This window comes from Equus asinus, chromosome 1, assembly GCF_041296235.1.
Source record: "Equus asinus isolate D_3611 breed Donkey chromosome 1, EquAss-T2T_v2, whole genome shotgun sequence".
NCBI lineage: Eukaryota > Metazoa > Chordata > Mammalia > Perissodactyla > Equidae > Equus > Equus asinus.
Window position 1 is genome coordinate 160,284,656 of NC_091790.1, and position 144,179 is coordinate 160,428,834.

The 144,179-nt window shown below is 41.7% G+C and overlaps 3 protein-coding genes across 8 annotated transcripts; 2 read left to right on the forward strand and 1 right to left on the reverse strand.

Annotated features, from left to right (window-relative positions):
* Positions 1 to 5,925: 5,925 nt before the first annotated feature.
* Positions 5,926 to 15,217, reverse strand: FKBP14 (FKBP prolyl isomerase 14). Its single transcript, XM_014841049.3, has 4 exons — positions 14,811 to 15,217; positions 11,842 to 11,993; positions 8,862 to 8,989; positions 5,926 to 6,803 (listed from the first exon to the last, which is right to left on the reverse strand). Exons 1-4 carry the CDS (start codon positions 15,005 to 15,007, stop codon positions 6,645 to 6,647), a joined length of 636 nt encoding a protein of 211 aa, XP_014696535.1. The 5' UTR covers positions 15,008 to 15,217; the 3' UTR covers positions 5,926 to 6,644.
* Positions 15,218 to 16,957: 1,740 nt separating this feature from the next.
* PLEKHA8 (pleckstrin homology domain containing A8) lies at positions 16,958 to 62,661 on the forward strand. 6 transcript variants are annotated; one of them, XM_014841050.3, is made up of 14 exons: positions 16,958 to 17,347; positions 31,582 to 31,698; positions 32,713 to 32,868; positions 34,298 to 34,422; positions 37,770 to 37,928; positions 38,958 to 38,998; positions 40,758 to 40,915; positions 42,804 to 42,963; positions 43,372 to 43,457; positions 46,406 to 46,464; positions 46,849 to 46,979; positions 47,879 to 47,949; positions 57,096 to 57,157; positions 62,328 to 62,661. In XM_014841050.3, the coding sequence occupies exons 1-14, from the start codon at positions 17,308 to 17,310 to the stop codon at positions 62,523 to 62,525; spliced, it is 1,563 nt and encodes a 520-aa protein (XP_014696536.2). In that variant the 5' UTR covers positions 16,958 to 17,307; the 3' UTR covers positions 62,526 to 62,661. The 6 variants fall into 6 exon arrangements, with proteins under 6 accessions (XP_014696536.2, XP_044621299.2, XP_044621304.2 ...); XM_044765365.2 differs by lacking the exon at positions 16,958 to 17,347 and adding an exon at positions 18,893 to 18,993; XM_070511334.1 differs by lacking the exon at positions 16,958 to 17,347 and adding an exon at positions 25,114 to 25,137.
* A 49,834-nt stretch (positions 62,662 to 112,495) lies between these two features.
* On the forward strand, positions 112,496 to 139,699 carry MTURN (maturin, neural progenitor differentiation regulator homolog). Its single transcript, XM_044765360.2, has 3 exons — positions 112,496 to 113,022; positions 122,372 to 122,494; positions 134,303 to 139,699. The coding sequence occupies exons 1-3, from the start codon at positions 112,861 to 112,863 to the stop codon at positions 134,411 to 134,413; spliced, it is 396 nt and encodes a 131-aa protein (XP_044621295.1). The 5' UTR covers positions 112,496 to 112,860; the 3' UTR covers positions 134,414 to 139,699.
* Positions 139,700 to 144,179: the final 4,480 nt, after the last annotated feature.

Here is a 144,179-nt window from a genome sequence, read left to right on the forward strand (position 1 = left end):
GGGACAAGTGGGGGGTGCTGCTAATGGCTATGGGGGTTTCCTTTTGGGATAATAAAAATGTTATAAAATTGATTGTGGTGATGGTTGCATAACTGTGAAAATACTAAAATTTATTGAACTGTAAAAAAAAAATCACTGTACTTATATTAATTTTATTAAAAAAATAAAATACCCTACCTCAAAAAGAGAAATATTAGAAAAGCATTGAACATTGCCCAGATGAAAGGAAATAGATGAATGATGAACAGTTAATAGTTTTGAAGAATTATTGCCATACCAGTAAAATGTTAGGAAAAAAAATCTACAGAGAAGAATTCATTTACTGTTGTCTTTTTTTTTTTTTTAAAGATTGGCACCTGAGCTAACAACTATTGCCAATCTTTTTTTTTTTTCCTTCTCCCCATAGCCCCCCAGGACATAGTTGTATACTCTAGTTGTGAGTTCCTCTGGTTGTGGCATGTGGGACGCTGCCTCAGCGTGGCCTGATGAGCAGTGCCATGTCCACGCCCAGGATCCAAACTGGCGAAACCCTGAGCCGCCGAAGCGGAGTGTGTGAACTTAACCACTCGGCCTGGGGCCGCCCCTACTGTTCAGTCTAAATGTAAGAATGAAGTAACTTTAGGAGGTTGCTTCATTTTCTTTAAAGACTATGATACAAAACAGAAAACCGTGAATACTGCTGCATGTCACATGAAGAAAAATATATGACATTCTGTAAAAGATTACATACCTTACAAAATTTAGCCAAAATAACACAAGAAAAAACTTAAGTGAATAGTGTCAAGGAACCATTGGTATGAAGACAGCAGCAGAGAACAATTACGCTGTGGGAAAATTTGGCAATTCAAATGGCCATTTTATTGCAAGATTCTTTTTAAATTCTTCCCTATTTTCCTGCAAGTAAAATGCTGTCTCTTATTTTAAGGCAAATCTTCTGTATTTGTACTACTCTTCTTGGTTATTCTACACAAGTATAATTACCCATTTAATTAAATTTAGCTTCTAACTTAAGAACCACTTTAAAAAAATCTAGAATGTCTCAAACAGCATGTATTCTGCACAAAATAGCTGCACAAGAATTCCAGGAGATATGATCATGATGGAAAAGAACCATCAATATATGGTTGAATGTCATAACGTCCTAGTCTCCTAACCGGAGGTAAAAATTAGATTCAGAGTTATATCAACATAAAATGCATTCTGGCAAAGTCCAACAAATGAATGAGAAAATGCTGTAAGAAATTGGAACTAAGCCCCAAAGGGTCTTCCCATCTTTACTTCATTCTTTATAACAATGAACTGTCCCTCAATACCTCAATTTGCATTGTGCATGAAATTGTTTTTACTGCAACTGTTTACCAGAGAGGAAATTATCTTGATCCTACTACAGTGTGGCATTTTAAATTAATGAAATGACTTGTAGATTCCCAGAAATGCTCCAGTGGGATATAATTTAGCTGTTACTAGCTACCAAGGGGACACCTTTCACTTCACTCTGGATTTTTAGAATAAAACCTCAGCAAACATCTCATGTCATTTGTTTTTAGATCATAAAACAAAATTGATGTTATTCTAGCTCGCAAGCACTTAGATTGGCTTCGTAAATTATGGGCTGACTCATTTTCACTCAAGTCATCCATTTTATGTCAGAGGCTTTATTAGCAGTATAGGAACACAAAGAACTGGTAAAAAAAAGAATCCACAGACCGTGCTACGTGTTGCAGACCTCTGGAATCTTCCAACTGTTTTTATTCTTTTCCTTAACAATAATCTAAGTATATCAAAATAAGCCACTTGACCCCTTTGGTAAAGTCTCAAGCTGAAAAGGAAAAAAAGATTATTTTTGATTCTACATGGAGAACCACTAGGAAATTTTACCTAAATTATAAGCGAAACACAGAAATGTGGGCAAAGGACAGAATGACAGACTCCAAATGGACAAAAGGGAAGTTTAACTGCACAGTAAAGACAACTTTTCAGAGAGAAGAAATCATGTACTAGAGAGAGCATTTCAATGGCTTCTCAGTACAAAACTATATATATTTACGCATACACACACAGACATACATACATACACATACACAGGCACATATCTACGTATATTTTTAAGAGAATAGTTTTATTTCCTCCTAAATCTCTTGGCTGTATAGTCTTCAAAAGGGGTGGGATGTAGATAATTCTGAAAAAATAATATAGAAGAGTAATTTTGAGAAATTCTGGGGCTCTTTTCTCTCTTCTGGTAGGGAAGATGTTCACAAAAACATATTTCCTGACCATCTAACTTTTGTTATAAGGTCAGAGTCATAAAAAAATTTCTAACCCTGGGGAAAATGGTATCTCCACACAATTTATCCTTTTGATGGTATATTCATTTTTAGGCAGAATTAGTTGCCCCAATCTCCACTGCTTTCCAGAATGCAAAAAAGAATAATCATAGAAGAGAAAAATTTAGGAGATTGTATATTCAAGGGAATAGAATTAGTGAAGTGCTCTCTGAAATTACGGTTCTTGGACCACCTGCATCAGTATCATCTAGCAAGTGGGTTAAAATGCAGATTCATGGCCCCAACCCAAGAATTCATCAGAATCTCTAGGGAAAAGGTTCAGGAATCTGGACTTTTAACGCATGTCCCATGTGATTCTGGTGTACACTAAATTTGCATCACTGCTACATTTCCGTAACCTTTAGGAACCAAAGTATGCCTCTCACTATATTTGAGGACTGAGTTATGAAACCAATGTGTCCTAAAGTCTCTTTGTGCTGTCAGCTTGGAGCAAGGAGCTGGAGGCAGCAGAGGCAAAGCTGAAAGCAGAGGCAAGATAATATTTTAAGGAGAGAAAAGAATTTACCTTCAAATAAAGACTCCAAAGTCATATGTAAGAATGTGTGGATTTCACCATACCAAAGGGAATATTCAAATCCTACTAAAAGACTGCTACAGAGGCTGGCCCGGTGGTGTAGTGGTTAAGTTAATGTGCTCCATTTTGGTAGCCTGGGGTTGGCGGGTCCAGGCAGGTGGACCTACATACCGCTCATCAAGCCATGCTGTGGCAGTGTCCTACATACAAAAAACAGAGGAAGATTGGCACAGATGTGAGCTCAGTGACAATCTTCCTTAAGCAAAAAGAGAAAGACTGGCACAGATGTTTAGCTCAGTGACAATCTTCCTCACCAAAAAAAAAAAAAAAAAAGACTGCTACAGATATAAACAGAGAGGAGTACTATAATTTTAATGCTTTCAAATGGGCATATAAATTTATAATCATGTTGGACATTTCAGTGGGAGAGATAGAATGCTGATAGCTAACTAGTAATACAGATGTCAGCAATACCCTATATCATGAATAAGAGAAGTGCAAATTCATTCCCACAAGATGAGATCACCCATCTGAATTAGAAATGATTGTTTCTTGTTACTTTTATGAAACCCAGCATTTCACTTAATTACATAAGGTATTTTATAGCACAAATTTACTCAGTAGGCATTAATCATCATAATGTCCACCTGTGACACACAATAAAATCCCAAACCAAAACAATAGCGGTAACTACCACCAAAACAACACAAAAACAAAACACATATGCTTTCTCCAGTACCAAAAATTCACTATTAACTCTTGCCTTCAATGCTCAAGGTTTAATGCTGATTTCAAAACAATTTAAACCAAACCACAGCTTTCCTTACAAATATATCTAAACTGAGTGGATAATCAGAGGCACATTCAAAGTGTCACTATACCCCTCTCCTCCCAGTACCTGTCCGTCTTCCTCACTTCGTTTTGACATAAGACCTAGATTAACAGTTAAGAAAATCAATAAAGCTGCTAAGGAAATTGGTACTTGAAGAATTTTTCACAACCCATTATTTCCCAAATATTGGAAACAAATTCTTTATTTTAAAAGAATACCACAACATAGTCATATAAATTTATTTATTTTTATTTTTTATTTTTTGGTGAGGAAAGTTGGCCCTGAGCTAACATCTATTGCCAATCTTCATCTTTTTTCATGTGGGATGCTGCCACAGCACAGCTTGATGAGTGGTGTGTAGGTTGGCGCCCGAGATCTGAACCTGTGAACCCCAGGCAACCCAAACGGAGTGCAAACTTAACCATGACACCACCGGGCAGGCCCAATATAAGTTTAAATATGACACATCTAGCAGTATTAAAGAGTCCAATTATATACAAGTGAGGTCACAGTTCATGTCTGATTATTCCCACGAATGGAAAGGTACGTAGGTGCAGCTAAACCAAAAAGGCAGGGAACTTAAAAACAAGCCTATTTATATGTTCTCATTTCATACTTGTGTCTAAATATTTATATGGAAACTGATACAAATTCACACAAGGTAAAGATATATGTTGCCTGAATAATCAAAATTCTTTTTACTTTTTTTGCTCTACCCTGGATAGCATCATCAGTAATGCTTACACAAAGTAGCACCATACGACAAGCTACTTTCTTTCCCCCATAATACAGCATCAAGCTTTCTGTACTGCAGTTTGTAACTCCTCCTGGTTGAGGAAAACAGCAGTGACAACTTAGAAGTTTTCCAGGTACAGCAGATTTTGTCAGAGAAAGGTGTTACATATGTTCTTCCCAAGAACTTTACATTTTAGTTAGGAAAATATCAAGATATAACTGGTGAATATAGTCTATACATGATGTAATAATTGTTCATAATTTTTTTAAAAAGCAAAAAACTTAGAGGTAAACAGGAATGAAAGGACTAAGACACACCTGGAACTTCTCAGCGCACAGAGTTTTTCAGGCCATTCAGTGCTAACCCCAAGATTATTCAATGAAACTAGAGCCATTCCTGGATCATGGAGAGAATTCTAAAGTACCACAAACAGCCAGTAAAGCATCTTCAAAGGATAAGGACCCAAAGACAAAAAACAGAGTCGACTGCTAGGACAGCAAACTGAAGAGAGAATTAGGCCCAATGAACTCAAAGAAAATTTTCACTTTTTCAATAGTAGAGGGCAGTAGAAAGACACTGAGCTGAGGAACTGAAATCTGGTTCTACACGTTAGTTGCTAACCTTGGGCACAACAATCAATCTCTTTGAATGACAATTTCCTCATCTACAAAATAAGTACATTAAGATCCACCAGCTTTTTTCAGAGGCTTCAGAGCAATGAGAATCAAAGACTATGATGTACTTGAGATCACTTTGTAAACTATAAAGGACTATTCTTAGTAAATGGAGATTGAGACATTTTTTTCTAAAGTATAAAAGGCTAAAAGCCGATTTAAGATAAAAACTATAAAATCATCAGTTTTTTTGACCCAGGATAGACAACAGTAGCTGCTGTGGGTCTGCATCGTTTTTTGATGAGACAGAAATGGGAACCTTTTGATTAGCTTAATAATTTCTCTTGTATACAATGTTATTGTAGTATAATACACTAGTTATAGACTTTATCCATTAAAGAACTAGGAAGGAAATCTGTTAGCCTTAAAAAGTAAACATTGATTAAATACAACTGTCTACCTCCTCTACCGGTGGTCTAGTGGTTTAGATTCAGTGCTCTCAGCTCTCACTACCTCAGCCTGGGTTCATTTCCCAGTCAGGGAACCAGCCCACCCATCTGTCAGTTGTCATACTGTGGCGACTGCATGTTGCTGTGCTGCTGAAAGCTATGCCACCAGTATTTCAAATACCAGCAGGGTCACCCATGGTGGACAGGTTTCAGCAGAGCTTCCAGACTAAGACAGACTAGGAAGAAGAACTTGGCCACCCACTTCCGGAAAAACTGGCCATGAAAACTCTATGAAGAGCAGTGGAGCACCGTCTGATCCAGCGCCAGAAGGTGAGACGATGACAGAGAAAGACCAGGCAGGGTTCTGCTCTGCTGTACACAGGGTCGCTAGGAATCGCAATCAACTGACCACACTAACAAGAACAAAACCTCCTCTACAATATTTTGACACATTTTATTATGAACAAACAAACATATAAATAAATTGTCCTATTTACCATGACAGGTCATTAGCTACTAGGAACCAAACCTTATGTAGCTTAAGTCCTAGGCAGAATGTTTCGATGTATACATATTTATAACTTATTAACTCTGTTACTCACTTCAGCATTGCACATCTCCTCAGTAAAGCAGTAACTGTTAACAAGTAGAGTCCAACAACCATTTTCCTCTTTTCCTCAAGCAGAGTCTCAAAGGTAGTTACAGACATACTGTTTCATTATAACATGAAAATAGTAAGCCTCCAGCTATTGCAAGAGGCTTTTCAAATGTCAGTATCTAACTTAGAGAAAATAGAGGGAAGCAGAAATAGAGGGTGCTGATTTGTGCTATAACCTGGTCTCATGTTATGGCATGCTCCCCGTTGCCATATTTAAAATTACAAATAAGCAGGTAAAACACAAGGCTTCATATGTGAAAGTGGAAAATGGTCCGAAAGTCTTCTATTCAAAGACAAATTAATTTTTTCTTCCCAATAACTCACCAGAAAGAAACGGATACTTAGACGCCCTAGGGGTTCTTCAAATAATGTTCAGAAAAATATATAAAAATAAAAAACAAAGCAAGAACAGAACACTGTTAAAAAATAAGACTTTCTTTAAAGATGGTTGCCTCTCTTTAAGGATGGATGCTATATAAAGCAGGCAGACGTATCTCTATAACTCATCATGTTTATATGTAAATTCTCTGGCAGATATAAATCCATCTTTGTCTTCATCTTCTTTATCAAAAATATCCTCCACCAAAACATCATGATGACTTTCATTCACCACTGCACCATGCTTTTCAAACTCCTTCTTTAAATACACTTTGACCTACAAAATAACGGATCTCATTAATAATTCCAATTCATAAGATACCCACATCAAGCCAATCAATATCACCGACTGGACTGGTAGTTCCTTTAATTATATATAACAACTACTAAACAACTACTTTATGATATATTTCTAATGATAGTAAAAAAATTATACGGAATTTTTTCCCTTAAAAACTGTTGCTATCCTGCTGCAGTAGAGGCACAGAATATTGCTTAGAGGCAAAGATAAGCTTATATCATCCGAAAAACATCCAGTCAAAGTATACTACCTGTTCTTCATTCGAGTCTAAATAAAGCCAAGCATTTGAAAGACTGCTGTCTTTCAATCCACTCAATTATCTGGATCTTATTTGCTAAAAAGGACCAAAATCCCAGATACTTCTCTTAAAATCAGATTCAATGATGGCACTTTTTTATTTACGTAAGTGTCTGGGAATAGTGCATGCTGTGGACACAGCTATGATCACGCTACATGACCTTCCAATCTCAGAAATTAAAGCAAAATCCAGCCTGATGAGTGCTTAGACTAAAATTTCTCATTTTCATTCAGATATCTAAAGATATAAACAAAATACTGCTCCCAATTACCCACTAGATTCACTATAATACAATTCAACCTGTTTACATTTTTAATCATATCCCTATTATTCCTTCTGTTAGATCAGCAATTTCAAAGCCTCTCTTATCTCTCTGCCACCAACATGCAAAGATATGGAGTATATTTATAAGATTGCGGTGACTTAATGGAGTTGGGGGAGGGGCGGGGGGGAGAAGAAAAGGATGACGAAGCTCTGGATTAATGCAGAATGTATCTCCAGGATACACTGTGTGAATCAAGAAAGATGACAAATACTATGTATAGTATGCTACTTTTTGTGTAAGAAAGGGACAAAGACTTCTTAGCAAATATCTTTTTAAATTGGATTGATTTTTTGAACCATGTGAATGTGTTATATATTCAAGATTCTTTTTTTTTTTGCTGAGGAAGACTCATCGCATACCAATCTTCCTCTTTTTTTTTTAACGTGAGCTGCCACAACAGCAAGGCCACTGACAGACAAGTGGCATAGGTCTGTACCTGGGAACCAAACCAGAGCACCCAAGCAGAGCATGCTGAACTTAACCACTAGGCCACAGGGGCTGGCCTTCAAGATTCTTTTTAATGAAAGGGAATTAAAATTTATCTTGGATAGAGAAAAGTCCTATGACTGGTAACACTATGAGGTGTTACAAATTTAGCAGCTGTGGATCACGACCCCATGATTCATAACAACTTAGCTTATTCAAGCCTTAATCACTTCCTGGCCATTAAAATGAAACTGATTGAAGCATAAAAAGGAACTTGGTTCGTGACCAGCCAAGCAGAATGGAGAGTAGGGGTAGACAGAAACATGGAGATAAACATCTACCTTCACTGCTTCCCCACAGCAGCCAGACTAAGACAGGCATGTGTAGCAATGGCTGTGAGAGCCTAAATCAATTATAGGCAGACTTCTTCCTGTCTTCTTAAACACCAGGACTTTGAGGGGCTGGGAAAGGTCTCATGATGTGGAAAATGGAGACTAGAGTCTCCTTTCTCTAGGTGCTAACCTGAACAGAACTGAGCACGTGAGGTGCTTGTTGCTACTTGCTAGGAAATCACCACAAAACGCATTTAGCAGCCAGTCTACAGTTTCAAACAGAAACTGTCCACTGGAGATATTCCTCAGGACAGATCTGTTTCTTAAACAGTGACTCCAAAATGAGAGTCGTCTTGGCAAAATGGATCTTTGAAATGGATCCTACCCTCAGGGCAAGGGCAAGACACGTGAACCTTAAGCACTGGGAGAAGGAAAAACAGCAGAAGAATACCTGGTGCTTTGTAAGTCTCAATACATTTCTCTCCAAAACAACAATTTCCTATGAAAAGGTCAATTTTCAAAGCATTGGTAGTTTAAGAAAACTTATAAATCACGTTTTATCCAAATAAAAATAAATTTTCTTTAAAAATATATTTCTAAACAAGTGAGCTGAAAGAAAGAAAGAAAGAGGTGTAGGAGGAAGGAAAGGTCACCTCATCTTTAGAGAGCTTCCAGTCATCATTAAGATCCATTTCTTGGAAGGATTCATGGGATCTTGGTCCATTTCGAATCTCCAGGAGATCGATATTGAATATCAGCGTACTCTCTGGGGGAATTTTACCTGACATGAGGAAAGAGGGGGGTTAAGTTTTATTAAAAAGATTTCAAAGTTTTGATGATAGAAAATTTATGGTACTAGACAACATATATTTTTTTAATTGAATTAAATGAAGAGCCATCCTAAGACTGTCACATATGACAGAAATTACTTATATTTTAGTCAAACAAATAGAATAAAGAAGGAATAATCCAAACTAATAGATCAAAAGCAGTCTCATTTTGGGTTTTCAATTAAAAATTGTTTTATACACACATACATACAGATGTGCCTAAGGGCCTGGGTATTAAATTTCAAATATAATTAAGATATTACAAATTATATGTCAAGAATGACTTAAAGGGCTTTAGATGATTTAGAGTTAATTATAGTACAAGTGACTTACTAACTTTGGGGTCAGAAAGTCCTGACTTCAAAATATATAATAGTACTGCCATTTCTACCATCTGGAGGCAGTATACTACTGAGTGAGCTGTGACGTCATACTATCTGGGACTGCAGCGTACTTTTGCCTGTCTCTTAGTCTCAGTTTTCTTATGCGTAAAATGCAGATGACAATACTGCCCACCTCAAGAGTCTGTTGGGAGGATGAAGGAAGATAAATCCATGCAAAATACTTGGCGCTCTGCTTGAAAAATAGTAAGCTCTCAATACACGTTACTAACATAGAATTCTCTTACAGGCTTTACAAACAATACAGGAAGCGTCAACAATTTCAGAAAGTTATGTTCAAGAAGTTTCACGACAAGGGAGAAACTAAAACAAATTTCTGAGAAGGGAGATAAAAATCTTTAAGTGAAAAGAGCTTTGTTAAAGTCCCAGGGATTTAAAAAAGAAACCTTTGGGGGAAGTATGAACAATTTTTTTCAACTTGTTTTCTTATAACTATATTTAACATACAGGTCTAGGTAAACATTAAAAATATTTCTTAGTCCCCCCATCCCACATATTTCCATGAAAGAGCATTTGTAAGCACTAATGAGAACAAAACTTACACTGTGTGCCGAAGCTTACCATTCCAGATCTAGACAGAGAAGGGGCATGCACTAGGTCGTCCGTAAAACTCGTGTCTTTCCAAAGGAGGCATGCAAACATGGGACTAAAGGACTACAAAATCAGTGTTAAATTCATGTTAGTAGAATTAGTTTCATAGTGCTCAGTTTAAAGGAAATGAGTCCAATTTAGATCTCTACTTGTTATAAAGTAAAACTGAGTTAAATATAGTATGGAGAAAGAATAACGGATTAATACTATGTATATAAATATTAAACGTGAGACAATAAAAACACAAGAAGGTAAAAGAATACATTCGAACAGCAGAGAAACATTTCCTAGATACTTGATTTTCTTCTCTAAAGAGGATTATTATTAAAATAAGAGTTGGATTTGGTTAGTAAATCCTATTCAGTGCATAGGATTTATATAGCAAGTTTCATTTTAGAATATATAATTCGTCACATGTGGCACCCATTTTCTCCTCGGGAAATTAGGGCTAGGAGTCCCACTTTGTAAATGGTTAAGCTTGGACCTAAGGATGCTGCAAAGACTATATTCCTACCATATCAGAGTGGTTCTATGTCTGGTTCTGATGACTACTTAAAATTTTTTTCTCTTCATTATGTAGGTAATATATGCCCATTGTACAGAGTTTGGAAGAAACACAACCAGAAATAAAAATAATCCCCAGCCCCATAGTTCATTGTTAACATTCTTATTTATTTCCTTGTGATTCACTTTTTATGTATATATACTTTTCCCCCAAACTTACTATCATAGTATATATACTACAGCTTTATTTTCTACTTTTACATATAAATTATGTCACACATATTTTGGATATAATTTTTAAAATCTTTGAAATGCCATTTTTTAAAATAACTGGGCTACATGTTATTTAGCTAAACCCTTCTCATTATACACTCAAGTTGGTTCCAGTACTTTTGCTATTAGAAACAATGCAGTAATGGACATCCCTGTTCACAAATATTTCTCCTAATATTTGATTACTCCCTCACGTTAGATTATAATAAAGGAGTTATAGGATATACGCATATCCCGTACATGAAACATCTTCTGGCCTCTTGTAAATAGCCCTTTGGAAAGCTGCATGGACTTCCACCCCAACAACAGGTCTATGTGCCTGCCCTGGAACAGATTAGCACAAAAGCTCCCTAGACCAGCTAGCCCATTTGCCTCTATTTTATTAAACTTATTTCTTGTCACTCCATTATTTTTTTAAACAAATTGTCAAAAATTTTATAAAACAAGAGTGAGAAGAACCTCCAATAAAAGCTTTGTTGTAGGAAACTGTAGTTGCAAGTCACACACAGCCCACATCTGAAACTGCATTTAATGCCTTACTAATTTACATTTCAAATGGTCAACTCATCAAAACACATGTGTAGAGTAATCTTTCTTTTTGCATTGTCAGAATAAATTGGTGAGTTTCAGTTGGAGAGGATGAAAAAGTTCTAGAGATGGATACTAGTAACGCTTGGACAACAATGTGAATGTACTTAATGCCACTGAACTGTATCCTTACAAATGGTTAAAACAGTAAACATTACGTTATGTATATTGTACCACACACACACAAACCCCATCATATTCGTGAATAATGCAAATAAGAGTTGAAGGTTACAGAACCTTTTTTCATTGTTAGCTCAGTTGACCATTTAGATATTATGGCTTTAATTGGCCATTTCAAATGATAATCAGGACATAATTATATTTCCCAAAGAAATACAAGTCTGTTTACTTCTATGAAAAAAAAAGACCAAACATAGTAGTTACACTAACTTCTGTCTCCTAATCCAGAGAACTCTAGTGCTAAGATAACAATGTAGAATTATTACCTTTTCCTTCTTTTCCATAGCCCAGGGCAGGAGGAATGATGAGCTTTCTCTTCTCTCCTACACACATTCCCTGCAAACCCTGGTCCCAACCTTTGAGAGCCTCCAGGATGCCCAGGGTAAACCAAATGGGCTGACCATTGTTATGTTTGTGACTACAACAGAAAGAAAACACATTAGAACTCTTGAGTAACTTTATTTTTTTTATTTATTGCTGTGGTGCATTTTTTCTACCCATAAGTGGTTAAATTTGGAAACGAATGAAAACAGCTACACATACACACACGAACACAAAGCCAAACCAACTTTATAATAATTCAATTCATTGCCCATATTTCTTGATGCAAATTTCACATAGTTGATTTAGCTAGAGGAGGGTAGAGGGCATAATAATAAAAACAAATAACTTTTTGAGCATTTACTGCATACCACGAATTTCCCTAAATGCTTTGCCTTTTAACTCTAACAATGATCATATGAGGCAGGAACCATTATTTCCCCATTGTACAGATAAGGAAACTGAGGTTAAGTGTGCCAGTAGTTGACCTAACTCCAAAGTTCAAGGTCTTAACTACAAAGTGATGCTGTCCCAGGAAGGCTACTGGGGTCCAGAAGAGGGAGAAAACAATGGAAAAATGAGTGAGTTTGGGAAGGAGGATGAGAGACTAAGGAGAATTTACTGCCAGTATACACAAGTCCATACCCATGTGGACACTGGAGAGTCAGGCGCACAGCATCTTATAGCCTGCCTACAAACTTTCCTGATGTACAGCCTGCTGATGCCTGTGACAAGTGGAAAAGGCTGCTCTTCAATCCTGAATTCCCACTCAGACCCCAGCGCAGTTCTCTCCACAGGGATCGACCGTGGAGCTCTGCAGGCAAGCCTGGAGGAGTGGCCCCTCAAGGACTGAGGAAGAAGAGAACGGTCAAGATATCCTGGCTCATGAGCTGAAGAGAGGCCAGCCTAAGAAAAACAACCTGCTGAGCTACTAGGCGGATCGAGGGCTGAGCAGTCCACTCAGCTCCCTTTCAGCGCAATAAGGAAAATGATCTATTCAAGGATGTCTTGTAGGTGAGAATGAGAAGTCATCCCACTAGGTTTCATGGGGACCATGGTTACTAAACCTAGGTAAAGGCAATTACCTCCTCTTTTCCTTAATTTCCTCCCATGATCAGAGTAACAAAATACCACCAGTAGAAAATTTGGGAAGGCTAAGAAAGAATAAAGAAGGAAGAAACAAGCTACCACCCAGCATTGACTACAGTTTTGGCACATTTCGCATCACAGCTAAAGGATTTAAGCTATTTACCACATAGGCTATGGTTCTAGCAACTGACCATTTGATGGTCCATTTCTAAACACTCAGGGTTAGCAGTTGCTGACCATTTACATGGAGGCCGCAGAACAATAGTCCCCTCATCAGGTACTAGAACTTTAGCAGCAAACTGCTAAATAAAACCTCAGGGCTACTACTGAAGTCCGCAGAGGTTTTTGGTTCTGAGACCTGAAAGGAATCAGGCTGGGTCTACAAGTGGTCAGACTGAAATTGGAAATTAAAAATGCAAGTCATAATATCGTTTAATGTCCACTGTGGCATTGGTCTTGTCGATAAGAAGATAGGGCTGTTGAGAATCCTATGGCAAGCCACCGTCTTGGAACTTTTTGCAAGGGCTAACAGAGTTCAGAGAAGGGTGCCATTCACTTCTCCAAAACCTCAAGCCAGACCAGGTGTGAATGCCCAGTAAAGGCAGCTTACCAGAAAACAAAGTCTAGGATGGACCGCAAAGCTTCACGGCTTTAGTTCCCACCATTCTCTCTACCTGGCATGTGCTCCCTCCTCCGTTCTCCACCTGGAACCCTCCACTCATCTTTCAAGGCCCATCTCAGTTATGATCTCTGGGAAGTCTTTCTCTTTCCCTACCTCTCAGAGTATAATTAATTCCAGACTCCCTTACGCTTTGTGAGCACTTTGAACATTCTGTACTCTACAGCATGAGTTATTTACTTGCCTTCCTCCCCTCTGTAGATGGTGTCCTGCTAGAAAACAAGAACCCACTCCTAGTCATCTTTACATCCCCAAAGCCTGACTTGTGGCCACTTAATAAGGGTTTGATAGATGATAGATAAATGAACAGTCGAGGATGGAGAGAAGCCAAAATTTTTGAATCTCCCTAGTGTTAAGCTTAGGGCCTAACATAAAGGAAATGCTCAATAAATACTTTTGGAATGGAATGAAGAGAACCAATGCCTAACTGGCATTTCACTTATAAAGCTTTTCCATATTGCAATTTCTTTATTTATAGAACAGAAATAATGATAGTGTAACCACCTGAAAATCCTTCACTGTAGGTATTGGATCAATGTTCCATAACCATACCCACACCCATCAATGAGGTCTTTGAATTTCTAGAAAGAAACAAATGATGAAACAAATCATGGTCCTGTGCCTTGACCAAAATATCATCTGTCAGATAAATAGACCAGATAAATAGACCAATGAAATAACATTAGTATCTCCTACAATAAGTAAATAAATGATTATGTATACTGCTCAGGAAGTTGCTGTGAAAGTTTTAAGTAAATTTCACCTACACCAAATTAAAAATGGAATTGAGTATTTTCCCTCAGGAACAGAGTTTGAGAAATGAAAATTCCTTTAAGTTTTTTCTACTTATTGCCTAATTATACATCTACATATTTCTGCAGTATTTCAAAGATTTTAGTTCTAGCTTTTATAATAAAAAATCAACCGCTTTATCATGACCACATGTCTCCAATAAGACCTTCAAAGGCCTCGTTACATAAGATTGCCTTTAAACAATTTCCTTTCCCCAAAGAAGGAAATAAGATATTTCAGTTTTTTAAAAGAGGCAAAACCTGGTCAAACCAGGAAAAACCTGGCTCGTTTCCTGGCCGAGACTTAGCATAGGTGGGTGGGTTCTTTTATTACCTGTGGAATATAATTACTTACGTGGAGTGAAATAAGGAGCCGTCCTTTTCTAAGTAGCCTTCATAGTGGACTAACATCAAATCGCCCCCCTTGGTCTTGCGATGGCAGATGAACGGCTTCTGGAGAACTTCAATCTTCACCTCGGGTTCAGGGATAAGAGCCCCACTCAAACAAGGGATCAACAGCGTCAGGGCCGCGTTCCACAAGAAAAGCCTCATCTTGCTGGAGCAGGAAAGAAGTTCCTACTAAAACAGAGAAAGGGTCCCCGACCTCATAGAGTTAAGAATGTAGTTGAAGGCTTGAGCACAACGGTCTCTGGCAAGTTCATGACTCCCCCTTCCTAGCAGACGTGGCACATTTACTACCGACAACTTTCCCACGCACTGCGAACTCGCCTCTAAAGAGTTAACCCCAAACCCAGCCTGACTGGCTCTGACACGCGACTGCCTGAGAAGGACGGCCTCCCATTGGCTTTCGGTGCTGTCCGTCAGGCGCCTCTCAAGCCAATCACGCTGCAACAATATAATTCACAGCCCGACCCAGCGGGGCAGTGGCCCCGCGGCGAACCACCCGGAATGGTCCTAGAGCGCCGCGGGTTAAAGAATTCCACACCCTCGGACTTGGGCAGAGGGGTGGGGCAAGTGGCTAACCGGAAACTCTTCCGGGCGATTTACATCTGTGAAGTACCGCGGCTGAGCGTGGTGGGGCCTGGGGAAACCGTAGAGGTTTCAGGAAAGACTCGCTTACTCTTGTCGTTGGTGAGAGGCCTCCTAGGATTCCACAATCTTAGACTCCAGCTATTGCTTATTATTTAATTTACAGAATAAACGATAAAGACTTAGTGTTTTAGAGGTCACAAAGCGCGTTCCTGTGCGTGAACCTCGCTACACTGCCTATAAGGCAGATTCTTTTATCCCATTTAAAAGATAAGTATATTTAGGCTAGGAGAGGTTGTGCCCTGCTGAGGGTTGTTCCACCTCAAAGTTGAGTTCCGCCTTCAATCCAGGTCTTCTGATTTATTCTACAACACCGTATATAATGTTATGGCTGCTAATAATCTATCACTTGGGTGACTTTAGTGTAGAGGGTCAAATACAGCTTCCATCGAGGATAAGGACGTGCAGACCTCCGCTTTAAAGAAGAAACAGTAAACACGGTTACGAGTCACACAGGCTCATCTTAGTTTAAAATTTTTACTTTTACATTTGTCACCTAATTTCAAAAGCAATACATGTTCATTGTAGTCGATTTGGAAGAAACTGGAAAGCACTCAAGTAGGGTCTCCGTTTAAAATACAGGAGCCGAATTAATTGGCATTTCAGATAAACAACAAATGCATTGTTTTGTATTTTTATTTGCTAAATCTGGCAACCTTACACTAGAGAAAAAGAAAGAAAAAAGATTGCCTACAAGGCCACCATCCACAAATAATCATCTTAACATTTTGGAGCGTGCTTCTGTGACATATGCATAAAATAATGTGGATCACAGTGTACACTTTGTTTCATAACCTGCTCCTTCCACTTAATCTATAGCTTACATTTTCCCTGGTCAAATATGTTTAGCACAGTACTTTCTTACACTTTAATATGCATAGGAATCCTCTGGGGATCTTCTTAAAGTGCAGATTTCAATTCAGGAGGTGCGGGCTTGGGGCGAGATTTTGCAATTCCGGCAAGCTCCTAGGTGATGCCAGTGCTGCATGGACCACACTTCCAGTAGCGAGGCGTTAGCGTTTAGACATCTCTTTACACTGGCTACACAGTATTCTATCATGAAATTTCCATCATCTCCTTAAGCCCTAGGTGATGGGCACCTCAAGTGGGATCATTTAGACAGCCTTGAAATAAGAATTGGACCCTGCGGACCAGAACCCAAGGGGCACCCTAAGGGGTCACGTCAACCCACAATAATCGGGAGGGGGGACCCGACCCATCTACGGCACCATTAACAGTCAGGACTGTTTCCCACACTTGTCCCAGAGGCCTCCCTTCTCACCCACTGCCTACTCCCAAACCCACCACCCAGGACTCAATTTCCCCGCAGACCCCTCAGGCTCCATCAGCTCCGCCGCCGCCGTCGCTACGAAACCGCGGAGTGGATTTTGGGAGCGTGAGCGCGAGCGGTGCACTGGGCATGCGCGAACGGGCCCGGGCCCGGCGGACCGAAGACTCAGGTAGCGCGAGGTGGCGCCGCCGGCGACCGGCTGCCTCGCTCGCGGCACTTGGGACTCTTCGGGTGCCTCTCGGGCCCACCCAGTGCCTGGGCCTCCCTGTGGACAGCGCGTGCCCCCAGCTGCGCCGGCCCCTCGGCCTGCCGCGTCCTCACGTGCCGAGGCCGCCGCAGTGACCCCGCCCCCGGGCCGAGGATGTGAGACGGGCCGGGCGTCCCCGCACCGGGCCCGGGCGCCGGGAGTGGGCGGCTGGGCTGGGCTGGCGATGGCCCTGCTGCCGGTGCTCCTCGCCGCCTGGGGTCTGGGGCAGTGAGGGCCGGCGGGGGCGAAGGGGCCGCGGGCGCCATGGAGGGGGTGCTGTACAAGTGGACCAACTATCTGAGCGGTGAGTGGGGCGCGCCGGGGGCCCGGCCCTTTGTCTGAGCGGCCAGCAGGCGGCCTCGGGACGCGCCTCCGGGCGCCGGGTCACGGTCCCTCCCGAGACCTTTGGAGACCTGTGCCGACCGGGAATATTTCCCTAAAGCAGTTCTCTCGCAGGACCGTGTCACCTATGCTGTACGGACGCAGCCCCTGTTGGGGCTGGGCCAGGGCAGTAGCTGCCCTCTCACCTAAGGAAAGCTACGAAAGGCTGAGATTGGGGATGACTTGAAAGGCACGATGCCCTCCGGCTCTGCTGGAGGAAGGCGCTGACTCCCGCGGTGGGGTCCTCTGGGAATCTCTCGAATCCTGGCAAAGGAGCTGGTCACGCCTGGCCAGCAGATAGGTTGGAAGGTTTCAAATGAATGCCAGCAGTAACCTGGAACTCCAGAGGGGAAAGGTCCTTTTTCAAACAAAGTCGCCAGTGCCAACACTTTCCCTTTGTCGCCTTAGGGTCATCTGCGTGCTGACCGAGGTATCCGAGTTCTATCTCAACAATTTCAAAGCTTCAAAGTATGCACAAGGTTTTCGGTTTTCTGTTTGAGCATTTCTTTTTGTTTTACAGACTCAGAAATTACCATAAAATGAATGCAGATCTTAGCAACTGTTTTCTTGTCCTGCTGAGCGGAATAGCTTAAAAATAGTTCTCTGCCCCCTTTCCAATTTGTGGAAGTCCTTAATTAAAGCCTTCTGTTTGCTGAAATCTGTGCTAGGCACTTTTTTGGAATTAAACTTTTTATTATGGAAAATGAGCTATGCACTTTTAATTTTAATAGCAATGTATTTGAAACCAGAAATATTCCCAGTATCTCTTGGGGGGGAGATATATATTCCCATCCTTCCTTTGATAGGATGGCTTTTTAAAGGTTATAGTGTGATGATGCCCCAGGGTGTTTTAAGGACAGATGTGTCTGGGAGGGTCAGTTTTCATAGTGACTCTGATGAGGTTATACTGCACAGCCGAAAGTGCACCTGTTGGGTGTACCCAGAATCTCTTCCCTATGAGTAGTGTGGTTAGAAGTGAGTTCTGTTTGTTTTCCCTGTAGTCGTTAGTAGAGATGGAGTGAGGAGAGGTGTTTTAGAAGTCCCGGCATTTGCTTCAAGGACCTTTCTTGATGTCACCCGATTGCAGTAGATATGGATAACTCATGGCTGGGCTTCAGTAAATGTCAGAGGCTGATTAACACTCCACTAACCTGAAGGGAGGATGCTTGATCAGGTAATTTTCCTTTTGAGGTATCTCTAAGCTCTGAGATGTATGGATCTTATGCCCTTGAGTAAAATTTAGTTGCTCATCTTTCACCCTTTCCATCATACAAGCTTTTTAGTTTTCTTTCATCCTCAACGCTCTTCTTTTGTTTTCTTCTATCGCCTCCCTCCTTTTTTTCCCCCTCTCCTTTCTTCTTCTCCTTTCTCTACAGGAAGTTTAGTCTCTTGTTACAGTACCTACTTCCTGGTCTTGAAATGCTTTTTTTTTTTTTTAATGGCTGTTTTTATGTATCCTTCAATAAAGCAAAGCTTCTCGAGAAGGATCTTTTGGAGTCTTTATCGTGTGATGCCTGTGCCATCTGTTCTCTTGGAGAAGAGTGTACTTTTTTCTTCAAGTAAGAGAAGGTAATTCTGTGGGTGGTGCTAGGGTGACAAGCCCTAACGAAGAGGGCCACTGGAGCCATTGCCAGAGGCAGCTGTCCTTCCATCATGCTGCTTGTTCCCTTGGCCCCGTGCTGCCTCGTTGTGGGCGCACTGTTCGTACAAGCCCATCACACCACTGGGTGCTTTTCCTGGATGTACTTAGAACTTTGGTTCAGCACATTGTCTTTCATTAGGAGATAAATTTGCTTTGGAAATGAACAGTAATGGCCTAGGAGGAACAAACGCATTCTTGTTTTTTCCACCCTCCTGTGTGAGTTAGTCTCCCCAAAAGAGCATGGTATGCGTGTTAATGACAAGCTTTGATGAAGACATCAGTACTTTTTCTTCTTCTGAAGCTTGTTTTTAAAAGGAACATTTTTTTTTCTTATGGTTTTGCACATAGTAATTTTAAAATACATACAATCCCAGTCTAAGTTTTTGTTCATTCTGAATTTTCCTCTAAAGGCAGTACATAACCTGTTTGTGTAGTTTGTGTATATCTTACACGCCCGCAGCTTGATATGGGATGCCTTGTGTCAAATTTGAGTGAAGAAGTTAGAAAATCCAAATATTGGCAGATCCTTTGAGTCCTTGGAGGATGTTGTTAATTTCATTCACTACCTCTTGTGTGCTGGGCCCCGTGCACAGGACAGGCAACGTTGAACAAGACAGAGCAGCCCCTGCCTGCCTTAAGCTTACAGTCTTGTCAGGGAGAAAGACGTTCATTGGACATGTGGTTAGAAGCATGTTCCAAGTGTGTGTGGTTTGGGGGAGAGTTGGGGAGAGGCTAGGCTGGGTTGTTGGGAAAGGCTTCTTTGAGGAAAAGATTTAAGCAGAGCCTGAAGAATAAATAGAAGCTAGCTAGGTGGCAAGGCTGAGGTGGAGGCTGTAAGAAAGAACTTTTCAGGCAAAGGGAATGTCGGGGTGAAGGCCCTAAAGCAGAGCAGAGACGGGTGAGTTTGAGGAAAGGAAAGAAGACTCGCATGGCTGGGCAGCTGAGATGGGTGAGGCTCCAACAAGGCTGCAGGGGCCAGTGGGAAGCCTGGCATTGCAGGGCTTCACAGGCTGGTTTGAACACTGCAGCGATTGTGTGTGTGTGTTTGTGTGTGTGAGAACGGGAGAGGGAGAAATGGTGCGATTGTTGAAAAGCTTACCTTGGCTGCATTTACTGTATTTTGCCAAATACTGTAGTTATTTTGTGAGCTTCTCTTGCTTCTTGAATTCAACTGATGGGTTTCAATTCCTGAAAGTTGGAAACATCGTCCAGCCCTGAGAATAGCATCTAAATTGCTAGCATGAGTATACGGCTAAAATACAGAAAGAGAAAGGAAGAAAAGTCTCTGTTCCCTAATGTGTTAGGCATACTCAGGTACCCTGTGCTCCGTCAGAGGAAAATTAAAGGAAAAAGAGAGCTGATGTGTATTTTCTTCAAAAGTCCTGAGCCATCCCACCTTTTGAGCAGCAGAACATTGGACGCTCTGGGATTTATTGTCAAACCTATCTCCAGATGTTAGATTAAGTCTGGAATGGAAAGAGAATGGATTAAACATGTCACAGACACCTATATTATGTGAGACACAGTGCTAGGCGCTGTATGTTGGTATTGTATCTTTAGTCAAGGGATGGTATACATGCATGGTGATACATTAATGCTCTGTAGTGGAACACTAGTTGAGGAGTCAGAGACCTCAAGTCTGATACCAGCTCTGTCACTGCCAGCTGCAGTCACGTTACCACTCCGAGCGTTAGTTCTTCCTCCATAAAAATGATGAGATTTACCAGTTAATATTTATAAGACTAGTAAAAAACTTAACACGTATAATGTTCCAGGCACCATTCTAAACATTTTACATGCATTAGCTCATTTAATCTTCACAGCGGTTTTAAGAAGCAGTTGCCTTCATTATTCCCATTTTCCAGATGAAGACATTGAGACACAGAAAGGTGGAGGAACTGGCCTAAGGTCACACAGTCACTGGCTCCAGAGTCAATGCTCCATTACGTAATACTTCTAAAGGCCCTTCCTGCTCCATCATTATGTAATTCTAGCTGATTCATAATGTACCTATATTTAAAGTATGTTGACCTAGAATGGCAGACTATTTGGGGGTGGAGGTGGGGAAGAGTTGAGGAGTAAGGAAGGCTTTGCCCAGTGTTGTGCATATGTTTTGTCACAAGGAAATTGTCTGAGCTGTGCTGTGAGCTTTCTGCTTTGCAGTTTTAGGTCCCTTTCCACTGCCCACTCAGCAGATAGGAGGGCTGCTGCCATAAGCTCCAGCCAGCTGCAGGCTTCTTGGGCCCCTCAAGCAGGTTAGGGCAAAGCACATTGCAGCACTGCATTCCAAAAATAACACAAGCTTGCATCATGCTGACCAGATGGTTGTCTGAGGAGATGCTATAGTTTTGCTTACCCCCCAGGTGGAGAAGGTGACTCTTGCCCATATATGTTTGTGCTGTGTAAACAATGCCGAGAGGACATCTGGAATGTGAGGGATCCAGAGCAAGATTCTCATGGTCTTACAACCGCTGGTCAACCTTTTTTGTTGCTGTTTTTTGACATCTTTATTGAGATAATAATTCACCTATCATAAATTTCGCCCATTTAAAGTGTGCTAGTCAGTGGTTTTTAGTATATTTACAGAGTGTAACCATCACCACCGTCAATTTTAGAACATTTGCATTATCCCAAAAAGAAACCCAGTACCCATTAGTAATCACTCCTACCCCACCCGCTCTTTCCTGTGGCAACCGCTACTCTTCTGTCTGTATAAATTTGCCTATTCTAGACATTTATATAAATGGAATTATACATTATGTCATCTTTTGGGACTGGCTTCTTTTGCACAGGACAATGTTTTTGGGTTCGTCAGTGTTGTAGCATGTATCAGTACTTCATTCCTTTCTATTAACAAATAATTTTCCATGTATGGATATACCATATTTTGTTTACCTTTCATCAATTGATGGACATATTTAGGTGGTTCTTTGTGTGTGTGTGTGTGTGGTTATTCTGAATAATGGTGCTGTGAACATTTGTGTCTAGTTTTTGTGTGGACGTGTTTTCATTTCTCTTGAGTATAAACCTAGGAGTGGAATTGCTGGATCATATGGTAACTCTTTTAACAGTTTGGGGAACAGCCAAACTGTTTTCTGAAGTGGCTGCGCCATTTTACATTCTCATCAGTAATGAAAGAAGATTCCTATTTCTCCACATTCTCTACCAGTACTTGTTGTCTGTCTTTTTTACTATATCCATCCTAGTGAGTGTGAAGTGGTATCTCATTGTGGTTTTGATTTATATTTTCCTAATGACTAATGATGTTGATCATCTTTTCATGTGCTTATTAGCCATTTGTATATCTTCTTTGGAGAAATGTCTATTTATTTACATCCTTTGCTCATTTGTTAATTAAGTTGTTTATTTTTTCATTATGTAATTGTAAGAGTTTTTATTCTGGATATAGGTTCCTTATCAGATATATGATTTGCAAATATTTTTTCCTATTCTGTAGATTGTCCTTCACTTTCTTGATGGTATCATTTGCAGCACAAAAGGTTTTGATTTTGATGTCCAATTTATCAATTTTTTTTATTACCAGTGATTTTAGTGTGATATCAAAGAACCATTGCCTAACCCAAGGTCATAAAGATTTATTCCTATGTTTTTTCTAAAAGTTTTTATGATTTTAGCTCTTACACTTAGGTCTTTGATCATTTTGAATTAATTTTTGTGTATAATGGGTGGTAAGGGTCTTCATCTTTTGCATGAGGATATCCAATGGTCAGCTCTTTATTCATGGTTTCAGTGACAGGGCCATGGGCCGGTGTGTTTGAATGCTTAAGTGCAAAAGATTGGAGTCAGAAAGCCCTGAGTTCAAGCCTTTGCTCTGCTGCTTCCTAGTACTGACGCCTTGAACAGTTACTTAATCTCCCTGAGCCTCAGTTTTAAGATGACAGCAAGAATAATAGCCATACTAAGTTTATTATAAAGATGAAATGGATAACACATATGAACCTGCCTGGTACATAGTTATTTAAGGGTAAGTTAACTGGGTAGCTGTTTGGATTAATAATGCCAGAAAAATTCAGTTTGTTTGTATTGTCTGTGTGCAAATTTTGGTTCTTCATGGCTTCTGAGAGTATATGTATCCTGAATTCCTTAAGTTTTCCTTTTGGAAGTTGGAGGGGTATAAATTATGAAGGAAGAGATTCAAATAAACCATCAGAATTTTGGAATTGACTCTGCAGTCCTATGATAGTCATTCTTTTAGATGAATGATGATTACAGATCATGTAAATCTGTGTACCACTGGTCTTTACTTTTGGTTCCCACAAAAATTGATTAATGTTCTCTTGAGTAAGGTGATGGTGGGACATATAAGAGACGTTGCTCAGAACAAATGAGTATAACAAATAAATATCTAGTTTGGTAGTCCAAAGCACACCGGAGAGGTGACTTACAGCAGGCTCTAACAGAAGATTCTAAAGAGAATTTGATGTAATATATTGTAATTATACTTAGTCTCCTCACCATCTGCATGCCTGACTCCCAACTAGACTTTTTTTTTTGGTGAGGAAGATTCACTCTAAGCTAACATCTGTTGCCAATCTTCCTCTTTTTTGGCTTGAGGAAGATTAACCCTGAGCTAATATCTGAGCCAGTCTTCCTTCCTCTGTTTTGTATGTGGGGCCGCCACACATGGCTTGACAAGTGGTGTGGGTCCGAACCCAGGATCCGAACCCACGAACCCAGGCCACTGAAGCAGAGCATGCCGAACTTACCCACTGTGCCAGGGAGCCGTCCCCTAGGCTGTCATTCTTTGAGAGCTGGGATCATCTTTTCTCTAAGCCTGGCAAATTATAAGTGCTCAAAAAATGCTTTATTAATTAATTAATGGTAAATTAAGAAGCCTATAATTTAGCTAATGCTCGGTTATTATCTTTTCTATTAGGGATGTCTCTTCTTCTTCCCTCCTCCTTACCGAGTGACCTGGCAGAGGAACCCAAGGCTTTGTTAGCCACTGTCCTGTCTGGAGCTCCCCCAGGGAAGCTGAGTTATGGGGGAGGGCTCTGATGGGGTTGAGTATGGCAGAGCACCTAGGGCAGGACAGTGGAAGACACCAAGGCTGTGGAGGTCAGGGGTCAATAACTGTGCTCTGCTTCAATTTAAAAAGGGCAGTTTTTTAAACTGTTAACATATCTATATAACATCTGTAATATAATGTATTATAACCATCATATAATATATATAGTATGAACACAGCAGCCATAGTTTCTGGGGAATAAATTAGGTCTTGATTTACCACCTCAGAAAGATTGTCAATGCTATCAAGAAATTTAATCTCCCTTTATTTTCTTGATGTTAGTTACTTTCTCTTTAAATAGATTCTGCAAAAGAAGTGAGTTTCCTGTTACTTTGTATTTAGATGGAGCTTTACAGGTTTTGAAAGCTGAAGGAGACTGGTAGAGTCTATTAAGCTCATGCTGTAATTCTGTAGAAAAGGAGGCTGAAGCTGAAAGAAGTTAGGGGCTTCTTCAGCCCTTTGCTTCTCCCATTGTATACCTGCTGAATTGTGGTCACTATTTCTTTCCTCTTATGTTTGATGAAAAAAGCACCTTTCCTTCACTTTTTTCTTTACTTTTGACTTATTTCTTTATAACGGATTTAAATAGCCCCTTCTTGTGTTTTTCTACACTTCTGCACAGCAGCATTTCATTATGGATTTTAAAAAATTCACAGTGTATTGATGTTTTCTTTTTATCTGTTTTTTTTTTTTCTGTTAAACAGTGAGATTGTAAACTTCTGGCTTCCCGTGACACCTAATTGGCAGAAGTTCTGAAGAAACTGTGATGGGTTTATAGGCAGAGTGATGTAATCTAACATGAGACTGACATTTCATTTAGTAGGCATCTTACTAGTTTTCCTATTTAAGAGTGTTATTGGGCCAAGATGGAGTAAGCCCGTGGTAGCCTCTCTCCCACTGGTTTCAACTAAAAGCTCTGAACAAAGCACGAAAAGCAACTACCTGAGGACTCTGAAAAGTATGTGATAGCAGGCAGACAAAGGAAGACAAAAATTGAACAACTAACGTGATAAAGATTAACACTCTGGAAACAAATGGAAAGGTAGGATTCTTGGCACAGAAAGATAAACTATTAAAAAGGAATAAATGGACATTTTAGAACAAAAGATGTGATATCTGAAATTTAAAAAAAAAAATCACTCAGTAGATAGGGCTCAATAGAATACAGATGACACAGGAAAGAATCCATGAACTTGAAGATAAATCAAGAGAAATTATCCACTGTGAAGAACAGAGAAAAAAGATTGGGGGAAAAAATGAATAAAACCTCTGGTATCTGTGTGTCAATAAGAAGAGATCTAACATTCTGGCATTGGAAAAAGAAGGGGAAATGAGAAAGACATTGGTGAAGAAAAAGCATTTAAAAAAATAGCTTTCTGAAAACTTCCCAAATTAGGTGAAAGCTACAAATTTACAGATTCAAGAAGCTCAGCAAACTCCAAGAAGCATAAACTCAAAGGAAGATATACCTACACACATGGTGATGAAACTGCTGAAAACTAACAAAAAGTCTCAAAAGCAGCAAGAGTGAAAAGACACAATAAATATAGGGAAACAATTTCAATATCTGGGATTTCTTATCAGAAAATGTGGAGGCTAGAAGACCATGGAACAACATCTTTAAAGTGCTGAAAGAAAAGAATTGTCAACATAGAATTCTATATCAAATGAAATCTTTAAGAGTTAAGGCAGGGGCCGGCTCCGTGGCCGAGTGGTTAAGTTCACGTGGTCTGCTGTGGCAGCCCAGGGTTTCACTGGTTCGGATCCTGGGCGCGGACATGGCACTGCTCATCAGGCCACGTTGAGGTGGCATCCCACATCCCACAACTAGAAGGACCTGCAACTAAGATACACAACTGTGTACGAGGGGGTTTTGGGGAGATAAAGCAGAAAAAAAAAGAGTTAAGGCAAAATAAAAACATCTTTAGATGAAGAAAAACTGTAATAAAGAAACGGGAAAGGTAGTTCTTTAAACTGAAGGGAAATGATACCAGGGGAAACATAGAATATCAAGACTAAAGGAAGAGCAACAGAAATTGTAAATATCTGGGTAAGTATAATAGACTGCTTTTCTCATCCTGAGTTCTTTAAAATATGTATGACTGTTAGAAGCAAAAATTATAGCATTGTCAGTGGGGGTGTTCATTGTATATAAATACAATACATATGATGACTGTAACAAAAAGGGGGAAGGCTAAAAGGGCTCATGGTTTTAGGCTTGTATGTTTTATTTGAAATGGTAAAATGTTAATTCTAAGTAGGCTGAAATGTTAGATATGTATTTCATAAGCCCTAGAGCAGCCAATGAAAAAATACCAAGAGATATAGCAGAAAATCCAATAGGTAAATTAAAATAGAATCATATAATTTAGAAGAAGGAAGGAAAGGGAGGAACAAAGTAACCAACAAAAAACAAACAAAACAGGACGCAATCAGAAAAATAAAGCAGTGGCCATAACTCCAACCATATTGATAATATATTAAATGTAAGTGGTCTAAACAGATGAATGAAAAGACACTAGATTGTCAGATATGATTTAAAAAAAAACCAGCCCAAACTATGTGCTGTCTATGAAAACCCTACTTTAAACACAGAGATATGGAGAGGTTAAAAATAACAAGATATATGAACATAGATGTAAAAATTCTCAATAAAATATCAACAGATCAAATCCAAAAATGTATAAAAAGAATTGTACACCATAACCAATTAGAATTTGTCCCAGATATGCAAGGTTGGTTCAACATTAGAAAATCAGTTAATATAATCCATCGCATTAACAGACTATAAAAAAGGAAAGCCACATGATCGTATAAATAGATACAGAAAAAGCATTTGACAATTCACTCATTCATGATAAAAATTCAACAAACTAGGAATGCGGGAGAACTTTCTCAACTTGATGAAGACTGTCTGCAAAAAGCCTACAGCTGACATCATACTTAATGGTGAGAAATTGGAAGCTCTCCCACAAAGATCAGGTACAAAGCAAAGATGTCTCCTCTAGCCACTTCTTTTTAACATCGTACTGGAAGTTTTTGCTAATCCACTAATGCAAGAAAAGGAAATAAAATTTTTTTTAAAAGTACAAGATTGGGAAGTGATACATAAAACAGTCTTTGTTCACAGAAGAATTGATCGCCTATGTAGGAAATCCAAAAGAACTGACAAAAAACTGGCTGTAAGCAATTATAGCAAGGTTGTAGAATACAAAGTTAATGTGCAAAAGTCAATTACTTTCCTATATACTGGCAATGAACAAGTGGAATTTGAAATTTAAAACAATACCATTTACATTAGGACCCCCCAAAAATGAAATACTTAAGTATAAATCTAGCAAAATATGTACAAGATCTGTATGAGGAAAACTACAAAACTGGTGAATGAAATCAAAGAAGAGCTAAATAAATAGAGAGACATTTCATGTTTGTGAATAGAAAGACTCAATATTGTCAAGATATCAGTTCTTCCTAAGTTGATGTGTAAATTCAATGCAATCATAGTAAAAAATCTCAGTTTTTTTTTTTTTTTTTTTTTTTTACTGAGAAATATTAGCCTAGAGCTAATGTCTGTGCCAGTCTTTCTCCACTGTATATGTGAGTTGCCACCACAGCGTGGCTGATGAGTGGTGTAGGTCTGTGCCCGGGATCTGAACCTGTGAACCAGGCCACTGAAGCAGAGCGCGCTGCTTAACCACTATGCTACAGGGCTGGCCTCCCAGTAAGTTATTTTATGAATATCAACAAACTGATTCTAAAGTTTATTTGGAGAGGCAAAAGACTCAGAATAGCCAACACAATATTGAAGGAGAAGAACAAAGTTTAATGATTGACACTATACAACTTACTGTAAAGCTACAATAATCAATGTTGCATGGTATTGGTGAAGGAATAGACAGATCAGTGAAATAGAATAGAGAGCCTAGAGTTAGACCCACGTAAATACAATCAACTCTTTGACAAAGGAGCAAAGGCAATACAATGGAGCAAAGATAGTGTCTTCAACAAATGGTACTGGAACAACTCGGCATCCACATGTGAAAAAGTGAATCCAGATACAGACCTTACACCTTTCACCAAAATTAACTCAGAATAGATCATAGCCCTAAATGTAAAACGCAAAAAACTATAAAACTCCTAGAAGATAACATGGGAGAAGACCTAGATGACCTTGGATATTTTGATGCCTTTTTAGGTACAGTCCCAAAGACACAATCCATGAAAGAAATAATTGATAAGCTGGACTTCATTAAATTAAAAACACTGCTCTGTGAAAGACAGTATTGAGAGAATTAGAAGACAAATCTCAGACTGAGAGAAAATATTTGTAAAAGACATATAAAGGACTGTTATTCAAAATATACAGAAAACTTAAAACTCAACAGTAAGAAAATGAAGGACTTGATTAAAAAATAAACCTACACAAAGATCTTTATAGAAGCTTTATTCACAATTGCCAAAACTTGGAAGCAACCAAGATGTCCTTCAGTAGGTGAATGGATAAATAAACTGTGGTACATCCAGACAATGGAATCTTACTCAGTGCTTAAAAGAAATGAGCTGTCGAGCCCTGAAAAGACATGGAGGAAACTTAAGTGCATGTTAGTAAGTGAAAGAAGCCAATCTGCAAAGGCATCCTGTTTGGTTCCAACTATATGACATTCTGGAAAAGGCAATTAGGAGACAATAAAAAGATCAGTGGTTGCTGGGGGTCAGAGGTTATGGTGGAAGATGAATAATGATGGATATATATCATTATACATTTGTCCAAACCCACAGAATGTACAACACCAAGAGTGAACACTAAGGTAAACTGTGGACTTTGGGTGATTGTGATGTGTCAGTGTAAATGGTAAAAATATATACCGTCTGGTCAGTGATGTTGATAATGGGGAAAGCTGTGCAAGTGTAGGGGCAGGGGCCATGTGAGGAATCTCTGTACCTCCCTCTCAATTTTATTTTAAACCTAAAACTGCTATAAAAAATTAAAGCCTTTTTAAAAAGCAAAAAAAAATTAAAAGGATAGGAAAAGTTGTACCATGCAAACACTAATCAAAAGAAAGCTGAATTGGCTATATTAATATTAGACAAAGTAGACTTCAGAGCAGGGAAAATTGCAAGAGATAAGGAAAACATTGCATAATTATAAAAGGATCATTCCATCAAAAAGACATTGGAATCCTAAATGTGTATACATCTAAAAACAGAACGTCAAAATATATGGAGCAAAAACTGGTAGAACTGAAAGGAAACATAGATCCACAATTACACTTGAAAACATCAACATTCTTCTTTCAATAATCTATGCAATAGATAGGCATAAATCATCCAAAGAAACAGAAGATCTGAACACTATCAACCAGCTTGACCTAATTGACATTTACAGAATAATCCCCCAAACAATAGCAGAATACTGCATTTTTTTCAAAGGCACATGGAACATTCACTAAGATTGACCATATTCTGGGCTATAGTAGAAACGCTGCCAAATGTAAAAGAATGTTCTGTGTCTTTAACAGAAGTAAACTAGAAATCAGTGACAGAAACGTGGGAAATCCCCAAACATTAGGAAGTTGAACAGTACACTTCTAAGTAACCCATGGGTGAAAGAGCAAGTCTCCAAGAAAATTAGAAAATATTGTCTACTTAAAATCAAAACACAACAGTGGTTGGCCAGTGGTAAAGTGTGGGGGGAGGGCTTGATTGCAAAGGGGATAGCGCAAGAGAATTTTGGGGGGAGGATAATGGAATTTTATTGTCTTGATTATTATGGTGATTATTACAGGACTATGCGTTTATCAAAACTCAGAACTGTTAACCAAAGAAGAAATTTCACTGTCTGTAAATTGGAAAGTAAACATTAAAAAAAATTTTAAGTATCTTTTTAATGGAATACAGGGCTCTTTTGTTTTTAGTGATGTGTTTGGGTGAGCTACTTGTCACAAGGCTGCTGAGTAAAAAGGAAGGGAAACTACAGTATTTTTTCGTCAGACATGAGTATGACTCACAAGTAATCACTTTTTTAGTTTGCATCTTTAAAAGAATAAGAACATCTCCATTTAGAAATTTTGATTTAAAAATAGTGGCTGTTGTGAGATAAAAAGAAAATATAGTACAAAATTAACATGAGCTATGCCATTTTAGATCTAAATATAAGCGCATTTTTTGAAGAAAATTATGCTCATTGAAAAAATATCTATTCAACATTAGTTGAACTGAAAAAAGTGAATTTTGCAAACAATTGCTGTCAATTAAGTAAAGAGACATTTGTACAATGTGAGAAAAGAACAAGCTGGTAACAGTTTTGGAATAATGATCTTCAAATCTTTAATTTCTTTGAACAATACTTTGTAGTTTTCAGAGTATAAAAGTTTTATGCTTCTTTTGTTAATTTTATTTCTAAGTATTTTATTCTTTTTGGTGTTGTAAATGGAGTTGTTTTATTTCACTTTCAGATTGTTCATTGCATCTGTATAGAAATGAAACAATCAATATTTGTATGTTGGTCTTATGTCTTACAACCTTGCTGAACTCATTTTTCTAATAGTTTTTTTAGTGAGTTCCTTAGCGTTTTGTTTTTTTTAAAAATATACAAGAGCATGTCTGCTAATAGAGGTAGATTTGCTTCTTCCTTTCTAATGTGGGTGCCTTTTATTGCATTTTGTACCCTAATTGCCCTGGCTAGAACCTGCAATATAATCTTGAATAGAGACTGGTGAGGCTTATTGCAGAGATAGTCGGGGATGACATTTTGGGAAGAAGAGCAGCTTGAACAAAAGCCTGGAAGCAGGAATACAGCAAGTAAATTTGGTTTGACTAGAATATAGATGGTGTAAGAGGACTTGATATGATGTATATTTTTTATCTTGTTTGTCCCCTGAAATTCTCCAAAGTAAAAGTAGTTAAGCCATTGAATGTTTTAAGATTATTCCATTTTAGTGGATCAATACTAAATAGTAAGTCACAGTTACCTTTTCCTAGGGGTCACATGACCCTAGGCGGGCTTATTACGCATCACTCTATATGATGTTGGAAGGGCAATATAATATTTTGCCTCATTTCTAAGTCTGGGATATTTTTTCCTAACCAGAGAGGAAGAGAGCAAGTGCATGATAACAGTAATGTTCAGGAAACAATAATCTTTTATCTTATAAAAATTAAAAACCACAGATTATTGTACTATATTAGGAAAAAAAAGGGAATAAAAATCATCAGTAATTCCGTTACCTAGAGAATCATCACTGTGTTTGTTGCTGATCATTCCAGACTTCTATACATTTTGTGAGTAAAAATATATGCCTCTGTGGATGGGTGTTTTTAATTTTATGAAAATCAAACATAGAGGCCTTTTCTAACCTACTTCTTGCCCTTAGAATTTCCCCTGGAATGTAAGCTCCTTGGAGCTGGGACCCAGCATCCTTGTTAGGTCCTATTCCTCTGTTCACGCAGGCAGTAATTGAGACCATGCTCTTGCTTCTGTTTTCAGGTTGGCAGCCTCGATGGTTCCTTCTCTGTGGAGGGATATTATCCTATTATGATTCTCCTGAAGATGCCTGGAAAGGTTGCAAAGGGAGTATCCAAATGGCGGTCTGTGAAATTCAAGGTGAGAAACCAAGAGACTTGCAAGTTTTGTTTTTCTTTCTGTCTCCCTCCCCTCCTACCCCCCATATGAAAAGGTACTGACCTCTGTGTTCCTTTCTCCCCTGCGTCCATACACAGAGATACATAATGTTATGATCCAAAAGAAAGCCTTGCAAATGAGACCTAAAACTGCAGCCAGTTTTTACAAGGAAGTCGATTAAGAGGTAGTCAGAATAAATGAGAGCCCTGTGCTTAACCACACATCCAGTGCTTATTTCTTGGTCACCTGCTCACCTGGGGCCAGTGGCTCTTTGTAAATCTTACTAAGTCTTTTTACTGCAGCATCAAACACTTTTATGTCTAAATCAGGACAGACACACCTTCTCACCACCACCACATACTCAAAACAAAACAAGAAAACACCTAACAGACCTACAAATAGCCTTTACTTCTTGGTTTTGGGAATCTTGAGACATGCGGAAAAGATGTAGCTCAGGAACAGATTAGAAGGGAATTTGGCGCCTGGAGGGTGAAGGAGAATGTGGTTTGTTTGTTTATTCTCCTGAAAGGCTCTGAGAGAGTTCTCACACTTTTGATTTGATTTATAAAGGAAAGTAGAAAAGGAAAAATACTATATTCTTCATTGCTTTTCAGTAAACCCAAGGAGATAAAGAACATACCCTTACTTGTTGGCATGCAAGCCTTTTTGGCCTCAGAGCAGCGTACTTTACACACACAAGCCAAAAGAGAGATTCCTTCTCTATTCTGATAAAAGATCCTGAGGAGAATTGGGCAAGCCTTTTTTAAGGCCAAAGTCTTGGTGATACCTTGGAGCCAATTTCAGGGTTTCCCCTCTTCATCAGCAGAGGTGTCTAGGAAGAGATAAATAAACTAGGAGAGGTAGTAAGAGTTGGCATCCTCTCTTGGCAGAAGCCTTCAGTGACTGGCACCAGTTGAGCTCAAGAATTTGGGTGGGGTAGAGGCTACCTAGATAGGGGTCTTCTAGGTTTCTGACCTCCCTCTGCCTTGCTCGCAGTTCATTCTGTAGATAACACACGCATGGACCTGATAATCCCTGGGGAACAGTATTTCTACCTGAAGGCCAGAAGTGTGGCTGAGAGACAGCGGTGGCTGGTAGCCCTGGGGTCAGCCAAGGCTTGCCTCACAGACAGTAGGACCCAGAAGGAAAAAGGCAAGTATTGATTGTCCTCTGGTCTGGGAACCTTGGGAATCATCTGCTGGCATCTCTGGGTTCCCATATTTGTTATCTTGCCTCTGACCACCTAGCTAGCTTTTTGTACCCTTCAAATGCTATATATCTCAGGAATTTAAACCACAGTCTGTGTCTAACTCTTCTTTCTTAGCATGTCGTAGTAGAAAGATTGCAGGCTTTGGAGCCAGATACAACTGGGGTCCAACTATGGCTTTGCGGGTTACTGGCTTTGTGGCCTTGGCATAGGTCACCTAACCTCTCTAATCCTCAGTTTCCTCATATTTTAAAAAGAGGTAATAACCGACCTACCTTAGAAGGATTACCCTGAGCCTTAGTGATGACATGAAGTTGTCTAGGACCCAGGCTGGCACAAAGTTGGCCTTTGGTGAAGAGTAGCTGAGCCAGAGAAGCTTTGGGTCAGGTGTTCTCTGCAGTAACACTTTGCTTTCGCCTCCCTTTCCCTCGAGTGGGATGGCTACTTAATTGTCACATTGCTACTGCTTAATGCTCGTTAACTGGGTATCATTAGGTCTCCTGAGAATCATGACACAATTTTCTGTTGGACTGGATCAAGAATGCCAGGGCTTACTGCCTCAGCCCTAGTCGCCGCCTCCCCACCTGCTTAACCCAGTATTCTTCAGCCTCTACAGCTGAAGAGGTTGGTGGGAGAGAGGGGCCTCAGGGAAAAAGTGTTTTCCGGTTCCTTTCTCATGACAGATGTGCTTAACAGAAAAATTGGCCTCTTTGTTGGTTTTTTAAATGCTAAATCAGGACCAAATTCCAGACATTGTCAGCTTTGGCTCAGATCAGGAGGTAACATGCGGCTTTTTCGTGGAGAAGAAAACAGGCGGTAGTGATTGTAGCTGAGCCCTCAGCGCCAGGGTGGCTGGAGTGCCATGCTCATAAGGGAGCAGCAGGTGCCCAGAGGGTGCCATTAGCCTTGACAGGCAGCATGCTGGGCCAGTCCTCTGAATTAAGGAGCCGTCTTATTAGTGGTAATTGCACGTTACAGAACAAGGTTTCCCAGTGTTGAGCTATTTTAGCAGGTAGATAGCTGTGGCTTCACTTTACAGATAGGGAACACTGTGGCAAAACTGAGACCAAAACTCAGAACCCTTGGTTCTGCTCCCAGTTCTGACACAAGTGGATCAGAAGTATGCTGTCTCCTTCCCATACGGGTGATCATTCAATATGTTGGCTCAAGAAATAATGTAGATTACTTCAAAAGATTGGAAATCTCCTTTTTCTGTTTTTCTTGCTCCCACATCTTTACCTGTTCATATCTGTAACACGTACTATAAACATCTGACTTTAGGCACAGGTTATATATTCCACTCTCTGTATCGTATACTACCTAGTAAGTCGTTTGTTCATTCTAATAATTACATATCATCATTTTGTTATTTAGAGTTTGCTGAAAACACTGAAAACTTGAAAACGAAAATGTCAGAACTAAGACTCTACTGTGACCTCCTTGTTCAGCAAGTAGATAAAACAAAAGAAGTGACCACAACCGGTGTGTCCAGTTCCGAGGTAAAATATTATTTGTCTCAGCCAGATGAAAAGTGGTGCCAGATGTGCTTACACGTGATGCTTACTCTTACATAATCCCTATCTTGGAATTTACTGTTCTTCGGAGAAAAACAGTAACAAAATTCAACAAGGAGAAGAAATGTGTGCATTTCAGCACGTGGAAGCATATACAGTCATGTGTTGCTTAACGACAGGGATACATTCTGAGAAATGCATCATTAGGTGATTTTGTCATCATGTGAAAATCATAGCGTGTACTTGCACAAACCTAGATGGTCTAGCCTGCTACACATGTAGGCTGTATGGTAGTAATCTTAGGGGACCGCCGCTGTATGTGTGGTTTGTTGTTGACTGAAGCTTCCTTATGTGGTGCATGACTGTAGTTTTCCTTTCTGGAATGAATTCAAGATTAATTCATTGATAACGTTTGAACCGTTTAACTTTAGTACTGATGTACTAAAATATGTTTCTCCCCAGTTTGCATTACTTTTTAAAATGCAGTCTTACCTGTCTAGCAGAGCCATTTCTATAGGTGTGGCTACTAAGATGCCAACATTGTGTCTATCAGTGATGCATATCTGTTACTTTTGATGAGACTGTAACAGGATTTTATTTCACTATAGTAATTGTTGTGCTTTCGTATAGATGGTGCTTTCAAAGATGGAGACACAGCTTTTTTTCTCTCCATCATCAGCAGGGATTGTGATTTTTTAACCTTTATTAATAAAGTTGTCATTCACTCACCCTAAAACATATATTAACAGATCTATCTAGTGTTAACCTATGTATTGAATGGCTCGCATTAACCAGAGAGGGTCTCTGCTCTTCTCTCAAAGAAGTTATAGCCTAAAAAACAATGCCTATAAAGTGAAGAATCTGAAGATTATAATTAATGGTTTTAAGTCACTTTTCTTAGGTAATAGAAGAACACTAAGCTACTGATAGTATGCGTGCTTTGAGTTTTTCTAGCGAAGGTGATTTAACTCTCATTCAGTTCCTTTTGGTCTCTTATTGTTTCAGCAACTGCCTATTGTGTACAGACAATGCCTGGGGGAAGGGGAGGGGAAGGGGAGGTTACCAAAAAACAGTTCAGTTCTCCTCTTGGGATGTTTTTTGTGCAGAGCACTGCTTCTCAACCCAGAACAGTTTTGCCCTCAGGAGACATGTGGCAGTGTCTGAAGACATTTTTGGTTGTCATGGCTGAGGGAGTGCTTTTGGCATCTAGGGAGTAGAGGCCAGGATGCTGCTTAACATCCTCCAATGGATGGGGGAGCCACACCACGTACTTTCCCACTCCAGAAGTTAGCTAGCCCAAATGTCAGTAGTGCTGGGGTAGAGAAGCCCTGGTCTAGAGGGAAGGGTAGCTGTAATTCTTAATTTTTAAAATTCAAGAAAGTGCTTATAGTAAGTGCCTAGGGAACTGAAACTGTGGTTGTGATATTGTGATTTATAAGAAATATATATTTGGTCCTTTCCCAGTTCCTGGCATAGAGCTCCTAAAACCCTTGGGACTTCCTGTGATGAGAGATGAAGGTGTCTTTTGTTATGTTGATGAGGTGACTTCGGGTTGACAGCAGACCCTACCATGTGATTAGAGGTTGGAGATTTCAGTCCCACCCCCCACCTCCTGGGAGAGGAGAGGGGCCGGAGATTGAGTTCAGTCACCAGTGGCCAGTGATTTAATCAGTCGTGCCTGTGTATTGATTGAAGCTTCCATAACCTGAAGCATGAGGTTCCGAGAGCGCCTGAGTTGGTGAACAGGTGGAGATGCAGGGAAAGTGGCGTGTTCAGGGAGCATGGACTCTCCAAGCACCTTCTCACATGCCTTGCCCTATGCATTGCTTCTATCTGGCTGTTCCTGAGTTATGTCCTTTTATAATAAACTGGTAATCTAGTAAGTAAAATGTTTTTCTGAGTTCTGTGAGCCCTCTAGCAGATTAATCAAACGCAAGGAGAGGTCATTGAAATTTCCAGTCTCCAGTGGGTCAGTTAGAAGCACAGGTGACAACCTGGACTTGGCACTGGTGTCTGAAGTGGGGGGTGGGGACAGTGTTGCAGAACAGAGCTCGTAACCTGTGAGATCTGACAACGTCTCCAGGTAGACGGTGTCAGGATTTAGTTGAATTGTAGGACACCCAGCTGGCGTTGGAGAATTGTTTGATGATGTAGGAAAAAAACATACATTGTAATTGGTGTCAGAATCACAGTGATCCACAACCAGTAACATCACCTGCTAGCTTGTTAGAAATACAAAATTGAGGGAAATATAGAGGCCGCTATTAAAGAGCAAAATTCAACTGAGTAAGGTTTAAAGATCTTATTGGCTTCATTCAGTGACTCATGAATCAAGCAACATCCAATCTAGCAGATGGAAATGAGCTCTGAAGAGCTATACAAGGCTAGAGATTTTTATAGACCAAGGTGAACAGGAACAAGGAAGTTATCCTGAACATTTTGCCAACTGGTTAAAGCAGGGTTGCTTTCTGTATGTGGAGCAAAGGGCAGTTTTGGACCTAGGTTAGGTGCTCGTGCTGAGCAGGCAAGTGCTGGTTGGTTGACCTGGGCCTTTCTTTTCTGGGAGAGCCGAACATAAAAACTTAGTTAAGTTTTTGATTTGCTGACGTGAGGTTTAGCATGAGTGACTCCATCTTGGGCCAAATCTGGTTACTTTAACACCACTGAGATGTGGTTACCGTCACAGTCAACCATTACCGTCACCGTTACCTCTAGTCAAGGTGTGTCCTCAGTTTCCTAAACAACTTATCAATATCAATATCCAGAAGAACAACACCCAAAACACGTAAAATAACTTGGAGGAAAAAATGATTCGCTGTTGAAAAGAATTCCAGTTGCTGACACCTCTTAGACTCACCTGTACTGAAAGCCAAAAAACCCATTCTGAAAGCAAACAATGCATGATCTGTGGTTTCTAATGCTTCTGTTATAGAACCTTATTTTACTCAGGCAATGGGAGGCAGTTTTCCATTTATCCCACTGGTCTTCAGTCCATGTGATTCCCTATTTCATGTCTGCCACCCCTTACAGACTGGAAGCTCCAGGAGGGCTCTGCCACAGTGCTGGCATATAATATTGTTGAGTTGAAAGAAGTTGGTGCCTTCAGCTCGAGTGGTGGGTGAGTGAAGTGTCAGATTGAGGGTAAGGCTTGTGTATGGTTAAAGGATAGATTGGACTCACTCAGTCTTTTTCTTCCATAACTGATGTACATATTTTTCCAGCAGCATAGGTGAGCACGTATGTTGTGGATAAAAACCTTTAAGGACATTCCACAATTGGGCTTTTTCTTTTTTGGCAAGGTAAAGGAGTCTTCCACTCTCGTTGTTTCGTAGGAGGGAATTGATGTGGGAACTCTGCTGAAATCAACCTGCAATACTTTTCTGAAGACTTTGGAAGAATGCATGCAGATCGCAAATGCAGCCTTCACCTCTGAGCTTCTCTATCGCACGCCCCCAGGATCACCACAGCTGGCCATGCTCAAGTCCAACAAGGTAACAATCTAGCTGAGCTTGGCTGCCTCAGGGCATAATGAAAAACTGAAAAGTTAAGGAAGTGATGTACTGAGCTATGTCCTCCATCCCCATTTGGCAACTGATAAAGACATATTTTTAGTGGACTTTCCTTATGTCAGCTTTTATATCTGCCCTCAGTCCACCATATCCAGTCAATTATTTTTGGCAGTTTTACCACCTAAACACGTCTCTGATGTCTCTTCTTTCCAGCCCCCTTGTCTGGTAGGCCTTGCTGAGATTTGTAGTAGGCGTTCCAACTAGTCTCCTTCAGCCTCACCCCTCCAGGCAGCTGGTGATATTTCTGTTCGTGCTGTGTAAATTGGACCACTTTACCCAAACTTTTCAGTGGCTCCCTTGTTGCCTACAGGTTAAAGTCAAAACTTCTTAGCCCCTTCCTACATCCCAGCTTCTTTCTCTGTCATTACCTGGTTTGAACGTATTAACTGCTTGTAGCTCCCCCGATATCTTTGTGGCTCCGCCCAGTGCCAAGAATGCCCTTCTTCCCTATCTTTCCCTGGTTAGCTCTCATTTGTCCTTCAAGATTTAATCTTTTTTTCCCTGATTTCCTAAATTGGGCTAAGAGCTCCTCCTTTATGCATACCCCTATATCAGTCTTACTCTATATTGAAATTACCTTAAGGGCAGGAGCCCCATACTGTTTACCTTTATACTTCCAGTGTTTGATACAATGCTGCATCATAGTCTGGTATTTATTAGTGTTTAATGAGCATGACTGAAATTATAAGAAAGCCAGCCACCGAGGGTTTGGCTGTAATAATTAGGTCCTTCGAAAGGTCATCTTCCTTTTCCTTAGACATTTGGGTACCCTTATTTGAATAAATATGATGGACTGGTTGGTATCAATGATGCTTTTCTTTTGGGAGGATGTTCCTGTTGAGTGGGGCAGTATATGTTGTAGCTGTATTTACCGCTTTCATATGTGATAAAACTAATCTACTCTGTTGGAAGTTTAACATGTAAACTTTCATTTCTTTGCTTCTTTTAAAGATGAAACATCCTATTGTACCGATTCATAATTCATTGGAAAGGTACAGTAACTTCTTTTGTTTTTTTCTTCTTTGTAAAAATAAAAAAATAAGGATATTGTTATCCCTTGTTTTTAAAAAATGAGAATGTTTTGATTGTATAGTGGTTTTCCTCATGATTTGAGATGATACTGGAAGGAAACAGTGTCTGATTTTCCTCTTTTGGCTGAGCCTGAAGTGATGCAGACTATCCCTTCAGCACTGCCTCCTAGGGAAGATGTTTGCCTTTCCCCTGGGATGTGGATCCCACCCATCACATCTAGTCACTTTAATCTCTCTGCTGTACTGAAGGTTGGAACCTCCTCTCCAATGGAGGAGCTGAGCCTTGATTTAAGTGTACTTTCATCCAGAAAGACAGTGCTATCTTGTTTTGCTTAAAAATAAAAATCTTAGGTAGCTTTACAGGTTGAAAAAAGAACAATATCAAAATCTCAACTATTTCTTCCTCCAAATGCTCCTTTGACTAAAAAAAAGTACACATTTACAAAGTTGTATTCCTATTATTTGGGGTCTTTATTCAGTTATTATTTCATATAAGCATTCCCATATTTTGACATAGTCCATATATTGGTCCTTTCAAATTATTATTTAATATTGCATTTCTGTGTATACTGTTGTTTGCTTCTTTAGTGCAAAGATTGTTCCCAATTTTGCTGTTAACAATTTTCTCCTGTTCTAAGTATTTCTAGAATATTTCTAGGATTCTAGGAACATCTTTGTAGATGTTTTTTGTTTTGAGGTATTTCCTCAGTATACTACATTTTTTTTTTCTTTTTTTAAGATTTTATTTTTTCCTTTTTCTCCCCAAAGCCCCCCTGGTACATAGTTGTGTATTCTTCGTTGTGGGTTCCTCTAGTTGTGGCATGTGGGACGCTGCCTCAGCGTGGTCTGACGAGCAGTGCCATGTCCGCGCCCAGGATTCGAACTAACGAAACACCGGGCCGCCTGCAGTGGAGCACGCGAACTTAACCACTCAGCCACGGGGCCAGCCCCTCAGTATACTACATTTTTAATTGCTAAGTTGAGGTATGGTATTTCTTTAGGAAATAAATACTTTTACTGGAGTCACTATGTAGTTTGGCCCTTTCCCTTTATTTTTAATAGAAGAAAATATTTTTGTTCTAATTTGGCTAGGTCTCATCACTTATAATAAGAGATATGATTGTCCCTTTAACAGAATCAGCTGTTCCACTTGCATATTAAGTAGACTTTTCTCTTACCCTGAAGAAGACAGAGCCTCAAGCTGTATTGCGTCCTCCCGAGTTTTTTCCGTCAGACATACTTTGCAGGGAGTGTTCTGACCACAGCATGTGCTTCTAGACTGTTAACTGCTAGACAAACACATGGAAGTGGCCAGTGACTTCAAAGCTGAGGAGAGAGAAAAAACCTCCCAGGGAGAAGCTGAGGCAAGTGAGAAAGTGTTAGATGTGGTACCTGTAGAAAGCTGATTGAAACCAAAGAGCCGACAACGACTATTTCCCGTTGCTGGTGGGGAGCAGGAAGTTTGAGCCAGCTGTGGTGCGCAAAGAGCCGCGAATGGCTCTTTGATCTCTCAACTTCCATCGCAGGAGATACCTGCTTTGCAGGCAGGAGGGTGAGAGATTGGCTTAGTGTAACAATTCTGTGTTTTAATCAGTATTAAAATGAGTTGGTGATTGTAAACCCTTCCCCCATCCCTCAGAATGCGATCTACCTAGGCGATCTATTTAAGACCGAATAATAATTGGACTTTTTGGCTTTTTTCCTTTTTAAAAATTTTCAGGCAAATGGAGTTAAACAATTGTGAAAATGGGTCTTTAAATATGGAAATAAATGATGATGAAGAAATCCTAAGGAAAAACAAGACCTCCTTACATTTGAAACCTGCAGAGATAGATTGTAGCATATCAAGTGAAGAAAATACAGATGATAATATAACAGGTAAAAACAAAAGTAAAGTCTGAAGCAAACCATTGAACAATAGGACCTTGGGAGTTTGATTCATTATCCATGATACGACACTTGATAGGAGTTGACCTGGAGACAGTGTACTAGGTAGCTCACTAACACAGGTCACTCGACGACCTTTTGTCATCCCATCCGACCCCATGTTGAAAAGGCAGAATGAAGGCGAACTTCCCCGCCCACTGTTCTTGCTGTGTTGTTCAGGGGCTGCAGGGACCATTAGCTGTCTGTGCTGACTTTTTAGAGAGTGTGAGTATGTCACTGGCCTTCCACTCTGTATCCCAAAGTCCTTTGAACTTAGGCTATGATGTCAGACTTAAGAGTGTGTAACGTTATGACAGTTCGGTTTTCCATCTTCCTGGTTTCTGGTGAGGCCTGAGGGTGTCAGAGTTCACCAGCCAGCAGCAGGTTTTCACCCAGCCTTCTCAGCAAGCCAGAGTCCCACATTTTACAAAACAGCCCGAGCGTGAAAATGCTGCCCCTTTGAATTTGCTAATTCCGTTGGCTCTGACCACTAAAACCAACTACAGATCAGTCCAAGACAACCGTATTAGAACTTTTAATTGTGTTAGAAGTGTTTAATAAATATTTCGAAAATAAAGTTTAAAAAAAAATTTCCTCCTCATCTCCCTTGAAATAAGGGACCTTGTTTTTCCAGATGAGTTGGGGAAAAAAGAAGACACATTTTCATAGCTGTTAATCTGAGGCAAGCAATCCACACATCCCTGAAGTCTTATCCCTGGTGTAAATAATCAAGACCGGATACTTTCTATCAAAACAGTACTGTTATTTATTTGACCCAACAAATTTACTTCCAGCAATTTGTTCTCAGATAATAGTCAGATCTAAGGACAGCTATGTGTGGACAGGGGTGTTCTTTATGACATTACAGTCGGTTCTCATTCCTCACGGTCGTTATGGTCTGTAGAGTCACTGCAGACACTGAATTACCGAATGCTGAACCGTTGCTCCTAGGAGAAACACAGCATTAGGTTCCTGCGAGCCTCTGGTCACAACATTTTTATCGACTGATTAATACACAACCTTGTGTTATGTGTGTTTGTGTGTGTTAAAGATGCCTTGTTTAATATATATTGTTGATTCATTAATGTTGAACCCATGCCCCAACAGCACTATAACTCACCCCTGAATAAAGCTTATCTGACACATGTATTTTTCTCATGAGGCACATCACAGTCTTCACGCACTTAAGAACACTAGACAGTGCTACACTTGGGGGCCCTTTGAAACAGTGAAATCAACAACAAAATGCACAAAAGAGCAAAAAAGGTGGCACTGAATAAACACACTTGTGTATAGTATGAGAGCTGAAACAAGAAGGCAGAGTGTCACCTTGTTCAGCCTCAGCTGGGAACATCAGGTGACTCAAATTTTTCACCCCACTGCACGTGTCCACAAATGACTGCGCAAGTGCCACAAGCATTTGTTTTAGGATTACCAGTGAACTTTAGCAAGTAGGCAGATTTGCAAATACAGAATACACTAATAATGAGGATCAACTGTATTTATAATAGTAACATTTTAGAAACTACTTAAATGCCCTCCACGTGAGCATGATGCAAATGTTACATGGTCATTAAACTCATGTTTTGAGAAGTATTGAATAATAAAATATTCGTGATATACTGTTCAGTGACAACAAATAGGATACAGATCTGCATATATTTAAACCCAATTTTGTTTGTGTGTGTATACATATATATGTGTGTATGTGTATAGTATTTCACTGACTTTTATTTCTGTATACTTTTCTGTGTTGTAGAAATGTTCGACAATGAATATATATATTCATTTATATAATAAATAAATAATAGGTTAGTAATAGGTATCTTCTGCTTTGCAGTCCAAGGTGAAATAATGAAGGAAGATGGAGAGGGAAACCTGGGAAATCATGACAGCAGCTTGGCACAGCCTGGATCAGACTCCTTGAGTAGCTCTCCAGAATCCCACTGGGAAGAAGGCCAAGAAGTTATCCCAACTTTCTTTAGTACCATGAACACCAGGTATTTTATACTTTCTAAAATCACTGACAGTTGGACACCAGCTTCCCTTCTAGAAAGTCAGTCCTGGTGTTCCTTTCAGGTGATGACGTCTTCTAACAGAATAGAGAATATGGTCTCCCAAGTACCTGCATTACTGTTACCTTGTCTGAAGCAGTGGATGAGAAGGAATTGGATTGTGAGAGTACACTCCGTGAACAAATTTTAACTTGCTATTGTGGATTATCTTTGGAAAATGATTTTATTAAACTGACTTATAATAGAAAAACAATCACTGGGGCATATCTGTGAAATCAGGCCAAATGATGTGCCCTACAAAGGGGTAGCTGTTTTCCTCACTACCCCTGAACTGCAGAGAGTGCTGATGTTGTATTTTCAATCTTTCCTCCTCTGTATCTCCAAATTGTCCAGCTTTAGTGACATTGAACTTCTTGAAGACAGTGGCATTCCCACAGAAGCATTCTTGGCATCATGTTATGCTGTGGTTCCAGTATTAGGTAAGATTTCTGAATTTGCGTTAAATTTGTTAGTCTCTAGACTCTCTCGCCACTGTTGTTTTGCAGTAGAAATATTCTGAACTCTGTGTATGGTGAGGTGACCCTTTTTCTTAGCTACCTCTTCATATCACCAGCCACATAGTTAAAGCTGTATGACCTTAGGCATTATTGCATATTTCTATTTCATTTCTAATTATGACCAAATATTGACTTGAGAGGAATGTAATGAAAAAGGGAATTCTGTTTTTTTCTAGCAATCATACTTAAAGCAAAAGTGAAAGTAGTTGAGGAAAAGACCTTCAAATCCATTGGTATTATGAAAAAAAATTTTTACCAGTTAAAACTTTTTTTCAAAGATAAAAAAATATGTATAAATTTAAGTTCAAATTATGTTTACTTTTTATAGAGTCAGTAGTACCAGGAATCACTAATGTTTTGAAATTTGTTATATATGACTGATTTAACTGTGCATCGTTTTTTTAAATCGAGGTATAACTTGCATAGAATTTAAGTGTAATGATTCAGTTAGTTTTGACAAATTCGCCTACCTCTGTAATCCACATCTCTGTCAAGACGAGGAATGTCTTCATCACCCCAGAACGTGCCCTGTGCACTTCAGTCCCCAACCTATCGTCCAGCTCCAGGCAACCATTTTGCTGATTTCCGTTGCCATAGATTAGTTTTGCCTGTTCCAAAAGCTCATATAAATGGAATCATATTATGTACTCCTCTGCATCTGGTTTCTTCTTTCAGTATGACGTCGTCGTCCTTGTTGTTACATGTACCAGTAGTTCATTCCTTTCTATTGCTGAATAGTATTCTATTAAGTGAATATACCGCAATTTGTTTATTCATTCTCCTATTGATGGACATTTGGGTAGTTTCTTTTTGGGGGCTATTATGAATGAAATTGCTCTGAACATTTTTGGGTGTGTGGCATATGTTTTCAACTCTTTTGAGTAAATTCCTAGGAGTGGTCTTGCTGTTTCATAAGGTTGGTATGTTTAACTTCATAAAGAGTGATTACACAGTCGTGCACTTCCAACAGCAGTGTTTGAGTATTCTGTCTATGAGTATACTTCACATCTTCACTAGCACTTGGTGGTGTCAGTATTTTTGGTTTTGGCCATTCCTGTGAGTTTTTAGTGGCATCTTGGTGTCGCTTTAATATGCATTTCCCTGATGACTAATGATGTTGAGCAATTTTTCATATAATTATTGGCCGTTGCTATCTCTTCCATTATGAAGTCTGTTCAGATCATTAGTGCATTTTTAAAAGTTGGTTAATTTTCTTTTTGTTGAATTTTAAGAGTTCTCTATATGTTCTGAATAACATTCCACTGCAAACATATGCATTATGAATATTTTCCCCCAGACTATAGGTTGCACATTTCTTTTCTTAATGATATCTTTTGAAGTGCAGGGTTTTTAATTTTTATGAAATCCAATTTGTCTGTTTTCTTTCTTTTGTAGTTAGTGCTTTCAGTGTCCTAAGAAATCTTTGCTAACCCCCAAGGTCATGAAGATACTCTCCTGTGTTGTCTTCTATACTCTTTAGTCTTGATTTTATTTTTACTTCTACGATCCATCTTGGAATTAGTTTTTGTATGTGGTGTGAGGTAAGGGTTGAGATTCTTTTTTCTTTCTTATGATATCTGGTTGTTCAAGAACCATTTGTGAAAAAACATTCTTTCCCCTTTTACATTACTTTGGCAGCTTTGTTGAAAATCAGCTGACCTGATAGCTGTGGGTCTGTGTCTGGACTCTCTCTTCTCTTCTGGTTATGTTTGTTTTTCCTTATGCCAGTACTACAGTGTCTTAATTACCGTGCCTTTATAGTAAGGCTTGAAATCAGATAGTGTAAGTCTTCCAATTTTATTCTTCTTTTTCAAGATTGTTTTGGCAATTTTAGGTCCTTTACGTGTCTGTATAAATTTTAGGTTTTCAGTTTCCATTAAAAAGTCTGTTGGGATTTTGATTAAGATTACATTGAATTTGTAAGCCAATTAGGAAGAAATTGATATCTTGAACAACATTGAGTCCTCTAATTCGTTGAATGTGCTGTATCTATTTACTTACGTCTTCTTTATTTTTAGATGTTGTTTCTACCATCTTGCTATTTATTTTCTATTTGTTTTATCTGTTCTTTGTTACTTTTTTATTCCTTTCTGGATTTGTACCCAATTAATCAATTATTTCTTAGTATTCTATTTTCCCTTTTTGCTTTTTAACTACCTATCTTTGTTCCTGCTTTTCTTTTGGATCAATCAAGTATTTTTTAGAATTCCTTTATATCTTCTCTTTTGGCTTTTTGGCTATACCCCTTTGTGTTATTTTTTAAAAATAATATATATTATTTATATAGTCTATATATAAAAATAATATAATTATTATATAGTTTTTAATTTTCTATTAGACACGTTAAAATAGGAAAACAAAACAGGTAAAACTAATTTTAATAATGTATTTTAGCTAACCTAGTATATGCAAAATATCATCTCGACATGTAATCAAATATAAAAGAATCATTAATGAGATATTTTGCATTTTGGGGGGGTACTAAGTCTTTGCAATGTGGTGTGTGTTTTACACTTACAGTACATCACAGTCTGGAATAGGTACCCTGCAAATGCTAAATAGCTGCATATCTAGTGGCTGCCATATTGGACAGTGCAGCCCTAAGGACTACCGTATGCATCCTAAACTCGTAAGATTATCCTCACCTGGCACTTAGGACCTTATTATAGTTAATCACCTCAGAGTAGTGTTAATAGAAAAAGGTAATGACAATATCCTAAAAGCCTTTGAAGCTTATGCTTAGAAAATGATTTCAAAGTAAAAAATAAAAGTTTGGGGGGGGAAATCTGCTAAATTTATTGTTATTATAAAAAATGTTTTCTACTTGGAAAAATTGCCTTTTCAAAGATGTTTTCAATCTTTTCTTCTAGACAAACTTGGCCCTACGGTGTTTGCTCCTGTTAAAATGGATCTTGTTGGAAATATTAAGGTGAATATGCTAGCTCGTCCCTGTGGAGACTATATTTGAAGGGAGTGGTTGCTTGAAATCTCATTTGGAAACAAATGGTTGTTGAGTTTTATACTCAGGATGAAAAGTATAGGCCAGCTCTGAGAAGGGTGCTAAGGCAGAAAAAAATACTTTAAAAACAGTACTTTAAAACCCTGAGACTATTTCATTCTAGCTTAAGCTTCATAAGAATTCTCAAACGAAAAAACATTACCTTGAAAAGGTAAGGGAGAAAGTAATAGAGGCCTAATTTATTTTGATTTTTTTAGAGATCTGCCTGACACACTTCCAAGTCTCAATGCTGTACTAATTTGCTTGATAGCTTTAGTCTTTTTAACTTAGTGTGTCCCCCTGCTTTTCCTGCAGAAAGTAAATCAGAAGTACATAACCAACAAGGCAAAGTTTACCACCCTCCAGAAGATAGTGCTGCACGAAGTGGAGGCTGATGTAGCCCAGGTCAGGAACTCGGCTACAGAAGCCCTCTTGTGGCTGAAGAGGTGAGGCAGTGGGGCTGGGGCAGCGGTTAAAACCCAGCTCAGGGGCCGGCCCCACGGCTCAGTGGTTAAGTTCGCACACTGTGCTTCAGCAGCCCAGGGTTTCGCCATTTCAGATCCTGGGTGCAGACCTAGCACCACTCATCAAGCCACGCTGAGGCAGCATCCCACGTGCCACAACCAGAAGGACCCACAACTCAAACATACAACTATGTACTGGGGGGCTTTGGAGAGAAGAAGGAAAAATTTTAAAATCTAAAAAAATAAATAAAATAAAATAGCCAGCTCAGCTGAAATGTTACCAGTAAAGAACTTGTTAGGCAAAGGAGACTACTTCTGAGTGAAGGATCTAACCCAATGGCTAGCCTTTTCTAGAAGGCCTGATGAATGGAACACCAACAATTTTTTTTTTGCCTCACTCTTGATGGTGATAAATATTGTTACATTAATACAATATATAAAACAGGAATCTTAAAGGATGATAAAGTTGACTGGATTCTCTTTAAGTCAGTGGATTGCAAACTTCAGTGGTGTCAGAATTAGCTGGAAGGCTTGTTAACAAGATGGTTGCTCCACCCTAAACCTAAAGTTTCTTATTCAGTAAGTCTGGAGTAGGGCCCCAGAATTTGCATTTCTAACAATTTCCCAGATGATGCTGAGGCTGTTGGCCTTGGGATCATGTTGGGAAAACCACTGTTTAGGAATATCAGATGAGAAGGGTCCAGAGCAAGCTAAAGGGAAATGACAGGCAAGAAACTCAGAAAGGACTGCCATATGACTTGACCTGTTTACTGCTGTTCCCAAGATATTATTGAAAAAGAAGCTGTTGTCTGCCATTTCTTTATGCCCATTCAACATAAGTGCAATTTGAAAATAATATTTCTTCCTCTTTTTTGTTTTAGAGGTCTCAAATTTTTGAAGGGATTTTTGACAGAAGTCAAAAATGGAGAAAAGGACATCCAGACAGCCTTGAGTAAGTGTTCTTTACATTTTGATTGGTCTGTTGAATAGGATGTGGAACGGAGACCCCTGGAGGAGGAGACAGGGTGTAGGGGAAATTTCTGCTTCTCAGGATTTGATTTTGTTTCCTTTCTGTTTCATTATTATTAACTATTTGTTTCTTATATGCTTTCATAGAGGTAGTGACTTGGTAATCTAGATCTAACTTATTAAATATCAGTATATCTTAAAGAAAAGCTAAAATAATGGAGAGCCATCTCATAATCTGAATAGGAAAACAAAATGTTTTCAAGAAGTTAGTTCTTCCTAAATTAATCTTCAAATATAGTGCAGTCCTCTAAAGTCAGTACCCAGAGAGAAGCTAGTTTTGGAGACTGTAAAAGTAAGGGGGCGAGGAACCCTGGGAATTTGCTCTGGAGTGACATGAAGGTTGATCATCATCTTGTACACCTCAAATGCCCTATGTGCCCCGTTTTTGTAGTGGCAGAGCTGAGACCGGGATCTGAGAAGATCATCCTGTATCTCCAGCATCCTAATGCAGTGACTGGAACTTTGCAGATGCTTAGTAAACTTTGGCTGGATGAGTGGATAGAGGGATGGATTGATGCATCTATCAGACCAGTTTTGGAAAACATTAAAAACTTGGAAGCATCCTCATAGTGCTCCTAACAGAGTGGCTGAACTCTTACTCTTGACCTGCAGGAAATTCTTCCAGCATGGGCCTTGAGGCATGGGGGAGCCTGGAGGGGTAGAGAATGAAATTCCTCTTACTTTAAAGCCCTGTATATTGTTATGATATAGAGAAGCACTTGGTCCAGCTCTGAGTAGCCACTATTATAAACAGTGAAATGAATAAATTAGATGCTTCTCTTGCGGGGGGAGCCAGTGTTGACTGGAGCATTTTTTCGTTGTCAGGGGTGACTTCTGTTAGTCCTCCCTCTGGGCCATGAGTCCGGAGGGATTCTGCCCCCACATCATTTTCCCAGGCCTTTCTGTCTAGAATCTTGCTGATGTGCCATGAAACAGTATAAGCTGATATTTCTGTAACACTTTATGAAGAATTTAGACAACTTAATCTTGACATTAATCTGTTTTTACAGATTAGGTAACCAAAATTCTGCAAGATTAAAATACGTGCTAAGATCACAAAGGGTCTGAAGCAGGGTCACATTGGGGCCCCTACCTCCAGGACCCTCATTTCTCCCACAAAAGGTCTTCTCCACAATCCCTGGAATACCTATGTTTTTGAGTTTCTCGTACGTCCCTGAATTTCCAGGACAGTTTCAGTTATATTCTCCCCTATGTGTCCTGATTTCAGTACTAAAAGTATATTCACCATAACTATTCATGCCCCCTAACGGCTATCTGTCAAACTTTATAACTTGTGGAGTGATTAAGATCATGGGTACTCTGGGTTCCATCGCTTAATAGCATTGTGCCCTTAGGAAATTTACTTAACCTTTCTGTGCCTCAGTTTCCTCATCTATAAAATGGGACTGATGATATGATTCGCTTAATAAGATTCTTATAATTAGGTTCATGCAGTTGAAGAGATTAGAAAAGTGCTGCATAATAAGGACTTAATAGAGGTTAGCTTCTGTTGCTAGCTTCTATTTGTATCATCATGATATATGAAGTTGATAACCTGCCAGCAAAATGGGGCTTATTTTTCACAAATCAGAAATGGAAAGTTTACAAAGCTCAGGTGCCAAGCCAGAAATTTCTCTCCAGACTAACTTCTTAGTATGGAAATTTCACACTGGGAAGAAGCTCCTCCAGCTGCAGGAACTGCGGAGGACAGGGGATTCAGCACTGTGTGTCGCCTGTGCTGTTGCTTTGTTAGAGGTGGCTGTGTGAGAGTGGGAGGGGAATGCTAATCCCATTTACCCCTCCGCTGGAGCTGCAGCTGGGACGGAATAGAACCTAGCTGCTTACAGGACACTAGCAAGTGAAAAGAAAAGCCTTGTGCATTGCAGGTGGGGAGGAAGTCGAGGATATACCCTTTCTGCCCTTCCCCACCCCCAATTCTGCCCGTCTTTCTCCCCTACCTTTTACTTGATTTGGACACCACCGGGCTGGAGATGTTGACTTTGTGAAACAAGAGGAGACTTGAAGGGCAAATGCTGCTTCAAAACTGAATAATGACAGCCAATCCCAGCTTTCCCTTCCCTCTCTTCCCCTTCAGCACTATTTTCAGTGGAAAGGAAAAGGGGGCTGTAAATTTGAGATTTTCGTCCTGATGTTTGGGATTATTTCATAGGTATTCATGATTTAAATCCTTTCTTTGTAGGGATCCCTAGTTTCCTGCTGCTGTTCAATGTGGGGAGGTAAAATTCCCTAACCAACCGACCCTCCTCTCCAGACAGACACACAAGCTCTGTGCAAATAGAGTTTTATGAGAAATGTTCACACGTTAACTCTTCAGAACCCATAGGCTCCTTGATGTGTATTTCTTCTGGGTTCTCTTTTCTCTTCTCGTTTTGAAATCACAGCCTTTATAATTGGAACTGATACCTTGTCTGAAATGAGGGAGTTAGGGTATGTAGGTAAAAGAGAAGGTGTGCAATTTATATGATATACACAGGCAAATTAGCTTGCATGTTTTAAATTCTAAAATTGAATTTGAGTTATTGTAATAAAGGCTACCATTTATAGAGCGCCTAATGTAGCTATGACACTAGGTTCTCAATAAAGATTTCATTTAATCTTCCAAATACTCCTCTTCTACGGCGAGTAAACTGAGGTTCAGAGAGGGTCAGTACCTCCTCTAGAGTCTCAAATCTAGATCACTGCTTCTCAAAGTGGTCCAAGGAGAGCAGCATCTTTATCATCTGGCAGCTTATTTGAAATGCAGACCACCAGGCCCTGCCAGACACTTGCTGATTCAAACTCCAAGGTGGGCCCCAGCAACCAGTGTGTTAAAAAGTCTTTCAGGTGATTCTAATCCCTTCGAAAGTTTGGGACCCACTCATCTCAAACGATATTGAAACTCACCTGTTGCTAGATCTACCTTTTGATTATTTGGGAATTTTGACTGTGTCTGATGATTGTTAAATAAACAGGAATAAAAGTGCCAAAATTAGCCACAGCATCAGTTAATTTTGCCTCATTTCCATGATAATTAGCTAGTTCTCCAGTAACTGAAAATTTTTTCTAACCTAGGAGCAGCAAGGCAGTTAGGAAGGATAAATTAAGGATAAACCTTGGATGGCACTCCCAAATTTGAAAACACTGCTTAAGAAAGGTTTTGAGGCAAGTGTTCGTAAAACTTGGTAATCTTAGTGGCGTTGAAAATGAGAGATGATGTATAAAAGTCCTAAATGACTCAATGGAAGCTTTGACATCTGTTAACTCTCTGGAAAATGCACGTATATTCCTTGTATTGCTGAGTTCTGTGATGCAGAATAAGTTTCCAGCATCTGGAAGGAGGCATTAGGCTTTATACTGCCCCCATTTACATTAGAGCCATACTTGGGTTGTCCATAATGATGATCAGACTGCAATAGTTTGGATGGTCTCATGCCAAGCACTGCTCTGAACCATTAGTGTGCTGTGATGTTCTCTAGAGGTCATTGTAAGGAAAGAGTTGGGTCCACAAGACAGATATGTTTAATGGTTCACCCTATAGCTGAGCCCCTCCATTTGGGATAACACATCAAAAAGAGCTGTTGGAAAGCATCCTTTTAAGTGGAAGGAAGAAAAGTTGCTCTGGCATTTCATGCACCATTGTACTAAATGTTATGTGCTCTGCACTGTTCCCTCAGCGGGCTAGCATATTGCCACGTCCCTCGCCTTGGAATGATTCCATAAATGTCAGATAAACATTAGGCCAACCAAGATCTCTAGCACAAAATAGGAAACATTCTAAAAGGATGCTTTTTAGTTATGTGTTTAATATGACAGGCTTTCACAGACAAGGAGGGCTAGATGAAAAAGTCGAACTCATAATCAGATATTTAGCACGAAATCAGAACTTGACTGATTATTCTGAAAATACTATGGAACATGAATCAAGTCATGCCCTCTCCAAAACTACTCACAGCATGTGCCTCTAATGGCAGAATTGGCTTACAGTACAAGTGTTCATCTTGATAGTGCCTGAAGTTAACAAAGGATATCTCTGGGTACGTGTTTGCCTCTGTCCACTGGTTACTGAGTTGGCTTTTCTCCATACAGTTCATTTTGCCTGAAGCTTAGTCACAGTAAAGAATTCAGAGGATACTTTCCTAGTAGCTCAGTTTTTTTTATTATAAATATTTCAAACATTTAACAAATATCCATCACTTGACCAAATATATAAAATAGCTCAATATAGTACACATGTACCACTCCTTGACCCCACTGTTGTTTTGTTGTTAGTGCTGTCAAGTTGAGTCCGACTCCTAGTGACCCTGTGTACAGCAGAGCAGAACCCTGCCTGCTCTTTTTTGTACCCTTCTGTCACCTTCTGGTGCTATATCAGACAATGCTCCACTGCTATTCATAGGGTTTTCGTGGCCAATTTTTTGAAAGTGGGTGACTGGGTCTTTCTTCCTAGTCTTAGTCTGGAAACTCCACTGAAACCTGTCCACCGTGGGTGACCCTGCTAGTATTTGAAATACTGGTGGCATAGCTTTCAGTGTCATAGCAACACTCAGCTGCCACAGTATGACAACCAACAGACGGGTGGCGAGTTTCCCTGACCAGGAAACAAACCAGGCCGCAGTGGTAAGAGCACCAGATCTTAACCACTAGACCACCAGGGCTGGCTCATGACCCCCTTACTCCTCTCATTTTCCAAGGATCTTCATCCTGAATTCGCTGTTTATATAATAAGTGTTTTTATACTTTTACTATATATGTGTCCATAAACAGTATCTAATATTGTATTGCATATTTTAAACTCATATACCTGGTGTCACATGATACACATTCTTCCTTTTTCACTCAGTATTATTTTTCAGATTTATTCACTGCTTGTTCACTTTCAAACCACTCCCAGTTCCTGATTCTTGCCTAAGACTGCCTGGTTTAGCTCATTTCCAGAGCTCAGTGAACGAGTGATTCCACCTCTCCTGGCTTTGCTTATTCACTTCTCAAGCTCTCTCTTAAAACTGAAATCTACATGCCTTCTTTGTCCTCTCTACAACCTGAAGTAACTTTACAAAGTCTTACAATTATAGGTTTACAGTACAGAAACACTCTCCTGTATTCAGTTCTGGGACAGAATAGTTGTCCACCAACAGTAATGGAAAGGTTGTTCTTGATCAGATATTATAACAGGTTTAGGCATAATTTCTAAATACCTCGTAGCAAGTTTCTGAGTTACCAGTAAAGAAATCAGTTCTGTTTTTGTTGTTTCCATGAACAGAATTAGGTTCTAATTCTTTCAGGAAATGACTAGAAAAGGCACATTTTTCATTTTCATTATTTTGTTTCACAAAGTATGAACATTAGTTTTTCAGCAGAATGGTTTAATTCAACAAGAGTGCCTCAGGTTCTCATTGCTTTTAGCTTTGTGACCTTGAGCAAGTCACTGTCTCTCTCTGTCTTCTGTTTCTCCATTTGTAAAAGGAAGAAAATTGAGCAAGGTGATTATCAAGGCTTCCTACTCAGGTATTTGGACTCAGTCTCTCAGGAACTGACACATCTCAAAGAGCTGGGAGAAGGGTATCATTTATGTCTTTCAGAGGCCAAAAATACCTCCAGATTATAGAACATGCATTATGATAATGAATGGGTATTACAGTGAAGATTAATGTATTTCATTATCTAATCTTCTCTGGGTAACCAAAATAGGTCAGGCTTAGACTTCATCTTATTTTAATGCAGCCTCACGTGGCAGGGAGATTTGCAGCCCTAGAAGTCAGTTAAGGACTTTCACCAAGTCTTTTTTTTTTTTTTTGATGAGTTTTGTTTCATTTGTTGGTTTTAAATTGCAGCAGTGGTCTTCCTGGGCCTGAGTCAGGACCCAGCCCAAATTCTCTGACTGCCTCTTCTCCCATTAGACCGTCTGGCCCACATCTGCCCTGTGGGAGTCTTCTCTGGCAAGTGCAGGCACAGCAAGGAACAGCTGCTCCTCTAGAAGGGCCGGGTCGGAGGACATAGACTGGCGTGCTGCTCTGCAGACACTCCCTCTTCCTTAGACCAGCTGCCAGTGTTATTTGGACTCACAGCACCTCTGTTTTCTTGCTGTCCTGTTGAAGGGGCCATGGAGAAGCGTTTCTGGGCTTTTCTGAATTGTTGACTTTAATGGCAAAGTATAGGAAAGGTGTCAAGTCTGTGAGGTTGGCATAGCCCCAGGTCCAGAGCCCTTGTACACAGGCAGTTTGTCCAGCCAGGTGGGCTTCGGAGCTGAAGGCTCAGAGACCAGCACGGCTACGTTGCTGCATACTGTAAAGAAAAGTGAATCTCACCTTGTTACTTCCCTACCGCAATTCCAAGTCAGAATGATCATGGCTGTAAGTAGAAGAAAATAATACTATCTGTATAGAGAAAAGGACTAAGAATATACCTCTACAATGCCCACTGTGCTTATCGCTGGGAGCATGATTATAGGTTTCTTTAGTTCTCTCATTTTTGTATTTTCCATATTTTTAATAGTGAGTATTCAATACTTGTGAAATCAGAAAAAAGCAGTGTTATATTTTTTAAACTGCCACTGTGCCTCAAGTGGGAAGTTCAGAATCCCTGACGTGGCATATAAGGTCCTCACAATTTGGCCTCAGCCCCAGTGATCTTCAGCCCCAGTGAACTGTGCCCCCCTCCATGCCCGGCATGCCGCCGTCTCTCACAGCTCCGTCTGCTCCCTCTGTCTGCACCCTTCTCTCTGCCCTACCCAGCATTTGAGACCCCTCTGGAGCGTTCTCTGTCCACACACCCCCTGGCTGGAATTGTCTTCCTGTCCTCTATGTTCCCGTAGCACCGTGTACAGATCTCTACTATAGCAGTTGGCAGTTTGTATGATAATGATGTTAAAGGGCTAGCTCTCTTAGGAGCCCCTGGACTTCCTGAGGGCAGGGGACTGACTGAGTTTCAGTCCCCCGAGGATCTCTGCTGCTGGCACAGTGTGGGGCATGTGGTAGACTCCCACTAAATTCTTGTTGAATGGAGCAGCTGTTCCATCATGGATGTAAAATCCAGCAGATTTTAATGGCATTGAATTTCACCTGTTTATTATAATGGCATTTAATACCTTGCCTGGATTAGGATCACAAGAAAGAAGGGATTCCCGCTATCTTACCTCTGTGCCTCACCTCAGGATGTTTTCCATGGACCTGCACACTGTCTTGCCAGCCCAGATGGCTTCTTGGGTGGTTGGAAAGTTGATTGTGTTGTTGATTTACTTCAGAGGCTGTGCCTAGTTATTTTCTGCCCATCTGCACTATACACTTTGTGGGCCAGCCACCTTTTCTTCACTAAGGGCTTGTATACGATCTAAAATGTCCCTGATCTGTCCCCTTAGAGAATCAGGTAGGTTTTAAGAGTGGCTCATGTTGAAGACTTGTATCTTGGAACCTTGCCCTAGTCTATTCAGACTGTTCTCCTAAGAAAATAATTAAATTTAATCTTGAGTCATTCTTTAGACTGTTTCTAAGGTTCTTTTCCGTACTTGAATTTATTAATTTTTTATTATTTCTGCTTTAGCTTTGCCATCCTAAGTGCTGGCATTTCAGCCTGTTCCTAAAACTTTAGATAGCCAGGGAAATCTGCTGTTATATTTCAAAGGTACAGTCTTCTTTTATGTAAAATATAATTGTATTTTATGCAAATTCAAATTATGTGAAATCAATAGTAGGATATGCTAAAAGTATTCATAAAGTCTCACCCAAATTTTAAAAATAGAAGTTAACAAGAATTACATTATATCAAAATTTGAGTAAGTTGTAAGCTGTTTAACTACAATTACAGGACAGCCCCATTTTGGTCAGTAAAATGCAGACACTTCACCTTCTTTCACTGTATTCTGTGAACCACATTGCTTTTTACTGCATAGGAATTGGTGGTTGGAGTTTTGGTGTCTGTTTTTCTGTTATTTTAACATCAGCTCTTGTTATAATTTAAAATGCTTTTATATCTTATTATAATGTCACCTAAGCATTGATTAAATGGTGGTACGTGTACTAGTGCTGAAACTGACACATGAAAATAAGTAAGTTTGGAATAGAATTTAGATGGGATAAAACATGATGAAGAAGGTCAAACAACCCCCATGATACTCTGTGCTGTTAATTTAGGAATGAACACTCTGTAAACTATTGGAGATGATGCTTAGAAAATAAAATGGAGCATTGAAGTAAAAATGCACTGTGGTGATGTAGATCTTTGCCTCCTGAGAATGCGTTTATTCCTATAGAAAAATCAGTTTTGAATTTTTCATATATTGAATTATTCAGAGCCTTCAGGAACACATCCCTTGCATAAGATGCAGTCATCTTGTTCTTGAGGGGCTTTTTTGGTAATTAAAATTATTATATACCAGTTTTTAAATCTCATTTTAAAACACATTGAGACAAGAATAATAGGTTTTTATCTTTAAAGTCTAGAATATGAATGACTTTTATTAATAGGCTGCACCAATTACTTTATAACCAACTTAATAACTTCAAGCCATTCTTTTCATAATAGTTTTAAAGGTTTCTAGATTTAATACTGTACATCTGGGGTCATAGAGACATCTAGGACAAACATTTCACATCCCAGAATAGAATGTTAGAATTGAAAAGAGCCTTAGAGATCATTTTACAAAGAGACAAACAGATGGTAAGAGAGGGCAGCTGAGGGACTGGCTCAGGGTCACCCAACATTTCAAAGAACTGCGTTTTTATATTTTTGCAGTGTCTTTGTAATTGTATTCAGTCTCAATTTTCCAATATCCTTTCTTCCCCCTTTATTTCCTTATATATATTGAATGTTTCCCACCATGATAATAAGCTGAAGTTATATATATTGACACAGAGTAAGAGTGGAAATATCTATTTTTCTTTAAAAAAAATTTTTTTTTGCATAGGTTTTTCCCTACTCAAGACTTTCGGAGTACATAATCTTGTCATTAGACTTTTTTAGTTGGTGTCCAATAACATAGGACCATGCTACTGCGTATTTTAGAAAGCACATGATACAAATAGCACATCAAGTTCTGATGAAATTGTTCTTCATGGAGTTTTTCTTCTTTTCAAGATAACGCGTATGGTAAAACATTACGGCAGCACCACGGCTGGGTAGTTCGAGGGGTTTTTGCGGTAAGTAGTCCTTCTGCCTCCTAATGTTCTGATGGTCACAGCAAGGTGTTTTGTTTTGTGTGTGTGCTGTTTCTGTTTGCTTCGTTTTTGAGAATAAGAGTAAAATGTTGCTTATTTCGTTTAAGTCTGTAGGTCTGTGTGTGGAAATGCTGGCTATCGGAAGTGTGTAGAGTAGGGAAGACTGATGGTGTGCTTTATCCTGTCTAGTCCCAGTGACCTCGTGGAGCTTTGCCTCAGAAGTAGTTGCCTTTCTGATAAGGTGGTAAAGAGCATCAGTGCAGAGGTAGGCAGGAAGCTGGCAAATTCTCACCGTTGTGGGAAATCAGTGATGCCTTCAAGCTCGTAGCTCCCTCTGCTGCCTGTTGTATTCAGTCCTGTTAATTCTCGGATTTTAGTCGATTTTTAAAAAATTTTTTTACTTAGTTAAATTTTATCTTTGAATGTTAACTGAATGGAGTGTGCCAGCAGCTAGGGCTAGAAATCTCTTCTTACCCAGTTATTTTCATTGTGGAGGTGTTTGTATTCCTGTGTTTTTGGCTCCTGTTAACCACCGCTCCTTCCCTCCCAGCGTGTTGACCTAGGAAGAACACACACGTGGGAGTCCTAGTCCCCTGGACAAATCAGTTAGCCTGCTTAGTAAAATAGCAGGAATAGATGGCCCGTTCATGTCAGCGCTGATACTCAGTGATTCTCCCATCCGGGGAGAGGTCAGCCTGAGTCAGATGCAGCCGTAAGGCAGAGTCTCGTGTACAGTGGAACACTAGGAAACGCATAGAATGTGAGTGTTCTTTGGAAGGTCAGGGGATAAAAATAGTCTTGCAGATGATGGCTTTTATAAATTTAAAGCATAGGAGACGTCATTTGCCTAAGGTAAGAACTGTTTAGGAGCCAGGTAAAGAAAGTCGGAAGAATTTATAGTATAAGAAATCAAATTTAAGTGAAAATGAAATCTTTTTTGAAAGCATGGAGATAACTAGCTCCATATCCTACTGTTCACTAGAATAGGAGCCAGACCAGTTGTGCTACAAAGTGCCCATGCTTACCTTCAGTGCATAAACATGCAATAATCATAATAGCTACCATGTGGCTATTGGATGCCTATTGTGCCACTAGGCACTGTGCCAGGCACTTCCATGTTCATTATCTTTGATAATCCTCAGGATTAACTTCCACTATTTCACAGGTTCAGAACTGTTCATTTTAGTCCCAGAGTCTCCATGTGAGGCCGTGGCAGAGGCCAGCTCTAAACCCAGATCTACTGTCTCTGAGGCTAGTGCTCATCCCCCACATCGCACTTCTCTGCAGTGAAGACAGAATAATTGAGAAGCTGCTAATAAGTAGTTAGACAATGGAAGCTGCTTCATTCATTGATCTTCCTGAGTAAATACTGTGTTTGCTTGCAGGTGCCTGACACCCATGTTCTCTTGGTGAGATGACAAAGCATAAAAACATTGTGTTGCCCCTTTTACAAGAAACAAAAATGTGGGTGTGCTTTTTTTCAGTATAGAAGGCAAAGTTTAATCCTGAAATATTAATGATCCAAGAGATGTTGCCAACAAGAATGCATCTACAGCAGAAAATTTATCATAAGCATGAGTCTTTAAAAGGACTTTTTCACTTACAGCATTTTTCCAAATATATAGTAATTTAAACTGGCAAAGATTTTTAGAAATCATGGAAGAATAGAAAGGGAAAAAATTAAAATTGTCCATATTCTCACCACTCCATAATAACCATTTTAAACATTTTTGTGTTTTACCTTCTTAGCTTTTATTTTTATATATTTTTACGTATTCTTTTAAGTATTGTTCTAATTTTATATTTCTATCTAGATATATGTCTACTTATATTTTTATATCTGCATGCTTATATGTGTATAATTATTTTGTATACTTACTCTGTATATGCATATAAATTTATTTGACATTTAGCTTACAGTATAATTTTGTATTCTTTCCCCATACTTAATAGATTATATCATGACCGTTTTTAAATACCCATAAGAATCTTTGAAAATCATTATTTTTAGTGACTGCGTAATATTTCCCTAGTATGGAACCTACCATATTTATTTGCTCAATCCACAGTGTTGGAGATTTAAGCTGCTTCTAAGTTTGTTTTTCCAAATGAAACAGTGTCTATTAATATCCGTTTTTGACTAAAACTCTTATTTCCTCAAAATAGGTTCCTAGAAGTAGAATTGATATGTCTAATACCAAGAACTACCACCACAACTTAGAATTTTGAGCACTGACCGTGCACTAGACATTATTTTAAGTGCTTTACATATGTAATTATTAATCTCATAACTGTGAGGTAGGCTCTCTTATTTTCCCTGCTTATAAACAAAGAAACCTGAGAATAAAGAGGTGAGGTAATACACCCAAAGTTATACAGTAAGAACATTTTGAAGGTCCTTGATATTATTGCCAATAATTTTTAAAGTTGCTGGTTTTTAAGAAAATAGATTTGTCAAGCATTTGGCAACAGCCTTATCAATAGAGGAGCTCGACAGGCCCTTTCAGCCTCTCTACCATTGTTCTTCAAGTCCTCCCTCCTTTGGAAACTTCATTGAGTTTCCTAACATGCTAATTATTTATCAGGGGCAAATTCATGTAACTGATCTCAGTTGCTCAGGGAAACGTCTTTTACGCTGAGGGGATTTGACTCATTTACCAACCAAATAGTGAACCTTTATCTTCACACAGTTGTAGGCCATGGAACTGACGCTCAGTCCAGGTTCTGTCTCCAGTGCATTTACTAACCGTCCATCATCTGACCTTTCTGGTTTCCTCTTCAGTTGAGTTCTATGGTTGGTTCCCAGATGGACTCGGCTCCACCACAGCCCTCTAGGAGCCTTCGAGGAATAGTCCTGGGCCCCACTCTGGAGAAACTTTTAAAAAAAATTTTGCTTAAACTTTTGTACATAGATTTTGGTTTTGTTTTTATCAAAAAGTCCAAAAAGATTGTAACAAAAACTAGCAGTCCCTGCCTTCTGCTCCTGCTTCCCTGGCTCACTGCAGAGAGGCCTCCACTTTCCACTGTGGCTGTCTCTTCCAACACCTCTGCAGTTCTAAAAATGTTTACTGTTCTTTGTGGCCTTCGCCGTTTTAGTCCTTACTGTTGGCTTTCTGTCATAGATTAGAATTTAGCTCTTAGGCCTCGCTAACCCTGCTTCACCTCCGCCGCCTCCACCTTCCCAATATAATTATATCACAAGTTATCCTGATGATGAGAAGGCAAAATTCTATGATTTTTTTGTTCTTATACAAGTTTTATATTTTTCCGTGCACCGTTAGATTTCTCAAGTCATGGTCATTCTGAACTCACAAATCTATCAGATTATCTGCGTTTTTTTTCTTAGAGACTTCCCTTCTAGAACTTTCTAAATGCTTATTCCAATCTGAATTAGTTGTTCAGGCCTGTTGTACTGCTATTTCCCGGGGACTTTTCTTCATGAATTTTCCTGTATTGAATCCACCTCACCCTAATTTCATTTCCTAGGTCCTCCGACTTCCTATTTCTTGATCTCATCCCTCCTTTGGGTGGTGTCCATCCTCCAGTAGCTTCCCAAGAGAGGATACACGGGAGCTAAAATTTTGAGTTCCTGCATGCCTGAAATGTCTTTATTCTGCCCTTTGTTTCTAGAGTGATGCTTTGACTGGTATAAAATTCTAGGTTGATAATAATTTTCTCTCAGAACTTTGAAGGCATTCCTCTATTGTCCTCCAGCTTCCACTGTTACTACTGTAAAATCTAATACCATTCCATTGTGTATAAACTGTTCCTCACCCTATTTTGGATGCTTTCAGGATCTTTATCCCTACATTCTAGAATTTTATGGTGTTCATCTTTTGGTTGTTATCATTCATTATGTGGAGCATTATGGATAGCTGTTTAAATCTGAAGACTCATATCCCTCAGTTCTGGGAGATTTTCTCACTTATATTTTTGGATAATTGTCTTCCTTTCATTCTCTGCTCTCTCATTTGTACCCCTACCGTTATCTGAGTATTTATTATGTGCCAGGCAGTGGCCTAAACACACTACACGTGTCCCATTAATCCTTCAAATAAGCAAAGAGGTATCAGTCCTCTTCTACAGACAAGAAAACTGAGGTTCTAGGAGGGTAAGAACCTTGCTTAAATTCCTCAAGCTAATATGTGAAAGATTTGGGATTCGAGTCAGGGTCTCCTTCACCCAAGCCTGTGCTTGAACCACTACATCATAATGCCAGTCACCCTCCAGTTGCTTAGAGGGGGAGGGTTGATTCTCCAAGACTTTGAAAGCATAAGGAAACTCAAGAAAGCAACTTTAGAATGATAATTCAGGGTTCCAAAAAGTCTCCAGAGATCCCAAGAGAGCCAGCCCAGTGGATGCCAGACAGTAGATTTTAGCAAGCTTAGGGTACAGTTGGCCTGTAAAGGGAGGGGGGCTATAAGGAGCCTAGGAAATCTTTCATCAGGGAAGCCATGTGATGTGGTGGTGTGGTTGAAAAGCACAGAGATGACCCCGAGTTCAGATCCTGACCCTGGCACTCATTAGCTATGTGATGTTCATCTGTACAATAGGGATGTAAATTCTACAGGTTCTTATAAAGATTAACTGGGATAAATACGTCAAAGCATCAGTGCACAAGCAAACAACAAATGTTAGCTCCCTTCCTTTTTAGAAAATATTCAAGAATCCAAAGGAAATATCCATGTGAGGGGAAATAGGAGACATGCAAAGAAAGATATATGGAGATGACACACAAATGGGAGATTGAAGTGCCCTGGAAGGCTGGCCACATGGGAACAAAGACTGTGGCAACAACATGCATACAGGTGGACACTGAGGATTCAAGGGGGATAGTCTGGATCACACTGCGAATGAGAAAGGAGCTTTTCTCAGACTCTTTCTCTCAGCATTCCCTGACTTGATGGCATTGTTCATCCTCAAGATGGGCCAAGTACATACTTGCTTCTTCTAGCCTTAAAATTATTTGATTTGGGGCTTGAAACATAGTTTTAGAGTCCACGAATCAGAAAGACATATTCCTATTTTTTTACTCCTGCTCTCTGCAGCTCTGTATGTGTGAGTGTGTGTGCATGCATGCGCTCCTGCATTAGAGTAAAGTGTGCAAAAGAGAGAAACGTGATGCGGATTCTCACAGGCAATTCTTTTGCAGTTAGCTCTGAGGGCAGCTCCATCCTATGAAGATTTTGTGGCCGCGTTAACCATAAAGGAAGGCGACCACCAGAAAGCAGCTTTCAGTGTTGGGATGCAGAGGGATCTCAGCCTTTACCTTCCTGCCATGGAAAAGCAGCTGGCGATACTGGACACTTTATACGAGGTCCACGGACTGGAGTCTGACGAGGTGGTATGACGTCTGCAAGACAGGGCCACCTCCTAACTTCAGGGAATAAAGTTCGCGAAAGTGTTTTGTTGCCCTGTTTAATTTCCAGCAGCAGCAGCAGCTTCAGCCCTCTCCAGCCCCTTACTTGGGGGGATGGAGAGGAGGAGGCAGAGCCTAGTGCTTTTATATATCATTTTTTTAAATGCATATGTGTTTTGTGTATTAAAAAATCAAGGTGCTATAGATTTCAGTTCAAAGGGCCTCTGGGAACCAAATCATACCTGTTATGTAGACTTGAACAGCAAGTTAGAAGAGCAGACTTGACAAATGAATTTGTTAGTTTTGTGTTTTGTTTTGTTTTTGGCTTTTAGTTTTAATGGGCCACCCAAACCCAAGCTGAAAATGAGCTAGTTCTGTATCAAGGGCTGTAACTCACAGGCAGGGTTCCAGGCAACTTAGAACTAGACTAAAACTTTGGACGGAGCTAAGCCCCTTTGTCGAAGCTGTTGACACGTAGAGTTTGCTCTCCCAGACCCTCCCTGGGGAACCCTCTGCTCTGTGGCTCTGCGAGTGAGAAGAACCTGGTGGCAAGGTGCTCGGGGCACTGGTGTGACCATGTCAGTGTGGGAGGTGGACTCCATAAACATGGGATCCATCCCTGTTTACAGGTGGGGACACTAGGAAGAGATGAGTGGTGTGCCCTGAGCCCAAGCTGGAGGATGTATGGGAGAGGGGGACAGGTCATCCAAGATGACCCCTCTCTAGTGCCCACACTTTCCCAGCATGCTTTCCCATGCATTATGTCAATCGGACGTGACAGCAAAACCGTGACATTCATGGATTCTTACTCAATTTCAAAAGTAAGGTTTAGAGATTGAAGGATTCACTCACAGTCACACAGACGCTAGAGGAACCAGGTGATTTCTAAGTGTGATCTGGACCATCTCTGCATCAAAATCATATGGAGTGCTTGTTCAGAAAGCAAATTCCCCGGCCTTACCCTGACCTGAAGAACCAGAATTGTGGGGGCAGGACTCAGGAATCTGCATCTGAATAAACTTTCCAAGTGATTCTTGTGCACACAGAGTCAAAGAACCATGAGATCAAATTCTAGTTTTCACAATTCCCAGTCTTCTGCATGGGCTAAGTGATGTGTCCATTTCTTCAAAGAGAAAGAGGCTATCATTGAAATAAAATAGATAAAGGGCAAGTGAGAAGTGCAGTGAGTTTACCCAGCAGCTTCTTAATTGAACCAGCGTCGACGCCCAGCCAGCGGGCCTTGGTGTTGCACACAGCGACCACAGTTCTGAATGTGCTCTGTGATCAATCTGGGTTTAATCACCAATAATTGCTGGTCAGAGCAAACTAAATGCAGCTCTTATCAATCTCAGAAGCTTTGGGACTCCGTCATGATTTAAAAGTAACGTTTAAATGTTTCATAAAACAACCTTGTGTAGGCATTCTCCTGAAAAGTGTGATGCCAGGACTGTGGCCCTAGTCTCTCGGCAGGCCACGCTGCCAAGAGTGTGCGTGGGACAGAAGCCACGGGTGCCTTCTCCGTTCGAGGCTACTTCTTTGGAGTAGCTGGAAGGGAAGTTCCAGCACGAGGTAGCTCCCCAAGGTAGAAGGTGAGCTCCTTCGAGGGGCACAGGTGCATGCTACCTGGGCAGTCCTGGAGAGTGCTGTTCCTGGGCAAAGAGAACTCTCTCCTTAGGCAGAGAGGTTACTGTGGGGGGTATTGATTTTGTCTCCTGTCTGTCTTTAAACAAATAGGCGCTGTTTAACTCAAATGAATGAAGCAGGTACTCTGCTCATAAAAAGACTTCTGGGAAATGCTTAAACTTAGAAAAGCAACGTCAGATGTTTTAAGGCTAGGGAGAAAAAGGGTGCTAAAATGACATTGATTCTTTTGTACTTTAGCACTTGCTGTTGACAGCTGCCAAGGTGTGCGTGTTATTTTACCCCACTCCCACGAGTCATTAGTGTGGATCTCCTTCTCTGGCTACTGTGAATGTGATGGCAGGACTAGGGGATAATTTAGACTTCCTGCCCTTGACATAGCCTCCTAAAGGGGAAAAAAGAAAAAGCAGCCAGTCTTTGCTCATAGCTTGCATGAAGACACTTTAGGCATTGTGCCGTTGGGAGGGGATGCTACCAGGAGATTCTGAGTGTTGTGAGGCATGACCGTTTAAGCAACTGCTGGGGCTCCTTGTCACTTCAGGTGAACTCGTGTGGTCTCTTGGAGAGGGGGGTGGGCACACTGAAAATACCTCAGATCTGCCACTGAGGCTCTGAATATACACAAAAAGAAAGCTGCTCGGCATGGCCGTTTCCCGTTTGTAGGTACTGCCTTGGTGTGTGTGACTCAGTTCTCTCAGTAGGAAGGGTTTCATACTTTCTGGGATCATCAGGAACCCAGATCAGAATAACTTGAGTAATTTGAATGTTACATTTTCTACTTACCCTTTTTCCAACCCTACAGAAAGGGAGTAATGTCTTTTGATAGATATTTTCTTCACTGGAGCGTATTAAGTTTGCCTAAGATGTGTAAAGCTCTGAGGGTCCTTAAGTAAAAATAACTAGAAATTGAACCTAATGCTAGATGATAAATTCAACTTGACCCGAAGCTTGGCACAGTCAGAGCATCCTCCTGGATCTGCAGTATTTGCTTCTCCATTTTAGTTAAAGTCATGATTTGTGCTAGTTTGCAGTTGCTATCTAAGAAGTGACAGAGAGAAAACAGTCTTTCCCTCCATATCCTCTGAGATTCCTGGGGCATCTAAGCTTTCTTTCGCCCTGATAGTGAGAGGAGGTGAGAAAACACCAGGATGTTTGTTGACAGAGTAATCACCTTGCTCTCACTGCTCAGAACATCTTTAGGATTCCTTTTCTAGAGTAACTTTTGAAGAGATCCTGGAGAAGAAGGTCATGTGTCTTTGGGTGTAGTAGAAGCTGATAAGTAACATTCAGATGACCCTTCACACAGCGCTTCTGTGCACCTCATTTCACCCTGCCTGCCCTCCTCCCCACGGGAGAAGCCAGGCTTCACGCCTGGGAGGGATCAATGTGTATTTGTCAAACTGAACAAAGTCCTTTCAATGATGGCAATTGTTTTGTCCTTTGAAAGCAAATTCCATTCCTTGTAGCTAATCCTGGTGAAAAATGTTAAGTTGGAGGGATACCTTTTGGGAGTGAAACAAACTTGTGACTATGAGGTAGAAATGATTTTCTCATCAGCTCTTCATCCAGGTCTGCAGGGAGTTCTGGAAGCGGGGCTCTCGGTGTTCATTAGGGTGTGTAAGTAGTGGCTTGAGGCACCTTGTCATCATTATTCATGTGTCATTCTGAACATACAGCTTCCCCTAATGTCATGTTCCACGCTGAGGGTTATCTGAACTCCATAGTTCAGCCTCACTGCCTCTGCCAGCAGTGCTCCATCAGAGCACCAGGTCCATCCCCTCTTAGCTGTTCTGCCCCATTCCTCAGCAGCATCTTCTAGCATATATGTGGGGCATCTGGCACAGACCTAGCGCAGGGCTAGGTGCCCAGTCATTGGGGATTCTGTTCTCTTCCCAGGCTGCAAGAGCTTCTTAAAGAACCGTTATTTCCATTTGTGGCTGTAAAGCAGGTGACTACCTTGTATGTGGCATCTAGGAAAGGTGACCTATTGTAAGACGAGTGCTGCTGGAAAAGTTTGCAGTCTTCTCTTTTGATTATTAATTGCATGTGTGTATATATCCAAACAGTTAATGCTTTCAGCTTTGTATTTTTGGGAAAGTGTTTTTAATTAAGAAAACTGTGGTAGGGACCAATCAATAAAGTACACTTTTCTTTATTAAATTTGAAGGAAGTCAAAGAGCTGAAGTAAGAGGTATCTTACTAAGGAAACTGAATCTGACTGTGAAAATCCTATGTATGAAGAAATATCACTTAAGGCATTGGAAAGAGTCAGAGGGTCGTGAGCAATATAAGATGTGAGGCGTTTTGGAAACTTTCTGAAGGAAAACTATTTCTGTGTTTTTTTCCTACTAAACTACCATGTCCTATAAGAAGTTGGTTACATAATGGTGCATTTCTAAATCATCGATTAAAATCAGTTGCTTCTGATTGTAGTCATAGGTTTTACAGTTCTTCTTCAGTTTCCCCACCCTCGTGTTTCATTTCTTTTTTTAAGGTGAACTATCAACCTTTTTTACATTTTTAGATTTAGGATTTATAAGTAAAATATGTTTTAAGCCAGTGTTCTATTAGCTGAGCTAATGTGTTCAGCCTTAGAGGGCCTGACTTCAGCTGCTCTGTGATCTGGTACAGTCTGTGCACGAACTTCGTGTGTACAGTAAACCTGCGTTCCTGTGAAGTGTGTATCGAATGCTTTATTCAGAAATATGTTCTGCTTCTGGATGTCCCTTTGTAATTGCGATTGCTTACTCAGGGGTTTCATAATAATGACGTAAGAAAATATTCGTTAGCTGTCTAATGGTGTTTTAAGACTGCTCATCTATTACAAGATTGTTAGGGGTTCTTTCAACAATTCCATGAACTTGTTCACCAGACTTCTCTGTAAACGTTCTCATTTCCCACCCTGTTGTAGTCAGTCTGTGTGCAGAGGCCGTTTGCATGATTCCCACTAGCACTGCTGCATAAGGCACTCCAGGGCATGACTAAGTGACATTGACGGTACGTCGCCGCATGCATTGACCTTTCTCTCCACTGTTTTATATATATAGCCTTTCACTAAAAGGAAAAAGCATACTACTACTCTGTACTGCGAGAGTTTTCAAAATTCTTTGGTTACTCTTTTTAATCACTTCCCTTTCAGATTGAACAAATGTTTTCAGCTAAGCTATGTGAGAACAAAAGAAAGAGATCCTGTTTGTTTTAAGCACCATCCTTTCTATTATATGTATTTAAAGCGTGGTCAGTATTTCCTCCCTGTACTTGACAAACAGAAACCACCCTGCGGATGGTCCCCTGGGATGAGGGCACCTTGCAAAGCTGACCTCATCCCACACACTCCTGTGTGCGTAGATGCATGTGGAGTCAGTGATGACAAGGGTGATCTAGAAATAATTCTGTTGCTTCCCAGAAGGTTAACGAGCCAGTCTCACAGTGTGTTTGATGTATGAGTCCCCTGTGTGATGACAGTTTCACTAGAATGTCAGTAAACAGCTCAACTACCTCATATGAAATTGGCTGTGGACAATCTGTGTCAGATGAGACATATATTAAGGTCAATTTAATCTAGTTATTAGATTGGACCAAATGATGTCTCTATAAAGAAGAAACATATTAGACCAGATGCCAAAGGCTACAATGTACATAGATTTCCTTGGATTAATTTTTTAAGTCAATGTTTAATTTGACCCCCAGTATTCTTATCTCGACTGTTTGTGGTTTCATAGATCCATGCTCTTTGAATATCTGTCACACGCAGTCTTGTGTTACCTATTCTTGTCCTTCAGCATTTTGAATGAGCATCATAATGACAGTAGAAAGCTAGTGTCAAGTGGTTTGTTGATTTCTTAATTTTAATGGACCTTTACTTAGAATGTAATGTGTTGGAGCCTTTTAGGACCAACTGATGAATGAGAAGTTCATGTTTAGGTTTCATGTAAAACTGTCCAAGTTCTTACTCTGTATCTTGTGGGGAGGGGAAACACGGGAGGGTTTTACTTTTTTTTGCAAAAATGTTTGAAAATATCTGTCAGATTTTATATTCGTTAGTTATAATAAACTTATTTTTAAAGTATTTTACCAAGTGCTTTTGTGTGGTTTTCTGCTTAATTGAAAATGTCAATAACAAGTATCATTTATGGATCACATGCTAATTGCCAGGCATCATTCTGGCCCTTTACAAATATGAAGACATTTAATCCCCACAGTCACTCTATAGGGCCTGTACTATTACTCTCCTCAAGTTACAGGTGGGAAACCCGAGGCACAGGTTGCTGAAGCCCCGAAGCCCCTTCCCTAATGTTCCACAGCTGATGAGGGGTAGTGCCAGGCTACAACCTCAGGCTGCCTAGCTCCAAAATCTTTATAAAACTATATCAAACCTAAACAAAAAATAGTTTTGAAGCGTCAAATGGCTTCTGTAATGGCATTGCCCTGGGTGTTCTAAGCGCTCTAGAAAGACTAGCTGCTTTCACAGATGCTGTGTTCTTTGACCTGGTCAAATTCTGTTTTCAGAGAAACCACAGAACAGATAGATGAATTTGCTACACAAAATGTTTGAGTAGCTGTGTGGTTTATAAATTTACATTCAATAGCAGATACTTTTTTGCCTGAATCACTTGATGATGAAGTAGGGTTGAACGTGTCAGGTTTTCTCTCGTGTACTTGTTGGTAGTTGTTAAGGTGTCTGTAGAAAGATATATATGGCTGGCATTGGGGTGCTACCCTGTCCACAGCCCCTTCTCAGAGAGGCTTCCCACCTATTGGCCACTTGAGGCGTCCTCTCCAGCCGCCTCTTTAAATACATGAGCTGAGCCAATTAGAATTGAGGGGAAGGGAATTGAAGGGAGAGGGAAAAACAAGTGAAGTGTGGTGGGTGCTTAAGCAAAAGGGTCCTATGGAGTCTGAGCTGGAGCAGCCATGTCAGGCCATGTGCAAGAGAAGAACGAAGAGAAAGTGGAAAGAAAGGGTGGTGCAGGCACACCCAGAAGCAAGGACAAGGAATTGTGTAGTCACCAGGGCACCAGCAAACTTTCCTTGAAGGCTGGCTTCGCCTTTCCTACTTTCGGTTCTCAGGAGGCCTACTCTCCTGCCCTGAGTGTCCTCCCCTTGAGAAACCTGTCTCTCTGCAATATGGCCCCAGTCTTTTTGCTTAGACTGCTTTTAGCACCTTCTATCCCTTGAAACAGTCGCTGTGACGAGCAGTTGTGTCCTTGTTCCACACTGCATATGGGCAAGTCTTAAAGGAAAACTAAAGCGACGTACACTGAAGAACTACCACCACCATCATCCTTGCTGTCTAAAATGGGAGTGCCTGTCCAGACCTGAAGTCAGTCGGTGTAGGCTTTGTTTATTCTAAGTTATGGGCAGTTCTCCCACAGAACCCCAGGGGCTTTTTTTTGTAATGGCTTCGTTCTTATAAATGTTGAACGTCAGTACTGCCGGAGACGGCTGTATAAGGACCAACTGTCTACCTCTTGCCTTCTCCACGCCTACCTGGAGCACTGTGCTCAGACAGGAGTTGTGTGAAGAAAGTCAGTTTCTGTCCCTTAGCTCCACCTTCTGGGGTACTTGGGAACCATGAAAAGATAAACTTCCTGGAGAACAAACCACGGTAGGTTCAAAAAGAGAACACCTTTGGATATCTGTCCTGACTTCCAGTGGGTCAGGGAGTAGAGCTGCCTCATGGTGATGAGGGACCAGCTGGAGAGGCTACGTGTGTCTGCTGCTTGTTGTTCTACCAGAATCTGCAAATAATGGTACATTTTCTGTCTGTTCTATGATTATTCTACGATAACGTGGATACTCCTGGAAGATCTGTGCTTAGTGGCATCAATGGAAAAACCAAAAGAGCAGGAAGGAATGGAACCAGCCTAGAGTTGGTATTTGTATTTGTGCTTATGTTCGCACAGGTAGATTAGTGGCCTGAGACTCTTTTCACGAGCACACATACACGTGTGTGTCTGTATCCGCGCTGACGTCAGCACTGAGGACGTATTTGGGTGGTTGGCTGTGTGGACGCATCTCCTTCCTCAGAGAAAAGACTTGTCACATTTTTGCTAACACAGAGTGTGTGGCCAATTTTAGGGCTTTTTTACTTTGGCTTGATGGTCCAAGTTGTTGAAAATTTTTTAAATGTTTTAAAAGTCAAATCCGGCTTCAACGTCCTTCATGAGATCACCTTAGACAGTCCCCTGACTGTTGTGTTCCACTGACCAAACCTCCTGCCCCGAGTTTTGTGAATCGCTGAGGAAGATGGGCTGATTCTCAGCCTGGTTCCTCCTGGTTTACATCTGGCTCTCTACTTGCATCCTTGCAAACTTGCTAAATTCACTTGTCTCCACGGCTTCAGATAGCAGCCTCCATGCAGATAACCCTTGAATTACACTTCCGGCACAGGTCACCCACCTGGGTTGTGGTCTTGGAGCTCCAATCCAGACCCCCCTGCCACTGATCATCTACCCTTAGATGTCCTGCCCTCATCTGAAACCCAAAATCCAAACTTGGTTGCCCCTTAAGCTTTGCCATCTAAGTCAGTGGCATCAGCATTATTCTAGTCTCTCAGGAAAGAAATTCAGATGCCCTAAACTGCTTCCTCACTTCCACGCTCTATGCCCAGTTTGTTATGAAGACCTGCCTTGACCTCCGCACCCCCAGTGGCTACAGCCTTGATCTCTGAATTCTGTGCTCTTTTCAACCTGTCTGTTGCTGTCTTCCAAACCTGAAAATCCTTTATGACTCCATGCCATGACTCAAATTCCTTCACAAACTTGGAGTATCCTTTCCCCTTCCCCCTTCCTGAAGGCCCAGATTGAATCTCTCCTTAAATACTGCCTGGATACAATAAATCCCAGCCATCGGTTTCACCTCTAAACCACCTCTTGCATTTCTTTTTTGTTTGTGTCTTAATTTTGGTGGGAAGATTGGCACTGAGCTAACATTTGTTGCCAATCTTCCTCTTTTTTTTTTTGCCTCCCCCAAACCCCAGTACATAGTTGTATATCCTAGTTGCAGGTCATTCTAGTTCTTCTATGTGGGATGCCACCACAGCATGGCCTGATGAGCAGTGTGTAGGTCCGCGCCCAGGATCCCAACCAGCAAAACCCGGGATCTCAAAGCGGAGCGTGCAAGCTTAACCACTCTGCCACAGCCCCAGCTCCCACCTCTTGCATTTCTAAACAATACTGAATAAATTAGAACTTGGGATGGGAAGTGTAACTGCATGGTAACTGAGTAGTTCTTTGGTGTATGTTTTAGTTATTGGTTAGCCTCCTGCCTCACTAAATCATAAAGTTCATCTCGTTCAAGTCAGTGCACCCAGCCCCCAACCGTGCCTTCCTTGTCCATGGGAGGATTCCAAAATCGTCTTAGAAATTGGGCATTACCTCAAATGGTACTCCCTGAGTCTTTCAGATGTGTTAGTTCTGTTGTCCAGCTTGATAAAAATATTTGGAAAGCCATACACATCTCTTCTATTCCTTCCTGCTTTCTTGGTTGCTCAAGAAATATTCTGAGCGGGGCTGGCCCCGTGGCCGAGTGGTTAGGTTCGCACACTCCGCTGCAGGCGGCCCAGTGTTTCGTTGGTTCGAATCCTGGGCATGGACATGGCACTGCTCATCAAACCATGCTGAGGCAGCGTCCCACATGCCACAACTAGAAGGACCCACAACGAAGAATATACAACTATGTACCAGAGGCTTTGGGGAGAAAAAGGAAAAAAATTAAAATCTTTAAAAAAAAGAAATATTCTGAGCAACTGTCCACTCAGAGTATAAATACTTTGTGTTTTTTATATTTTGCCTTTGTTAATTCAGGTATAAAATGTTTTTTAAATGGTGCTTATATGTACAAAATTATGAACAATTAGAAAGCAAAGTCCAGTTCATTGTTCCCAGCCCTGTTTGTACATTAGAATCACTAAAAGGACTTAAAAACCAAGCAGATAAAAACATTGATGTCTAGGCCCTTCCTAGACCTCCTAAATCTGTCTTTGGAAGGCAGCCTCTCACTTGTACTGTTAAAGTCCCTGCCAGTGATTCTAATATGCAGCCCAGACTGACACCCCCAGAGCTGCTGGTTTAGTCCTTTAAAATTGTTCTCTGGGGTCTGTTAGGATAAGTAAGACCACATCACAGAACCACCATCTCTTAAAGTTTAAAATAAATACAAATGTTAAAAGGAAAAACTAGTTTTAAAAAAATTCACCAGAGTGACATCAGCATCATGGCAGAGTGAGTTTTCCCAGTTATTTTTCCCCTCCAACATACAACGAATAAACATCCACACTCCAAGAAAGGACATCCAAACACAACACAAAAAATATCAGAGAGACCCACACAACCATATGACAGAGGGTGGAAAGGCTGGAGCCCACCTTGGAGGAGGTGAAATGGGGTAAGAGAAAACTTCACTCCCTCCCCTAAAGACTGCTATCCAGGACCACAGGACGCCTCCAAGAGGGAAGGAACAGGGGAGGGAACATTTGTTTGCAGGAACATCAAAGACTCCCAAGAGCCCTTGCAGCCTAGAGGGAAGCCCTCTACCAGGGCAGAAGCTCTCACAGGGGATGACCTCATCAAGCCAACACCCCAAGAAAGCAGATAGCGAGAGCAGAGGCTGAAAACCCCCAGAGCATGCAGGAGAAAGCCTCCCTCCCCCCACCTGCTCAGCGTGGCTCCAGCCCCTGGGATTTTGGGTGAAGGCAGAGGGCTCAGAATATGTGGTTTTTGACCCCACCCAGTGGCAATAGGTGCTAACTGTGACCAAATAATGCTAGGATGTGAAAAAACAGAGCCACTCCCTCTAGCAATATCAAACATTATATGAGATCTCCAGACCAGAGAGAAAATGACAAGTACCCAGAAATCAGTCCTGAGGATGCAGAAATATGTAATCTAAATGACAAAGAATTCAAAACAGCTATCATCAAAAAACAAGGTTAAAGAGAATGTAGAGAAACAATTCAATGAGTTCAGGAGCTACTTCACAAAAGAGATTGAAAATATAAAGAAGAATCAATCAGGAATATTAGAAATGAGAGACACAATGGAAGAAATAAAATATGGCTTCCCTGAATGCTCAAGAGGACTCCATAGAGAAGCGTATCAGCATAATTGAAGATAGACATGTTGAAATGCTCCATATAGAGGAGGAGAGAGAACTAAGACTAAAAAGAAATGAAGAAAGTCTCTGAGAAATATCAGACTCAATTAGGAAATGCAGCATAAGAATTATAGGTAGTCAAGAAGGAGAAGAGAGGGAGAATGGAGTAGAAAGCTTGTTCAAAGAAATAATAGCAGAGAACTTCCCAAACCTAGGAAGGAAATCCATGTGGAAGACACTGCCAGATCTCCTAAATATGTCAATGTAAAAAGAGCTACTACAAGGCATATAGGACTGAAACTGACAAAACTGAATGACAAAGAAAGAATACTAAGGGCAGCAAGGCAGAATAAAGTAACCTACAAAGGTACCCCCATCAGGCATTCAGTGGATTTCTCTGCAGAAACCTTTCAGGCCAAGAGAGACTGGAATGACATATTCAAATCTTTGAAGGACAAAAACTTTCAGCCAAGAATACTCTATCCAGCAAAAATATCCTTCAGATATGATGGAGAAATAAAAACTTTCCCAGACAAACGTAAGCTAAGGGAGTTGGTAGCCATGAGATTCCTCCCACCCCAAGAAATCCTCAAGAAGGCCCTCATACCTGAAAAAAAAGGCGGGGAGAAAGGGGTTACAAAGAGCAGAGTAAGGAGATAAATAGGTAGACAGAATCAGAGCAGGATAGCAAATACTCAAGTATAGCATTAAAGACAAAGGGAAGGAAAACACCAGAACCAAAGATAATCTTGTCATTTTAACCACAAACTCATAACACAAGATGGAATAAGATGTGAGAAAAACGACTTAGGAGGGGAAGAGGTAAGGGACTAAATCGGTTTAGTCTGAGGAAATTACAGGCCATCAGAAAAGGGACTATCTTATCCATGAGATTTTAAATACAAACCTCAGGGTAACCACTAAGCAAGAAAGCAAAACAGAGACACAAATAACAAATGAGAAAACAAACAAACACAACATAAAAAACTACATAACTTGATTGGTAGACCAAAATACATAGGATGAGAAACAAAGGAAATGCAGGAGAACTGGCAAACGAGTGATAAAATGGCAGCATTAAGCCCTCATATGTCGATAATCACCCTAAATGTAAATGGATTGAATTCTCCAATAAAAAGACACAGAGTGGCAAGATGGATTAAAGAACAAGACCCAACAGTATTCTGCCTCCAGAAAACACATCTCAGCTCCAATGATAAACACAGGCTCAGAGTGAATGGATGGATGTAGAGTGAATGTAGGGTATGTGCTGTAACTCCCCACCCCACCCCCAATTCCATCATGAAATCTTCAATAAAATCTAAGTGCATTCAGTGGAGGGAATGCAAACAGTGCTAAGTCCAGCATAATGGGTGGAATGAGGCAAGACAGGGGTTGCCCTGGGATAGCTGTTGGCAAACAAAAGAAAGCAGGTGTTGCAATACTTAGATAAGGTAGACTTCAAGATAAGACAGGTAAAGAGAGCCAAAGAGAGGCAGTTTATAATGATCAAAGGGACACTCCATCAAGAAGAAATAACACTTACAAATAACTATGCACACAACACAGGACCACCGAAGTACATAAAGAAACTATTAACAAACCTAAAATAAGACATTAATAATAACACAATAATAGTAGGGGACCTCAACACTCCACTCACATCAATGGATAGATCATCCAGACAGAAAATCAATAAGGAAACAGTGGGATTAAATGAAAAGCTAGAACAGTTAGACTTAATAGACATATATAGAACACTCCATCCAAAAACAGAAGGGTACACATTCTTCTCAAGTGTGCACAGAACATTCTTAAGAATAGACCATATTTTGGGAAACAAGGCAAGCCGCAATAAATTTAAGAAGACAAATAATAACAAGCATCTTTTCTGATCACAATGCTATAAAGCTAGAAATTCATTACAAGAAAAAAGCTGAGAAAAGGACAAAGATGTGGAGACTAAACAACATGCTATTGAACAAGCAATGGATCATTGAAGAAATTAACGGAACAGTCAAAAAATATCTGGAGACAAATGTAAATAAAAGCATACCATACCAACTCATGTGGGATGCAGCAAAAGCCATATTATGAGGAAAGTTGACTGCAATACAAGCTCACCTTAATAAACAATAAAAAGCCCAATAAGCAATCTCAAGCTACACCTAATTGAATTAGAAAACAACAAACAAAGACCAAAGTCAGCAGAAGGAGAGAAATAATAAAAACCAGAGCAGAAATAAATGCTATTGAAACAAAAAAGGCAGTAGAAAGGATCAATGAAACAAAGAGCTGGCTCTTTGAGAAGATAAATAAAATTGACAAACCCCTAGCCAGACATACAAAGAAAAAAAGAGAAAGAGTTCAGGTAAATAAAATTAGAAATGAAAGAGGAGAAATAACACTGGATACCGCAGAAATACAATGGATTATAAGAGAATACTATGAAAAACTATATGCCAACAAAGTGGACAATCTAGAGGAAATGGATAAATTCTTAGACTCTTACAACCTCCCAAAGCTGAATCAAGAAGAAATAGAGAATCTGAAGAGACAAATCACAAGTAAAGAGATTGAAACAGTAATCAAAAGCATCTCAAAGAATAAAAGCCCAGGACCAGACAGCTTCCCTGGGGAATTCTACCAAACATTCAGAGAGGATTTAATACCTATCCTTCTCAAGCTATTCCAAAAAATTAGGGAAGATGCAATGCTTCCTAACACATTCTATGAAGCCAACATCACTCTAATACCAAAGCCTGACAAGGACAACACAAAAAAGGAAAACTACAGGCCCATGTTGCTCAAGAACATAGATGCAAAAATCCTCAACAAAATATTGGCAACCCGAAAACAGCAATACGTCAAAAATCATACATCATGACCAAGTGGGATTTATACCAGGGACTCAGGGATGGTTCAACATCTGCAAATCAATCAATGTGATACACCACATTAACAAAATGAGGAATAAAAACCACATGATCATCTCAATAGATGCAGAGAAAGCATTTGACATGATCCAACAGACATTTATGATAAAAACTCTTAACAAAATTGGGATAGAAGGAAATTACCTCAACATAATAAGGCCATATACGACAAACCCACAGCCAACATCATACTCAATGGGGGAAAACTGAATGCTAGCCCTCTGAGAACAGGAACAAGACAAGGATGCCCACTGTCACCACTCTTATTTAACGTGGTACTGGAGATTTTGCCCAGAGCAATTAGGCAAGAGAAAGGAATAAAAGGAATCCAAATAGGGAGTGAAGAAGTGAAACTCTCACTGTTTGCAGACGACATGATCTTATATATAGAAAACCCTAAAGAATCCATCAGAAAACTATTAGAAATAGTTAACAACTACAGTAAAGTTGCGAGGTACAAAATCAACTCACAAAAATCAGTTGCATTTCTGTACTCAATGAACTTACAGAAAGAGAATTCAAGAATACAATTCCATTTACAATCGCAACTGAAATAATAAAGTACCTAGGAATAAATTTAACTAAGGAAGTGAGGGACTTATACAATGAAAACTATGAGACATTTTTGAAAGAAATAGATAATGACAAAGAGATGGAAAGATTCCATGCACATGGATTGGAAGAATAAACATAGTTAAAGTGTCCATACTAGCCAAAGCAATCTACAGATTCAATGCAATCCCAGTCAGAATCCCAATGGCATTCTTCACGGAAATACAGCAAAGAATCCTAAAATTCATATGGGTCAACCAAAGACCCCGAACTGCCAAAGCAATACTGAGAAAAAGGAACAAAGCTGGAGGCATCACAATCCCTGATTTCAAAATGTACTACAAAGCCGTAGTGATCAAAACAGCATGGTACTGGTACAAAAACAGGCACACAGATCAATGGAACAGAACTGAAAGCCCAGAAATAAAACCACACATATACAGACAGCTGATCTTCAACAAAGGTGCCGAGAACATACAATGGAGAAAAGACAGTCTCTTCAATAAATGCTGTTGGGAAAACTGGACAGCCACAAGCAAAAGAATGAAAGTAGACCATTATCTCACGCCATACACAAAAATAAACTCAAAATGGATCAAGGACTTGAAGATAAGTCCTGAAACCATGAAACTCCTGGAAGATAATATAGGTAGTACACTCTTTCACATCGAACTTAAAAGGATCTTTTCAAATACCGTGTCTTCTCAGACAAGAGAAACAAAAGAAAAAATAAACAAGTAGGACTTCATCAGACTAAAGAGCTTCTGCAACGCAAAAGAAACTAGGATCAAAACCAAAAGGCAACCTACCAATTTGGAGAAAATTTTTGTAAATCATATATCCAATATAGGGTTAATCTCCATAGTATATAAAGAACTCACACAACTGAACAGCAAAAATCAAACAGCCCCATCAAAAAATGGGCAAAGGATATGAACAGACATTTTTCCAAAGAAGATATACAGATGGCCAATAAACACATGAAAAGATGTTCAACATCACTAATCATCAGGGAAATGCAAATCAAAACTACACTAAGATACCACCTTACGCCTGTTTAAGTGGCTATAATCACTAAGACTAAAAATAACAAATGTTGGAGAGGGTGTGGAGAAAAGGGACCCTCATACACTGCTGGTGGGAATGCAAACTGGGGCAGCCACTATGGAAAACAGTATGGAGATTCCTCAAAAAATTAAAAATAGAAATACCATACCACCCAGCTATCCCACTACCCAAACAACTTGAGATCAACCGTCCAAAGTAACATATGCACCCCTATGTTCATTGCAGCACTATTCCCAATAGCCAAGACATGGAAACAACCCAAGTGCCCATCGACTGATAATTGGATAAGGAAGATGTGGTGTATATATATATATACACATATATATACTGGAATACTACTGAGCCAGATAAAAGGCAAAATCATCCCATTTGCAGCAACGTGGATGGACCCGGAGGGAATTTTGCTTGGTGAAATAAGCCAGACTGAGAAAGACAAACACCAGATGGTTTCACTCCTATGTAGAATATAAGCAAGCACATGGACAAAGAAAACAGTTTAGTGGTTACTAGGGGAAGGGGTCTGGGGGGTGGGCATAGTGGGTGAACGGGAGCACTTAAGTGGTGAGAGACAAGAAATAATGTACAACTGAAACTTCACAATGATGTAAACTATTATGAATCTCAAATTTAAAATTATAGATTATGTATTGCAAGTTCAAAAAAAAAATTCACCAGCAATGAAGGGAAGGAACCCAACCTTGTTGTTGTGCCCTAAACTTCCAAAGATGATCGCCAAAGAAAAAGACCAGATTTTCTGGCAAGAATGAGAAGAGTTCTTAATCCTGACCCCCACTGGGAGAATTTGCAAAATCCATAATTCTCATTAAAATCTCAGGTTTTGGAAAGAACTTGATTGGAGAGTTGGGGCAAGATAAGTAGACATCTCTTTCTTCCTCTGAATGGGGCGTGTGTGTGTCTCTGTGTGTGTCTGTGTGTGTGTCTGTGTGTGTGTCTGTGTCTGTGTGAGTGTAGGGGGAGGGGTGTTGCTAGGGAGAGATGGGTAAAACAAGGGACAGGAACAACCAGCCCATTCCTGAATTGAGGAAACAAGCCCATCCCAGGATCTCCTCGCCCATGATACAGTAGATATGTCTCCTCTCCATTCAGAATTCATCCCAGTGCAGGACTTCATGCAAGCATCAGAAGACAGAGAAGAGTCCAGTCCATCCAACAAAAGCCAGTGTACAGAGCTCCTCCTCCCTCCCCCATGCAGACACAGACACAGGCAAGCAGGGCTCAGCCGTGGCCAGTACACACTGGTAAGGCTGTGCTGGTTATTGAAATATCTAAATGTTTCCATGCCAGGAGGTAAATAACCATTTTCTGAAACGTCTCATGCTGCTCAGCCCCTCTCACAAGAACCCCCCCAACTCCAGACCACCCCACAGCCCAGCCACTGAAGAAGTAACATGTGGTCCAAGAAGGAACCTTCAGTCCCCTGCCCCAGAACTATGGCCAACCTCTGTTCTGCTTGTTCAGTGTCTGTGTCATGCTGGTTATGAAATGTTTAGAATATGTATATATATATATGTATATATATGTATAATGACTGGTCTCTTAAATTTTTTGATAATCTTTTTTTAAACAAACTTGAATGGATTTTTAAAGAAATACCTGTTGGCATAGAGAAATATTTAAAGTTTAGTAATTGCCTCAGTTTAGTTTCTTGTCTTAAATAGAAGAAAATTAGCTGAATGCTATGTTTTCAAAATGTGATTAGAAATAAATATGATAAATAAAAATACGTATGAGTCTATGCTTATAAAAATCTCCTCTATCCTTTTATCTGTATCTGTGTAAAAAAGTCAGGAAGATGTTCCACTAGAGTTGATGATTATTTTTAAGTGGGTACTGATTTTATTTGACTCTTTTCTTTATACTTTATTATATTGCTTGACTTTTGTTTGATACCCATCCTTTTTATTTTAAAGTTGGGGAGGCATGGTATTCTAAAAACAAGGTTAAAAAGCATTGTATAGTGTGAGTGGCCCCCTGGTATAGGCTGCTTTTTATAATGACGTTTGCTTTATAACTCATAGCTAAGTACTTTAAATTTTTACCTTAATCTCACCACACTTCCTTTTTTTTCACTGGTTATTTTTGTTATTCCTTTACCCACCCAAAGATATTACTCATCTAAATATCCCATTTTATATAACTCATAAGTGTTGTATTCTTTGGGGGCTAAGGAGAAAAACTGAGCACCAGTGTGCATCTAGTAACTTGCCCAGTGCATCTGAAATAAATGAAGAAGTGGAAGCAGAAGCCGTTTGGAACGGCTGACAGCCCTCTTCCAAGGGGAAGCCAGGAAGACTCAGCAACATGGGAATTTTGCACATGAATTGGCTGCAGTCCATTGGAGGAGCTGAAAGGTTTCTTTCTTTGTGCTTCTTGAGTTTGGAAATGAAATGTCAACCCTTTTCCTGCCCAAGTGAAATTGCTGGGCAATAGAGCTGTAATTCAGCGTTAGCTCATGCCGCTCAAACTCAGCTGCCAGCGATGGCGGATGAGAGAATGTAGCAGGAAACTTTAGTCAGTCAGTGTTTGTTTTAAGGACCATTCAACATTATGTTTGCGGAAGCCCTATTTTCCATTGTGGCAAGTGTGAGAGCATCTCGCGACCCTGTCTCTCTCTCTGTCACACAAGGAGTTTTATAAAATCCCAAATCCCTGATGTGATTAGTATAGAAAGACGATCACTGGATTGTAGAGCTAGAAGACACCTTCGTCCTAGTGTGGGTCGTGATAGCTATAACAAAAGATTATTGTAAGGATCAGCAGGACTTGTACATAACGTGCATAGCACAGTGTCAAGCAAGGGAAGAGCTCTGAAGATGGTGGTGGTAATAATAGTTGTTATTATTGCTGTTTTTTAAAGGGAAGTAGAACTTTAAAGGTTATCATGCCTGGAGTTTTCCTGGCTCAATCAGCCTTTTCTTATTTGGGCCACTTGTCACTGCTCTCACAGAGGATTCACTGCTGTCCCTAGGGCAGGTCCCCTCCCTGCCCTGAATATCCTGCAGCCTTGAAGGAGGAGACCTTCACCTAACCACGTTTCCATGGAGACTGAGGTGCTTCCTCTTCCTTGCCTGAGCCCTGGAGCCAGCTGTGATGCTTCATAGCTGTATCCCAGATGAAGGATTCCAGAAGAATGACCATCTGGGCTTTAGGGTGGATACTTTCCATAGGACCCCTCCCCCTCACTCCAGAGAACGTCTAATATCTGTTTCTGCCTTGATCTCTTCTCCCTTGTTCTAGAACACACTCATTTCTTGGAGTCACTGCCCCCTCACTATTCTGAGTTCTGGTTGGGCTGCCAGACACAGTGCCCAGTCCTCTGGCCACAGCAATGGCCTATCCCAGGACTGCTCTGGGACCATATATTTGGACCCTGGGAGAGAGTCTCCCTGTTATGAACTGCGTGTTTGTGTCCTCCCTCAAATCCGTGTGTTGAAAACCTGACCCACAATGGGCTGGTATTAGGAGGTGGGTCTTTTGGAGGTAATTAGAGTTAGATTAGGTCATGGGGTGGGGCCCTCATGATAGGATCAATGCCCTAATGAAAAGAAGAGGAGATCTGTCTGCATGCACTGACCAGGAAGGCCGTGTGAGGACACAAGCGGGAAGAGGACCCTCACCAAGAACCCAAACCATGCTGACACCCTGATCTCAAACTTTCAGCCTCCAGAACTGGGAGAAATAAACGTCTGTTTTTAAGCCACTCAGACTGTGGTGGTATTTTGTTATAGCAGCCTGAGCTGACTGAGACAGTCCCTTTTCCTTAGGGTTACCAAACTGGGATGGCAGAAGAATGACTCATCTGCAGCCTCTCCTCCCTTGGCTTCAGGGAGGTCTGCAACAGGAGGAAATGAGGGCAACAGAGAGAGCTGAGAAATGGCAGCACAGAGACAGAGAGTGAGAGCAAGAGAGAATGAGGGGATGACATTGCTGAGTGCTGGATCAGAGCATGCCTGCAGCTAGTTCCACGCCTGTCTTTCCCAGTTATACAAATCAATACATCCCCTTTTATTTAGAGCTAATTGGAATTAGGTTTCCGTCACTTGTAACCGAAAGAAGCGTAAGAAATTTTCAAATAAGTCCGAGCCGTTTGCCTTTGGCCAGAATATCATATTTCTCTCTCTATGCTTTCTACCTCCACATAATATACAGGTATGTTCTTTTGTGGTTAATAGAAGAAAATTGACCAGCATCCCTAAACTGGGGCCACCAAGGAGTCCAATTAAGTCATAACTATTTGATACTGCTGCAGCATCAGGACCCTGGGTGCATTTTTGGTTTCTGTTAGCCTTTACCTCCTTCCTAAATGACAATAATGATGAATATCTATAGACTACCCAGAACCACGTGAAGAACTTCATATAGACTATCTCATTTAACTCTCAGCATAACCATGAAGTATATGCTATTATTAACTCCATTTATATAAAAGGAAACTGAGGCTTAGAAATGTTGCTCCGTCTGCCCAGGGAGCATGCGCTGGAGAGGTAGCACTGAGCCACAAGCCCAGACAGGCCGACTGGGAGCCCACATCTTTACCACTGGGAGTGTGATGTGAGAGAGAGCAGAGCCTGGAACCACACAGACCTAGAGTCAAATCCCAGCTCTGCCACACTGCCTGTGGGGGCTCTGAGAATGCTAATTAACTTCTGAGTTTCCCTTTCTCCCCTGTAAACTAAGAGAGTGAGATTGCAGTAAATGAAGATCATGAGGCACGTTGCCTTACTCACCTGGACAAGCCAAAGCTTGGTGATGTTTTTATCAGGGCCTATGTTCGAATCTTCTACACAGAGTGAGTGCTCACAGGTTGCGCAGGTGCTTCTGTGCCCTTCTCACCTTTCTGAGTGTGAGGATGGAAACTGCACAGGACTTGGGATGGACAGATCTGGATTCTGGTCCTGCCTTGTAATTTATAATCTGGGTCACCCTGGGCACATCATTTAACCCCTCGAGTCTTTGTTTCCTCGTCTGTAAAACTGAGATGGTGTTGTTATGAGGATTATGTGACTTGAACATATTTATAGCATATAGTGCCTAGCATGTGGCGAGGACTAATTAAGTTGGGATGGTGGAGTGGTTAGAGAAGGTACTGCTTCTGATGGGTGGTTAATCCCTTTTCGGCTCACTCCAACTGCACCTTGACACAAAGGAAATCACATCATCAGGAGGGACATCTTTAGACTGTTCATAAATGTAAAATGTCAAATATTACACTTAAGGCTTTTAAAGTTCCTTTTAGTTATTTGATTTAATCTGTTAAATGTTCGGGATTGGTAGGAGAGGAAGTTTCTATTAAAAGAAAATTATTTAAAATATCTCACATTTTAGAAAATAAGATGTTTAATCACATGCCAAATAGAGATCTCTCTATCTGATACAGCCCCTTGCCAGTCCCTGCATTGGAAGACTGCGTTCTACTAGCAGAAGGGTCCCCAACACCAGGCAAGTAGCAAAACACTGCAAACAAATGGATACCTGTGGCATGCGAGTCACCATGATGGGTGCCTTGCAGACAGAGACATGAATCAGATACACTCCCTGCTCTCCAGGAGTCTACAATCTAGGAATGGAGATAAGACGTGTTCTTGAATAAGTGTGCTATAAAACAGAAGGTAGTACAAGCTCTACGAGAAGTATAAACAAAATGCTTTGGGAATCCAGAGAGAGGAGTGTGTCCTTTTAGTTGAGGGCATGGGACAAAGGCTCCCCAGAAGGGTGGCAGTGAAGTTTGGGCCTCAGGAACAGTGAGCCCGTTAGCACTCTTTTGGTTGCAAGTGACTGAAGACCTAACAAACACTATCAACCAAATCAACCTCATTGACATTTGTAGAGCACTATGTCCATTTGCAGAATACACATTCTTGTAAAGTACACATGCAACATTCACCGAGTTAGACCATATGCCGGACCATAAAACAAGTTTAAAATTATTGACGTGAAGAAAGATTCTGGGAGGATGGGAATGGCAACAGAATAATTTCTCAGTCTCCGAATTCCCACATAAGAACAATCAGAACAGCTAGAAAGCAAAACCAAAACTTCATGAAGAGCTTTTACGACAAGACTAGGTGTATTAGCTCCCTAGGGCAATACCAAATCACCACAAATTAGGCAGCTTAAAACAACAGAAATTTGTTCTCTCAGTTCTGGTGGCTAGAAATCCAAAATCAAGGTGTTGGCGGGGCTGCGCTCCCTCTGAAAGCTCTAGGAAAAAGAATTCTTCACCTCTTCCTAGCTTCTGGTGTTCCTTGGCTGTGGCAGCATACCTCCAGTATCTGCCTCCATCTTTACATGGCTGTCTTCTCCCCGTGTCTCAGCCTCTCTCTCCTTAGAATAATACCAGTCATTGGATTTAGAGCCCACTTTAATTCTGTGTGACCTCATCTTAACTTCGTTATATCTGCAAAGACCCTATTTCCAAATAAGGTCACAGTTGCAGGTATCAGGAATTGGAATTTAAACATCTTTTTGAGGGACACAATTCAACCTATAACACTAGGTGGCGTCATACCTAACAATATGATAATGAATGTGTTCCCCCCCCCCCCCCCCCCCCCCCGCCATATCAGGAACAAGGTAAGGATGTTTGCTATCACTGCACACCTTCTATTCATTACTGAAGTTGAGGTCCTAACCAGTGCAGAAAGGCAAGAAAAGGTATACACATGGAAAAGAAGAAGGAAAACATTTTATTTGCAAATGATCCATGTACAAAATTCTGAGGACTCTACAAAGACTACTAGAGCTAACAGCTGAATTTAGGATTTTTGCAGGACACAAGATCAATAAGAAAAATAAATTGTATTCCTACATACTAGTAAAAAACAGTTCAAAAATAAAATTTGGGAAACAGTGCCATTTAAAATAGCATAAAATAACCAGGAATAAATTTAATAAAATAGGTACAAAACCTCTACACTGAAAACTATAAAACATGTCTGAGACAAGATAAAGAAGACCTAACAAATTTTAAAAGGCATACCATGTTCATGGGTTAGAAGATCTGATACTGATAGGATGTCTCTGACGTGTGTTTTATTGTTCACACCATCTAGCAACTCTCTGACACCAGCTGGGTGTCTTATAATTCAACTCAATTCAGTTCTGACACTGTCCACCTAGAGAAAGCATCAGATTCCACAGGTTAAGGACTCAGTCCTACAAGGTTGCCCACCCCCCTTCAAATGCCAACGGCAAGTCCAGCTTGTTACCTATGCCTCTCACTGACCAGCTATAGATCGGAGGTTCCTACAACCCCTTTCTTGGGTTCAATTAATTTGCTAGAGTGGTTCACAGAACTCAGAGGAACATTTACCAGTTTATTCTAAAAGGATATAACTCAGGAACAGGCAGATGCAAGAGATGCATAGGGCAAGGTATGTGGGAAGGGGTGCAGAGTTCCCAGGCTCTCTCCAGACATGCCATTCTCCCACCACTTCCACATGTTCATCAACAGAAACCCTGTCCTTTTGGGACTTTTATGGAGGCCTTGTTACATAGGCATAATTGATTAAATCATTGGCCATTGGTAGGTGAATTCAATCTCCAGCCCAAACCTCTAATCACATGGTTGGTTCCCCTGGCAACGAGCCCCCATCCTTAGTACTTTCCAAAAGTTACCTCATTAAGGTAAACTCAGGCATGGTTGAAAGGGGTTTCTTATGAATATCAAGTTACCTTTATCACTCTTATAACTTAGGAAACCCCAAGGGCTTTAGCATCTTTGTGCCAGAAACAGAAGACCAAATATATATTTATTATTTAAATCACAGTGTCACAATGTCATTTCTTCCAAAATTGATTTAAAGATTCAATGCGATCCCGGTAAAAATATCAGCATGTAGATATGACACCAAAATCATGATCAACAAAAGAAAATACAGATAAATTGGACTTTGTCAAAACTAAAAACCTTCGTACGTCAAAGACATTGTCAAGAAAGTGAAAAGAAAAACTAGAGAATGGCAGAAAATATTTGCAAATCATATATCTGATAAGGGACTTGTATCCAAAAAGTACAAAGAACACTTATAACTCAACAACAAAAAGACAAACAACCCAATTAAACACTGGGCAAAAGAGAAATAGACATTTCTCTAAGAAGATATGTAAATGACCAATAAGCACAATAAAAGATGCCCCAAATCATTAGTTATTAGAGAAATGCAAGTCAGAACAACAATGAGATACTACCTTGCACCTCCTAAAATGGCTATAATGAGAAACAAAACAAAAAACAGAAAATAACCAGTGTTGACAAGAATGTGGAGAAATTGGAACCCTTGTACATTGCTGTACATTGTAAAATGGTGCAACTGCTATAGAAACAGTTTGGCAGTTTCTCAAAAAGTTATACATAGAATTACCATATGACCCAGCAATTCCACTCCCAGGCAGAGACCCAAAGGAATTGAAAGCAGGGACTTTCAACAGACACTTGTATGCCAATATTCATTGCAGTGTTATTCTCAATAGCCAAAAGGTGCAAATAACCCAAGTGTCTATCAACAGATGAATTGATGAATAAAACGTGGTCATACAAACCATGGGTTACTCAGCCATAAAAAAGGAATGCTATAACATGAATGAATCTTGAAAACATTGTACTCAATGAAATAAGCCAGATACAAAAGGACAAATACTGTATGATTACACTTATATGAAATATCTAGAATAAACAAATTCAGAGAGAGAGAAAGTGGATTAGAGATTACCAGGGGTGAGGAGGAGGGAGAATGGGAAGTTATTGCATGCTGGTTATAGAACTTCTGTTTAGAATGATGAAGATGCTCCAGAAATAGGTATCGGTGATGTTTGTACCACATTGTGAATGTACTTAATGCCACTGGATTGTTTACTTAAAAATGATCAAAATGGCAAATATTATGTTACATATATTTTACCACAACTTTAAACGTTAATAAAGTAATATACCAAAAATTGTTGCATGAATTGTACATTTTGAATTGTATACTTAAATTTTACACTTGACTTGTACACTTTAAGTGGGTGAATCATATCTCAACAAAACTGTTTAAAAACTACCAGTAGGATTTTTGTAGAAATTGATGAACTAATTCTAAAATTTATGTAAAGGACCTAGAATGACTAGAACAATCTTGAGAGTTTACCAAGTTGGATGACTTAAGTTAGCTAATTACAAGACTTTCCGTAAAGCTGTAGTGATCAAGATGATATGGTATAAAGATCCATGGAACAGGAGAGTTCAGAAATAAACCTACAATTTTTAGCCGGTTAATTTTTGGTCAAAGTACCAAAGTAATTCCATGGTGAAAGGAATATCTTTTCAACAAAAAGTTCTGGAAGAACTGGCTATCTATTTGGGAAAAAATGAACCTCAACCCATACCTCACACCGCAAAAAAAATAACTCAAGATACATCGTATCACTGCATGTGAAAGTGAAAAGTCCAAAAGTTCCGCAAGGAAACATAGGGCAATATCTTTGTAAATTTGGTGTAGACAAGATTTCTTAGAACACAAAAAGCATGAACCATAAATGTATGTAAATCATATTTAAATCTAAAAAGTTAAGTAAAAAACTTGTTCTCAGGAACAACAGAGTTAAAACAGCAGAGCCGACATTGCAAGGTTGGAATAGCCAGATCAAAACAGCAAGTTCAAAGCATGAAGAATTCCCACAAATCAGTTAGAAAATAGACAAAACACAATTGAAAAGTTACAAAGGTTATGACTAGGTAACTCACAAATGAGGAAATAGAAATGGCTGAAAAGGGGATGGTTCCATATGCTTACCGGCCACTCGGGGATCGTCCCCTGGGTATTGCGTGTTTCTACTTTTTATCATTTTTCTCTTGCGTTATTTATCTTTTATTTTTATTTCTAGTTACACTGGTTACATGAGTAGCAAATATCTTCTCTTGGATGGTGGCTTGTCTTTTCACTTTGTAGCTCATGCCTCTTGTTTTAAAACGAGTTTTTAATTTTAATATAATCAAAATAGATCCGTTTTGCCTTTGTGATTACTGCTTGTTGAATTTGGCTTAGAAAATAATTCCATACTCAAATTTCACTAAAACATCATGGGATATTTTTTCCCAATAATTTTCTAATTTTTCAGCTTTAGGTCTTGAAACCATCTGGAAATTATTTGTGTAGGGAGTGTGGTTTGGATTAATTTTATCTTTTCCTTATGGATAGCCACTTGTCTCAGTACCTTTCCTATAATTTAAATGCCACCACTATCATATATAAATGAGTTTAATTCTATGCTCTGTTCTATTCCATTCACCTAATTGTCTTTCCCTGGGCCAATACCACACTATTATTTAAATAAAGTGTTGATATCTGTGGAATCAGGTCCCTCCACTCCACACACACACACACGTCTTGTGTTTCCTCTTAAAAAGAGTTTAGCTATTGTTCACCCTTTAACCTTTTGTATGAATTTAAGGAACATCTTGTCAAGTTCTGAAAACTGTCTTGTTAGAATTTTTATTATACTTGTACTGAATTTATTAGATTGATTTTGGGGGAAAGTGCTGTTGCTACAAAATTATATCTTCCCTTCAATAAATATGGTTTATATTTCCATCTATTCAGGTATTCTACTATGTTCTTCAATAAAGTTTTATAATTTTATTGATAAAAGTCTTGTGCATCTTTTGTTATATTTATATATAACATATTTATATGTAACAAATATATGTATATATTTGTTTATAATGCTAGGTACCTTATATTTTATTGTTACCGTTGAAAAATATCTTTTTTTTAAATTACATTTTATAATTTTTGTTACTGGTGAATAGCAATGTTACTGATTTTACATTCAACAACGGTTTTACTGTTTTGCATTCAACAACCTTGATAAACCCTTATTTATAGTAGTTTGTAGATTCTTGAGTAGTTCTTATTTTTTTTCTTTCCAATCTTTGTAAATTTTGTTTCTTTTTCTTGTCTTATCACACTAGTGAAAAGTTCTAGTACAGTGTTAAATAGAAGTGATGATAGAACAAATCTTCATTGTGCTCCTTATCTGAATGTTTCACAACTATAGATAATTTGTGCTATATAATTTTGAAGATTGCTATAATTTTGCTAGCTACTTTTGTTTTGTTTTTTTAATAATCTAGCCAGGAAAATGGGCTTCTCCTTGGGTTTTTTTTTTTTCTCCTTTTTTTAAAGGTATGCTTTTTGGTGAGGAAGATTGGCCCTGAGCTAACATCTGTTGCCAACCTTCCTGTTTTTGTTTTTTTTCTCCCCAAAGCCCGAGGACGTAGTTGTATATTCTAGTTGTACGTCCTTTTAGTTCTTCCGTATGAGATGCTGCCTCAGTGTGGCCTGACAAGTGGTGCCATGTCCGTGCCCAAGATCCAAACCAGTCAACCCCATGCCGCCGAAACGGAATGTGCAAACAACCACTCGGCCACGAGGCCGGCCCTGCTAGCTGCCGTTAACCAGGCTAAGAAAATTGCTTTCTACTTCCAGTTTTGTATGGGTATTACTTATGAAACAATGTTGAATATTATCACAAGTTTCTATACATTTTTTGAGATGATCATATGGTTTTCTCCTTTAACCAGTTAATATGGTAAATCTCATTAATAGACTTTCTAATTTTAACCATCTTTGAATTCCTAGGATGAATCCAACTGAGTAATGATGTATTTTTAATAGGCATTTCTGGATTCAGTTTACTAATGTTTTATTTGGGGGTTTTGCATCTATATTTAGAAGTGAGATAAACCTTTAATTTTACTTTCTCCTACTGTTCTTATCTGATTTTGCCATCAGAATTATTTTCCATCATAGAATGAGGTAGGCAGTGTTCCCGCATTTTATATTCACTGGAACAGTTTGTTTAAGATAATGATTATCTGTTCTTTGAAGTTTAGGTCTGACTGGTAAAATCTTCTGGGCTTAATGGGTTGTTTTATTTTATTTTTGGGGGGAGGAGGGTGGATTTTAAAACTCCTGATTCAAGTTAGGAATCTAACCGAAAATTCTGTTTCTCCTTGAGTAGTTTTTTAAGTTATATTTTTCTAAGAAATTGTACATCTTCTGTATGTTTTGAATTTACTGGTTATCAGTGTCAAGTAGAATTGTGCACAAATGACCCTAAGAGCTTGCTCTCTGGGTAGACTGGGCAAGAAGCCAGCTAGGACTGGCCCTGCCTTCTCCTAGAGGGAGGAGCTGCCCCCAAACTCAGCTTCCCACAGAACCAGTAGCTCCCTTCCTTTGGCAGGAGGGCCTGCAGCTGCCCACGGCTCTCCCAGGTCTCCAGGTGCTAGGGGTGCTCCAGTTGCTCCAGCAACTGCCATAAACATTGGGCACTAAAATCCAGATCACTCTGCCAGGCCGTCCGTTGGCCTCCCACGGACAAGCTCATCCCCCAGTTCCTGACGTGAGTCTCCATGCAGTGATGGGAGCACGGTGAATCACATATCTCATCTCTTCTTGGTGGCTCTTATGTTGTAGGTTTCCCCCAATAAAGCCTGTTCATTATCTCAAACTGTGGCACACTGTGGAATTCATCCTAAGCCCAGAGACCTGACAGGGGGTGATAGTGAAGGAACCTACCTTGCACAGCACTGGTACATAATTGTACTTAGTATTATGATTATTTCTCCACTATGCTGTTGTTTATATCCCATGTGTCATTCCTGATTATTTATTTGTGCCTCCTCTCTCTCTCTGTATCAGGTACACGAAAGGTTTGCTGTAGTTGCTTTTTACTTTTATTTTGGAATAATTTCAGATTTACAGAAAAGTTGCAAAGATAGTACAGATTCCTGTAGAACCTTCACCCATCTCCCCTAATGTTAACATCTCACATAATCATGTACATTTAAGAAATTAGCATTAGTACAGTTAGTTTAGCATAACACTACTAACCACAGTACAGACATCATTCAGCTTTTACCAGTTTTTTCCCTAATGTCGGTTTTCTGTTCCAGGATCCAACCTCAGATGCCACATTGCATTTAATGTCATTTTATTTAATTTTTTCAAAATGCAATTGTATTGAGTAAAATTGGCATACAATAAAATGCACCCACTTAAAGCATACAATTCAATGGTTTTTTATTATATTTACGAAGCTGTGCAGTTCTCACCATAATCTAATTTTAGAATATTTTCATCACCCTAAAAAGAAACCCTGTACCCATTAAGCAGTCACCCTCCCTCCTCCAGCCCTAGGAAATCACTAATCTTCTCTCTGTCTGTATGGATTTTCTTATTCTAGACCTTTCATATAAATAGAATCATATGATATGCAGTCTTTTATGACTGGCTTCTTTCACTTAGCGTATTATGAGATTCATCCATATTGTAGTATATATTAGTACTCCATTCTGCTTTATTGCTGAGAAGTATTCCATGTATGGATATACTACATTTTGTTTATCCATTCACCAGTTGATGGGTATTTGGATTGTTTCCAATTTTTGGCTGTTATGAATAATGTTGCTATGAATATCCGTGTACCAGTTTGTGTAGACATATGTTTTCATTTCTCGTGGATATATACCCAGGAGTAGAATGCTTGGTCATTTGGTAACTCCATGTTTAACATTTGGAGGAACTGCCAAACTGTTTTCTAAAGTGGTTGTGCCATTTTATAATCTACCAGCAACATATGAGGGTTCCAGTTTCTCCACATCCTCATCAACACTTGTTATTACCTGTTTTATTTTATTTTGTTATGGCCATCTTAGTGGGGTGAAGTGGTATCTTGTGGTTTTGTTTTGCATTTTCCTAATGACTAATGATGTTGAGCATCTTTTCATGTGCTTATTGGCCATTTATATATCTTTTTTTTTTTTTTTTAAAGATTTTATTTTTTCCTTTTTCTCCCCAAAGCCCCCGGGTACATAGTTGTGTATTCTTCGTTGTGGGTTCTTCTAGTTGTGGCATGTGGGACGCTGCCTCAGCGTGGTCTGATGAGCAGTGCCATGTCCGCGCCCAGGATTCAAACCGACGAAACACTGGGCCGCCTGCAGCGGAGCGCGCGAACTTAACCACTCGGCCACCGGGCCAGCCCTGCCATTTGTATATCTTTATTAGAGAAATGTCTATTCAAATCCTTTGCCCAATTTTTGAGTTATTTATTTTCATATTACTGAGTTGTGAGGGTTCTTTATATATTCTGGATACAAGTCCTTTTTCAGGTATATGACTCTATTTTCTTGCAGTCTGTGAGTTGTCTTTTCACTTTTTTGATGGTATCATTTGAAGTGCTGAATTCTGTAATTTTGATGAAGTCCAATTTATCAAAATTTTTATTTTATTGCTTGTGCTTTTGGTATTGTATCTAAGAAGTCATTGTCTAAGGTCATAAAGATTTACTCCTGTTTTTTCTAAGAGTTTTATAGTTTTAGATCTATGATCTATTTTGAGTTAATTTTTATATATGATGTAAAGTTGGGGTTCAATTTCATCCTTTTGCATGTGGATATCTAGTTGTCCCAGCACCATTTGTAGAAAAAACTATTCTTTCTCCATTGAATTTTCTTGGCATGTTTGTTAAAAATCGATTGACCATTAATGTAACAGTTTATTAATGCCACTCTATCTTGATTTCCATAGCTTTGTAGTAAATTTGAAGTTGACAAGTGTAAGTCCTCCAACTTCATTCTTTTTCAAGATTGTTTTGGCTATTCTGTGTCATCTTATTTTAACAACTCTTGGTTTTGTGATTTTTCTCTATTGTTTCTTAGTTTTCTATTTCATTCATTTCTGTTTTTATTTTTATTATGTCCCAGCTTCTACTTTCCTGGGTTTGTCGTATGTTTTATAACTGGAAAATGGGCGTTTCTCATTACTTTTCAGGCTTCTTTTCTAATGTATGCAATTAAGACCATAAATGACTCAAGTTCTGCTTTAGCTGCATCCCACATGTTTTATTATGTGTTGTTGTCTTTGTCTTTTAATGCTGAATATGTACTCATTTCCCTCAAGGTTTCTTTTTTGACACATGAACTATTTAGAAGTGTGTTTTTATGTTTTTTGAGAGGTTATCTTTTTGTTAACTAGTTTCAAATTATACTACATTGTAGTCAGAAAGCCTTGACTTTTCTGGTATACACTGAATCACCTAAATTGTGTTGTTCCAATCTTTCATATTCTATTTTTGTCTGCCATATTCTGAATGTGAATTTGTCTGTTTTACCATCTCATTCTCTCAATTACACTGTGTTGTTTGGTGCATAGAATATCAGAACTGTTGAATATTTCTGGTGAATTTTTCATGTTCTCATTTTGCCATGACCTTCTTTATCCCTAAAAAATCAGAAAATTTTAAAGTCTTTTTTTGTCTAATATCAACATAAGTACACCATCTCTTGGCCTCTGTTGTGGCTACTGAGTAATGTGCTGTCAATTTTTTTAAATGTATATTTACCTGGTATAATTTTTTTGCCATTCCATTATTTTCAGTCTTTCTGAGTCTTAGATTTTAAGTGTGGCTTTTGTGAACAGCATACGGTTGGTTTTTTGTGTCTGGTATCTGACAGTCTATTTTTAAATTCATGGATTTAGAATATATATATATATATAATATGTACATGTAATGTATACTAATATAATATCATTGTATCTATCTATATAGTGATATAGCTTGACAGGCAGTGTTCTAAGCACTTTACATGTATTAACACATTTCATCCTCACTACACCCCATTGATGTGGGTACCATTAATATTCCCATTTTATACAGGAGGGACCTGAGGTACAGAAATATTAAGTGACTCACCCCAATTGACATAAGAATTGTGGAAAGCAGATAGAATGTTAGAGAGGAGCTAATCCTGGAAATTCTAAGAGGCAGGCAGGGTCGAAGGATGGAAAGTGTTCTTGGAAGACCAGGGCTTTCAGCTCACAGTCATCAAGAAATCAAGCTAATGAGTAGTACCTTCCAGCTAATAAGTGGTAGTGATGGGGTTTGAACCCAACAGTTTAGTCCCAGATTCTGAGCTTATAACTCTCATACAACAGTGCCTTTCATAGGACTTGTTCTTTCCTCGGTGTTTTAATTACATCTTTTAGGCCTTTAATAATTTTAAACATGATTATTTTACATTCTCTTTCAAATTGTCATTCTCATGTGAAGTTTTAGGGAATCTTTTGGTGCTATTTGTTGTGTCTGCTGGCTCTCACGGAGGATTTTGTCCTGCGTTTCATCACTTTTGTTTGTGAGCTCATCTTTGGAGAAGCCCGTTTTTCTGTGAGACTCCCCTGTGGCCTGGGTTTCAGGTGTGTCCCTCAAGAGCTGTTCTGCATTTGCCACAGAGAGATCATACCTGGACCACCTTTTTGGTCATTTATCATCCTGGAGGTCATTTATACTTGTGGTTCCTGGGTCATCTGCAAATTTGAACCTTCAAATTTGGGGGAGAAACAGACCTGGGGATTTTCTTTCTCAGATGGACATTTTTCCCACCCAGGCAGAAGCATACAAATGCCTTTTTGTCTCTCTGTGGCAGTGGATCCATTTTTTCCTAAGCTACTCTTTCAATGAAAATGCGCTTTGAAAACTGCTCTCTCCGGGAATCCCAGGCCTGACCCCAGGTGCAGCAGCATCTCACATCCTCACCGCTCAGTTTGTTCTGTGTCACTGACGCACTTGGGCCTTCCTTTCTCACTTGCTTGTTCATTCACACATTTAAAGTAAGTTTTGCTATATGTTATCAAGCATTTCTGGGCAATATGACAGGAGAATTTTCAGCTTATCTTTTCACCTCATCTTCTGAGGATTGGAAGTCTCATTCTACCTTTAAAAAGGTATGATGTTAATTATTTTCTCTTGATAAGAATAATAAAAAAATTGGGGGAATGTATAAAAGTGTTAGGAGGGAAATGTAAACAACTCATGATTCCACTACCTAGAAGTGACCCCTGTTTATGTGTTTCTCTCTTTTATCCTTGTATGGGCCTAGATAAACATGCACGTGTATGTATATATATATATTAGATAACTGGATTCCTATGTGTGCATCTGTTTACTACTTTTTTCACCTGCTCTTATATTTTGATTATATCATTAAAATTCATTAAACTTACTTTTCTGTACCCTGCAACCTAGAAATAAAAGAGGGAATACCTACTCTAAGAGTCCCCTATAATCCCACCTAAGTTGGTGCCACTGATAAATGCCTTATATTAAAGCAAGATAATGTTGGGTCTTTCCCACAGAACTGATTTTTATTGACTATTCTGAATAACTAGTTATATTCTGAATATATTGTCTGGCCTCCACTTTGCTGCAGCTGACTCATAGATGCTCCCCCATTCTAGTTTTCTTGTTGAAACGTCTCTGTTAATGAAGTTTGGAATGTCTAAAGTGGCCTCCCAACACAGTTGCTGTGTAAGGGCTGTGGGAGAACAGAATTTTATAGCAAGCCTCTCCGTGGGCCAAGGTATAAAGACGGTCTGAAACCATAGTTGGGGAATGACGAGTATGCTGGATGGAATGCCATTCGTTTCTCTCTTTCTAAAAGCAGTTTGGCTTCAGGAGAATGGGCGTTGTGTTTCACTTGGTCTTGCAAATGTAGGTCTAACTTTGGCACCGCCTTTCCATCTGCCCTCCAGCATCTGTGCCCCAAGTGACATAATGATTGTGGAAGGCAGACTGAACATTACAGAGGAGATATCCTGGAAATTGTAAGAAACAGGCAGCGTTGAAGGATGGAAAGAATTTTTGAGAATGAAACCAGGGTTTTCAGCTCACAGTCATCAAGAAATCGACTCAGGGCCTGGCCCAGTGGCACAGCGGTTAAGTGCACACATTCCGCTTTGGCTGCCCGGGGTTCACTGGTTCAGATCCCAGGTGCGGACATGGCACCGCTTGGCAAGCCATGCTGTGGTAGGTGTCCCACATATAAAGTAGAGGAAGATGGGCACGGATGTTAGCTCAGGTCCAGTCTTCCTTGGCAAAAAGGAGGAGGATTGGCGACAGATGTTAGCTCAGGGCTAATCTTCCTCAAAAAAGAAAAAGAAAGAAAGAAATCAACTCAGACTCATGCAGCATGATGAAATGTGTGTTGCCTCTTAGCCCTCCCCAGCTACGTCTATGCATCACCATGCAGTGTCTCACCAAATGGATTTGAGTTCCAAACTAGGTTCTTGAAACTCAAATTAGTTCCAAGGTAGGTTCTTGAAATTTATAGTGGAAACAACAGTCTTAAAATCCAACACTTCTGATTTACAACAGTAGGATTTATGAGAGAAAAAGGAATTTCAAGTTTCAAAAGGCTGTCCCCTAGAAAGATGAATGTACAAAGTTTATGTTGTAAACAAGATATTAGAAAGAAATTAGGAGAATAACTAGATGACTCTACTTTCTGCAGATTAGATTACTCAGACTTTACTCAAAAACCTTTTTATTAGAAAAAAAGATATAAAAATATTTACTTGCTGGTGGGTTCCTGAAAGGGGCACACAAATGTCTGGCAGTGGCCAAAGACCTGGGAAGGGCTGTCATGCAGAATAAGGTAGGTGGAGTGTGGTCTGCAAGGACAAGATGACCTGGGATCAGAAGGAATGCATCGCATCTTGGTTACACCTCTCTCCAGGGGGATGAGCATGGACTAAATGCCTCCCCTGAGGCCAGGATGCCCAAGAAGTCCAGAGATGACAACATGGACAGGAGAAAATGTGTGAGAATATTCTGAATTGCGTGAAACCTCAAATACCTGAAAAATGCTGAAATGACTGAGTTTGCCTGGAGCTTACTTGATTGCTTTTCTGCCATCAGGTGGAATGAGGGCTCAAAATTTAATTGTGTTACAGGAAAATAAAGTTCAATCATTTGCCCATTTGAGTTCATGGCTTATGAAAACCTTGCTCCCCAAACTTTGACAAGCAACATGAGGAAATTTATTGTAAGTATGCAGGTGAGTGTCTCATGGAATCCAAGAGAAAAAATGTGAGCTGGGCTCAGAAAGGAGTAGAACCAGGTACAGTACTGGAACGCCAGTGGGGTCTTTTCTCAGCTCTCATTGCTGCCTCTTTCTGCATAGCTGCTTCCCTCTTTTCTCTGAGGACCAGCTTTCTCCACTTCTGTCGTCCATGTACCAGAACATAGTAGCATTTAGATCCTAAGTTATGTGACACACTTCTAGCTGCATACAGACTCTAACTGTCTGTCTCTTGGTCTTAATTCCAAATTCTTGTGCAAAACCTGATTGGCCCACTTTAGTCCCATACCTGTCTCCCTCAATTCAATCAACAGTGACCCGAGGGGCAGTGGCTTTTTGGTACAAACGTGACTGCTGTGGGTCCATCGCCCTGGTTCAGCCTGCAGTCCCTGGGGAGTTGGAAATGATTGTGAGCTGGGAAGACACCCCAGAAGGTGACGACTTCTCATTTCCCATCTACAAAGTAGGGGGAATAATATCTATAATGTCTCTACTGTCAAGTGAAGGCAAAGGGTACTAACATGTATTGACTTCTCTCCATGTACCAGACATTGTAGTAAGTAAATCAGGCTATCTTAGCTCATCCTGAAAACAACCCTAAGAGATGGGCATTTTAATTTCCATCTTTATAGAGGAGGAAATGGATGCTCACAGAGCTTAAATCTCATAGCTAGTAAGTGACAGAGCTCAGATCTGAACCCAGATAGAACCAGTGCTGCAGCGGGGGAAAGAGCTATTATTAAGATTGAGATAATGTCTGAAAGCTGTGCACTACATTCTCAGCTATTAATAAATTGCCTGGGACAGTATCTTACATGTAGTAAATGCTCCAAATTAAAGGTCTCATTAATAAGAGCACCTGACCTTTCAAGGAGTGTTTGGCTCACATTAATCCACCAAACACCTCTGGGAAGTGGGCATCCATCTGCCTTCAGAGGTTCCGCCAAGACATGTTTTGTTCAAAATGAAGAGGGAGATGAAAACAGCAGCCGATACCGGTTTTCACTGTAATTGACCTTCAGCCACTATTTGGTGCAATGGATGAGAGAGTTTCTAGAGTTTTCATTGCTGCTTCGTGTTGAAGTGTGAATTTGCCAGCTTAGGAGCCTGTTGTCACAGAGTCTCCGGGATGTATCTGTGTGCTCTGATCTTCTAACCTCCTGAAGCGAAATATAACTCTTTTTGATTGGTGCTGAGCTGATTCACAAAGCTCAGATATTCTTCGTAAATGCTTGTCGAATGAAAGACCTGTCAACAGGTCATGATTAATCACCTACTGTATTCTCAGCCCTAAGAATATTAAGCCCTTAAGATACAATCCATGCCTCTGAGAGTAAACAATCTTTTCTGTGCAATCAGAAACCTGAGAACTTACTTATTAGGGAAATACAAAGCAAAACCACAACGCGATTACCTCTTCAGACTCGCTAGGATAGTTATAGTCAAAATAACGGAAAATAAGTGTTGGCAAGGATATGGAGAAATTGGAACCCTTGAATGTTGCTGGTAAGAATGTAAAATGGTGCAGCCGCTGTGGAAAATGGTTTGGCAGTTCCTTAGTAAATTAAACGTAAAATTACCATATGGCCCAGCAGTTTCACTCCTACCCAGGTGTTCAAAAGGATTGAAAACAGGTGTTCAAACAAGAGCTGTAACACAAATATTCACAGCAGCACTGTTCACAATGGCCGAAACACGAAAACAACCCAAATATCCATCAACTGATGAATGGATAGACAAAATGTGGTATTATCTGTACGATGGAATATTATTGAGCCATAACAAGTAATGAAGTATTGATACATGCTACAACATGGACTAAAACCTTGTGCTAAGTGAAGAAGCCAGACACAAAAGACCATATATTACAGGATTCCATTTCTATGAAATGTCCAGATTTATTTCTATATATACATTATATGTATATTTATATACATACAGAAGTGTAAGAGCTATGACCAGAGAAGAGAGTGTCCATGTGGAACGCCTTGCGATTCCTCCTGGGCATTCCATCGGCTGGCCTGTCTTCTAAGAGCTGGAATCAGAGCACATTAGCCTGGGAGCTGCTGTTGGAAACTGACCCATCTGGTTATTCTAATTTATTTCAGAAAAGAAATACCACCAGATCCGTATATTGATATATCAGTATCCTCACTGCCAAATGTATATAAATCAGACAAGACCCTAAAACTATTTATGTATTATACTTGTGGCTACACTTCCTACTGTGTTTTTTCCCCACTGTTTTTTAGTTATTATGAGTCATGTTCAGCTTGCTAGACTCTGCAAATCCACGCCTTTTCAAGAAGTTTTTTTTTTATCATGTTTGTCTTGCCTAAAAGCTTTATAGTTGTAAAGTTGTTTTTTCTTCTTTTTTCCCTTGAGGTATAATTGACATATAACATTATATTAGTTTCAGGTGTACAGCGTAATTATTCAAGTTTTGTATATATTGCAAAATGATCACCACAATAAATCTAGTTAACATCCATCACTACACATAGTTACAAATTTTTTTTCTTGTGTTGAGAACTTTAAAGATCTATTCTCTTAGCAACTTTCAAATATGCAATACAATATTATTAACTACAGTTACTGTGCTGTACATTACATCCCCAGGACTTATTTATTTTATAACTAGAAGTCTGTACTTTTGACACCTTTACCAATTTCACCTACCCCTCGACTCTGGCAACCACCAATCTGTTCTGTGTATCTATATGTTCAGTTTTAGGTTTTTTTAGATTCCACATATAAGTGAGATCATGTTTAATCTGTCTTTCTCTGACTTATTTCACTTAGTATAATACCCTCAAGGTCCATCCATGTTGTCGCAAACTGCAAGATTTCACTCTTTTCTGTGGCTGAATGACATTCCATTGTGTGTGTGTGTGTATATATACATATATACATTTTCTTATCCATTCATCCATCGATGAACTTTTAGGCTGCTTCCATGTCTTGGCTATTGCAAATAATGCTGCAATGAACATGGGGGTGCATACATCTTTTCAAGTTAGTGTTTTCATTTCCTTTGGATAAATACCCAGAAGTGGAATTGCTGGGTGATATATGGTAGTTCTATTTAAAAATTTTTAAGGAAGCTCCATGCTGTTTTCCATAGAGGCTGCACCAATTTACATTCCCACCAACAGTGCACAAGGGTTCCCTTTTCTCCATCCTTGCCAACAGTTATTTCTTGCCAAGTTCCTCTTTCTCAAGATCAGTACCTTGCACTTGTCTGTACAGAATAATTACCTTGTTGAAATAGAGACCTTTTGAGGTGTCTTCCCAGTTCAATACCCCCCTTTCCTTGAGGAAATCTTCATCTCCATGAGGCAGTCATCTTTGTGATTGATGACCCTGCTTTGCCGGCCGTGAATGGACACCTGACTTGAGATGAGGTAATCAGATTGGAGTTGGGATTCAGAGATGATTGACTCTGCCTTTTATCTTGAATACGGGTTATGGAAACTGATGAGTGGAAGCTGCCATCATGGCAAATTATTCTCTTCCACATGCCAGGAGAAGCAGAGAAAGTAGACATTTAAAGAGAAGAAGGGAACTGATGTGCAAAGTAAAGGATAGTGGGAAAAAATGATCTGGCCAGAGAGAGAGAGACAGAGTGAGAGATTGGAAAAGAAAGGGAGGGAGGGAGAGAGAGTGAGAGAGAGGGAAGAAATAATAGTTTCTGGTAGTTTTCCAATTCCTGGTTCTCGGCTCTCATGAGGTCCACTCCTGTCCTTGGGTCCTGTGAGACACTTTGGATCTTGATATAAAGTTCTCCCAACTATTTTGCTTTTACCTAAGCCAGCTTGAATGAGTTTCTGTTATTGATGAACATAAGAGCATTTACTAAGACTACTAGAACCTACTTCTCCATCTTGTTTTGAGCCCCCAAACAGAAGAATAAACCTTGATTCTTTCTGAATTAATAAAACAGTTATAGACATTTAGATCTGGAACCATCTAATCCAAACGATTCCTTTTATAGATGAAACACTGGTGTCCAGGGAAGTGAAATAAGCTGCCCCGGATCACGCCGTTAGGAGGGAGCAGAGCCGGAACTACAACTGAGGTCTTTTTTTGATTATTATTGAGGTCATAATAGTTGACAGCATTGTGAAATTTCAGTTGTACATTATTATTTGTCCGTCACCCTGTAAGTGCTCCCGTTCACCTTTGTGCCCACTCCCCAACCCCCTTCCCCTTGGTAACCACTGAACTGTTCTCTTTGTCCGTGTGTTTATCTTCCACATGTGAGTGAAATCATATAGTGTAAAACTGAGGTCTTTTGAATGCCACTCTGGTGTTCTTTCCGCTAAACAAGGCTGCCTTTTCGTGAAAACGGTTAGCATCACGCTTGGTGCAAAGAACACCTGCTCGCTGTTCTAAATGATGTGGTAGGTCTGGCGAAGAAGGAGCCCCACCTCCTCAAACACAGGAGTGAGCGGGCGGTCCAGGCCGAGCATTTGAAGTATCCTAGACTTTTGGAGTGGAGGGTCCAAGGATGGGTTTCTGCTCCACGTAGAGCTCCTTAAGGACTTTTTAGGGAGAACGATCAGATACTTAGAGAAAAAGAGACGATATGAATCTCATTCTCTGAGCTCTGAGCCACTGAGGATCATGTGAGCTTAGAGCTGCTGGGGTTGTCCTTCCAGCATGAGAAGATAGACTGCTGAAGAACAGGGCCAGCTCAGAAGAAAACAGAACCAGGAGATGGAGAGAGACAGACGCCCAAAGACTTGATTGGAGCACCTGAGTCGCCAACGCCGAAGTTACTCAACTCCCGAACTTCTCAGCCACCTGCCCCCGTGCAGTTCCTTTTGGCCCGAGCTGGTTTGAGTTGGCTTTCTAGTCTGTGCAACCAAGTAAGGTGGAATACCAAAACGTTGATTACTGACCATAATTTAGTTTTATATACTTTTGCTTCTTATTTTTATATGCTACAGCGAAGATATATCTTTGGGTCGTTATAAATCAAGTTAATTATTGTGGTTAAAAGTTTAATTAATATGAGTTATTGAGCCTACATTAGGTGCCATAGTGACAAAGAAATACAACTGTATTTGTGCTTTTGTTTTCCAGGGGAAAAGAGTAAATTTCTCTCAAGGCAGTAGTTCTTGGACTTTTTTTGTTTGTTAGTTTCTGGACCCCTTTTACACTCTTTTGATTTATTGAGGGCCTGAAAGAGCTTTTGTCTATGTGAATTATAACTACCAATATTTACTGTATTAAAAGTAAAGAAACTGAGAAATTTTTACAATATGTATTGATTCATTTGACAATAGCAATGATGAATGCATTGCATGCTAACATAAGTAAAATCTTAGTATTATTATAAAATTAGTTTTGACCTTGCAAACCCCCTAAGATCTGTTCTAAAGGAAAATGGCAGTTTGTTTCAGAATAGGAAAAAGCTTAACGGAGGACAAAACTTGGAAAGTGAATTTTATTTGCCTTAGTTCATAATACTTGAGTCTGAAAAGGAGCTCTGTGCTGTGTTAAAATCTTAGGAAAGTTTGCCCAATTTTGGTAGGCTTGTTGCCTTGGTTTACTGAGTAATGCCTTGGCCTACAATGTAAAAGGTTACTTGCTGTGTAATCTGCCTGGATAGCAAAGATCTTGGGTCTTACCACAATAATTTCCTGTGCTTTATGTTGACTTTACTATATCCTTGATTATTTAAGGAAGAAAAAGAACAAAGGTTATTTGATTGTGAAAGAGCCAAGGTTCTTTTTAATCCTGTTACCATCTCTGTTCATTTTAAATGCTTTATTATGACTCTAATTACATAGGTAATTAATTATCGTTTCTGAGGCATCCATGGTCCTATCTTAAGTATCCAAATATCTTCAGACAAGCTTTTTATTTTCAACCTCCCCAAAATTAGATCTTAAATTTCTGAAAAAGTAAAATAAAATCAGGATTTGGGGGGGGGCATTCTTTAATCATAATTTTTTTAATTTTTAATTTTTTTTTAAAAATTGGCACCTGAGCTAACAACTGTTGCCAATCTTCCTTTTTTATTTTTTTCTGGTTTTTCTCCTCAAATCCCCCCAGTACATAGTCATATATTTCAGTTGTGGGTCTTTCTAGTTGTGGCATGTGGGACGCCGCCTCAGTGTGGCCTGACAAGCGGTGTCATGTCCGTGCCCAGGATCCGAACCAGCGAACCCTGGGCTGCCGAAGTGGAGCGCACAAACTTAACCACTCGGCCACAGGGCTGGCCCCAAATTTTTACATCTTTTTATTGCGGTAAAACATATGTAACATTAAATGTACTATTTTAACCACTTTTCAGTGTACAGAAAATCAAGATATCTTTTACGCCTAAAACTATCTTGAGATTCCTTAGAGGGCCCCTGGAAATCATAAAGACTTGTTCTTTCACCTTATAAAAAGAGAGGTGCTAGGTTTGTTGGTGTGGTACTATTGTAGGAGTCTCCTGAGAATGCCTGTCAAATCAGAAGAGGAGCTCAGCTTTCCCTGGGTTAAATTTATATGGATAAAATATTGTAAATATAAATATTTCAGGAATGGGATGCTTTGTCAGAGGTCTCTGGAAACTTGTCAATGTCCTGTCCATGATCTGTATTTTTACCCTCAAGGAAAATACTGATCAAAATTCTCGTGAAATAGCTGTGTTGTGCTTTCCTGTATTTATCAGAATCCTGCAACCCTTTGCCTGATGACGTTAGACAGCAGCAGTATAGTGTTCTCAACCATAATTTCAGTTATTATTTAACTGGTTACTCTGGCCTGGCCATAGTCTTATTTCTTTGATTTGAATCTAGTATCTTCTAGGTCAGTGGTTTTCAAATTGGGATGCACATTAGACTCACCTATGGAGTTTTATAAAAACACAGCTGTCTAGGCCCTACTCCTGAATCTCTTTACTTGATAATCTTAGTATATTCTTGGTATATTATGTTTCATGATCATTATGTTATATCTCAAGATTTTCTTTCTCTATAAAAATTATGTTTCTCTATCTTTATGAATCCTATTTCTTTGACTATAAGCGTAATCATTATTCTTAGGGACAGTTTTTCTATTTATTCCTTTTTTGTTTTGCAGAGAAAGATTTGCCCTGAGCTAACATCTGTTGCCAATCTTCTTCTTCTTCTTTTTCTCCCCAAAGCCCCACTGCATGGCTGTATATCCTAGTTGTAAGTCCTTCTAGTTCTTCTATGGAAGCTGCCACCATAGCGTAGCTACGGACAGACGGGTGGTGTGCTTCCCTGCCCGGGAAACAAACCCAGGCCTCCAAAGCAGTGAGAGTGCCGAACTTTAACCACTAGACCATCAGGGCTGGCTCTATTTATCCCTTTTATGGAGTGGCTTTATTACCTTTCTTTGGCATGCTATAGGAACAACCACATTTACTTGTTGGTTTCGTTGTTATTAGGCACCCTCATCAGACCTTTCACGTTCGAGGGTTACCAGTTATGAAGTAACCATAGCCGTCCTAAGTCTCTGCCATCTACAGATAGTTTTTGTTTTACTCTGATGCTTTCCTGTAGGCTCTGCTGTAAGCCACAGCCAGGTTTTGTCTCAACCAAGAAGGATGGTCTCAGGGCCTTTTCTCGGTACAGAAAAGGACTGTACCAGTTACTTCAAACCATCCACACTTCAAAACTTAGCCTCTAGAGTACCGGCTTCTGAGCTGGCATCTCTTAGATAACTTTCAGACCATATGGGTGGACTGAGTCAAGATCTCCAGGACTGTCTTTACTCAAGAAGACTGCTAACCCAAGACCCACATAATTAGAATTGATTACACAATCTGAATGAACTGACAAGGGGAATTTCACTGTGGTGGTTTCTTTAGACTGTTGTTGATTTTGTTTCAGTGTTCTATATTCTGATTGTATAAATAAACCTTTTTCTTTCTTCTTAAGTTATATCTGTAACCTATAAAATTTAGGCTCTGCTTTTGTAAACTGAAATAAAATATTTTAAAATTATATTTGATCCTCACCCACCACACAGAATTCAGAAACTCTTACTGAGTCTCCTTGCTTTTCATGGCAATATAGTTATTTGCAAAGGTTTCATAAGAATCTGCTCTCCTCCTTACCAGGATACAATTGGATGAATCGATTGTACAGCCAGGGCCTGGTCTGAAGTGCCATATTTGAGAACGGTGCTTAATTCATCAGATATGACCAGCCACTTTGAGAGAGCTAAGGTTGACTGTACTTAAGGAGCCCATGCTTACTAAGCCCTCCTAGGAAAACTGGCTGGTGTCAGGCTTATAGGATCCCAGCCTTACAGGAAGTGAGGGAGGTTACTTCCTGGCAAAGCAGGAACCTTCAGAAATTTTGAGGACTTTAAGAAGAAAGAAGGGGCGGGCCCCATGGCTGAGTGGTTAAGTTCACGTGCTCCACTTTGGTGGCCCAGGGTTTCATCAGTTCGGATCCTGGGCGTGGACATGGCACCACTCATCAGGCCACACTGAGGCGGTGTCCCACATAGCACAACCAGAGGCACTCACAACTAGAATATACAACTATGTACTGGGGGGCTTTGAGGAAAAGAATAAAAAAAAAAGATTGGCAACAGTTGTTAGCTCCAGTGCCAATCTTTACCAAAAAAAAAAAAAAAAAGAACAAAGAAACTCACCCAAATTTATAGATACCATAGGTAAAATTTGATGGCAAAAGTTTCCTAGCCACAGGAGAGCAAATCTTTTACGAGATCATTCTGGGATTCCTTATGAAGACTTGTAGACAGAAATTAATTTTGTAGTTGATCAAGTTACAGTATGGACCTGGATTTTGCAAATCAAACTTAAGAATAATGTTTTCTTTGAGGTTGTTATGATCACAAAAGGAGAGGGGAGAGCAGGGACAATTGTGAAAAACTTTGACATGAAAGACCAAAAGGTTATTTGGTGTCTTCAATGGAAAATGAAGCCGTTTGAGAGCACACCCTTCAGAGTTTTCTGACTATAGAGTTTGTGATTTTCATTGTCTTTGAGCTGTTTTATAGAAACCTGATAGTAATGCAAATAATTCTTGCCCTTAGAAATAAAAATTGTGTCCAGTAAAATGCAATTGATTATCACTCTGTGGATATGAACCAATTTTGTATCTATTTGTGCATTCATTCCTGATTCAGCTATAAAAAGGGTATAAAAAACTTCGCATTCTCCTTTATAGCATCTTACTGGTTCCCTCATTAATTAAAGAGTTAAATAAAATCTTTGGTGTTTCATTTTCTATTTATATAAGTGTCATGATTTTACCTTTTAAAAAAATGATCATTTAACACATATTTGCCTTTTTATATTTTCATGCTCCTTTGCTCTCATGCATCCTTGGTTACACCTTAGGTGTGTTTCTTGTCAACGGCGTACAGGTGAGTTTTCTTTGATTTTTTCTGACTATTTCTCATCTGTGGGTTAAAAATCCATTCGCATTGATGATGAGCACACTCACGCTGGAATTATGTACTCCATCTTATTTTGTGCATTTTCTTTATAATGATTTTTCTTGGCTTGTTTTTATCCCTTTCCTGCTATCTATTGGATTGATGGACTTTTCCTTGTTCCCAATTTTCCTTTCTTTCTACTTATTTGGAAATTTCTCATTCTGTTTCTAACATATAATGGTTATCCTTGTGGCAGAGCCTGCTAGATGCCTCTGCAATAGCCATTCTCCTATTTTTCCATAGCAAGAAAACTCTGGGAAATACAACTTGCTGAAAAACTACACTTCCAAATTTCTCTCACAGATAGAAGGGAAACATCATGTTAGGAGTTGGTTGGGACTTCTGGGAAGGTTTATGAGAAGAGTAATGACAGTTCGCTTGTGTTCATTTGTCCTTCCCTCCTTTATCCTGCTTGGAATATGGGTGTGATAGCTGGAACTCCAGAAACCATCATGCCCCAGGAGGCAACTTTAAGGATGGAAGCCACAGCCTAAGGACAGTAGGGCGGAAAGAAGATCCTGAGCCCTAATGACCACAGAGTGGCCAAGTCTGCCCTGAACTGCCCACCTCCAGATTTCATTCATGTGAAACAGAGATCAGATTTGATCTTGTTCAAGTCACTCAGTCAAGATTTTTATTATTAGCTGAGTGCAATTTCTCACTGATACACCTTAAATTTTTCAACACGCATACTTGATTTAACAAAATCTAAAATTAGTCAATACGTCTACACACATTACAGACCAAGGACCCTACGAGTAGAACCTTGCATATAGAGTCAAATTTCTCACATTTTGTGTAACTCCATGCTGATTCTTTGCACACACGCTCACATATTTATTTTCTCAAATTCTTACGAGTTCGCAAGGTATGTACCCTTATTCCGTTTTTACAGATGAGGAAACTGGGGTTCCCAGGGGTTAGGTAACCTATCCAAGGCCACACAATTAATGGCAAAGTCATGATTTGAGGTCTTTCTACCACCCAAACCTCTCCACTGCGTCACAAATCTGAACTGCACTCTTTCCACTAGTTGCTTCCCCGGCGTTGCAGCAGAGGACACTTACACTGTCCGTCCAGGGCAAGGCTGCGTCAAAGCACACTGTGCTGCCATCCAGATCGTCGAATCTGAGTAAATGTACATATCATAAGAGATCAGTCTGCTAATAAAATGACAGCAGCTTCTGGGTTTGCAAATGACCTAGATCCACGCCTCTTCCCAGAGGAAATCCACATCCTCGTAGGAGATCTGGAGTGATACTCTTGGGATGCCTATCTAGAGGATGAGCTCCTATAACTCGGTCCTAATAAGCCTCAGCAGACAAATAAAATAGAGTCAGAACTATAACCATGATCAGAAAGGGAAAAGAGGAAAATGTTAAAACAAATGTTTTGCCGCCCCCCCCCCCCACCCCCAAAGTCTGTGTTTCTCTCTCAGCACCACCAACGAGAGATTGCTGGAAAGGAAGTTTTGTGTGTTGTCCTGAAGGAAGGCAGTGAAAATGTTTAGAAATAGGGAGCAGGAGAAACTACGTTAGTTGAAAGTCAGGGCAAGGAGGGGAATGACTGAGCTACATAGATACCGAAGTGTTTAAATGAATAAAAAAAAGAAATTAACAAATCAAACCAAATCAAATTACTTCTGTTTCTTTGATATATATATAAAAGTAAAATGTTTACCAGGTGAATTTGATCAGATAGACATGTTTTGAAGGCAAATGCAGCCAAATTATGTAACCCAGAGCTTCCTCAAATTCTAGATGTAAACCTTTTGGAGGGATGACAAAAAAGAAATGATATTGTAAAAACTAAGATTGACAGACTCAGAAACAAAACTCAGGAAGAATTTTTCTGGCCAGAGGGCGGGAATGTTGAAATAAATCCTTCTCCTGGGCTTTATGGAGTGTTTGGGTCACAATCACTCATTTATGTAGATTTTAAATGTTTGCTTATCTTCCAAATTAACTTTTTTTCGAACTCTAGTTGTAAAGAAACATAAAGTTGGCATAAGCTTAACTCCCACGTCTACCTTCTATATATCCTCCCCGTCCTGCTGCCCAGTGGGTGTACTGAGTATACTGGGAAGGCGAGGGGTAGCTTTCATCCCTCTCATGTTGCCCTCCTGGGTGTTGCTTCTCCCCGTCCCAGGTCCTTTCACCTGTCCCATCACTGCTGTGACAAATCACACACTTCTCTACGGAACCTCACCTCCTAGAACTTGGGGTCTACAGTCCCTCTTGATACAATGTGACTACCTTGGGCTCAAAGTGTGAATGTGGAACCAGCCACACTTCCCTTTCTGCCTAATTCCTGATACCACATAACCACCAGGCTGTGTAGATGGAGCAGATTTACCAGAGGGTAGAGCTAATTAAATGGCTTTACAATGCGGGGGAACCTAAAAGGTAAAATTACATGTTAAAATTACACTAGAATAAAAGCCACGGAGGACCTGGGAACAGGTGTGGGTGGAAGAGTCGGCTCGCGCAGAAGAATCTGGGGTAGGCTTTGCAATTCCACATGGGGCTCCGGAGATGTCCCCGCCAGCGCGGGATTTGAACAGGCCTCCTCTTCTTACCAACACACATCTCCCAAAGACAAACAGTGGTTCAGAGAGAGCGTGAAGTCTAAATTCATACGGGGGAAGAGAAACATTTCTCTAAATGTAATGAAGACTGCACAACTCTCTGCCCACCAATGGGGATATGTTTTAATTTTCCTTCTATTGCCAAACAATGGCCAAAGGCAAAGCATGAAAAAGAGTTCAGGAGGCCCCGAGGTTCCTTCACCCTCAGGCCACACAAAAGACCTGGCAGGAGTTCCAGAATGACCGCTGTCCTGTCCCTGGGACAGGATGCCTCCAGGATTCTGTCCAAACGAGAGGAAGGCTGAGGGATTTATCACCTTCCTGTCTAAGCGACTGACTTTTCCAGTTGCGTGAAGGAAACCAAGGTTCAAGCAACTTCTGTAGCTGCACTTTCCAGGACTCATTTCCACTGCTTTATGTGCACACTCTTTCCATCACTTAATAAAAGTGACTGAAGCAGAGCTAGTGCAAGACTTTTCTCTCTAAATCTGTGGTTCTCAAATGGGGGCGATTTTGCCCTCCAGGAAACATTTGGCAATGTCTGGAGACATTTTTGGTTGTCACAACAGTGGGGGGACTGGAGAGAGATGCTATGGGCATCCAGTAGGTAGATGCAGGGATGTTGCTGAACACCCTACAGTACACAAGACGACTCCCCACAAGAGAGAATTATCCAGCTCCAAGTACCAGCAGGGCGGCTATGGAGAAACCCTGCTCTAAATGCTTGGAAAAAATGAGATTTCTCTTCCTCCGTGACCAGCACTCACCAGTACTCCTGGCACTCCTGAATTTTACTTTAAAATTCATCAGCTGATCACCCTCCAAATCATCCCCAAGAAGCAGATGAAGAGTAATAATGGCATTTACTGAGTTCTCACTATGTGCCAGGTTCTGGGATGAGGACTTTACATACTTATCTCACTATTTTCCCCATTTTCAGAAGAGAAAACTGAAGCTCAGGGCAATTAAGTAAGTTGCAGGTGTACAGAAAACTTAAAATCAGGGGCCGACCCGTGGCCAAGTGGTTAAATTTGCATGTTCCGATTCGGCAGCCTGGGGTCTGCCAGTTGGGATCCAGGGTGTGGACCTACACATGGCTCATCAAGCCATGCTGTGGCAACATCCCACATAGAAGAACTAGAATGACCTACAACTAGGATATACAACTATGCACTGGAGCTTTGGGGACGAGAAAAAAAAGGAAGATTGGCAATGGATGTTAGCTCAGGGCCAGTCTTCCTCATCAAAAAAAGCAAACCAAAACAAAACCGTACCTTTAAAATCACAGAGGTGGGAATCAACCCAGAACTCCAAAGTTTCTGCTCTTGAACTCAATGCCTCTCTAAGGAAACTAATAGTATCCATTCAATTCACCGAGCAATTGCTTTATACCCAGAATTCTATTTTTCATGATGAGAATTTTTCAACTTCTGACAAAAACTGTTCGTTAAATAAATATAACTTTGTAATTATGGTCATCCATCACTTGGAGCACACGATGGATTCTAAAACACATGTGTTTTTAAAACTCCCTCCCTCCCAAGAAGAATAAAACCTATGTATTTTATATATTTTAGTCTCAAATTTTAAAAATCTCTTCATTTTGGGAACTTCAAGACTGATGCATATCATGTCTTAAATGGCAGAACCAGGTAAAATTGCAAAGAAGTTTGTTCTGTCTTGAGGTCCCATACTAAAAAAAAACAAAGAAAGAAAGAAGAAAGCAACATCTTGTAACATTTACAGCAACATATTGAATTTTTTTCTTCACGTGCCTGTCTCCTCCATTGTCCTGTGTATTAGTTTTCCACTGTTGCATGGAAAATTAAAACAAACTTAGCAACTTAAGACAACACTCATTTACTAGCTCAGAGTTCTGCAAGTCAGAAGTTCCAGCACAGCCGAGGCAGAACTGAGTTCTTTCCTCAGGGTCTCCCAAGGCTGAAATGATGGGATCAGTCAGGCTGAGTTCTGGTCTAGAGGCTCCGTGGAAAACCTGCTTTCAAGCTCATTCAGGTCTGGCAGAATTCAGTTCCTTGCAATTGTAAGACTGAAATCTCATTTCCTTGCTTGCTGTTGGGCAGGGGTTGCGCTCAGCTTCTAGACTCCACTCGACGGTCTTCCAGGTGGCCCCCTCCATCTCCAAAGCCATCAATGGACAATCTCCCTGATGATAAATCTACCTCATGCTTTGAATCTCTCCCCAGAAAGAGCCCAATCCCTTTTACAGGCTCACCTAATTAGGTCAGGCCCACCAAGGACAACCTCTCTATTTTAAGGTCAGTTGATTTGAGACACCTGCAAAATCTCTCACAGCACTTAGATTAGTTTGCTTGAATAATTGGGAGAAGGTGTGTGTGTACCAGGCCAGCAGGGGTCTTGGGAGGTCATCTTAGAAGCTTGCCTGGTTTACACTCTGTAAATTCCTTGATGGCAAAAACTGGGCCTTGTACAGCATTGTCTGGTACCCAAAAGATGCTCTATAAATGTTCACTGAACTGAATTGTTTTAAAGGAACTGGAAACTTATAAAGTCAGGAAATTGTCACACTGGAGCATTAATTTCCAGGTAAGGACAACTCCCATGAGGAAAAAGATCAGATAAGATGCAATGCCCAGGATGCCTTTGAGCTGATCACTATCCTGACCTCTTCCTCTACCAAAAGATTAAGTGGAGTTTCTACTTTCACTATGGGAACGAAGCTTTGATTTTTAAGAGAAGGGAAAAAGAATTCCTCTCCCAGAAATGTGCAAGAGAAACAACTTTCCGTTTATTCTATTCTGTTGAGTGAAGAGTATGTTCAGTGGGTTCATGGCGTCATGAGCTTCCCTTGACTAGTCAGCTAGCTCTTTGAGGGTGGAACCACATATTATTCATAATTATGTCCCTAGGGCTAGCACCGTGCCTGGTTCAGAAGACAACTTGAAAGATAAAGGTTGACTGAATGTTTGTAGAATGAATGCTATTTAACGTGTCTCTGCTAGTAGTCATTCAATTCCTGTGGGCGAGGGCTCTGTCCAAGGCATTTTCTGCAATCCAGCAATGCCTGTCCATTCCTGGCAGCCAGTGAGCATGCAACAGGTGCAACTGCTGGGCCATGCACTCTTGCTTTAAAATTTACTTTTTCCTCTTCCAAAGTAGCAGTTGATCATTTTAGGTGATGCAATACGAACTGAAACTGCATAATAGTCAAGCTAGTCTTATGGGTCTTATTTCTAATACTCAGCTTGATATTAACGAAAAAAAGAAAAAAACTTTCATCTTCCTTTCCAAATGGCATTCACATTAGTGTCTAGTAAATGTATTTAGGGGAAACATTTCTTTACATCAATAGGAGTACAGGGCTTTGATTTCTGGAAAAGAAAAGCTCCGTTTCCCTTGGACTTTCCCAGTTCCTCCATTGCAGCCTCAGACAAGGTACAAGTTATCTGCAATTCTGCGGGCGACCCCTGCATTTAAATTGCATTCGGGAAAAGGTTTTCCCGGCCTTCTAACTCCAGAAAAACCCTAACGCGGGCGGCGAGCGCTCTCCGATTCGCGGTAACCCGGGATGCCGCGGATTTTCGGGCCCGCGCTGTGACGTCACCGGGCTCAGAGGCCGCGGCGCCGGCCTCAGGCTCCGGTGATTGGCTGAGGTCCATGACGTCAAGGGCCGGGGCGGCCCTGGGCTCGCGGGGACCCGGGATGCTCCGGGTTCGTTTATAAAAAAGGTGTGGGGGGAACGGAGGAGCCCGCCCCCCGCCGCGCCCCGTCCAGCCGCGCCCGCCTCCGACCGTGCCCGGCCCGGCCGCGCCAGCCTCCCGGGCGGCCCGAAAGGGGGCGGGCGGGCAGGCGGGGAGGCGGGGCGGGGAGGAGGCGGGCGCGGCGCCGCGCCGTCCCCGGCCGCCGCCCGCCCCGTTACACACAGCATGTAAACAGTCCCCGCCGGGAGGAGCCCCGGGACCGGAGGGAGCCCGCGCTGCCCGGCCCCGCCGCCTGCCCCAGAGCCCGCGGAGCCGCGCGCTGCCCGCCCGGGAGGAGGGCGCCCGAGGAAAGAGGAGGCGGGCGGCGCGAGAGGAGGCTGGGGAGCGGCGGGCGCGGCGGGCCAGGATGGATTTCCAGCAGCTGGCTGACGTTGCGGAGAAATGGTGCTCCAACACGCCCTTCGAGCTCATCGCCACCGAGGAGACCGAGCGCAGGATGGATTTCTACGCCGACCCCGGCGTCTCCTTCTACGTGCTGTGTCCGGACAACGGCTGCGGGGACAATTTTGTGAGTGCATGGGGGAGGGACCGCCGCAGCGCGCGCGAGTGTGGCCGCCCGGCCGCTCCCCGGCGCCCGAGCTCCCGAGGTGGGGCCCTGGGGGGGGGGGGGGCGTAACCGGCTCGCCGCCGCGCGCCCCGCGGCTCCGCAGGCAAGCCCCCGGGCCCGGTGCAGTGGTGTCAGCGCTCCGGGTGGGGCCGGGTGGGCGGCGGGCAGGGGCGCCCTTAGGATCCTGGGAGCCGGGCTGGGGCGGGCTCTTTCGGGGACACGACCCCGTAGCCAGAGCGCGGTGCTCGGCTTGAAGCATCTCCGGAGTGTCGCCGCGTCGCCCCAGCACGTGCCGGGGCGCACGGACCCTCCCGCAGGACCCGGAGTCTAAAGCTTCCTACGCCCAGGCGTCCCGTCCGGGTGAGGAATCCCTTTCCCCTCCCAATGCGGAGATACAACTCCTCGAGTTGTCCCCGCCCGGGAGAACCTCTCGTCCCCCGTGTTAGTCCCTGCGCTGCCTGTTTGGACACAAAGCCCCTGTCCACCCTAGCGATGCCCCAGCTCCTGGACCTTCTTTGCGGAATTACACCCCGGATCTTAAAAACGCACGCGCGCGTGCGCGCACACACACGCGGGCACGCCTATCCCCCTTTCCTTCTGTGCTTCCATTGCGCCGCTATGAGCCTCCAGCGAGGTGTGTGGGGCCCGAGCGGGTTCTGTCCCGCGGAGGCGGCGGCCAAAGCCCTGCCGAAGCCCTTCGGTTTTCCCTGATGAGGAATTCTCCCTCCCCGCCCCGCCCCGGACTCGGGGGGACCGGGACCTGGAACTGCGGTGTCCCAATCTTGGACTTTGCATCCTGCGCCCACCTGGGGTCTTGGCACAGGCAGTTTAGAAAGGGGATGCGGAGAGCAGGGGAGTTAGGTGGGAGGTTCGGAGACTGGGCGAGGATGGCGCTCCATGAAGTGTTTGTAAGGACGGGGAAAAAATAATGGTCCCCAAATGTAAGATGGAGGCGGCTGTAAGCTCGGGTTACTGTGTGGTCGCCGGCTTGAGCCTGGAGCTGGCGCTGCTGCCGCCCCTGCGGACGGAGGTGGGGTGGCGCTGAGGCGCAGCCTGGCGCTGACTCCTCAGGTGGGGTGAGACAAAGCTGGACAGGGGTCCGGGCCACCGCGCGCCCCTACCACCCGCGGGAAGTTCGCGAAGGAGTTAGAGAGACAGCAAGATCGCCTTTCTCGGCCCTGGAGAGGTGAAGGCTTGTGTCTGACTTGCCCATAAAGCGCGCCCCTCCCACCAACTCCACCCCGCCCCGCGGAGGCGAAGAACCCACCTGGTCCCCAGCCATGCGACACTCTAGAAGAGGGATGGCCTTGGGTAACAGCCAGATTTGAGTTCTGGCTGTGTGACTCTGGTCACATGCTTTCCTCTGAGCTCAGTTTACACATCCAAAATATGGGTATTATGCCAGCGCCCAAGTGATGGGATAGAAAAAGCACCGAACAGGCTCTACTCCAGCAGGGCCCCCCCAAATTTGAGTCAGAGATCTGGGGTTCCCCAGAATTTAGAGCTTGTCTCTTTTTCTTTTAAAAGCCTTCATTTTCTCATCTGTAAAATGAGATTAATCCGAATGCTTCTATCACAGGTACCTGTGAAGAGCAAGTAAGCTGTGAATATATGTAAGACACTGTTAACTGTAGTGAAAGGAAGTAAATAAATGTTGTTGGGCAGAGTGGGCGATCATTAAAAAGGGATTCACTCCTTTGTAAGAGTGTGAGAAAGCCACAGGGATGTAGCGGAGAGGACACCAGGGTTGATTAGGACTCCATTCTAGCCCCGGGGTCCCTTAGTCTGTCAGTGGCCTTTCCCCTTCCTTACTGTGGGACATAGGTAGATAAGCATCACTCGTGGTCGGGATTTTCCCCGGGGAGTTCCACACAGCCTCCCTGCTGAGACTGCAGGAGAGAGACATCCACAGAGAAATTACTCCAAGCAGAATTAGTGGGTGGAGAAAACACAAGGCTATTGTCTGGCCTTGACTATATGTGTATGAAACCATCGTTCAGAAACATCACGTACATCAGGCCTTTTTCAAGGCCACCCATATTATATTTTAAATGTTTTCCCACCTGTAGGAGTAAAATGCTTAAAATAGCCATTTGCCAACAAATGAAATAGATAAGGAAGAAAGAAGATGGTGGGAAAAGCAATTCCTTGGGTACACTGAACTTTCTCAAAGTTTCTGGAGGCCATAATGGACAAGATGCCAACCGCTGGAGTTTTCTTAGCTCAGACCTCTCCTGGAATCTGTCCTGGGCCAGGTTCGTCAAGCTGCTGTTTGCCTCTACTAAAGGAACTCAGGCACAAAGTAAATGTCCTACCTCTGTTCTTTTCTTTAACCCCAGGAAAATTAAGCATTAGAAGAAATTCGAGAAGAGTAGAATTCCTGTCATCTGAAGGATTTGTTAATAATAAGAGTGTTTACCTAGCATTTCTCAATTTACAGTGTGTTCACATCATTCATTCATTCAGCAAACATTTATTGAAGGCTTACTTTGCACCAGGCCAGGGCTACCTGGAATGCAGATAGGGTCTCTGCCTTGGAACTCCTGGGGCCATTTATCCTATCTAAGAGGCACTGTGGTGTACTGGTTAGGAGCACACGGACTCTGGGGTCAGGCTATTTGGGTTTGTACCCTGGCCCCCTATGTCTAACTGTGTGCCTTAGGAGGAGTTATTTAATCCCTCTGTGCCATGATTTCCACATCTGTCGAATGGGGATGATAATATTACTACCTTCGTAGCAGGCTTATTTGGAACAGTGCCTAAAATGGGGGTGATCATATTAGTGCCCTCTGGCAGAGTCTCCACGTGGCAATCACTCTGGATCTATTTAAAGTGTAATCCAGGGCTGTCTCCACCACTCCCCACCTCACCTAAACTGACTTCCCATCACTTTTACAATAAAACCTAGCCCCTCACCCTGGCTTCCAGCCCACACGTAATCTGTCTCCTGCCACCTCTCTGACCTCATCTTGAACCATTCTTCTCCCTTGCTTACTATGTTCCTGCCACACTGGGCTTCAGACATGCCAAGCTCATTCCTGCCTCAGGGCCTTTGCAGTTGCTGTTCCCTCTGCCTAGAACACTCTTCCCCCACATCTTTACATGGCTAGCTCTTTAATGCCATTCAGGCCTGCCAAAAACCTTCTTCACCACACACTCCCTCTCCTCGCCCTCTTTTATTCTTATCATGGCACTCATTAGTACTTGATAGTCTCTTGTTTATTTTCTGCCTTCCCCACTAGCCTGTAAGCTTCATGAGAGCAGTGATCTTGTCTGACTTATTCATCATTGTATCTCTGCACTTGGAACAGTGTCAGACATGTGATGGGTGCTCGATCCATGTTTGTAAGAATGAATGAATGAATGAATGACAGTCTAGTGTAGAAGATAGATGTTAAATTTCAAGAATGACAGCGTCAAGGAACAATAATAATGACGACTACCACTTATGTGCAGTTTACTATGTATCAGACACTGCTCTAAGCCCTTGGCTTATGTGAATTTATCTAATCTTCGTGAGCTCACAAGGCACTCTCTATAATTAGCCCCATTCTGCAGATGAGGAAATAAGCACAGCGAGGCTTCCTAACTTTCCCACAGCTAATAAGTGTAGAGCAACTTGAACCATACCCGACCCTGAAAACATAGCATCACAGGAGTGACAGCTGGGGACCCAGTTCAGACTGTGATTTCAAGGACAGCTTGTTACTGGGCCTTACAAAAATTCTAGGCGGTAGGTTCTATTAGCCCCATTTTATAGGCAAGGAAACAGGCTTAGTGAGTTTAAGGCACTCATCCAGGACGGTCCCACTAAGAAGTGACAGCCAGGACTTGCGCAGACGCCCAGAGGCCACCATGCAGAAGGTCCCACAGGCCAGCAGCTCCAGAGGCCCAGGAATAAGGACTTCCTTTTCTTTTCCCTCCGCTCCGGCAGCTCCTGGGCCCCCGTGCACTCTTTCCCCTTGTGGCCTCCCAGGCCGGCCTGTCCAGGCCGTCGCTTTCCCGGCCGCTGCCCTGATGCGGCCCTTTCACCGGGATGGCCTGCGAGGTCAGGTCCTGGGATAAAAGGAAGTTGCCAGAGCCCCGCGTGTGCTGGCAGGTCAGGGAGGGAGCTGAGAGCTCAGACAGGTGGCACTCTCCCCTCTTCTGCCAACTCAGAAGGTCCTGGAGTGCTCTGTCGGCTTTGAGGAGTGGGCTTTTGGCGGCAGGGTTGTACCGGATGGACAGAGGTGCACCAGGTGGACAGGGGCGCGCGTGGGCTCGTGCGCATGCGCTCCCGGGCATGGCCGCGCCGGTTCCCGTCCCCTTGTCCTGGGCCCTGAGAAAGCAGCTCGCTACACAAAGGGCACTGCCCCGCCCTCTTTAGTGCCTGGGCACTGATGGCTGGAGGAGGGAAAGACTCCCTCATTGTCCTGCTTTTTCTGCCGACCCATCAGAAACATGTTTGGATCTAAAATTTTGTATAGTTTGAATCCCTCCTCAGTACAGAAACAAAGATAGCAGCTGTCGAGGTATTAAAGAAAAAGATTTTATTTCTAGAAGGACTATGTGGTTTGATTTTATATGTGTCTGCCTATGTCTGTATATATTTTTCCCCCGTTTTTGTTCTAGGCATGTCTCTATTCTTAATTATATGACCGAATAGCAACCTTTTTATTTTGGAGAAGAAACTACACTGTGTGTAAATGAGATTGCATCGTGTTTATATGGTGGTATAGGGGAGAGAGCACTTTCTTGTTTAATTTAAACTCTGCCCTCAGTTTCCTCATCTGTCAAATGGGGATAATCATACCTATGTTACATTATTATTGTGAGGATTGAATTGGGGAATAGTGGCAGACTGTAAAGCTTTCCGCAATGGCTGCACATTATTCGTATAGAGAGGTTATTTCAGGGAAAGATATGTCCTTCATATATCCCTGGAGTGGTAGTCCTGAGGAGAGTAGAGTTATGCCAATGAGAGTTCAAATAAGTGGGGATAAACACTTACTGGGCCCCTGCTAAATGAGAGTCTACAGGTTGTCTCCTATAATCTTTATAACCACCCTGCAAGGAGTATTCCGTGACTCCCAAATGAAGGAGCTGAGGCTCGATGAAGGCATGCACACCTCTGTTGACGTCCTGGATCCGCCCCTTGCTCCCCGTGTGACCACAGACAAGTTGCTTAACCTCTCTGAGCCTCAGTTTCCTCCTTGGTAAAATGGATCAGTGGTTGGCACAAAGAGCAGGTCGTAGGTATGGCCAGCCATGCCCTTCCCACGTTGGGTGGCATGAGATGGCTTGTGGCTTTTATCTTCTTGCGCCCTCTCTTCTGTGGACGGCAGTCAGTTTTGAATTAAGCCAGACTCAAAATGGACTCCCCAGTACTGATGACGGCAGAAAACCCTCACATCAGTATCACGGTGAGAGTGAGGCCCACCGCCATGGCCCTTTGACTCAGATAATTGAGTCCAGGGAGGAGAAATGGGTGTGTCCTTGGCTCCCCTGCCACCCCCCCTCTGCCTGAGCACCAGGAAGTCAAGCACCATCCAAACAAGTGTTAAAACAGTAGAGGCACACCGACGGGGCTCCAAAAGCTGTTTGTGGGATGGAATTACCATAATGATCTAATACCATTTCTGGATAAGCTGGATGTTCTCATCTACCCTGTAGAACACAGAAAGGTGCTCATTCTCCTATGTGCAGGGGACTTGGTTATATTGTCTTAGGCTGGGCAGGCTTTCATAATAAACTCTGGCCCAACTTAAGAGCAGAAAAAGGGGCCGCAGATGGCCTGTTCTAAATCGCAGTGTCCCCAGGGCTTTTCAGCTCCTAACTGGCAGGAGTCTGTAGGAAAGAGTAGGCTGCCCAGGGTAGGTACCGCGAGGGCCACTTCACTGCCGCCTGTGCCGTCCTGAGATTTGGTGTTGGTTTAAGTCCGTGATGACATTAAGACTTTTACATATAACACTCACCCCGACGCCCACGTCCCCAAATACATCGTTAGTCCAAGTTCTTCCCTAGTTCTGCTTCTCAGAGTGTGGTCCCGGCGTCGGCCACAGGAGCATCACCTGGGAACTTGTTGGAAAGGCAAACTCAGCCCCACCCTGTCAGAAACTCCAGGTGAGGCCCACCAGTTGAGTTTTAAAAAGCCTCCAGGTGGTTGTAATGCACGCTGGGGCCTGAGCACCACTGCCTTCTCCTCCTCCTGCAGCCCTTCCCTGGCGTTTCTCCTGTTACGGCAGGCGAGGGCTGCCATCTGCCTTAGCCTAACTCCCCTACTGGAAGTCAATGCATTCTGTACCTGGGTTTATATTTGCCGGGAGTTCCATTGTTCAAAGCCACAGGTTCTCTGACCCCTGCTGTAGTTTTTTCGTGGCCAGAGTGGGTGTTTGGTTACACATGCTTAAAATATTTTCCGAGTCGGAGTCATTGTGGCCACACCCTGTGGTCAGGGCTCTGGGTCTTCAGTTGCCCATTTGTCTTTGTACAAGACTAGACCCCAGATCCTGTTTTCAAGAGCTTTAGGCCAGCCACTAGATGTTCTCTTGGGCCTCCCCTGGTTTTGGAATGGGCCCGTCTACTTTTTCTAAGGGGGAACCATCCTGCCCCCAGCCCCTTGCCTGGTAGTTCTGAAGGGCTGGTCTGTTTTATCTGTGGGCACTGCCTCTGGAAAGTGATGGAGGCAAATCTGTGTCCTCTTCTTAGCAAGTGGCCAGGCACATTAACCTTGCACTGTTTGTCCTAATCTCACTTGGGTTTGTCTTCTTTTCCTTCCCGTTTCCCCTTTGTCCTTATTTTCCCAACTGCAGACTTATTTTTTATTTCATCTTATTTTGTATTCTATGGATTTTTGCTGACTGCCTTGATTGATTTTGGAAGGAAACGGTTTCCATAAATAAAACTGAATACTTTCTGTATGAGAAAGAATGGATATGAAACAATTAGCATTAATTAAGTGATGTCTTTTAAGTGGCTATGTACACCTAGGTCTGTCTGGTTCCAAACCCCGTACTCCCTCGCATATCATATGGGCAGGCATTCAGGAAAAACTTTTTTAAACCCGCAAAACCAACACGACTGGGAGTCCAGAGTGAGCTAGACAGCCAGATGAAGGAATTCAGGCCGACCGGACAGAAGGTCCTTTAGCAGATGTGGAGTCTTCCGTCCGCAATATGGCCACAAAGCGACAACTCCAACAGCGGAGGAGTGAGCATTGTGGCAAGAACAGTCTCCTCCTAAGGTTAGAGGTGCCCTAGAAACCCTGCACTAAAGAAACCGCTTACCAAGCGGTGGTGGGTACGCTGCAATTCTGTCGTTGTTTGAGTGACAGACTTTCCTTAGTTTCCTTTGTAATTTAAAGTTCAAATGCACTTTAAAAAGAATAGGTATACAAGGTTTTCAAGATGCCTCTACTTCTCAATTAACTATAATCCAAGTTGTCTTGGACGGTATTCTCAGTGAAGCCACATTAGGCCTCTGCTTTGCTCAGCGTGTGACCTTAGCCTTGTGGCAGGTGGAAAGCCTGCCCCGCCCCCATTCTCCTCCAGATGCAAGAGGGGAAAGAGGGTACTTACGTCACCATTTATTGAACATCCACTGAATGCCAGTCAGGCACTTAATAAACTTTTTACTTTTTCTCTAATCTTCCCAACAAGTCTAGGGAAGGCAGGCTTAAAGTTTTTTATTGTGTGGTGCTAGATGTTAATCTCTTTAACTTGGATAAGAATTTGAAATACGCTGGACCTTTTTAAAATTTGAGTATGAAAATGGGTACTGAGCAGAACTTACATTAAAGTGGGACTTTATTGTTCTTGCTGAATCCCCACTGATTAAGAATCAAGTGCGATAATGGATATAAAAGCACTTTGTACTGTTATACTTTTGTACGGTGTAAGAGACGATTACATAAATGGCATTTTAGTGGCTCGACAACTTTAAGGGTCTCTAATTAATGGGGAATTGTGTTTGAGCTATTCGCTAGCGTTAGAGAGTCTAGAAGTTGTCTCTGTTAGCTCAAGGCAGAAGCGACTCTAGAAGTCTGCTGGAATTAGAGCAGCGTGTGTCAGAAATGGACCTTTACATCTAGGAAACACAGATAATTAGGTGTGAAGATGGCATATTAGCACCCAGTTAGTCTCTCTTGGACCTGAGCAGTATTTTAGGTCTATAGATCTAGTTATTAGAAATGCTACAATGAGAAGAAAGGAGGTAAAATGTGTTTACTGAGTGATGGGCATATAACTTTCTGGGGTGATGCCCTAATTGTTTGTATTAATAGAAGGGAACAAGTGTGTGCTTGACATGGACCATTTCTCCAAATAGATCCTGTCTCCTGCTGCCTACTCCCTGCTTCTTGCTCTCATCTGCCAGATGTCTTCCTCTCTCCAGGCCTCTACACTTTTCCACCAGTGTTGAGCTGTCATTGATCACCCCCTCTAAACATTCTTGGTACCTGACAGATACCCTGATGTTTGTTATCCTGGTAGCTCAGTGCCCCTCCCTGCTCACACACAGAGCCGGGGGCTTCCGCATCTCCATCTCTCAAGCCTGTTTCTTGGGCTTATTCCAGATCCTTGAAGATTTATGGGAGAGACTTGTCTAGTGTTAAACATGTGCTAAGACAGACATCCTCACATGGGGAAAAAAAACTCATTTAGCCTTAAGAAAAAATAAAACCTAAAACCAACCTCCTCTGGGTGCATGTTAACATTGTGAAGCCATGTTTGGGTATGATGCCCCCTTAAAGCATCTTAAGGGAAAGTGGGCTTTCAGAAGCCTTTGTTTCCCGGTAACTTGTGAATGACTTTCTGTCTGTTCTCCTAAGTTCACTTCATTTTGAAGTAAATTTACCTTCACTCCCACTCTCAGGCCAAGCTGGGTAAAGGATGTCTCGTTCCAGGTCATTGGTTACAAACTATGCTTAATCAGTCCTTCAGCCATAGCTGAAGCAAAGTTAAGGATCATGCAGCCCCTTGGTTTCCCCTCCCTCCTGTGTTAAAACCACCCTTAGTCTGCACTAGAAGTGGGGGAAGTGGAAATCATGGGTGGGGGACTACAGATCCCACCTCCCGTTTTACTCCATATGAGCAGGTCTGGTGGCGAATTGAGCAGGTGAGATTACGGACCAAAACTGTGGGGTTTTCATAGGGTCTGCTTTTTCTGATCTCCATCGATGCTAACAAATAAAAAATGAATATATGAATTTTACTCTAGAATGGAGGCCTGCAAGTTCATGTCATTAAAAAAAGTTCTTGGCTTTCTGTGTTTCACACAGAGTGTAATGACTGTATGTCTTTGTTTTCTCTTCCCCTTGCCCGTGGGCATGCAGCACGTGTGGAGTGAGAGCGAGGACTGCCTGCCTTTCTTGCAGCTAGCACAGGATTACATCTCCTCCTGCGGCAAGAAGACACTCCATGAAGTCTTGGAAAAAGTCTTCAAGTCTTTCAGACCTGTAGGTGCCTGCTTGGCTTCTAAAGCTGTCTTGTTCTCTACAGTGATGGTGCTTTGAATAACATGGATTGTGGGGAAAGTGGGCAAAACCTGGGATGACTAATTGTTTTTCTCCTGTTTGCCCTGTGGCTTAAAGATAGCAGCTAGCGGAGGGAGGCTGAGGGCGGGGAGGGAGGGGGAATGGGATGTGACACAGCTGTTTGTTGCAGGGAAGATGGTTATTTCTAGCATCACTTGAGTTAAGAATCTCTGATAGGGTGGGAAGCAAACAGAGCCTTTATAAGACAACTGAACATTCCTGGTCTCGTCCGGCAGATCTAAGCCCAGAGTCCTTGGAGGTGCTGTGGAGGGTCTCTTATAGTAGTAAGGCCGACATTGGGGGGATTTCCAGAAAGCTATATAAAGGATGTACCTCCATATCTGTGGGTATGGAGAAGGATGAAATTGGATACGGCTTCTATTCTTTTCTCTTTTTATAAACTCTCTTGTAGAGAGATTCCCCACCCCCGCTCAGGATTTAGGAATCTGTATGTCTGTGGCTATGTGACAGTTTCTTTTCATCCTAACTGAAAAATGTGAAGTGAATACTCACCCCTATTTTGAAGATTACCTGTTTCCCTTTATCTTTATTGGAAGATAAAGTCAGATCACCAGTGTCGTGACACTTGCCCCCAGTTCGGGTCCCTGCCCACCGTAAATCCTCTGCGTGGTCAATGATGTTTGCTCTAGAATATCTATTTCTTTCTTTTTCAAGTCTTTTAAAATAATATCTACTTCTCTGCTGAAGTTTTCAAGCTTGTCTTTTATCTCTCGGAACATAGTAGGCTCGGTTGCATAACAGACTGTGTGTGATAGGCCTGTACTGCAGGGTTTCTAAGTCTGTTTCGTTGTCTTTTGTTTCAACTGGTTCTCACTCCTGGTATCTTGTTTCTTTGTGTGTTGGATTATCTGTGTGTGCTGGTCATTGTATTTGAAAATTTACATATAGGAATAAAGTGAGGCCTAAGATGATGGTACCTTCCTCCAGAGAAGATTTTTCTTTGCCTCCGCCAGGGCCTGGGGCCTCCATCAGTCTGACACCACTTTCAAACAATTTAAGACTCATGGTTCTTGGAACTCTCCCGGTGATGAAAAGCCAGGCCGCAGGTCTGGTTTCTTCTAGTTCATCCTTGTCCTGAGGGTGATCTCAGTCTGTGGAGGCTGCTATAATAAAATACTATTGACTGGGTGGCTTATTAACCACAGAAATTCATTTCTTATAGTTCTGGAAGCTGAGAAGTCCAAGATCAGGGTGCTGGCAGATTCAGTGTCTGGTGAGGGCCTACTTCCTAGACAGACGGCCATCTTTTCACGGTAACCACACGTGGTAGAAGGAGAGAGCTCTCTGGGGCCCCTTTTATAAGAGCACCAGTCCTTGTTATGAGGGCTCTGCCTTCATAACCTAATCACCTCCCAAAGGCCCCATGTCCTGGCACTATCACCTCCAGGGTTAGGATTTCAACTTAGGAATTTTGGGAGGACACGAACATTCAGACCATAGCAAAGGTGTAGGCCTTTGGGGTCCCAGCTTAAAATGGCGGTGGATTATCACAGTCTGCTCCTTTGGAAGACTCTGCGTTTGACTTTGGTCCCCCCAGCTCTTAGAGTAGGCCAAGAATGCAGTCAAGTTTCTAGCTGTTTCTGCTAGGTCAGCTAATGCCCTCAGGACAAAAGCAGCTTTCTATGTTTGATTTACTTCTCCAGGCTTTAATTCTTCAATGTATTTAAGAAGGCATTTGTCATATTTAATCCAGCTTTTTCCTTTCTCCTCGGCAGAGTTGGTCCCAATCATTTAATCCACCGTTAGAAGAAATGAAATTTCATGGCTTTTGTTTCTCGGTCTGATTTGTATCATTCATCCAACCAGTTCATTTTTTTGTTGTTAATTATCTAATCCTGTTTGGCTCATTCAAAATAGTTTTTTGACTTAAAAGTACTGGCCTCTCCCACTTTCGTTCATTCACTATGTGTTTACTGAGTACCCACTGGGCATTTGGCTCTATTACTGCTCTGTTCCGAGCACTTGAATCAAGCAGAGCTTATATTCTAGTGGCGGGGGAGACAGGACAAAGTACAGCGTATAATGTGTTAGTGATGAGTGCCAAGGAGAAAAAATAAGTCAGGGAAAGGAGGTAAGAAATGTCAGAGGTACTGAGATGTTTGATTAGGGGAGCATGCAAGGCTTCACCGAGAAGGTGACATTGGAGTAAGACTTAAAGTGAGGTGTGAGCCATAGGAGATCCAGAGGAAGATCCAGGTAGAGAGAACAGCAAATATGGAGGCCACAGGGGAGGAGGGCACCACTGTTCAAGGCCAAGGAGGGGCTGGTGTGGCCTGGGTGGAGGGGGGAGCGAGAGAGGAGTCCAGGAATTTCAGGGGCTGCAGGTCACAGGAGGACCTGGCTTTCCCTCTGGTGTGATGGGGAGCCGTTGGACGAGTCTGAGCACAGAGGGATCTGACTGCACATTTTGAAAGGTTCCCTCTGACGGGTTGAGAATAGGCCGTAAGGGAGGGTGGGAGCAGGGAGACCAGCGAGGAGGCCATTCTTGTCATCCAAGTGAGAGGCCATGGGGCTTGGACTGGCATGGCCACAATGAAGGTGGAACAAAGGGATCGGATTCTGGAGATGCCTTGAAAGTAGACGCAGCCGGACTTGCTGGTGGATTGGAAATGGGGGGGCGAGAAGAAGAGAGAGGACAGGAAGACTCCAAAGTTCCTTGCCTGTGTGATGGCCTGTGTGATGAAAGATGTGGTGGCGTCATTTACTGATTTGGGGAAGGCTGCAGCAGGAAAAGTTGGGGGATGATGCTATCAGGAGCTCAGTTTTGATCATGTCAGTGTGTGAAGTGCCTATTAGACATCCGAGTAGAGATATCAAGGTAGGCAAAATATTTAAAAAATGGATTCCCCCAATTTTTTTTTTTAAAGATTGGCACCTGAGCAGACATCTGTTACCAATCTTTTGTTTTCTTCTTCTTCTTCTCCCCAAAGCCTCCCAGTACATAGTTGTATATTCTAGTTGTAGGTCCTTCTGGCTCTGCTATGTGAGATGCCGCCTCAGCATGGCCTGACAAGTGGTGTGTAGGTCTGTGCCCAGAATCCGAACCAGCGAAACCCTGGGCTGCCAAAGCAGAGTGCGCAAACTTAACCACTCGGCCACAGGGCCGGCCCAGATTCCCCCAATTCTTACCCAGAAAAATAGTAGCAAATGATACTCACTTTGCAGCTGGGTTCTTCACAGGGGTTCGGTTCATTAACCTGCCACCTGGTTCTCTTTGTGTGGACATCATCTCTGGTGGCAAGCAAAATACTGTCGAATTGACTTAACTGGAGAAGGTGAGCTCCTGCCAGAACTTGTTTTGCTGTTTTTCTTTACCAAGTATGTGGCTGTATTTCTGCAACCAGACAGCCACGTGTGAATGGGAAAAAAAACGCAGTCCAAACAAATCGAGATGCGTTGCTGAAAGCAGCTGGATCGATTGAATGCTCTCAGATCAAGCTGCTGCATGTCACGGAGACCACAGATTTGATCTAAGGTTGTTGGGCTTTTGGGGGTCATTTCTAAAGCAGAGCCCTACATTGTGGGCCGCGATGGTGCTCCCAAGGTGAGGAGGCCTTGACCCAGTACACCGCCCCCTCTGGTGGGGAAGGTTTTGGGTTCTGGGTGCCCTCTGGCTGGGCCTTTTTGCCCCTCAGGGAGAGGCCTGTGTGGGGCACCTTCTCAGGGTTACTGAAGGTGAAGTGCACACGGCCTTGGGTTTCTCTCAGTCAGGATGTGCCCCAGGCCGGATGAGAGGGAGTGGTACAGACCAGCACGAAGGACTGCTGGAGATCAGCGGCAGCTCTTACCCTCTCCACCTCCGCTGCAGAGTGCGTTTCTCCCCACTGCCGCTCTTTGTCTGTTTATATAAGGAAGCTTTGGGTTTAGAAATAAGACGCAAGAAGGAGTCTTGTTGCTGTCGTAGTTGGAAGTATTTGTTAAAGTAACGCATAGCCAAATGCTACAAGGTTATCAAGCAGGTAAACTTCAGCATATCATTTCCCTGAAAGTTTGTGGTAATCTGATCAATTCATGCAGCTGCTTTTTGTTTATAGTTGGAGAATCCACTGGAAGAATATTTTCACCTTCATCTTAGAACAGCCTCATCCGTGGCTTTGAATCCTTGTTTTTCCTTCGCCAGCCCCTGCCCTGTGCAGTGTCTCCAGAAAGATAAGGGCCGATCTGTTGACAGCCTGCTGCTGCCTTTTGGGGCATCAGTCGAGCAGAATCAATTAACTTTGCTGGAGCCTGTGCGCTCCTGCCTGCGCGGGCCAAGAGTGGGTCATCCTCTGGCCTTCCGCAGTGGTCCTGCCCGCAGCCTCAGCGCGCACTTGAGCACTGTGCATCTTTCAACGTACTAACTCTGTAGACCGTGTGCTTTTCTCCCCTTTCTCTTTCTGCCTTCCCCTCACTGAAACAATCAGTATCACAGTCAAAGTCCACTCCCTCCAAAAAATCCGTTACTGGATTTGGAAAGAAAAAAAAGTTATTTTTTTTCACCATCTTACTCCTCCTCTTTTTCCTCTACTTCTTTATCACATTTTCAACAGACTGTGTTGATCTTCCGCTCTTTGCCAGAGCACGGCTTTGGAAGTGAGGGGCAGGGTGCAGTGCCCAGTTCTTGTCCTCAAGGAGCTGACTTTCTTAGGAGAGTCAGCCACAGAAACATACAGAGAAACTCCGTGTTACAAGACACAGCATTCGTTGTGGTCCAGACACTCTGCTACTGTACACAACAAGCAAGGGAGTTCCATTCTCTGCACCGCTCACTCCACTTGGCTGGTTCTTTGGGGAGCTATTTCCCGAGAGGACGCTAGTGAGTGTGTACTGCAGGGTGTTGTTTGTGGTCTCTCCCCAGTCCTGTGAAATCAGGGTACTGCAGTGATGAGGAATCCAGGCTCTGTGGGCAGGCCGCCTGGATTCAAATCCCAGCTCTGCCACTTGCTGGCTGTGTGACCCAGCCAAGTTACTTAACCTCTCTGTTTCTCAGTTTCTTCATTTGTAAAATTGGGTAATAAATGATGATTATTACCTTAGGGTTGCCATGAAAATTAGATGATACATTTCTTGTGGGGTACTTAGTACAGCACATGACACACGGTAAGCACTGAATAAATGCTGGCATTGATATGGACGGGCTGAGGACACTAGGCAGAATACCTTTGAGAAGTGAGCAGGATTTAGTGAAACGTCTTGTAAGAATCTTAGATTTTTGATGGAGAGAGAAAACAATTGGCTAAGTTATTTCAACACATGCTTAACAGCAACATCTGGTTAAGGTGAGAGATCTTAAAGAGGTATTGTCGGCTCTTATAATCAAAAGTTTATCTGGGCTGGCCCAGTGGCATAGTGGTTAAGTTCACACACTCTGCTTCACTGGCCTGGGGTTCGTGGGTTCAGATCCTGGGCACAAACCTACATACCACTCATCAAGCCATGCTGTGGTGGCGTCCCACATACAAAATAGAGGAAGATTGGCACAGATGTTAGCTCAGAGACAATCTTCCTCAAGCAAAAAGAGGAAGATGGGCAACAGATGTTAGCTCAGGGCCACTCTTCCTCATCAAAAAAAAAAAGTTTTTATCAACATTGGTTTGGGCACAATAATAAACATCCATTCAGTACTTAATCCATCCAACTCACTGTGTTAGATGCTAGTGCTACAAAGAGGACGAATGGATGCTCTTGTCCCCCTAGAGGGACATATGATCAAAGAGCCTCTGAGTGGCAGGATTATAAGTGATAATTATTTTCTTCTATTCTGCATTTTGTAAATTTTCTGTGGTGTCACAGAAAAGATTTATAATCAGAAACTGTGTTTTGTTTTTTAAAAGGCTGTGTTGTCTATGGTGTGTCAGAAGGGCGCAGAATATCAGATGTGAGCAGGCTCATTGAGGCACGAAGTGCCGGGCATGGCTTTGTGAGGAGGTGGGACTTGAAGAAATGGCAGAATCTCGTTGTGCTCAGAGCGGGAGGAAGGCTGGCCAGGGAGAAAGTCCAGGAGGTTCATCTTGGCCCCTTAGCTCAGCGTCTTACAGAGGTCCCTGGGTGGGGGAAGTGGCTCAGCCCTGCCCTGGCCTGCCTGGCTCCCATGCTGTGTGGCATCTAGCAGGTCGCTCAACCTCACTGTCCCCATCTTTAAAATGGGGGTCATACCTATTTCGCTGTCCTGTGGATTTGCGGGGGCTTCAAAGTCAGACTGAGAACACAGAGGGCTGTCAGAGCCCAGCCAACCTGCTGACGTTCGTCTGAATTTCTGGCTCATAACGGCTGTTAGGAAATGCTAAGTGGGTAGACACATACTCTGTGGGTGCAGCGGGGCAGCTCCCTTCCTGGGGTGACCCCCATTCTGTGCCACTCCAGGGACCCCCTAACTTGTACCTAGATTCTTTCCTTCCTGCTGGAACGTCATATCCAAGTGATACATGTAGGCAAGTGACAGTGCCAAGCAGCCCATCACTGCCATCCGTGGGCAGCTGGGTTTATCCATGTCGTGTGACCAATAATGGCTTCAGAGACTTGCTAAATGTGAATTAGAGAATTGTTGGAGTCCTACATTTTTCTTGCTTAAGTGGCCCGCGGGTGACAGTTGCTGGTCATCACATGACTGAGCTAGATAATAAAATAGTGGTTATGGATCTAAATAATGGTGATTGTGCCATTCATTTTTTTCCTCACTGTTTTTGTATCTTTTATTTAGTGACGACTGACAGACTTTCCCCTGGTTAAAAACCAGTTCACAAGAGAAGAGCGCTTACTACTTGCAGTTTAGCTGCGAAACCAAACCTTACCTCTGCCCTTCAAATCCTCTCAAAGCTTTATTTTATTTTCCTGGAGTATGACTCTTCTCTCTCACCAGCGCTGTGGATGTTGGGGTCATGAGGCATCTGTTGCCATGACGATTTGTGTGCTGTTTTGGTTGCTGTTGCTTTGGTGGCGCTACCTGGAGCTAGAGCCCGTGGTCCCTGTGTTTTCTCACTCTCATTGACCCTGGTCCCCTCCCTGGGGATGCTGTGTAATCCACATTTTTTCTCTCGAGAAGCAGAGACACTTCTGCCAGAAAAACTCCCCTAATTCTAGCTCACTGGCATGAGCAAGATGGATGTTCTCAGTCTGCCATTTACAGCCGGAGAGCGAGGGCTTAAACCCCACAGGAAAACTTCCCTTTAGGATCCAGAAAAAGTCTCTTCTCCTCTTCTAGTCTGGTCAGGAGCCTGGGCGAAGAGAAAGAATCCACCTGTGGGAAGCTCCCCCTGTGGGTCAGAAAGTCTGATAAGAAAAGATTCTGCACACATGTGGGTTTTAATGAAAGACATTGAAAGTTGACAGTTTAAGTTGATCATGGCTTTTGGTGCTTGCTCACATTCTGAACATTCAAGCCCTTGTCTTTTTAGAAGTACAGTGGCCCCTAAACCTAAGAGAGCACTTACTATTCTTGCCCATTTGGGTCTTACGTCCATCTTGCCACCTACCTCTTTTTTTTCCCTAGTATCAAGAAGACAGACTGACCAGGATCCCATCAGAGGTTTCTTGGTACCACTAGCATCATTGATCATTAAGATAAATAGTGGCAAATTCCCTGAATGCTTTATAGTCTCGATACTCAGAGTGTGGTTCCTGGACTAGTACATTCCTGTCACCTGGGAACTTGTTAGGATGCAGAATCTCAGGTCCCACCTGAGACCCACTGAGGCACAATCTACATTTTAGGTAGATCCCTGGGTGAATCATATATACACGAAAGTGTGAGCAATGCTGCTTCAAAGAATCCTCTGGAAGGAGCTTAGAGGGACCTGTGAAGCCACAGGGCATCTCTTGGAAGCATGAAAGCCCTGGCTAGTGGACTATGTTCTCCAAGGCATAGACACCTCCTCCCCTTCTTTTGTAAAGACACTCACCCACTGTGCTGACTCAGTGCCACCTTCGGAGATAGCAGATGCTAAGTGCCAATTGAATATAGCCTCAACTAGTTTACACCACTTACCAAAAGACCTAGGGTTTGTCCTACAGATAACCCATACTCTCTGGGGTCTGAAGAAATTTAATTCTCAAGGGATGGCAGCTCTCCCTTTCCAGTAGAACTCTGTTTGGATGGGTGACCATAGGTTATTCAAAGGAAGCTTGGTGGACAGCAAGACCCTGGAAATGCCAACACTGTTGTCCAGAGTAAGCATGAAGGTTTTTTTTCCAGTCAGCTGAAAAAACTTTACTCAAATAGTAATGACTGATTATAGTGATCAAAACTAATTTAAATATGCCAGACAGGATTTTTTGCCTGTCTCCTTTTCCTTGTAATAATGTGTGGGTGCAGTAAAAGCAAGGACTCCAGGATTCTTACCAGTCAATTTGGACTCCTGTCTCTGAGATGTCTTCTTGACTGTTAAAAATTTGGATCCAGAAGATAAATTTAGACTTACCCACCATGGATGAGAGTGAAGACAGAGGTGGGAATGCTAGATTATTACATATCTGTAAGAGATCCTTTGGATTTCCGGGCCAATTCTAGTTCTAGTGTTTTTTCTGCCCTCTTCTGCGTGCTTCCAAATTGTACATACTCATAATTTTAGACATGAGCATTGCATATTGTATTTTTAAAAAGGTGTGTACCCAATACAAAATATTGAAGCATCCATCCATAGGCACAGCGCTGACAGCTGGAAGGGAATCGCCTGGGTGGCCTGGTGGTTAGGCGTGTAAAGTCTGCAGTCCGATGTCTTGGGTTGGATCCTGGCTCTGCCGCATCCTGGGTAACTCCAGGCAAGTTACTCAACCTCTCTAGGTCCTACCTGTAAATGGGGGATAATGATAGTCCCTGCCCTACAGGGTTATTATGAAAACAAAGGCATTAATATCTGTAAAGCTGCTAAAAGCATTGCCTAGCAGATAGTAACTTAACCAGTATTAGCTATTGTTATTAAATCTGCAGTATGATGGATTTGGTTGGTTCAGTGGAATGCTGAATGTAAGCCTGAAAATCAAATGAGGAGGCTGATAGACTTGAGTTCACATCTTCTTGCTTCCTGCAGTGGTAATGAACAGTGAGGTGGCCCAAAATCAAGGGCAGCGGAAGAGAGAGGGAGAAGCAGGGGCTGGAGGTAGTCACTTATCCCCTTGAATAGTTGAACAGCTTGTGCTTTAAAACGGGAAGCAGGACAACATAACACAACTAGATGCATTGACTTAAGGCCCTACAGTTTGCAGACCATGGCCACCTTCACTTATTTAATCTCCATAGTTTCTCTGTGAGGTGGAGGAGGTGTTACGGTTCCCACTTTACAGAGGGGGGCGCTGAGGTTTGGCGAAGGCAGTGGCTTGGCAGAGGTCCCCAACTAGAGCCCTGGCATCTGGATGCCAGTTTCAGTGCCTCTTCCACACAGCCTCTCAAGGAGTCTGCAGACTCTGAGCTGAGGTGCCTTAAAAGTCCAGAGGGCGTTGAGAACCGCTTCTCTTCCTTCTCCCTTCTGTAAGGGCGAGGACTGGTCATCTGAACACTTCCTGCCAAAGGAAAGGGCCTCCCCATGTGGCTGATGCTCTAGACCTAGAGCTACGTCCTTTGGATTCACATCTAAGTAAGGCAGCAAGCTAGGAAGAGGAGAGAGGGGAAGCGTGGTTTCATGTGTGACTTGTTGGATCCCCATCTACAAGCCACTCTGGGCCTAGGAGAGAGAGGGTCTTGAAGGGACCCATGGTTGGGGTCTGTGTGAATTACCTGAGTGTATTATGAAGAAGAATAACGAATGGCACGTCTCTTTAGAACTGGATAGCAAATATGTAGATACATACCTCAACTGCACCCTCTTTGCCCATGACAGCCATTGCTAATTGACTGTGGTCTTTCCTACTGAGCCTCAGAATCCTCCTGAACCCAGGGCTCTAGGCAGCCACTACCAGTCAGATTTGTTAAGTGAGGGGCAACCCATTGGCCATTCCTCTGTTAGGTATCCCTTCAGTGCAATGAGGAGTTACATTTATTGTTGAATTAATGCATCGTCTTTTGGCATTTAGTTGGTTCTGGAGTTCTTGGTAGTGGCAACAATATTTATATTTTATCACTTACAAATATTACCACTCATTTGACACTTTCACCTTGCTGTGTCATCAAGCAGCTCTTCAAATAAAAATTGAACACCAAGATATGAGTCTTCTGTGTTCATTGTAACCAACTATCTTTTCTCTCTCTTTAGAGGCAAACTTTATCTTTCATTCCATCTGCTAAGACATGGAAGGGAGACAGTAGAAGGAGAAACGGGCTCCTCCCTTCTCCCAAGCACACACAAGATTAGTACAAACTCTGGACAGACTGGGATGTGCTCCTCTGCCCCACCCTTCCAGGTCAACAGTGTCTCTCTGAGACAGCACTCAGCTCTAAGGGGCAAGCACATGTCTGCAGTTGGCTGTGTCCACCCTGGCAGGCCACGTGCATCATATGACCAGGAGTGCCTAGCAGATGATTTTGTCCTCAGTGTGTTCACAGGGCTCTGTGAGACCTGCAAGAATGGCAGTTTGAGAACTTCAGAGTAAAGACATTATTTTGATCAGGACTCTGCGTATCTTTTTCTCATTTTTGCGTTTGGGAGGGAGTGGGAAGGAGAGATGGTGGGGGCAGGACACCGGGCAGGCAATGCAAAGTGAACAGAATGGTCCATCTTGTTCGGTATCTTAATGCAGTTAGCATCTGGATCATAGGGCCAGTCAGTGAGGTTGCCTGAAAGTGGTTAATCAAGGGGCCATCACCTGAGAAAGTCCTTTGGCCATGCACAGACTGTAAATCGAGGAGCTGTGGGATGGAAGCCCCGTGATCACAGACAAGGCCCAGGAGCACCCAAGGCCATGGCTTCCCGCCAGCACAAGAGCTTTTTGTTCATATTGATCAGGCCCAGCAAATGGCATTCACAGTTTCTAACCAAAGACCAGTCAGTGCTTTAAGAAAATGTTTACTGTGAATGTATTGTGAATTTCCCTGGTGATAATTGTAGAGCATTTGGAAAATACAGAGAAATAAGGAGGACAAGATTTATTCATAATCCCACTGTCTACAAGAATACTTTTAAAATTTGGGTCTATTTCATGGAAGCCGTTTTTTCTATGTATGTGTATAAATTTTAAGAAAATCTGTATCATAATGAAAATGCAATTTTTATCATGCTGTTTTTATACTTAGCATATTTTTTATATAATTAAAGTATTCATCAATACTGTTTTAAGTGAATGTGTGATTCCATCTTGTAGATGCATCATAATTTATTTAACCATTTTGTTGAACATTTTAGTAGTTTGCACATTTTTCTATGTGTTATAAATAATAGCAGCATGTATTTTTAGGGGAGGAAATGTAGAGGAAATAGATTTTTGACATCTCAGTGGGACAGTCAGCATTGCTCACTGTACTATTGCTGATGTCCCACATGTATGCATGTGTGTGTGTGCGTGCGTGCACCTGCATAGATATTTTATCTTTGTGCGAAGGTGGTATGTGATGCTATGTTTTGATACTTAAAAGTAGAGAACCTCCAAGCTCCCCAGTAAAACCTAGCCCCTTTCAGCCTCAATCCATTAAAGGATTGACGTTTCCATCTAATGAGTTTATAAACATAATTATGGGGTGGTTGACTCCCGTGGGAAATCTGAGCTGCTGTTTGGTGCTGCTGAATTTGGGTCCGATACGTTTGGTTGTCTTCCTGCCTGCAGACCGTTTGGCATTCACAGCTGCTTCTCTTCTCTCCCCTGTAGTTACTGGGGCTTCCAGATACCGATGACGACGCGTTTGAAGAGTACAGTGCAGACGTGGAAGAAGAGGAGCCAGAGGCGGACCACCCTCAAATGGGGGTCAGTCAGCAGTAAACTTCTGAGGGCTCCCGCCTGAGAAGGAGTGAGCCCCGTGGTACCCGAGGTGGGGTCACGTGCTCCCGGGTTAGCATTTTGCGTTAGCACTTCAAAACAGGACGTCTGACTCCCAGCACCCGAATTAAAATGAAATACCTTTTTAACAAAAAATCTGGGATGAGCTTTGCTCAGAAGTGACCTGAATCTTACTCCCGTTTCAGTGGGTTTCTATGGAGTTGTCTCGGTAGCCTTTGCCGTTTTGAATTTAGAGTCCCTTTTGTGGCTGACCGTTCTCTCTTGAGTTTGTGTTAGAGGAATGACGTTTGCTGACTTGAATGTAGAGAGCTCTGAATGTATTACGGATATATTTTGAGTGCTCGCAGGTGACCTTACTGAGGGAAAGCATGGCAGAGAAGAAATGCAGTCTGCACTTTTTGTGTACCTTTAAAGTGTCCGTAAGTGAAAGGTTTGCTTAAAAAGCATGAGTTTTAATATCTAGTCATTAAACTTCACAAGTGCAAATACGAGGGCAGAAAAGGATAATCACTTAGTTTTGGGTGAAGAGGATAAGAGAGGCCTTCATTGAAGTGTTCTGCCATTACTGAGTTACCTGGATACGTAGCAGCTGGTTTGTGGTTAGATATAAACCTCACTTGCACGTTCAGTTATTTTCAAACATGCTAATTCCAAAGCCACTTTTAAAGTCTAATAGTGGGAAATATAAGTGGGGTGAAAGACCTAAATTATTGATTTCCTTAAAATGTTGATAAACCGTCCCACATATAAAATGAAACGTTTACCTTCTCTCTTTATCATGAGATGGCAACTTGTTAAATCATGAAAACACCCACAATCCAAGTGCCACTTACATGTTGAAGCCATAGGTAGATTTAATAGGAAAATAAACCAGGACAAAATTTTTTAAAAATATGACGGAATCCTTCTTTCCTTTCTTAATGTCTTTTTATCCTTTAAAAAAACAAGTCAAGAAAAGGATCCCACTGTATAACGTATTAAAAAATTATAATCAAGTGCTTCAAGGAACCTAATGCAGCGAATTTTTAAAGCGACATGAACACGGGAATCTTTTAATTGTGGGTTAGCTTGGTGCAAAGAGGAAGTTTCAGTGATCAAAATATTCAGACAACTCACAGAAACAATTACTGTAATAACTGGAAACACTGCTGTCATCATTTAGTCAACAAATATTTATGGGGGAAATTGTCCACAATGCTAACATGGAATTATTGAAAACGTTCACTTTCTTGGGCCCTCAGCGTCTCTGGTTCTAATAACTTAGGATGCAGAGTCCCTCTTTCACAGCACTTGACTGAACATAGCATCTGGGGTGGGAATGTTTGTGACATCCACACACGTGCCGTTAGGTTGTCAAAGTTTTGGACTTCAAAAAAAGCAGCAGCGGCGGAGGCCACAGAGCTTGTAGGAGTCCTGTCCATCTCCCAGGCACGTCGGCGTAAACCTGACTCTCTCAGCCTTTTCCGTTTGATTGATTGGTGCTCTGAGGAACACGGCTGCTCGTGGTTAGAACAGTGTACTGCAGTGCCAAGTCATCGGGTAAAATAATAGAACGGTTTCCATCTGTGCTTTGGTACCCATGTTTGTTTCTTTCCTTGGAAAAACATATTAAAGGTTAATTTCAAGTAAAATGAATTTCCCTCTGAGTAGCGTGTGAACACCCCACCCCTTGGTGTTTCACCCCGTGGGGTGAGCGTGCTCCGTGCTTTACTCCTTGTCCTGTTCTCAGAGGCTCTGTTCCTGAGCAAAGCTGATTGTGAGCTGTACCTTCTGTAGGTATCATACGCCCAGGTTTTTGGGGAACTTCTGTTTTAACCCAATAGGCTGCGAGAATGACTTCGGCAACTGAAATGAAGACGCTTGACTAGCTTGCTCTATTCAAAGGTAAACTGGAATTTTATACTTAGAGGCTTAAAATCTAAATTTACGTATGTTTGAAAATGGAATGGACATTATTATAAGATGTATTTTATCAAAAAAGTGTTTAGACTTTGATCACATACATTTTGGTATTATTATGTTAGTGTTCTCTGTTTATGAAAACTGAGCTGCACTATATTCAGCCCTTCAGTGGGCTGAGGAGTAATCTGGTCTTTGTTCCACCCCAGGGGTAAGGGACAACATCATGTATGTTACTTATTTTGTGGCAAAACCCCCAAAGGCGTTAGCCAATCGGATTGTTTCCTGTAAGACTGCCCTTTCTCTGGTTGTGCACACACCCCAGCCAGTGCTTGCTCACACACGCACACACTCCCTGCTGCGCTGTGGATTCTGTTTGGGTCGTGTGTGGCATTAGAATTTGCACAGGATAGGGCTTTACCTGGTTCATCAGGGAGTCTGACGGCCCGTGGTTCTTGATATGGAGGTGGTTCCGTGGCTGGACAAGTTCCTGACTTTCACAAACATATAAACACACTTACCAAGGGGGCGGCATGGCACAGCGGGAGGAGCGCTGACCCGGGAGTTAGGAGAGAGACCTGGGTTCTAGTCCTGACTCTGCCAGTGACTGCATAATCTTGGGCAAGTCGCTTAACTAGCCTGAAACAAGGGGTGTTTGTCCTTCCTGCTTAGCCACTATCCGTCCATCACTGCCTTCTGACCTGTGTGTGTGTATGAAGAGCAACACTCAAGGAATCTATGGGGAGAGGAGAAGGAAATACATTTTAAATCTTGTCCTTAGGATCCTGGGCACAAGACTGCCTTAGAACGTGTTTCTGTTGGACTGTGAGTGTCCAAAGCCCCTGGGGCCTGATCCTGAGGGCCAATGACATTCTCTTCCTTCGGTGAGCGGGTAAAGTAAGGCCGCAGAAGATGTGGAAACGTACTTGTCCCGGTTGTGCGTGCTCCGCCTATGGAAGGCATAGCTTTTCTTTGTGCCCTGATGGACTGGGGCTTTAGACGTGAAATAAGTTTAACTTAACTGAGAGGGGGAGGTTTGCATGAAGAATAGCTGGAAGAGAGTAAAAAACGCATTCTTTTACTTTTTTACCATGTCCTCCAGTAGAGAGAGAGAAGTAATAGAATGAGTGAGAGTGAGTGTGTGCATGTGTGTCTGCATGTGTCTGTGTAGGTGTGTGAATGGGGGAATGACTGATGGCTGGTTGATCACTGTAGGCCAGCTGTAAAATCGTGCCTATGATAATGTTACAAAACCTTGATCCTGGGTCTGAGTAAATCACAGAGACATTTTTCTTATGGCTGCTTGGTTACTTTTCTCTGCCTGATAATCGTACTGAGCAGACTTCAGGGAATCGGAGAATGACCTATGGAGCCAGGAGGGAGGTGAGACCCCACACAATGCCTGCCACCACCCTGGACTCAGTTATACTGAGGCGTCCACTCACGTCTCCCTGGCTCATAGCAGCACATAGAACTTCTTTTTTTCCATGACTAGAACAAGAGAAGTCTCTCATTTAGGCATTCTCCTTGTATCCTGGTACCAGAATTGGGTTTCCAGTGCACTTAGGTGAAAACCTCTCTCCTCTCGTAGTTACTGTCATTTTTCATATATAAGCAGAAACCTTTCACTAGCACAATTACGTCTCTGAATATTGTTTCTGTTTCGTAAGAGCACAAAGTGTATGGACCTAGGGGAGCTGTGACACCAGAGCAGCATTGGAATTTGTATTTTAGGAATCTGCCTTGCATATTAAAATCTACAAGGTGGGAAAGTGTGCTCTGAACAGATCTGCTTTCCCACAATTTGACAGGCAGTTAGGAGCAGACAGGATGTAATCGGGGCTGGGAGGAGATGGGTAAGGCAGAACGGGAGAGTTAGAGTCTGATTCTAAAAAAAAAAAAAAAAAAGAAACAAAAGGCCAGGAGGCAGTTATCATGTAAGGCATAGGACAAGTGCTCCTGGCTGTCTTACTAGGAAGGAGGCTGCTTTCCTCAAAGGGACTGCCTGCCTTTATCGCAAGGCCTGTGTTGGGGATGGCTTTCTGGCTTTAAAAATACCACCCAGCCAAGGAGACAATGGGTGTCCTGCAAAGCTGGTGGGGTTCTTTTGCTCAGTAAACCAGCTGCCAACCAGAGAAGCTTGTCTTTCCAAAGTGCTAACAGATCTGAGAGGGGCTCCAAACACCTGGCAGGAAGAACATGAACCAAACTTGATTTCGCTGTCAGCTGCGGAGGAGGCCATGGGTCAGGAATGCCCCCGTGGGCCAGAAGGCAGAGCCCACCTACCCCACCGAGCTTCAGGATTGTAGAAAGAGCAAAATTAAAACGTGAGTGATCGCAGATCCTTCTTCCACTATAGTGAGTGTTAACTGCAAAGAGATGCCATTGCCGCTTAGTCTTTAGATTTCCAGAGAAGCCTAAAATTCTTTTTGAACTCAATACTAATCCTCCTTACTAAATACCCAGTCAGTTATCTTGGTTTTGTGATACTAGGTATAACATGAAAGGCTGAAGTCTTTTTAGATTTTATACAGAATAATTCTAAAACTTGCCAGAATGCCAGTAGCCTCTGGTGTCCATGGCAACCTGGTGTCCGCGGTAAAATATCTATAGCTCATGTTCACTGGGCAAATTGCTAAATAATATGTTGTCTTTGATATTTTCATTTAAATTTGGATTACAAAAATAGAGGACCTCTGAGCATTTCACGTTAGAAACCCCATTTAAAGCACTGTAAGGCTGAATAGGCACAAAGAGTTAAAAAAGTGCACCAGGCCACATAAAAATAAACATCTAATTTGCTGAGAAGTGTATTTGAGTTATTCGGTACCACAGAGAAAGCTGACAGTCTGTTCTTTGTAAAACTGCCTTTCCCTGGTTTTTCTTATGTCTTTGTTTCTTAAGATTCATTTTTTACTGTAAGTACCTTCTGACGGCTAGGCGGAGAAAGATACAGAGCAGTGCTCTGTAAAATGTCAGCACTTTAGAGGACAAAGTAAATTGTTAATTCGAGGGAAAAGCTGCAACTCTCTGTGACCCATTCTTAATTTGTGTATGAGAGCAAAGTTTAGCCGTCTACACTAGAAGCAAAAGCAAGGAAGAGTTTTGGGGGGTTTTTTTAGGCAAGAAATGTTTCCTGCAGGTGTGTACGCTTTCTCTGCCTATTTCCTTTCAAAGAAATCTCTTGTAAATGACAAAGCTGTGAAATGGGTTGCCAAAAATTGTTGCCCTTCAGTAGATGCTTCAAGCGGTGTAAATCCTCAATGGAACCCTGTCCACATCTGCTCCTTCCCCCTCCCCTGAGAGTGAAGATCTCATGCAACGATGTAATTCCCATACGCTTGCTATTAAAGAGCCTTCCAAACTCGGGTGATGTTTGCCTCTTCTTTACTCCCTCCACAATGGGTGGTCCTAGAAGACACCTAATGTGATATAAACAAGGCACAAGGAATAAGGACCATCACGTGACTTTGTGGTGCTGTTGTTGGGGCTGAGTGGGGGTGATGGCTGGGATGCTAGAAGGAGGAGGTGGTTACATGCACCACTGATAGGATTCAAATGTTAATCATTGATATGTTTTGAGACATTAATATGTCCTGATGCTGGAGCTGGTATTTAGTAATTTTCCACTCTTCCTTCTAACTAGTACTTTAGCTTTGTATGTGAGGACCCTATTTTTTCTGTCCTGGTTAGGAATCCTTTGTGGCTCCAATTAGAAATCTCTGGTCATTCTATGACGACATGACACCATTTCCCCACTACTTTCCTCCCAGTTATTGTTATACAGAAACAATGGCATTTAAAGAATAAATCCGGAAGTTGGTGGTAAGTCCCATTATGTGAGTAAGAGCAAGTTTCTTTCCCCAAATGAATAGGTCTCCATAGATTGTTGATTTAGATTGGACATTGCCTTAATAAGGCACAGTGTAGAGGCTTGTGTGTGTATTCCAAAGAGCTTAATTGGTGGTTCTTTGTTTTCGATGTGGCTGTTGTCAGAGATTGCCCTGAGTGGTGGGCTGTGTGCAACCATTCCGGACCTCACCCAGGCTAAGATTCTGACCTCAGCGTGATGGGGGCGTATCTGCTCCCGCTTACACACAAAGCCTTCCTGGAGGGAGAATTCTTTCGTTACTGTTATCTGATCACTGTCACAGGTAAAATGCCACTGCCTCTTTGTCTGAGTGCAGGGGCCTTCGGTGGAAAGAGCCACCTGTCCCCTTTGCGGTGAATCATTCTGAGTCGATTGGCTGGGGGGAGAGGTTCCAGCCCAGTCTCCTCCTTCAGTACCTGTGTGACCGTGGGCTTGCCACCCCTCCCACAGCCCCCATCTTTGTTCCCTCACCTGTAAGAATAAGAGTAAGGACTTATTTCCAAGTTCCCTCCAGGCACTAGCATTGTGGGGATGTATCTTCTCTTGGCTAGTGAGGTAAGGAGGGCGGGAAGCAAAATTATGTGGAAAATAGTGTCTCAGCAAGCCAGGGCTCGGCAAACGATATTGGCAAAACTGTATTTCTCTGATTTTGAACCCATCTTCCTAGGATCCCTTTTAGAAATAAAGAGCCCAGCCAAAATAGCGGGTGTATATCAGCGCAAATGCTGATGTCCCTGAGTACTTTCTCCTGCCCTCCTACGCGTCCCTTCTCTTTGTGATCAGTAACATGGAACAAAAATCGACAACGGAAGAGGAAGATTTGGGGTGTTTTGCTAGGAATGTAATAAACAATCTCTTTTCTTTTAGAAATGAGTCCTGTTTCCACAGTAAAGTCAGGCCAGGTGGGACACCCATTGTCCCTCATGTTCATTGGGGGCTTGAATGGGTTGAAATAAAACAAAGTAAGCAACCACCCCTCCCCCAAATTCCCACACCGACCCAGTGTCTGGACCCTGCACCCGAGCTGGAGCAAGCGGGCGTGCTGCCTGGATGTGGGAGGGTCTGGCAGATCGTTCTGCTGGTGCCTGCTGAATTGGGGTGAGCGGACCTTCCTTTCTCCCTGGCCATCTGGCACTTTGGGAACTCAAGAAATGCATCCTGAAATAGCTGGCACTGTGTTTTTCCACTTAGTTCCGTGGTAGGCAAATAACTTTGGAATAGTTTCCCTATCTCTGGCCCACCTTTTTCCTTTTTTGGAGCAGAAAACAATGACATTCATAAAAAATCTGGGCAAGCTGTAATTAGGCAGCCCAAGAATAAGGTGGGCATTTCCTATTAGGTAACGTTTGAAGGAGCAGACATATTTTCTAGGAAAATATGACAACAACACGGAATGTGAAAACCGGCAGTAAAATTAAGTTGGTCCTTGGGGGTGCTTTTTAATTGGAAGCCTCTAGAGGTCAGCAGCACATAAAGAAAGGGCTTTCTGGTTCTGGGTAGTCCTGGTGCCCGTTTCCTCGTGGAGCCTTCGGGAGAGGAATGCTCAGGAGAGGAAGGTGCAGTCCTCTCTATGCATAAACCCTGCCTTTTGACTTGAGGGCTTTTTCCCTTCTCCTCTGTCTTTCTCTACAGCTGCCACACCCCCGTATCTACACCGGAGCTCAATAAACATGGCTTATTGACCGATCGATGAAGCATGGCATTTAGTGCACTCTGAGAAGGGCTGGGGAAATGCCAGAGATGAGACGGACGGCACATTCCGTTTTGCTTTGAGCCAACTGAAAAGCCACCCTGTTTCCAGCGCAGCTGGGCCTTTCTGATTATTGGCCAGTGGGCTTTGCTACACCCCGCCACTTCCCACCAAGCTTCGGGGTGCTGTGGGCAGTGCAGGGCCACAGGCTTCTACTCGGAACCCAAATCTGGCTCCTTGAGGCCTCCACAGATAGGTGTGGGAAGGGTTTGAGCATCTTTAGATGGTCTGGCCAGAATTGAGGTAGTTGGAGCTCCTGAGAACTGGTCAACACTCCTGGGGGCTCCTGGGCACAAGATGAAAAAGCAACAGGCAGTGATGGCTTCAGGCTTCATGGGCCACCAGAAGCCAAATCCAAAAACAGGGGCCGCTTGGGAGCTGCCAGCACGCCCAAAGTTGCCAGGGAGTTCCTTTTAGCCCAACAAGGAACAGGAAGGCCTCTCTTCCCCTGCCCCTCTGTTGTCCAGGGTTTTTATTGTTCCTGTCAGCTGAATTAGGCCTAACCCACACCACAGTCAAACAGTGTTGACAGTTGTCCTTCGCTGGGTAGTGGGCTGAGCCTGGGACCCACTCCCTGAAAATCAGCATTGATGGAAAGGATAACAAACATGTCACAAGCACAACAGAAGCCCAGACGCCCCCGAAAAACATCCCAACACTGAGCAGCCTAGCAGCAGTGTCACTGCTGCCTTCTGGGCTCAGAACGATGGTTTTTGATCCTGTGGGTGATGATAAGGTCCAAGGTCACCCTGCTCCCCAGTGTTCGCAGGATTCTTTGTGAGTATGGAACAGCCTGATGGCTTTTCAATTGTTGTGTCATGAAGCAAACAGTGCTGAGTGAATATCCCAACTTCAGTATGCTGTTACATACAAAATTTATTATAACAGACTTTCATAAAGCCCTTCCTAAGTACCAGGGCCGGTACTAAAGCTCCTTGTAACTTCTTGAATCCTTCCAACATAGGGTAGATGTTATGATTGATATCCCCCTTTTACAGATGAGGAAACTGAGGCACAGAGAAGTTAAGCATCTTTCATAAGATGATCACACAGCTAGTAAGTGCTGGGGCTGGGATTCAAACCAAGGCAGTTTGGCTTCAGAGTCCTCTTAACTATTCTTCTCTGAATAGTGTCATCAGGGTTGGTCTTACCTTTTTTTTTTTTTTTTTTTGCTGTGGAAGATTTGGCCAGAGCTAACATCTGTTGCCAATCCTCCTCCTCTTTTTGCTTGAGGAAGATTGTCCCTGAGCTAACATCTGTGCTAGTCTTCGTCTACCTTGTATGTGGGATGCCACTACAGCATGGCTGATGAGTGGCGTAGGTCCATACCCAGGAGGCAAATCTGCGAACCCAGGCCACTGAAGCAGAGCACGCTGAACTCAACCACTAGGCCGTGGGGCCCGCCCTGGTCTTACTTCAAATGACATCTCTGGTTCTTTTTGCCCAGCACTCCAGAGGCCCTACCCTTAAGCTTCATGCAGTGAACGTGGTTGGCTGTGCACAGGTCGGAATGAAGAATACATTTCAACAGCTCATTGCCTTGCCTGTGATCAGGTTGGCCGTGCTGAGTGGATTAAGATGATGATAATGGATACATTTTTTTCCACTGTCCATGCTCTTGCAAAGATTTGAAAGTGACTGGAAGAACTGGAGTGACAGGTTTGTTGAAATAACTTGGTGAGTGGTAGACTCAGAGGCCCCTCAGGCAGGGGCAGGGCTGCGCCAACAACCAGCATGCCTCCTTTCTGGACCCTTCTTCCTAGGTCTTGGTCCTGAACAGCCCTTTACGAGACCATGACAGACTCTTGTAACAACAGAAGCGGTTGTTGTGGACTCCTTTTCATGCAGGGGCTTTTACCCCAGCTTCCTCTGAAATAACCCGGAGCGGAAACTTGCTCTGTAGTCAGGCCAGAGCCTGGGATCAAGAAGAGAGCTCTCCTTGCCCACACACACCTGATGACAGCCGGAGAGTCACCAGCACGCACGACAGCTTCCGTCTCACTGTAGCTCACTGAGCCATCCAAACCCTTCCAGCCCTTTCCTGCTGAGGCAGCGACGCACACACCTGGATGTCCCTGCCCCTGCTGCATAATTCTCGTGCTCGTCTTCGTACAGTATTGTGTCGAGGGAGTGGAAATTGGAGAGCACATTTCAAAGGCGATTCGCTTTGAAGCTTGTCTGTTTGTTTGGATGACCTCTGCCGTTGTTACCTCCACAAAGGCAGGGAA

What these genes read in the sequence shown, in the direction of transcription:
- PLEKHA8 (XM_014841050.3), top strand. Translation starts at nt 17,308, where the DNA reads ATGGAGGGGGTGCTGTACAAGTGGACCAACTATCTGAGCG. An exon ending in GGCGGTCTGTGAAATTCAAG is followed by an intron (nt 31,699 to 32,712) that starts GTGAGAAACCAA and finishes CCTTGCTCGCAG; the next exon opens with TTCATTCTGTAGATAACACA. An exon ending in TAGGACCCAGAAGGAAAAAG is followed by an intron (nt 32,869 to 34,297) that starts GCAAGTATTGAT and finishes TTTGTTATTTAG; the next exon opens with AGTTTGCTGAAAACACTGAA.
- FKBP14 (XM_014841049.3), bottom strand. Translation starts at nt 15,007, where the DNA reads ATGAGGCTTTTCTTGTGGAACGCGGCCCTGACGCTGTTGATCCCTTGT. An exon ending in CTATGGAAAAGAAGGAAAAG is followed by an intron (nt 8,990 to 11,841) that starts GTAATAATTCTA and finishes TCCTCATGTCAG; the next exon opens with GTAAAATTCCCCCAGAGAGT. An exon ending in GGAAGCTCTCTAAAGATGAG is followed by an intron (nt 6,804 to 8,861) that starts GTGACCTTTCCT and finishes GTTATTTTGTAG; the next exon opens with GTCAAAGTGTATTTAAAGAA.
- MTURN (XM_044765360.2), top strand. Translation starts at nt 112,861, where the DNA reads ATGGATTTCCAGCAGCTGGCTGACGTTGCGGAGAAATGGTGCTCCAAC. An exon ending in ACGGCTGCGGGGACAATTTT is followed by an intron (nt 113,023 to 122,371) that starts GTGAGTGCATGG and finishes GTGGGCATGCAG; the next exon opens with CACGTGTGGAGTGAGAGCGA. An exon ending in TCTTCAAGTCTTTCAGACCT is followed by an intron (nt 122,495 to 134,302) that starts GTAGGTGCCTGC and finishes TCTCCCCTGTAG; the next exon opens with TTACTGGGGCTTCCAGATAC.